This window comes from Sciurus carolinensis, chromosome 9, assembly GCF_902686445.1.
Source record: "Sciurus carolinensis chromosome 9, mSciCar1.2, whole genome shotgun sequence".
Classification (NCBI taxonomy): Eukaryota; Metazoa; Chordata; class Mammalia; order Rodentia; family Sciuridae; genus Sciurus; species Sciurus carolinensis.
The window spans coordinates 102,276,384-102,420,562 of NC_062221.1; positions in this window are offsets into that span (position 1 = coordinate 102,276,384).

The following is a 144,179-nucleotide window of genomic DNA, read 5'->3' on the forward strand; positions in this document are numbered from 1 at the left end:
GATTAAAGTTGTGTTGCTTTAAGGACAAACACATAACAACAAATTCACAAAGATAAAATTATCACTATAAATCAATATTACCTTATTTATGTCAATAGTGTATACAATATACCAGGAGAATGGGAATGAAAACAAATTTGTGATGTAATTGTCAGAGTACTTCTTTAGAAGACAAGATATTAAGGCCTCAGATCACAAAGAGGATTAGGGAATTTTTCCACTTTAACAATACAGTATTTCCCCTTTTCCTGTTAAATTCAAACTTCTTTAATTTTCATATTTTCAAGTTAATTTCCAGAATAAAGATACAGGCTTTTTTAGGCTTATAATCATAATCTCTTTAGATTACCTACCAAGATGAATTGTGCATTATTATTTAGATATTAGGGAAAAATAAAGAGGAATTTTGCTTTCTTATACCTCTAATGGTTTGACCTCACAGAAATGAATGTACAAGGAAGAAAGTATACTTTGAAATGATTTATTAACTGAGATTTTGTGAAACATAGCTGTTAAAGCTTTTTAAAAATGCAGCTTTCATCTTGCTTTGTTCATTTTCTATGCTGGTAGAAGTGTTTAAATCAGAAAGGTTTTAATTTGTGTTTCTGCTGACTTTGCACATTTCACACAATAGGCCTTGTTATTAAGGGTCTGATCATGGTCAGTGCAATTTGCAGTGCTAGCTAATTTCTGAAACTAGTAGTGAATTTGAAATTAATTACAGACTATTTTGGATTCATTAGTGTCCATGAAGGAATTTATGTCTGTTTGTTTGTTTTTAATTGAGTAGATGGAAAAAAAATTAAAAATTCTGCTTTCTCTCCAATGCAAGAACAAGTTATGCAGCATCCAACTGAAACACTGATAACAGTAGCTGCAACGGCAATAGAACTATATGATTTGGCAGTGAGAGAACATATGCATCCATCCTCTTGGCTCCTTGTACATCCTGGGAAAAAAAGGGAGGAAATCATGAAAAGAAAGGAGGGCAGATTTTAAAATAATTAAACAACAAAAACACTGAAAATAAACCAGAATTTTGGAATTTCACATATATTTACTAAAAGGAGTCAAAGTTCTAAGTCCTCCATATAATCAAATAATTTATTAGGTTTGTGAGGTTAACTGCTTACAGCTAAGCAACTTGTAGCTTAATTGCTTCCCATACTGTAGTGGAGTTAGAAATGTCTTTCTGGCCCCTATCCCCAAAGCAGGAAACCCAGCCTGAGGCACTGAAAGTGCTATACAGGAAACAGTAGGTAGCATAATTCAGCCATGTCAAATTAATGTTGCTATCCTGGGAAAATAGATAGCATAATGAAGGAAGAATAAGGACACTTAGGAGAGAGAGTCCTTCAGTAGGACATCCCTTCTAGTTTCTATTTATGTGCAGAAAAAGAATGATTTGTTTTGACATTCTAGAAATTAATTTTGAGACTTTGTGTATATTAATATTAATCTATTCATTCTCCTTTTTAAATATCAGATTGCTTCTCCAAAGTAACTATCTTAGTTTCCAAAAGTGTGTGTGTGTGTGGGGGGGTGACTCTATATATAACTTGAGAAAGGGAATATTAAATTGAATATGTTTTTGTGTGTGAAATTCAATTAATAAATCTTCTTGTAAGCCAAATCCACAACTGCTTCTTGCTCCTGTGGTTTGAAGTGATCCTTACCCTTGTTAGATGATAGATTATCAGCGGAAGAACATAGCAGGTTTGTGTGTACAATGATAGATAACCGGTTGAACAGAAGTGTGTTCCTGATCTTGGTTGAACAGCCAGTCTCATCTCTTGAGACATTTAAAAATATCATGGATAAAGGAAAAGAAAATGCCCTTCAGGGAAAATCATTTCCTCTATGCATAGATAATCTGTCTTTTTAAGATTTTGCTTTGTATGAAAAGTGGAACTAAGAGTATACCAATAGAAGTATGAGGAATTTTCTTTAAATTCACAAAAGAAGAACTGAAAACTATGGTGTGAAGTAAAGTAAAGTACAGCAAAGACAATCTGTCTTCTAACTCTGAGCTCAGTTATACCCAGTATCTGTCTACTGGCACACTCCATACTGTCATTATAATTCACAAAGAAAAAGTAGGAGCTATAGGTAATTCATGCAGAGTGATCTAACATAGTAAGTAGAGAGGATTTCACTTTTCTACAACTTAAGTCATATTTTGGTATACTGTTACGACTTGTGTAGATAAGATTTCCTTGATAAAACAAAATATAAAAAGTACTGATAATTCAGGGTTTCCTGAATCACCATTAGGAAAAATACCTCAAAGCAGCAGCTCTTGAACTGTTGCTTTAGAAAATTATATATACTTAAGTATTAAAGTATTAGATCTATTCCAAAAGCAATCTTGGACACAAGAGCAGTGATGATAAAAAAAAAAAATAAGGAAAAATGGAAAATCATCTAGTCCATTATTTGTTTTAATCAGCAATAGCAAATGAGATAGGACCTGTTCCAGATATTTGAATTTCTTAATGTGTTGTAGTAAATAGACTGTTGTTCATATTATAGTAGATTGAACTCATTGCCTGGGGAAGAGAGATTGCATTATAATTAAAGTGTTGCCAGAAGAGTTATAAGTGCCTATTTCCCCTGGTTCTTAAGTTCCTTTAGCCAGAGAGTTCATTGTGTTTTGTAAACATTTGTTTTTACTGAAGAAGCTTCTCAGAGGGCTTGATGCTTTATTTCCCTTTCTGAGAGAAGCAGTAGAGCATTTCAGATTATCTGTTGAAATATATAGAGTATCTGGGATCAAAAGGAGGTTAGTTCTATACTTTAAGGAAGAAGCAAATAGCAAGTATGTGTTATCAGATTTTTATAAATCTCAGAACATTGCTATTATGGTTTAGATGTGTGGTGTACCTCAAAAGCTCTTGTATGAGATAATGCAAGAAGGTTTAGAGGTGAAATGATTGTGTTATGAGCCTTAACCCAATCAGTGAGTTAATCCCTTGATGGTATTTATTGAGTAGTTACTGAAGCAAATAGGGGTGTGACTGGAGGAGGTGGATCACTAGGGACGTGCCTTTGGGGTATATATTTTGTAGCTGGCGAGTGAAGTCTCTCTACTTCCTGATTATCATGTGAGCAGCTTCCCTTTACCACGCTCTCCTGCCATGTTCTCTGCCTTACCTCAAGCCCTGACCAATGTAGCCGGCTGTCTGTGGACTGAGACTTCTGAAACCATGAGCCCTCAAATAAACGTTTCCTCTTCTAAAATTATTCTTGTCAGGTCTTTTAGTCACAGCAGTGAAAAAGCTGACTAAAACAATTGCCTATAAGCACATCCCCAGAAAACTTTTAATCCACTTTCAGGAAAAGGAAGTTTGCATTTAAAAAATTTGTGAGGGCATGTTTTCCTGATCTCCAGTCCTCTTTGACTTCCCATTCTAAAACTTTCCACAAGTTCCATTTCTTTGCCAGGGATATGGAGAGATCATCCAGGGCAAGAATCATCTTTTTTTCTGCCCATGTATCTCAGGGTTGTTTCTGCTCCCTTTCAAGATTGATAACTGGAGCAATGGAAATGTAAGGCATGGGCAGGAGATAATTGAGAAGCACAGGTGTAATCCAGTGCAGTGCCCTCTGAGGCTTATTTTGCTAATACTTGTACTTGTTGTTGGATGCTATCCTGAGTTCCTCAGGTGCATGCTTTCCTGGCTTCTCCTATTGCAGTGCCTCAGAAGTGGGCAATACTGTCTTCAAATGATCCATTCCACTTACTATTCCTCCTTCAGGTCCCCGGGCATCCCGAGGCCTACACTCAACTGGGGTCACATCAACCAACCAGGCACTTGTCCATATTGTTTTTTTAAAAATATTTTTATTAGTTATCGATAGACAAAATACCTTTATTTATTTATTTTAATTTTTTATGTAGTGCTGAGGATCAAACCCAGTGCCTCAGATGTGCTGGGCAAGCTCTCTACCATGGAGCCATAACCCCAGCCCTATATTAAGTTTTTTTTTTTTTTTTTTTTTTTTTTTTTTTTTTTTTTTTTTACGTTTACATAGGGTAATGATGTTTATTTTATTTTCCCCTCCCCCCCACCCCTCCCACCCCTCCCACCCCTCTTTTCCCTCTACACAGTCCTTCTTTCCTTCATTCTTACCGCTCTCCTTAGCCTAACTCTAAACCTAACCCTAAACCTAATGCTAGCCCGTCCCACCCCCCATTATATGTCCTCATCCGCTTATCAGCGAGATCATTCGTCCTTTAGTTTTTTGAGATTGGCTTATCTCACTTAGCATGATATTCTCCAATTTCGACCATTTGCCTACAAATGCCATAATTTTATCATTCTTCATTGCGGAGTAATATTCCATTGTATAAATATGCCACAGTTTTCTTTATCCATTCATCAACTGAAGGGCATCTAGGTTGGTTCCACAATCTGGCTATGGTGAATTGAGCAGCAATGAACATTGATGTGGCTGTATCTCTGTAGTATGCTGATTTAAGTCCTTTGGGTATAGGCCAAGGAGTGGGATAGCTGGGTCAAATGGTGTTTCCATTCCAAGCTTTCTGAGGAATCTCCACACTGCTTTCCAGAGTGGCTGCACTAATTTGCAACCCCACCAGCAATGTATGAGTGTTCCTTTTTCACCACATCCTCGCCAACACCTATTGTTGCTTGTATTCTTGATAATCACCATTCTAATTGGGGTGAGATGAAATCTTAGGGTAGTTTTGATTTGCATTTCCCTTATTACTAGGGATGTTGAACATTTTTTCATATATCTGGTGATTACTTGTACATCTTCTTCTGTGAAGTGTCTGTTCATTTCCTTAGCCCATTTGTTGATTGGATTATTTGTATTCTTCGTGTAGAGTTTTTTGAGCTCTTTATAGATTCTGGAAATTAGCGCTCTATCTGAGGTATGGTTGGCAAAGATATTCTCCCACTCTGTAGGCTCTCTCTTCACATTTCTGATAGTTTCCTTTGCTGAGAGAAAGCTTTTTAGTTTGAATCTATCCCAGTTGTTGATTCTTGCTTTTATTTCTTGTGCTATGGGAGTCCTGTTAAGGAAATCTGATCCTAAGCCAACAAGTTGAAGATTTGGACCTACTTTTTCTTCTATAAGATGCAGGGTCTCTGGTCTGATTCCGAGGTCCTTGATCCATTTTGAGTTGAGTTTTGTGTAGGGTGAGAGATAGGGGTTTAATTTCATTCTATTGCATATAGTTTTCCAGTTTTCCCAGCACCATTTGTTGAAGAGGCTATCTTTTCTCCATTGCATATTGTTGGAACCTTTGTCTAGTATGAGAAAATTGTATTTATTTGGGTTTGTGTCCATGTCCTCTATTCTGTACCATTGATCTACCTGTCTATTTTGGTACCAATACCATGCCGTTTTTGTTACTATTGCTTTGTAGTAGAGTTGAAGATCTGGTATTGCAATACCCCCTGCTTCGCTCTTGCTACTGAGGATTGCTTTAGTTATTCTAGGTTTTTTATTCTTCCAGATGAATTTCATAATTGCTTGCTCTATTTCTGCAAGGTACATCATTGGGATTTTAATTGGAATTGCATTGAATCTGTATAGCACTTTAGGTAGTATAGCCATTTTGACGATATTAATTCTGCCTATCCAGGAACATGGGAGATCTTTCCATCTTCTAAGGTTTTCTTGAATTTCTTTCTTTAGTGTTCTGTAGTTCTCATTGTAGAGGTCTTTCACCTCTTTTGTGAGATTGATTCCCAAGTATTTTATTTTTTTTGATGCTATTGTGAATGGGGTAGTTTTCTGAAGATTCATCACTTATGTATAAAAATGCATTGGATTTATGAGCATTGATCTTGTAACCTGCTACTTTACTGAATTCACTTATGAGTTCTAAAAGTTTTCTGGTGGAATTTCCAGGTTCCTCTAAATATATAATCATGTCATCAGCGAACAGGGATAGTTTGAGTTCTTCTTTTCCTATTCGTATCCCTTTAATTTCTTTGGTTTGTCTGATTGCTCTGGCTAGAGTCTCAAGGACGATGTTGAATAGAAGCGGTGAAAGAGGGCATCCCTGCCTTGTTCCAGTTTTTAGGGGGAATGCTTTCAGTTTTTCACCATTTAGAATGATATTAGCCATGGGCTTAGCGTAGATGGCCTTTATAATGTTTAGGAATGTTCCCACTACCCCAATTTTTTCTAGTGTTTTGAGCATGAAGGGATGCTGTATTTTATCAAATGCTTTTTCTGCATCTATTGAAATAATCATGTGATTCTTAACTTTAAGTCTGTTGATATGGTGAATGACATTTATTGATTTCCGAATGTTGAACCAACCTTGCATCCCTGGGATAAAACCCACTTGATCATGGTGCACTATCTTTTTAATACATATTTGTATGCGATTTGCTAAAATTTTGTTGAGAATTTTTGCGTCGATGTTCATTAAGGATATTGGTCTGAAATTTTCTTTCCTCGATGTGTCTCTGTCTGGTTTAGGTATCAGGGTGATATTGGCTTCATAGAACGAGTTTGGTAGGGTTCCCTCCTCTTCTATTTCATGGAATAGTTTGAGGAGTATTAGAATGAGCTCTTCTTTAAAGGTTTTGTAGAACTCGGCTGAGAACCCATCTGGTCCTGGACTTTTCTTTGTTGGTAGGCTTTTGATGACCTCTTCTATTTCATTGCTTGAAATTGGTTTATTTAAGTTGTGTATGTCCTCCTCGTTCAGTTTAGGTAGTTCATATGTCTCTAGAAATTTGTTGATGTCTTCGAGGTTTTCTGTTTTGTTGGAGTATAGATTTTCGAAATAGCTTCTAATTATGTTTTGTATTTCACTCGTGTCTGTTGTGATGTTTCCTTGTTCATTCCGAATTTTAGTAATTTGAGTTTTCTCCCTCTTTCTCTTTGTTAGTGTGGCTAAGGGTTTATCAATTTTATTTATTTTTTCAAAGAACCAACTATTTATTTTGTTAATTTTTCCAATTGTTTCTTTTGTTTCGATTTCGTTGATTTCGGCTCTGATTTTAACTATTTCCTGTCTTCTACTACTTTTGGTATTGGTCTGCTCTTCTTTTTCTAGTGCTTTGAGCTGTAGTGTTAAGTCGTTTATTTGTTGATTTCTACTTCTTTTTTTGAATGCACCCCATGAAATAAATCTTCCTCTAAGTACTGCTTTCATAGTGTCCCAGAGATTTTGATATGAGTGTCTTTGTTCTCGTTTACTTCTAAGAATTTTTTTATTTCCCTCCTGATGTCTTCTGTTATCCATTCATCATATAATAGTGTATTATTTAGTCTCCAGGTATTGGAGAAGTTTCTGTTTTTATTCTGTCATTTATTTCTAATTTCAATCCATTATGATCTGATAGAGTACAAGGTAGTATCTCTATCTTCTTGTATTTGCTAACAGTAGCTTTGTGGCATAAAATATGGTCTATTTTAGAGAAGGATCCATGTGCTGCTGAGAAGAAAGTGTATTCGTTCTTTGTTGGATGGTATATTCTATATATGTCCGTTAAGTCTAAATTGCTGATTGTGTTGTTGAGATCTATAGTTTCTTTATTCAATTTTTGTTTGGACGATCTATCCAGTGGTGAGAGAGGTGTGTTAAAATCGCCTAGTATTATTGTGTTGTGGTCTATTTGAATTCTGTAATTGAGAAGGATTTGTTTGACGTACGTGGATGAGCCAATGTTCGGGGCATAGATATTTATGATTGTTATGTCTTGCTGATTTATGCTTCCCTTAAGCAGCATGTAATGTCCTTCTTTATCCCTTCTGACTAGTTTTGGTTTGAAGTCCACATTATCTGAGATGAGGATGGATACTCCAGCTTTTTTGCTGTGTCCGTGTGCATGGTATGTTTTTCCCCATCCTTTCACCTTTAGTCTATGGGTGTCTCTTTCTATGAGATGAGTCTCTTGCAGGCAGCATATTGTTGGATTTTTCTTTTTAATCCAATCTGCCAGTCTGTGTCTTTTGATTGATGAATTCAGGCCATTAACATCAGGGTTATTATTGTGATATGATTTGTATTCCCAGTCAATTGACTCATATTTGTTTTTGACATGATTTGGTTTCTCCTTTATTTGGCTATTCCTTTAGGCTAGCGCCTCCTGTTGCTGATTTGCATCGTTGTTTTTCATCTCTTTCTCATGGAATATTTTGCTGAGAATGTTCTGTAATGCTGGCTTTCTTTTTGTAAATTCCTTTAGCTTTTGTTTATCATGGAAGGATCTTATTTCATCGTCAAATTTGAAGGTAAGTTTTGCTGGGTATAAGATTCTTGGTTGGCATCCATTTTCTTTCAGGGCTTGGTATATGTTGTTCCAGGCCCTTCTAGCTTTTAGGGTCTGGATTGAAAAATCTGCTGATATTCTTATTGGTTTCCCTCTGAATGTAATTTGATTCTTTTCTCTCGCGGCCTTTAAAATTCTGTCTTTATTTTGTATGTTAGGTATTTTCATAATAATGTGCCTTGGTGTGGGTCTGTTGTAATTTTGTATGTTTGGAGTTCTATAAGCCTCTTGTACTTGGTTTTCCATTTCATTCTTCAGATTTGGGAAATTTTCTGTTATTATTTCATTGAATAGATTGTTCATTCCTTTGGTTTGTTTCTCTAAGCCTTCCTCAATCCCAATAATTCTCAAATTTGGCCTTTTAATGATATCCCATAGTTCTTGGAGATTCTGTTCATGATTTCTCACCATCTTCTCTGTTTGTTCAACTTTGTTTTCAAGGTTAAATATTTTGTCTTCAATGTCTGAGGTTCTGTCTTCCAGGTGTTCTATCCTATTGGTTATGCTTTCTATGGAGTTTTTAACTTGGTTTATTGTTTCCTTCATTTCAAGGATTTCAGTTTGGTTTTTTTTCAGTATCTCTAGCTCTTTATTGAAATGATCTCTTGCTTCCCATATTTGGTCTTTTAACTGTTGATTGGTGCGATCATTTAATGCCTGCATTTGCTCTTTCATCTCCTCCTTCAATGCCTGCATTTGCTCTTTCATCTCCTCATTAGCTTCCCTGATCGTTTTAATTACGTACATTCTGAACTCCCTTTCTGACATTTCTTCTGCTGTGCTTTCATTGGGTTTTATTGATGTAGTATCTAGGTTTGTTTGGGACATTTTCTTCCCTTGTTTTCTCATAATGGTCAGTTGTCAGTGGGACCCTGAGATATTGCAGTTTTCCACTATTGGCTTATAGTGTCCCAGTAGATTTCCAGTGTATCACCTCCCAGCCTTCAGTAGCCTGATGTCTTGGAGGAATCTGATAAAGCAGCTCATTCGAAGAATACTGCCCCTGGCCCCCTGCTGGTTCCACGTTTTGGAACTGGCTCTGTGCGGAAATGCTCTCACTGTGGGCCTGCACCGTGCAGCTGGCCGTGTGGGAAGAGCCCACTGCCAGAGTGTGGAAGACTACCTTGGGAAGACTCTAGCTGCCCTGCCCGGCTCCGCTAAGCCACCTCTATCTGGGCCTGCCACCCGGGCTGAGCTTTACCCAGTGGGCAGACTCACCCGTGGCTCTATTTCAGTCCGAGTCTCTCTATGCCTCCCCCTCTTAGCTCCTGGGTTCTGGAGCGACCGGGGGTGCAGTCTCCCTCTAGGCCGCCATCTTGGATCTCCCCGTGAAGAGAGCCCGCAGCCGGAGTGGGCAGAGCCGCCTGAAGAGGTCTCCGGCTGCCCTGCCCTGATCTCTGAGGCTGCTTGCAGATCGAGGCTCTCCGCTGGTTCTTTGCAGGAGTACACTGCGCTGCAGCGGCTCCAGGACTCGGAGCCTGCTCTGTTCAGAAAGGCTCTCACTAGTGGGCCAGTTCCGTTCCGAGAACCTGGAGAAGCTGGCTGTGTGGGCGGGGCCCACCGCCGGAGTGCGCAGGGCTGCCTGTAGATGACTCTAGCTGCCCTGCCCGGCTCCGATAAGCCACCTCTATCTGGGCCTGCCACCCGGGCCGAGCTTTACCCAGTGGGCAGACTCACCCGTGGCTCCACTTCAGTCCGAGTCTCTCAATGCCTCCCCTTCTTAACTCCTGGGTTCTGGAGCGAATGGGGGTGCAGTCTCCCTCTAGGCCGCCATCTTGGATCGCCCAGTGAAGAGAGCCCGCCAGGACTCACTCAAGTCTTGTCCAGAAGGTCTGGGGACAGTGACAAAGCTCAACCACAGCATGGTCTGAGAGCGAAAGGTCACAGAGAGCAAGGGTGGCCTGAAATGCACAGTACCTTCTCGATCCTGTCCAGGAAGAGCTCTTTGGCACAAGTTCAGCTGCCCTACAGCAGACCTCTTGCCTTGAAGCCAAAAAAAATCGCTCTGTCCACGTGAACACTGAAAGCCTGAAGCCGCTCAAGCAGCATTGAAGTCACAGAAGCTATATTAAGTTTTAAAAGGGCTTTATGCTGAACACCGTGCCCATCTTACCCAAAAGACAGAGCAACGTCTGCCTTTCTTCTGCCTCTTACCTCTGTCATTCAGCCTATTCCCTGTGGACTTTTAAAGGTTTATTTCTGGCACCTCATATATACCAAGAGCCAAGAATTTCCTTTGAAGACCCTGCTACTCAGCCTAGACCAAGAAGGAAAAAACACCCTTCTTTTTCCATTGCAGGTGAGTGTCCAACTGTGGAGGGAGATTGTATGCTAAAGCACTCCAAAAATTTCTTTAGAGTCTCAGCTGAGAAGTGTGTGGTCCTTGAGAGTGGCAAATCTGGTTTTGCCACTGTTTTAGTAACCCTACCTAGATAGGGCACCACTTTGTTTTGAAATGCAGCCCCACTCTTTTGTTCTAGACCTTGAGGTAATAGCTGACTAGTTGAATACAGGATTTATGAGGTAAAATACTTTTGTGGGCTTATGTGGGTTTGAATTTTATCCTGAAGGTCATGAAGAGTAACAGTTTAATCCTAGGTAGATGGATGGAATAAATAGTATTATGCTTTAGGGAATTCATTCTAGCAGTGGCAGAGGCAGTGGATTAGAGGAAATGAGTCAGAGTTTAGGAAGCTATTTCAGGACACAGTTGCAGTCATGGAGGTATTGAGTAATGGGTAAAACTGAGGAAAGGTGGGCGAACTCAGACTTCAGAGACATTAGGGAATTGGACTCTGTATGTCTTGGTTACTTATTATATTCAGGGAATAAGTGAAAGGAGATGTTAAAAAAATGTCTAAGCTTCAAGTTTTAGTAATTTAGTTTGCTGTGTCATCATTGTGACCAAAATATCTTTAGAGGAAGAAATGTTTATTTGGGGCTCATGGTTTCAGAGATCTTAGTTCACAGACTCCATTACTCTGTGCCCCAAGGTAAGGCAGTATTTCAGAGAAGAATGGCCCAGGAGAGGAAAGGTGCTATGCTTATGGCAGGGTGAAGAAACTGAGTGGGGAAATGGGCCACAGGGAAGATGCACCCTTCAAGGGTACTCCCCCAACAATAGCTCCTCCAATAACAACTCACTTACCTATAGTTACCACCCAGTCCATTCAAACTAGGATGGACTAATTAGGTTAAAGCTCTGATAATTTAATCATTTTACCTCTGAAATTCCTTCATTAACATGAGGTTTTGGGGGCACACTTTATAACCAAACCTTAACAGAACAAAATGGAAAGTGGTATAATTATCAGAATTATATAGGAGAGCAGCAAGTTTGGGTAAAATATGGGGTCATTAGTTGTATGGTAAAGACAGGTATGTGTTATATACAAAAATGCATGTAATCTACACTTACATTAACTATATACTGTGTAAATTATTCTCAACTCTTTTTTTTTTTTTTTCTGCCACTCTTATAAAGATCCAAGTTGAGACACTTTTCACAATGCAGCACAGGAATCAGGTGGTCTCCACTGCAACTCCAGGCAAGATTCTGGTGCTTTGAACAGGAAAACAAATAAAAATATTGCTTTTACATTTCCATAGAAGTGACTAGATTACTCTATATCATTATACATATATTTTTTACTAAAGCTTCTCCACTTAAGGCTGAAATGGTAACTTCATGATGTGCTGTTAAGCTGGATTTTAAATGGGCAATTCAACAGGAGCTCTATGGAGTTGGTACTTTTAAATGAACACAGCTTTGCTACTATTACAATGGTTACTCCAAATCAACTAACTTAAAGTCAAGGAAGGATAGACATCAAGAGGTCTTAGTCTGGAAATTTTGTGAATCAGCAGTCATTGAGTACAATCGAACCATGACTGAAATATTTCCAAAATCAAGCAGATAGGCTGTTATTTTCATGCTTCTATCTCCTAGTTAATATTATCTAGACAAGGTCTAATAAAATAAAATCATCAATAAATGTCAGTCAATGAAAGGAACATGTATACATTGCATTGAGATTAGACCTAAGCTTGTTAAAAAATACATTCTTAAATTACCCAAAGCATCTGTGGTAGACTATAGAAATGGCCATCATTCTTTCCTGTTACTCCCATCAAAAGGTGGAATCTATTGTTCATTTGTGAATTTGGGCTGCTCTTAAAGCTTGCTTTGGCTAACAGAATTTGGTGGAAATGATGTTTTCAGCTCAAGCATGAAGAGAACTTGTGTGTGTGTGTATGTGTACACAGGTACACACAAATGGTCCAGTTGCCCTTCTTTTCCTCATTTCCCCAGGTATCATTTGACCAGCCAGATGTGTGCTAGACTATCTCAGATGACCAGCACCCACCCATTGCAGTAGGGGACTGCAGATGCATGCATGAAGCCTGATGAGATCTACAAAAGATAGTCGAAATTGGCAGAATCACTTAGCTCACTTGAGCGAGGATAAATGGCTGTTATTTTAAGCCACTAAATTTTGGAGTTATTGGTGACAGCAAAAGCTAACTGATAGAGGAAACATTTATAATGAATTATTATCAAGCTTAATTTGCCCAAATCTACTTTGAGACATTTGCTAAGGTCTGACTATAGATATTTAAATATCAGCATGGATCAATGTCTTAGTCTGTTTTGTGCTGCTACAATAGAATTCTATAGACTGAGTAATTTGTAAATAATGGAAATTTATTTCTTACTGCGTGGTAGGCTAGGAATTTGAAGATTGAAGAGTTGGCACATGGTGGTGGCCTTCTTTCTGTGTCATACCATGGTGGAAGGTAGAAGGGCACAAGACTACAGCATGTACAGGAGAAAGAGATAGAAAGTAAATGGAGCAGAATTGTCCATTTATAATAAACCCACAGTGGCATTAATCTATTCAGTTTGCCCTTGTGGTCTAATCATCTCTCATCAGGGCCCACCTCTCAACCCTGTTGTGTTGGTGATCAACTTTCCAACACTTTCTTTTTGGAAGCACATTCAAGTCACAGCAATCAATTATCAGAATCAATAGGAAGTGCCAGTTATCATGTAAATAAAAAATCCACATTTTGTGAACAATTATACTTTTTATTGCTATTTTATTTATACTTATTATAAATTATACAGACACAGCATAAATTAATTGGGGTGTTTTCTGACTTAAGAATATTAAAAAATTATTTAATTATTAAAGGAAATTAATGGTATTAGTATTTTTAAAACAGAAAACAAAAGATAGTTTCCTCCATTGTTTGCCTTCATTTTAGAGCTTCTCTCAAAATAAGAGAGAATTGAGAACTTTTTTTGGTCACATCAAACTGTTTTACTGCCAATTATAGCTATATTAAAAAAATCTTTCATCCTATCCTAAAATTAAATTTTTCAGATCAAGATTTAGGAAAAATCTGTATCATTCCCTCTATATATGAATTTTATATATGGATTTTAAAGCACATGTACAAAGGAATAAATCAGCAAATAGTGAATAATAGGGTTACTATTTGTTCTTATGTTCTACTATCTGTCTGTCATTAGTAGTTTGGATTTAGGTAATTTCTATTGGGATCAGCAAAGAGCATACTGTGACTAATTATCTAATCTATACCTCCAGGGCTTTAGGTCTAGACTTCTGTTCAATTAAAAATATTCACATGCAACACAACATTTTCTGCAGCTTTTAAAAAAACATTTTTGGTACACTGACTAATAAGCACAGTTTGTTATTATACTAACATGTCTCATTTGGAATGTTTCCAAAAGCCAATAGTCAGTATTAAAATGAATATTCTATCTTTCAATGGAAACATTATATTTATTTATGATAAAATGTTGATAGATGTTAACTGAATTTATTATATCATGGCATTATTAACATTTAATAAAATTAGTTTTGAAAGAATATGGTAGTACTAAGGATTTTATGATTAATTAGCACAAACACATCTGTAGTCATCTTTCAGGGTTAAAATGAACAAAGATAAGATAAGCATAACATGCATATTCCTTTTTATTTATTTAAAAACACATATAATTTACTCTGGGGCAGATGCCCTCATAAATGTTTATGAATATTAATGTATTTAATCCTTACAATGACCCTAGAGGTACTAATATGATGTTCAAGTCACAGATGCAAAAATAGAGACAGGAAGAGAGAGAGAGAGAGAGAGAGAGAGAGAGAGAGAGAGAGAGAGAGAGAGAGAGAGAGAGAGAGATATTAGGACAAAGAGAGTTAAAGAAACATGACTAAATTTACATGACTAATAAATAACAGAATATAGAACTTAACACAGAAAGTCTGCTTCTATCATCCACATTCTAATGATGATTCCTGAAACTATTCTTACTTGCTGAGTTCATCTCTTGTGGATATTATTGAAGTACTTGATCTCATATTCCAGAAAGAGACAAAGTTTCCTTTCTCAAATCATGAGATAATTTCCCTAGAACGAGTTATTTTTAGTAGCTCTATGTCGTCTTTTATATGTTATTGTATTCACAATGATCAGATTTGATTCTACTGTATTTAAAAAGCTAAAGGGATGCCAGATATTAGAGGGAGTCTGGGAATTTCTTTCAAATATCTGAGTATTTAGCCTAAACAATGCTAGAAAATGTCTTCGGTACTTGAGTCATTAATGTTATCTATTTCCTGTAGTACATAATGTATATACATATACATATTTATTTAAAACCAAATTTCAACCAGCACTAAAATCTTTCCAAATGCTCAATATTCTAGTTGCCTCAAACTCGAAGTGAAGCAACAGATGGAGGGGAGGACACACATATTTGCCAGGGGTGCCTGCTAATTATCCTGTGCTACTGTATGCTCCAGCACTGTATGTAAATTGTCAGTTGTATATTATATTTATCACTAATGTCATCCTTTATCTGCAGGCTATTCAGAAGCAAGATACTTGCCCAAACTATTAACCACTTCATTTAGTCCAAAGTGGAAAGGGGGCTTTTATGAGTAGAAATGTATGGAGGTGGCCGTCAAATTCATAATTTAGTAATGCATCATGAATCCTTAACTTTCTCATTTAAATATTCTCTTTGCGGGTAAATATAGGTTCTCTTTCAAAAGTATAGCCATAAAATATTATCTGCAGGAATAAAAAATTATTCTAATGTGGCATAGCACCATGATATTATGTCCCAGTCAACTTTTAGCTATAGTTTTCCTCAGGGCAATATTTCACGCTGTCATTATAAAATATTTTGACAGAACCTAATTTCAGTATATCTAAATGCTGCAAGGGATTTTTTTTTTTTTTTTTTTAGATACACTCAACTTTATTGTGGAAAAATCCAATTGCTCTTTTAAACAGAAGATTATGTATGCTGAAAGGAACTATGACTAATACTAAACAAAACAATACAACTTCAGTTGTAATGGAATTCCTGCAGTATCCTATTAAGAAAGCATTCAAATTTCCTATGTTAAAGTGGAAAATGTAGCCAGATGATGGCTACAAATATCAATGTAGGCATCATTTAGAAACTATTTTTGGAACCAAGAGGACTATTAAATAGTAAAAGAGGTAGTGTTGTCGAATACCAGACATTTTGACAAGGGTTTGCAGACCCAACTGGGTAAAAGTAAGAGTTAAAAGGAATGAATTTGGGTGGCACACTAACAGTGAGTGGAAGGATGTCTGACTGTGCGGCTATGTGACAGGAGACGCCCCACATCTTTGCCTGTGATTGCTCTCCTTAGTTGTACTTTTGAGGACAGAGTGAAGAGGAAAGTGGGAGGTTGCTTACTTTCCGGAATTGTGCATCACAAACACTCAGAAGTCAAAACCATTGTCAGTACTTCAGGACAGGGATCTCCTTCTCTGGGAATATCTATAGGATATGCAAATCTGCCATGGCTATGGCATCAGGGGGACTCCCTCCATAGACTTGTGAACTTAAAGTCTGCCAGAGTAGTCAACACCTTAATATATATTTGCTGCAGAAAGACGGAAAGAAAATGAAAAGCAAGTTGTATTACTGTCTACATTTCAGGTACAAACCTAAAAATGATTTTAAATCAGACAATGAGGAAAAGTGAAAGACAAGTAAATTGACACGAGTGGGAAAGATCTCAAAAGGAAAGATTCACCTGATTTAAACATTAGTCAGTGGATACATGTATTGAAGCACTACATTGCACACTGATAAAACAGTAAAATAATTTTACTGTTTTAATTTATTAGTTAGAAATAAAAAATTGGGTATGGTGGCAAACACCTGTAGTCCAAGCTACTTAGGTTGAGTCAGGAGGATCACAAATTCAAAGCTGGCCTGGGCAACCTAGCAAGACTCTGTTTCACAGTAAATAAATAAATGTAAAATATTATAAAAGAGCTGTGGGGTGTAACTCAGCAGCAGAATACTTACCTTGCATGTGTAAGGTTCTAAATTTAATCCCCAGTGCAACAAAAAATGTTTTTAATTCAAAAAATTATTTAATTTTAAAAAGAAGAAAATGGAGGAGGAGATTCAGATCACTGTGATCCAAATAAATGCAAGTTAAAACATGGATGGCAGATGATTTTTTGTCCATCAAAATAGAAATATTTTTAAATGATAAATTAAAACATGAACTGTGGTATAGTTCAGTGGTTCTGCACAAATGACTAATGGATGACTAGGGAACCCCAAGAACTTTACAGGAAACCATGTGGTTAAAGTGTTTGCCTAATAACACCATGACACGATTGCCTTTTGAATCTCATTCTTTTACAGATTCACTGTAAAGTTTTCTGGCTTCCCTAAATATGATGGGTCATCACTCTGATAGTAAAATGTTCCTTATGTGTTTACATATTTTCGAGTTTTAATTTCTAATATGGTAAATATGGATAGTACTAACTTACATAAACAAAATTCTCTGAGATTCTCAAAGTTTTAAGAACATAAAGGGATCTGAGAGCCTTAAATAGCGGCTATTCTGTGATATTTTATAGGCAATGCAAATTTAAAAACAAATCTTTTTTACATCTTCAATAGGGCACTAAGCAGTCCTAGCTAATAAAGATCTCTCCTATCAAAATTAGAAAACCTGATAAAAAAAATAAAGCAATATACATGCATGTGCACACACACACACACACACACACAACACACACGGAAAGAACTCCACGTTCATGGATTATAAGAATAAATGTTGTTAAAATGTCTATACTACCTGAAGTGATTTATAGATTCAATGTAATTCCCATCAAAATACCAATGGCAATTTTCATAAAACTAGAAAAAAAATTCTAGAATTTAAAGAAGCATAAAAGGACCCCAAATAACAGGAGCAGTCCTGAGTAAAAAGAATAAAGATTGAGGTGTCATGCTGACTTAAAATATACTTCAAAGATATAGTAATTAAAACAGCATGGTATTGGTATAAATACAGATGCAGAGATCAATGTAATAGGAGAAGAGTGCCCAGAAATAACCCCATGCATTTTCAGATAATTGATTCTTCACAAAGGTGCAAGGAAAACAAAAACAAAAACAAAACACTGGAGAAAGAACAGTCTTCAATAAATAGTGCTAGGAAAATGGATATCTACATTTAGAAGATGGAAATTTGATTCCTATTTTTCATTCTATTTAAAAGTAAACTCAAAATTGAGCAAAGACCTAAATGTAAAACTTTACATTAAGAAAAATACTAGAAGAAAACATAGAGGAAACACTTCAAAATACCGTTATAGATAGCAAATTTTTTATAAGACCCCCCAAAGCAAAGGAAAAAAGGCAAAAATAAATGAATATAATTACAGCAAAGTAAGAAGCTTAAAGAAACAAAAGCAAAAACAGACAAATGTATCTTTCTGGGGATTGAACCCAGGGCCTTGGGCTTACAAGGCAAAGCACTCTACCAAATGAGCTATCTCCCCAGCCCAGACAAATGTAATTACTATAAAGTAAGAAGCTTTGGCACTGCAAAGAAACTAACAAGAGTGAAGGGACAACATACAATATGGGAGGAAAAACATTTTGCAAAACTATTCATCTGAAAATTATTTGTATCCAGAATATACAAGGAAATTAAAAAGTCAATAAATAAAAAACAAATAATGTAGTTTAAAAATGGCTAGAGATATGAATAGATGCTTCTCAAAAGAAGGAATTCAAATGGCCAACAAATTGAAGAATAAAATGATCAACTTCATTAGCCCTCAGGCAAATGCAAATCAAAACCACAGTGAGTTATCATCTCACTCCAGTTAGAAGGCTAGTATCAAAAAGACAAAAATTAACAAATGCTTGTGAGGATATGGAGGAAAAGGAACTCTTATACACTGTTGGTGGGAATGTAAGCTAGAGCAGCCATTATGGAGAACAGTATGGAGGTTCCTCAAAAAGCTAAAAACAGAGTTACCATATATGGTCCAACTATTCCACTTCTGTGCCTTATATTCAAAAGAAATGATATCAGCATATCAAAGAGATACCTGCATGTCCATTTTATTGCAGCACTATTCACAATAGTTAAGTATAGAATGAACCACAGAATTCCATTAGCAGAGGAATGGCTAAGGAAAATATGTTATATGTACATAGTGAATTACTATTAAGCCACATAAAGAATGATATGGTATCATTTGCAGCAAAATGGATGGAACTGGGGGATACTATATTAAGTGAAATAAGCCAGACACAGAAAGACAAATACTGAAAGTTCTCTCTCTTAAGAGGATGTTTTAAAAAATTGGTTAGATTGCATAATAGAGATTACCAGAGGCTGGGAAGAGGTGGGGGAATAGAGAGAGGTTGGAGAACAGGTAATAAACCACAGAAGTAATCATTTCTAGAGATCTAAAACAGTTAAAATACCTATTACATGCTTCATGAATAATTGGAAGTGAGGAGGTTGAATATTGTAAACACACAACAATGATAAGGAGATGGAAATGTTAATTGTTCTAATTTGATCAGTATATATATTAAAATATCACACTGTGCCCCATAAATATGTACAATTATTATGTGTTAATAAAGAATTTCTAAAATAATGTTGAGATGGAAATGGCAACTATCCTGATTTAATTATCACATACTAATATTCATGTATCATATTAGTGCAGCGTACTCCATGAATTTGTGCAATTAAATTAATAATTAATAAAAATAAAATAATGTGATTTATAATTAAAATATAAGTAACATTAGGTGAAAACCATGTATTGTGGTTTTTATAACTATATTTTATAAGTCAAATTCTAAAAATATGATAATCAAATCATAGGCAAGCCTACACAAATTATAAATAGGTTAATCTTTAGAAGATTATAGTCCAGCAAGCCCCTAATAAATGGTAAAATGTCATTATAAACACCCACATCAAAGAAGATCAATTCAATTAATAAACATATAGAAATACCTTCATATTCACTAGTATTAAGAAAAACAGTTTTTAAATAATATTAATAACATAAAAATCTAACCCTATTAATATGCTCTTCATTTATGAGAATGGGTAAAATATTACATAATACATTTTAAATTGGTAGATTCCTTTGGCAAAGCAATTTAGTCTTGTGTTAAAAAAAAGTTTGTCACTTTACCCAATAATCTGTCTTCAAAAATCTTTGGCTTCAGGAGGCAAAAAAAAAGTTTTAATATATACTTATTAAATATCTGAAGTAAAGATGTTTATTTTAGAGAGCTTATGCATTTTGCCTTTTTCAAATGATAAGAGAGCAGCCAATTATGCCTATTTTACTATTTTAATTTGTTATTTTTCAAATTAGTGTCATTTAATTTAATTTTTTCTAATGATGAATGTTTAAAAATGTAATTCACTTTTTTCATATTTTTAGTTGTAGATGGGCACAATACTTTTACTTTATTTATTAATTTTTATGTAGTACTGAGGATCGAACCCAGTGCCTCACATGTGCTAGGCAAGTGTCCTACCACTGAGCTACGACTCCAGCCCATAATTCATTCTTATTTTGTCTGTTTTAAAATCATATACAAATTTAATCCAGAGGCCATACTATATATGTATGTATATGTATATGTAGCCTGAATTTCTTCTTTGTGTCATTTTTTTAGTGCTTACAATAATTCTAGACTATGTGGTAAACTCACTGCCATAATATAGGGAACAGAATTTCTCTTATTTATCATTAAACTCTCTGTTTCTAACCAGGTACTTGACATAAGAAAATATATAATGCAGGTTGTTGACTAATGTGTGAAGAAACAATTTTTAAATATTAATCTCTTTCATTTGGAAATTTTACTTTTTTATTTTCTTCAAGGATGTATTCTTTGTTTATTAGGTTTGGATGTTTCTGTTTAATATATTCAGACCCGAAGGGATATTTCCACCTAATTTTATTCAGATGGTTCCAATCTTAAAAAACAAACACAATCTTTCAAGTCATCTACCGTTACTAATTTGTGGCCATTTTCCATATTTCTTTTCTTTGTCTTAACTTCAGGGACATTTTATGGCCTAATGTTTTCTAAGCCACAATTTCAGTAACAATGATTTGGGAAGAATTTCAGAAACTCTGTAATCTAAATTGATAGATGTAATAATTGAGCACCAAATAATTTGCTCAAAGTTACACCAAGACCTTGAGGTAATATCAGGACTAGAACCCGGATCTAAGTTGCACTGCTTCAGTTTCATCCCACTATATCCTAAATTTTGAGTTTTGGTTTTCTCTGATTTCCTCCCCTTTTAACGATTTCTTTAAGAACTGTGTATTAAGGATGTGCTTTTGCCAGGCCTGTGTGGCTCATTGGCGTTAACAAGAACAAAGGCAAAGGTCAGCATCTGACTTGAATAGAGCCCTGGCACTATGGAAATGTTGTCTCCCTCATGTGCAATACCCCTCAACTCTTCCCAGATTTGTTGTTATATGTCTTAAGCTGATTCTGCCCAGTATGCATCGCTGAGTTCCTCCACTGTTTTTTAAAATTATAGCCATCCCTTGAGAAACTTGATTAATTCATATTGCTGAAATTATCACCTTAGTGCAAATGACATATGGTTTCATTCTGTTTCTAGTCTCTCCGGTTGGAACGTATTTTTGAAACACTAATAGATTCTTATCTTGGAAGCCTCTTAATGCTTTGACATTAAACATAGGCATTAAAAAAATGTAGCAGTGTTAATTGGAGAATGGTAATCAGGATTTCACCACTGGGTCCTATTTCATGTAAGTTAATGTAACTCAATTATGTCTGGCGTCCTTAGGATGAATCTTAACAATGAACTATTGTTTTAATTTTATATTATTTCTAAATACAACTGTGCTCTTTGTAAAATAACAGTGTTTAATGTTTTTAAAATATAAAAATACTTAATTGCCACTACAGTTGATGCTAGTGTTTACAAATTTCTACTTTAAAGTTCAATCCTTTTAAAAGAATATTTTGGTGTTTTGGATGCCATATGCCTTGTAATATTGGTATTTTCTTTTAATTATTTAAAGAAATTCATTTGCTCTTATGTGTTAGAATTCAATTCAGTATTTTAAAAATTGACAATCAGAAAGAACAATAAAAATGATTGTTAATAATTAATAATAATAGCTGATGACTTTAATATGCTCATTTAAAAAATTGGTATGTAAATCTAAGAATACTGTATACCAAATTTACTATCTCCTGCCTAACAGTGCCTCTACCTTTTAGTGTTAGCTTTATACTGGAGTATAAAACTGGAGCAAGGGTAGAAACATCTACTCTGGTAGGATGCTCAACAACCTGTATCTTTAAAACCAGCAAAGACAAATTGAATGGTGCATAAAAAAAATCTGCTTTCTGGAATTCTGGAAAATGTAAATTTTATCCTAGGAAGGGAACTTGCTGATTTGTGTTTTCAGCATGTGACCCTGCATTCTCATGTCTCATTCTCATGTCAAATCCAGGTTGAACATTGGACATGGGATTGTCATGACTGGTTAGAAAATTCAATTGAGCATATGGATTTCTAGTTAACTGCTAGCATTGGGACTTCTAAAGTGGTACAGTTTTGTTTTGTTTGACTTTAAAAAAAGGACATTTGTAACCCATGTTTGCTTTTTCATTGATCACTATCTTTCCATCTTCTCAACTTACTCCTTTACTAGTTATAATTTGGACTTGGGTCTCTTCTTTCTGCCCCATCCCAACCCACATAATGTTTTCTGGCTCTGTATGTTCAAAGGCCTCTCTTATTTGTTAACCTCTAGGACAGAAACTTCAATTCAGTTTCTGGGCAATGTATCAGTTCAGAAACGTTCAACTACAGATTACATAATATACCAATTTATACATCTTTATGCATGAAGGAATCAGAAAATTATTTCACATAATCCAGGGTTATATATACAGTATGCCATTAACCAAGCAGAATCAGATGTAAGTCATCTACAGTACTTCTCTGTCACCCTCAGCATCAATGTCATAAGGTAAAGTCCCTTGTGCTTGTGTAACAAAGGAAATGGTTGTAACTTTTTAAAAAAATAACACTTTCTCAAATGTCCTCAGCCAAATTCTCAGGTCTCACAATCTAGGTTGGACATTGGACATGGGATTGTCATACTAACCGGTTTAGACAATTCATTTGGACATATGGATTCCTAAGAGTAGGTAGTATTTTCCTAGCTCAGACTATGCCTATGCCTAGACATTTCCTGACACAAAACAGGGTTTCACCATATAACTTGAATAGATATTCATAGTCTTATTACTTCTCCACATGGTAAGTAACTATAAGACTTACAGATTGATAATGCTCCCAGCAAGTGGGTTGAAGGACTGTTAATTATCTCTCTCTTTTTTCTTCAACTCCATCAGAACCTTATACATGGATTCACTTCATCCTTGATGCCTAGATCAATCTCGATTTAAGAGTTTAAGCCAGATCTTCTTTTGTATTTAACTCCTTCATCAATATAATAGAATTCATAATGCCTAACAAAAGAGGGATCATGCACATTAGAAAAATATATGCAGAACACTTGACACAATGCCAGACAGACAGAAGGAAGCTGGCAAATGTGCTGTTCTCTGAGTTCTTTATGACTCAACTAACTGGATCAGAATACCTCTTCAGGTTCAATCCTGAACCACTACTCATACATGTGACAAATCTGACCTGAGACCCTAGTTCACAGGACTGGCATTTGGGCCTTTCAGTATTTCAGGGCTTCTATAGTGTCCTTGATCTGAAGATGTTTTTGGCACCAGGGTATCTGTAGTCAAAATCCTATCTTATATTTGTAACTGAACCTGGCTTCTGATTTGGTTTATATCTTAATCCACACTCTCATTTCCCAGTTAATTCCTTAATTCTCCCAGAAGTTCACCTTATTTGCTCTTCTTACCAGCTCCCTTAGGTAGGAGCTAGACACTCCCTCAGAAATCAGTTGGTGACTTGGGCTCCTATATCCAAGGACTGCACAGGATATGTTGAAGATCAGTGTGTCTTCCTTCCTAAATAGACATTCGAGTGTTATCTTGTTAGATTTACCATCCTTATGTGTGTCTGTTTTGTTGTTATATATCATTTCTAAGGCTTCAAATGTAAAGCCTAGGTGTAGACTGAGAAGCACCATACATTGCAACTCTGGGCATCATGTATCCTTGCACAATGGCTAATAGCATCCAAACCCTAGTTACAGTCCTTTCCTGAGATATTTCAGTGCCAATTGTTGGCTTTATCTCTATTTTTCAGGCATATACACTCATATTTTGTCCCCAGTTTTGCAAACTAAACACTATACTGTGCTATTTCAAATGTGCATAAATTTTAGGTTATAGAAATTCCTTCTCTTGTATTTTTTAAGAGAAAATAAATGAATAAATATGGAGAAAGTTATTGAAAGGGATAAAGGGAGAAGAGGGAAAGAGAAAAGCAGAGAATGCTTACAATTTTAAAGATTGCAGTGTTGACTATTCTTTATGATGGGTAATCTCCATCTCAAGACAGTTTTTAATTATATCTTTTAACAAGCCCCTGTTACAGATTTCTTTTGGGAGTAAAGACATCGCTGAAAGGAAAAGTTCTGCATATCTTAGTTCCAAATACCTGAATTTTTCTTATTGAGAAGGCTGAGAACTTTGAGATGTCCAGTGAGGACTAGCTCATGGTTTGGCTCATCCAGGTACAATACCATCTGCAGGGGACTGTCTGGTTAGGTCTGGACTATCGAAATAGTTTATATATCTCCTCCATTCGTGAGAATCTGGTGCCCTCATTTATAATGTCTTCACCCCTCTCCAGCTTCTTTTAATTTTCTTAATCCACCTTGTGATGAATTGATTTGTTTTGTCCAAGTGAAATTATTTTTTGAATTGAAATGGGTTGTAAGAGTTATGGGAGAGCTGCAGTTTTTATGTCCCACCTGTGAACTGAGAATGCTTTTTGTTTTCACACCTTGCCTTTTCTTTATTATGGAAAAGCGGATTAAATAGACAGGGCCACCAACTCTAATTCTCAAATGAGGTGCCTTCTGCTTGTCTTCATAGAGTTCATATAGAATCACATACATCCTATGCTAACAGAGAAGTACGTATTCATATAGTTAAGTTGTCATGTTTTGATTAGATGTATCTACTTAAGTAGTTAGGATCCATGTACATAGTAAATAAATCTTTGTGTGCGTGTTTGGAGTGTGCTTATGTCTCTATACTGTTCTAAACCTATGTTACCTTTTAGCCTAAGTACTTTCTGGAGGTCAGGGAGTCTTTCTTTGTTAATTAATGAATCCCAACTACTCAAATAACTGACTGGTGTGCCTTGGATAGGAAAAGAATGTTATCCATGTTTTATAAAGTATTCAGGAAATTCCATCTATCAAAGTTCTCATATAAACAAGAGATCCCCGCCCCCAGTCATCTAATCTTGTCCACAAGGATTCAACAATGTCTTGGGCAAAACCCACTACCATCAGCCTCCAGAGCACTTTGAACCTATGGCACCTGGGGACCTGAAATTCTCTGGAGGGTTAATTCTACATAATTTTTTGTAGAAGACTGGAAGCAGTATGGTGCATACCTGGCACTATGTTTAATAGAAAATAAAGGAAGAATGAAATCCTTTAACATATATTTCTGTATAGATACAAAAATTATTCTTTTTTTTTTTTTTTTTTTTTTTTTGCGGTGCTGGCGATCGAACCCAGGGCCTTGTGCATGCAAGGCAAGCACTCTACTGACTGAGCTATCTCCCCAGCCCCCAAAATTATTTCTATTTAATTACAATTAAAGTAACAAAGTTAGCTCTCACCTAGAGGGTAGATATTCCTAATGCCATTAAATTCATAAAGAAATAAGCTAATATGTACAAGGGTTTATATCTTTGAGTAATGGAGTATCTGAGTATTTCTTAAAAATGGCTATCGACTTCAGAATATTCCAGATATGATTATGTGAAAGAAAAAAAATCGGAAAAATACTAAACACGAGAGATAACTGGGCTTCTGGTACCAGTCGAAAAGAAAGTAAAGAAGTGGGTGAATATGTGCTTGGTATAGTCAGTGCTTTTCACTCAATACTCTTTTTTTTTTTTTTTTTTAACTTTAAAGCACAAATGTAATTCCTATTAGAATACCAGAATCAAAACTTAAGGGTTGACTTCGTATCTGACACAATGTTGGCCACTTTTAGTGCTAGGACTTTAATTGGTAATCTTATAACTAACTTTTTGCCTTCAATATAGGAATCTGGACTATTTAAACAACCCTATTTCTTGCTCATCCATTGCCTAATTATTAATTTTATTACAGAGGTCAATCCATTTTGAGTTCTACTGATAGCAAATGGTCTAGATGCCTGTAAACCTGCATTCCTGACCTGCAGCAACTACACCCTCTTCTTTTGTGGTGGAAGACATACCTGAACCAATATTCAATTGGCTCTTTGCTCTTGACTTTAGTAACACAACCTGATTCCAAAGCAACACTGACATGTGGAAGATTAGCATGAAGGTGCAAGGGAGAAAAGAAATCCAGCCAGTAAAGTCCTAAACTTTGTGTGTGTTGATATTTCATGGATAGCTGCATATGGGATTGTGTGTGTTGTGTTTTTAAGTATGTGTAACATCTGTTTCTTTTTTTCACTGAAATCATGTGCAATGCTTTTTTTTCTACTTAAGAGCAGATTTTCTATTGTTTCATAAATAATTTTGCATTTGTACCAAAGACATTTCTATTAATTCAATATGGTGCAATAAAAGTATTCTGAGCAATGGATGTGGCCATATTGTTTATTGATCTCTCCACTTACTGGCTTTATGTTCATCTTTTGCCAACTATCACATCATTTTTTTTTTTCTTTTTGTATCCATCTGGACACAGATTAGATACTGAAGGAAACTCTACTACTTATGTATTTTTTCCTCTAGTTTTTGGAAGGCAGTAGGTGTGTGGGGGGGAGAAACAGAATTTAAAGTTACTTCTTTTTTTTTCTTTTGGTAAAGCAGGAACATACATGTAAATGATCTCTTCCTGTCTCCACTTAAGAGAGCAATGGCATTATTGTGAGAGTCTGAAACCAACAGCAATAATACACTAGCAGAATAAGTCAATTTCATCTTTGAGCTGCTGCTTTGTCATTGAATGGAACTGAAGTGCTTTTGAATACGTGGAAAGAAAAAAATATGAAACTCAACTTGTTGGTTTATAAATGAAAGAACTTAGTTTATTTTTGAATTTTATGATAACCTTGAGTTCTTTTTACATTTTCATTATGATTCAGGATGAAAACCTGAATCTCTGACCCTGTTCAGTGATGAAGGTGAAGGTACCCCGAAGGGGCCAACCTAGCTCTACCTAGAAGATGCCAGTCCTATATGTCTACTTTACACTAAACTCCTCTTCTGCCCACTGCAAGACCACAATCAGCACTCCTAAAACTGACATCAACATTTTCCCCACTAACCAGCATGTTTTGATCTTGCTTAATTCTAAGGATGGCCAGTTCCTTCTCTGTTCCTGCTGCAGGCACACAACACCACTTTATGGCTTAAAATGTCCACTGGCTTCCTTATGGATGTGCTAGCTCCAGTTATCTTCTAATTCGATCAGAAGACTAGTGTACTAACAGACTTTAATATTAATCACTTGAGTATATATTTTAATATACTCCTTGCCTTCTCAAAATATTTTCAGTGTGATTCCTTGTGTCATAGTAACTCTTAACTTAACAGTAATTTTACACAGTCCAGGCCAAATGTAACTAAAAGCGTGCCTCTCTCTCGCAGTGAAGTGCTGTTGTAGAGGCTTCCCAGTTAGGAAAGTAATTGCTACTTTTGAGCTGGATGATATTTTAGTCCCTTCCAGATTTATACCTCTATGATTCACACCCTTTGTCCTTAATTTTCCACATAATTCAACATAAATTCCTGTGTTTTTGTTTAATTAGTCAGTACACTTTTCATCAAATGTTTGGGTGTGCTTTCCACATATCCCAGACCAACTTATTGAAGTCCATGTTAAATTCCACCTCACTCATGCATTCTTTCCTGGTCACCTAATTCTACCATTTTAACTTTGTGTAGCAATGTCAAAACCACTTATTTAGCACTATAATTTGTTGGCATGAATTGAAATTTATTTTTCTATTGATTTACTCTTTTGATCAGTCTGTAAAATCCCAGCTAAAAGTAGTAGGTCTTCAATCACTTTGTTAACCCCATTTTGTAAATTACATTTTGCTATGCTTATTATAAATATTCACCAAATTTTTGTGATGGTATTAGTGATCCTTTAATTTCACCACTTGTGTGATTTCTGGTCAGGTTTCAATGTTCTGTCCAATCAACTGCTGTATAAACCTTTTCCTGAGGTTTGTACAGCAACCTAAGTAATTTTTATGATCTCTGAAATCCTTTCATATGTTTAGCCAACTCACCTTTTCTTCTCCTCACAATTTGATTATAAGCAATCTCTCTCTCTCTCTCTCTCTCTCTCTCTCTCCTCTCTCTTTCCTTTTAACATTTTTGGCATATAGGAAGGGTTTTATTGAGTTTTTATGATTGACAGGTAATTTCTCAGAAAACATCTGAATCTTTTTTTCAGATCTCAAGTCTTTAGACAAATGAAAGTGTTGTGCTCTGGTGCTCTGGTACAAGTGGATCATGGGTATATCTGGAAATTAACAGTAGTATATAAGTGACCATAGAGTGTATACTCTACTACTCCAAGTAATCTTGTCAGCCTAAAAGTCCAGCTAAAGAACCATTTTGGTAATGCAATAAGAATTTGCCAACCAGATAGAAGATCGATGGAACTTGTCTCCACTACAGTATACTATTTCATGTACTTAGCCTCTGTATGTATTGCTTCTAAGTATATGAAGCTTGAAACATATGTACCACGCTAACCAGAAACCTGTAATTGCGATAGATAGTTCACAAACCATAGGATACACTGCCAGATTAGCAAACTCCATCATCACAGTCCAAAGCAGCCCAATGACTAGATGCATATTTGCATGACTTCATTCACTACTTTGTGCCAAAGAAAGACAACAGAAGGAAAGATCCCGTGTAGACAACTATGCCAAATGGATGTGGCGCCACTGCTACCCAGGAGCGTCAGTCCTAGTAAACCAGGCAATGGAGACAGCCAAAGGGTGGGCCAGCCCAACACAAATATAGATAATATTTGTGGTTTGACTCCCACACAGTTATGCAGAACGCTTTATGGATTGGCTTACAATTTGATCTGGTATTTTTAAAATTACTAAGGCATAAATAAAAACATGACCCAAATGCATAAATAAAGGTCTCTGTCCACCATGTGCTTGAAAAATATCTCAGGGTCTTAGGACTAAAATAAACAGGATTTCTACCATAAGTTAAAAGTATTGAATTTTACCCAATTCAAAATTAGACAAAAAAAAAAAAAATTACTAATGCAGTTAGCTTCTTCTCCCCTTGCTCCTCTCATTATAACTACAGGGCAAAGAGAGGAGAGAGGAGCAATTATCTCTGGTGATTTTAATTGACACAAGAAGTCAAGTGAGCAACACATTGTGGAACATCATCTTCTCTATTCTTAACACTGCCATGTAGAGGGAATTTGTATATGGAAGGTAATTACTTGAACTCTCTTTTTCATTTTTATGGTATAAACACATTATTAGATTTTATTATTGGTTTGAGTAGAAAAACGTATAAAAATTGACGTAAAAATGTATGCATATACAGATGGATTTAGATTCCTAAATTTTAAACTTTGAAGACAATAGAAAGGTTAATTACCATTCATAAAGACAAGTCTATCAATTGTCATAATGAGTTTGTTTTCCTCTAAGAGAGTGAGTGAATTCTTTTTCATTAGAAAGAATTGAAAATTATATATTTGATTTCTCTACAACACAATCATGTTTTTCTACAAACTTACAAGAAGTTATACCATGTATAACATCTCTACAACTATTATCTACCTATTAGTTCTCAAGTTTTGATATCTTCTACCTTATAAAGAGATGCCACTTTTCCTCTGGTGGTAACTAATCTTTATACTACATCCTTTGTATGGTCTAGAGCAACACAGATAATGATGGTGTTTTCATGTAGTAGATTATAAATTTAATTACTATTAATTGGTACAGTGAAAAATGTACACAGATAAAAAGAGTTCAAATACTAACCCCATGCTGACCTTCAGCATAACATTTCATTTCTCTGGGTCTTTTATTTTTTTATTTGTACAAGGATGATAATAATTTGAAGCTTTGTTGAGACATTTTATGATATGCCTAACACATGGTAGGCCTAAATAACTGGTTACTTTTATTATGCCCCTTTAATAAGAAAAGCTATGCTGCAATTAAAATTTGTCTTATGTGTGACCTTGGGACATATAATCCCTGATTTCAGTTTTTACACCAATAATGAAAAGCTATTATATCACCTGAAATACAGATCTTGCGATAGCAATTCAATGAAAACAAGGACAAATCAACTGGCAGATTATCCTATTCATTAACATAATCCAAAAAAGGAAGAGAAAAAGTTCCCTAAGTAGAAGGAATAGGAAATTAATGATGAATTTCAAAGCAGAATTCATTTTAGGTGTGCAGTTACCCATATTTCATATTATACATCTAAAAATTTCAAAAAGTCAAGTGCTTTTGTTTTTGTTTATTTTCCCGGTGACTTTTCTACTGGTCCAAGAGTCTTTCCACCTTGCCCTCCCCCACCCCACCAGAGCTGGGATCAAAATCAGCCTCGTACATGCTAGGTAGTCACTCTACCTCTTGAGCTGTACCCCCAACCCTTTCTTCCATTCTTCAAGAAAAAAAATATAGAGATGGAGATCATGGTTAAATGAGAAAGAACTTTCCTTTGAGAAGTGAAGCAAACATTTATACCATTGAGACAAAAGAGGAAACATTTCAAATTATCTGTACTGGCAGAAGTTTGTACAATATATCTCACTGAAATAAATTTAAAGCCATAAGATCCAAGGCTCTTATTTGTAATTTCAAAATCAAAATTCTACAAGCAACATATTAAAAATAAAGATGAAGAAGATCATGTTGGGTGATTGTTTCTTTTAATCCTTCTTTTCATTTTCATCCTTAAAAACTGGTAGTATTTCTTTATTTTTTATTTAAAAAATATTTTTAAACTGATGTACACACAAGATGGCACCTGATCACTATATTCCTTCACTATGTATTGAAATAACACAGGGGAAAATATTATGAAAATATGAGAAGTGTTTCTAGAATTGTAGAGATAAACTCATTGGAAGAAAAAGATCTCTGCATCTACCCAGCATGAAAATACATTTTTCGGCTGATCAGATCTTCTAAGCGTACCTGAGGGAATTGATTCTGCTCAGGACTCAGTCATGGCTTTCATACCAATGAAGATGATGGACTGTATATTTAACAAATTTCCAATTGTAAAAAAAAAAAAAATGTATTGGAAACAAGTCTCTAAGGTGTGTTTTTATTGTATTATAAAAGTCTTTAAAACACTTAGTGCCAATAAGACATGGCTTTTTGCCATAATATTTTAAAATTGCGCTTATTGTATTCTTCTCAGCTGGCACCCTGTAGTATTTATATCAACTCAACTTAACCTGTGGGCAATTTATCAGCAGGAGGAGGCTTAACCACAGTGAGTACAACCTTAATGGGAAGATATTAGTAACATCATTATTAGTATATTTATAAGTATAATAAATAAGCTTATTTCTAAGCTAGTGTCAGCAAAGAGAACCCCTGCCCTAAGGAAATAGCTGTAGGATGTTGTGATTCATTAGAAATCACATTTGTACATGGTTCATACTAAATCATGCAAATACTTCTTTATTTTCTGATTTATGTATTCAGAAGTCAGTTGTTTGAATGAGGTACACACAAAGAAACTTGAATAGAACTCACTATTTCTGAATTGCCCAAACTCATTAAAAGAATGAGGCCTACTTCTGATCATCTCTAATTATCACGGTCACTCAATTCCTATATGGAGGTTGACCCTGTATTGAGTCCAGATGATTTTAATATCTAAGGCAGCCTCATTAATTATTTACATGGTAGAAACACTGTGTGCCCGTGACTCACAAGGGGAAACCCTGCTGCTTGGGAGACTGAGGCAGGAGAATGCAAGGTTTAGGCCAGCCTCGTTGACTTAGCAAGTTGCTGTCACAAACACACACACAAATTAAAGAATAAAAGAACAGGGGTGTAGCTCACTAGTAGAGCACACTGGATTCAATCCCAGTACTGTGGGAGAGAACATAAATCCCGGGACTGTGGAGAATCATAAACCGGATGGATTCATGCAAATTATAGAACTTCATGTTTAAAGTTTTGCTTTCTGTGAAGCAAATTCATTAACACATGCTTGTTTCTCTCCTACCAGTCCATCATGCGAACACATACTGAAAACTCTCAGCTCTTCAATTTACTGGTTGTACAACTTCAGATTTAAGTGCTCTAATTATCCACTTCCTTATCTCTAAAATGGGTGAAACAGTGTGGTGGTTGCTGTACTTGAAGGACTTGTCACAGTCCCCAAGAAATAGCAAGTTTTCAATTGATGATACATAGCACTTATTATCATCACCATTTTCCTTTACTGTCTCCAGATGGAGCAACTGTGCTATCATCACCCACCCCCAGTTTGTAAAGCTTGCAGCCCCTGACACTTGGCTGAAAGGTGGGAGGTAAAATCCATGTTGTGTTACTTTAGATAGCATCGGGCTTTTGATGTGGCATTAAAAAATTGGACATGTGAAAAACAAAACCCTATCAGATGCAGATAGGACACTGCAGATTTACCAGTTCTCTTCCCATGCTGTGCATCCATGCGTTTTCCAATACCTTCAGGAATTGGATCTTGTTGACACTGCAAGGTGCGTGAGCAGATCATTGGGGCTTCTTCAGCACCAGGGCCACTGGGGTGCTGAGCTCCCAGCTCCCCAGGTCAGCCTGCCTTTCCCCCATTCCTCATACTTTTTGAAAATAGTTTCTATTTTGACAGATTTGTAAATCATCTTCTCTCTGGTACATGCTTTTCTTACATTTCTAGTCTGAAAAAAATCACGAATTCTAAGGTGGTACACATGAAAAGACCACATCTTTACCCCTACAAACCTTTACCCCTACAAACTTCTACTTCAGTCTTTCCCGTTTCTGGCTTTTCCTGATATTTCTTCTGCACTATCAAAAGCAATAGTTTATGATTAAAAGCTTGACCTCTGGAATAAGAAAGAATACTGCATCTAACATTTATAATCCACGTGATAACATGGAAAGCTTATTTAACTAAAGGAATTAGTTTCTACATATAAAACAGGGCTGATTATAGAATGTCTTCAAGATTAAAAATAACAATGTATTTCGTTAGCTTAATGAGTAGATGCAGTAAACACTTAGGAAATATTAGCCATTTTTATTATTACATATTCTATATTTCTTCCCACTAGATTACTTCTTTGCTTAACAAAATGTTTACTGTATTTACATAAATCAAAGATTTCATCAATTTTAAGATGTATTACTGGGCTACATATCACTAAACTGAAAATGACTCGATAGCTACTACAGATTATAATGTACCTTCCAAAATATAAATTAAAAATGTGTGCTTTAGAATCATTAAATACAAAAGTAATCATGTCAGAACAACCTGTTTTCAATGCATTAATGGTAAAAAGCTAGAATATCTTTTCTTGAATTTTATTCTGTATTAAGAGTCATTTGAGGATCTTTCTATAATGCCAGTTAATACTCAGAAAAATCAATTTCTGAATCGGACTCCTACTCTGAACTTCTGGATTTGTAACAAGTAGCAAATGATGTTGACGCAGCTGGTTTGGGTACAGGCGAAGAAAAAAGGGGCAGGAAGTCTGGTGTTCTTGCTAATCGTCCGTTTTTAAAGATATGTTCTCTTCATAATGATTTTAAAATGTGTTTTCTCTTGTGCCTTATGCCTGGGATATCTGGCAGATTATGCCTTCTCGTTCTCCCTTCCTTTCCATCATTAATCTCTCACTGTCTCTGTACATATCTCGTTTCACTGTCTCATGAACTCTGTCTCTTTCCACACCACACAATACACACACACACACACCCCATATACATCACCTACACACATGAAAACACAGTGAGCCACGGTAAATTTCATTCTGAGCTACACTGTTTTTGGAGATCCCTTCATTCATTTCAGGATGCAAACATTCCCTTTTCTTAAACAGAAACCATGAGGAAGCCAGAATGCACTGGGAAAGGGAGAAGCTTATTTGGACAATGGCCTTTTGACTTTCTAACAGAACATGAGATTTATTCAGAACTTGCTCAGTTGGTGTTAGCAAGAGTCCTTCACCTTTTGAAAGATTGCCTTGCAGAAAGGCAATCTGATGTTCAGAGACAATGCTATTTCATTTGACCAACAGATGGCAGTAGCAGTCTCTTATTTCCCTGTTGAAGTTATCAGAAAACTGAAACCAACTTGCTCTAAGATTCTTCTGAGTGCACTCATCACATTTTTCCAGGTTCTTTGAGTTCATAGCAGATTTTAAAACATTATCTCACTCTTTGAGCATGGGGCCACTTTATCACTCCTCTGAATTGTGACCATATCATCAGGAGACAGGTTACTTACCAAGTTCACATTTGCCTAATTCAAGTGGGCAACTAGGAAGCTGACTGTCTCGATTCCAATATACATGTGTTTGGGCTATACTAAAAATACATTTCTTTAAAGCAGAAAAGAAAACTCACATTTTAAACTGTTACATATGTTTGCAAATGAGCCAGAGTAAATCATTTCACTATTCCCATTGAAGTCCTGTTTTCAGACCTGGGCAGATTGTACATGTCAGGGATATCTAAACTGTTCCCATTTGTACAGTTTCTGAGAATATTTGTTACTTATTTTAGTAAATTTTGACATGATGTGTATCTACTGAAATGTGTTCATATTCCTTTCCCTACACCTTCTAGGTAGTAATTGGCAGAGTTATATTTGAGTAACTTTTTACAGAGTTTCAGATAAGGCATGTAGAAAAAACTTCTTGATCTTTAGTGTTCTTATATAAAAGGATACATATATAAATATTTATTATTATAGGATAATACATAAATATATATTTGCATTAACTTATACTTCTAGAATAATAAATACATATATAATTTGCTTTAGTATTCTAGAATTATACACATTTGCATTTTTAAATTCAAAATTAAAATGATAAAGTTTCAGTTAAATGTTTATAACCTTAGAATGATAAGGCAAATTGCATTTGTAGGTAAACATTATATTATTCTATAATTATAAACATTTATATATGAAACCTTTTTTGATTTAGTAGCTACCATTAACTACCAAAATATGAGCATCATGATTTATCAAATAGCTTTAAATTTAAATTCAGAATATCAGTAATACATTTAGATGCATTATATCTTCTCTCATAAGCAATAAAATGAATCTTTATAATTTACCTTGACATTGCTCTTCTTGATACCTCTTCTAATTCCTGATTATACTCAGCTCTAGAATTTTTGTTTCCTCCATTCCCAGTGGCAGAATGCACTTATTGGTGTGGAGGACAGGACACTTTTATTTTTAGGGACTTAATTTAGAAATGTAAATAACAACACATACATCTAATATTTATCCCCTGTGGGTATTTTTAAATGGATTAATCAAAAAACTAAATGCCTTATCCTAAGAAAGTGAACAAGGGAAGGATGTCCAATCTTGCCACTCAATATTAGAATGTCTAACCATGGCAATAAGGCAGGGGAAAAAAGGCATATATATTATAGCAGAAGAAACAAAATTGATGAATTTTTAATTTTAAATCATAAGTAGTAAAATTAATCTATAATTCATCTTTATGCCTTCTCTCCTTTATAAAGTGTGTGACTGTCTACTTAAAAATTTCAAGAGATTTAGTAAAACTACCAATTTAGTTCAGCAAAGTTGAAAAAATACATGATCAACATACATTTCTCTGTAGAGTGAGTACCTGGAAAGTGAAAATAAAAACATGGTTTCATTTATAATTGTGCTATTTCTTTATGTATGAAAATTATAAAATGCAATCTTCTCATAAAAAATATAAGTTAAAATTGCAAAAGGCAATGAAAGAAATCAAAGAAGACCTAAGTAAAAGAAGAGATATACCATGTTCATGAATTGGGTGGTTCAACAATAAGAAATATATCTGTTATCTCCAAATTATTTGATATGTTTATTATGATTCCTGTAACAACCCCAGAAAATATTTTTGTAGATATAATCATGCTTATTCTAAAATGTATATTGAAAAGAATGGGGACTAGATAGAATAACAAAACAATCTTGAAAAGGAAAAATAATGTAGAAATCACTATCTGATATGAAATGATTACAAAAGTATAGGACTCAAGATTGTTGGCATTCTGATAAACCTAACATATACATAAATAAGAAGAATAGAGGGACAAGACATATATACACAAAAATATGCAAAACTGATTTTTGGCAAATGTGCAAAACAATTCAATGAAAGAAGAATAGATTTCTCATAATTAGAGTAATTGGACATGTATAGGCAAAGAAATGAACCTCAATCTGAAATTTACATTTATAGTAAAATTAAAATAAAATGAACCATAGACTTCATTGTAAAATTGAAAATTATAAATTTTTAAGGAAAACAGTACATAAAGAACTTTGGAAACTAAAGTTTGTCAAAAGGTCTTAGACTTGATATCCAAACAAAAGCCATAAAAGAAAAGATTGGTAAGTACATTAAAACTTAAAACTCTTGCTCTGCAAAAGACACTATTAAGAGTATGAACAGACAATAGACTGAAAAAAATTGCAAGTTATATACCTGACAAAGGACAAGTATGTGGAATATGTAAAAACTCTCAAAACTCAACAATTAAAAAAAAACATTTAGAAACTAGCAACACACAGGAATGTCATTTCACGGAATGGGATATACTGATGACCAAGAAACACACAAAAACTTTGTGAACATCATTAACCATTAAACAAATGGAGACTAAAATCATAACTACCTATCACTGTGTACCTATTAGAATGGTTAAAATAAATGCAATGTAATATTGGTACATATATATTATAAACATACTGGAAAAATGTGTTTATAGGTGTGTGTGTGTGTACAGAAATAAAATTGAAATGACAATACCAAATGCTGGTGGGGATGCCAATAAAATATTTCTATCACACATGGGAATGTAAAGTAGCATGTAAAGTAGAATGTAAAGTCTGCAAAAGAGTTTGACCTTTTTTCCCCCCACAAAACCAAATATGCAATCATCATAAAACGAAGGCAACAAACTCTTAGGATTTATCCCAGAGAAATGAAAACTTACATTAACACTAATGCTGTATGCAAACCTTCATAACAACCTTATTCATAATAACCTCAAATTGGAAATGATCAGATTTTCTTTAATGAGCGAAGGTGAAATAATCTAAGAGATAGTCATACAATGTTATTCAGTCATGAAAAAGAATGATTTAGTGCTGACACAACAACTTGAAATAATATTGTGTTCAAATGCCAAATTTCAATACATTACGTTGTTTGATTAGATTTATATAACAATTCTTGAAAAGACAAAATTTTAGAAATGGAGAACAGATTGTTACCAGAAGTTAGGACCAGGAGGATGGAAGAGAGAGAAATAGGCAGCAGGTGGATATGGTTATACTATGTCCATAAGAGAAATTCCTGTGGCCATTGAACTACTCCATATCTTGAAAGTGGCAGAGAGTGTGACACACAGGTTGATAAAATTGTATCGAAACACATGCACACACACAGTTAGCACAAGTAGAACTGGAGAGGTCTGAGTAAGATTGGCATATTGTATCAAATCAATAATCTGGTTATAATTTTGTACTATAGTACTTCAAGTATACTATAGTATAATATTTCAAGTATAGTATAGACATTACTATGGAGGGAAACCGAGTAAATACTATCCAGTATATTTGTATGATTATCTCTGTGTTATTTCTTACAACTCCATGTAACTCTATAACTATCTTCAAATAAAAAGTTTAATTAAAATGGCAGAAAAATAAAAAGGAAAGGACTTCAAGGAGGAAGACCATTTTTTTTTCTTTATAAACAAAGAATAGTCATGAAAAAAAAGCAAACGAAAAAACAGATTAATGATGTTTGGCATAACACTGAACCCTTGAATAAAATAATAAAAACGACTTTCATGGTCTATCACATATAAATGTAATCACTGTACAAAACCTCATTTTTAATATATATATATATATATATTTTTAGTTGCAGGTGGATACGATACCTTTATTTCATTTTTATGTGGTGTTGAGGATCAAATCCAGGGACTCACGTGTGCTAGGTGAGCACTCTGCCACTGAGCCACGACCCCAATACCCTGTCCTCATTTTAATCTTTACAAGAACTCTAATAGTTGTAGGAAATTTTTTTCATTGAGATAGCACATGAAATTTTGTTGTCTTTTAATCAAGAAGGAAGGCATTAATAGTAAATTGGAATCTATGGAATAGATGCTAAATAAATTTAAGTGTGAGAATTTTCCTTCAAGAAGTATAACTGCCTTAAGATCTTTTTATAATAATATCAGGTATCTATTGATGTTGATCTTATTGATATTGCAACCAAATCAGTAATTAAATATAAATTAATTTTGAGAGTCTATATAAGCTAATTTAAGGAAGGAAAAAGTTCCTTCACAAATGTGTCTTTCTATGATACTATCTTTATTCATAAAATTCTACTATTTATTATTTTCATTATAGCACTGAAGTCTTCTTCAAAAAAGTAAAGTCCTTATAAATGTTACTTTGTCTCTCATGTATCTATCTCCCAGGAAGGGTAATATTATTGAGTTGTATTCTCAGATAATTTACTTTTATACAGGAAGAGTAAGGCATTAAAAAATGAACCATAGGACAATTTTGATCCTGAGGAGCCAAACCTGTCCATAAACAAAATGGTTTTAAGAAGACAGATGGAAGTGGGTTGAACTAGTATAAGTACTTCAGATATTTGAGTCTCAAACTTTTGTTCTAAAGTCTAAAATTCTAAGTCTTTTATTTGATTCACATGGGTCATTGAAAAGAAATCCCACGGAAGATCAGATTTGTACCACTAATGGTGGCATACTTAAAGGGTAATTAAGGGTGATAAGGTTAAATGAGGAGGAATTAGCAGTGTTCAACACAGGGTTGCTGAGCTGTAGAATCTGGCTCCTACTGCAACTGTAGACATAGACATTTGGTAGTATTTGTTTCTGAAAGGACAGTTTTTTTTTTTTTTCCCATGAATTTTCTTGATCTTCAGTTGCTTTGGTTTTTAATTTCTTATAGTCTCGTGTATTTTGTGTGTGTGTGTGTGTGTGTGTGTTATAGTGAACTTAACTTTTTCCTCATCGGTTTAGTTTATTGTGAATTGTCTTGTTAACAATACAGGGGTATCTGCATATTTTTGACTACATAATAATTAAAATTTAATGATTGTATACATGTGATTAAATTATGAATTAATCATATATGTACTGATACAGCAAATATGTACTTCATCTCTTTTCCCCTTACCTTTCTGAATTTATGTCACGTAAAATATACTATAAAGGTAAATAAGAATCTCAAGTTATTTTCAAACTTTATATAGGGCCTTGTTTCACAAAATAAGTGATCCTAAATGCATCCCTTGGAAATTAAATAATTATTAAGTACATAAACCAATAAAAACATTGAAATGAACTCTTTGGAATAAGTTTATCATAAGTTTTCATTTTTCCCATAGGAGAGTATGTAGGGTAAGTGGATCTAGAAATCTTTTCAGTGAAAAGAGGTTAAATAGCTTGAGAGTTCTGCCCCAGGAATCTAGGAAGTAACACAGAAGATTAAAGGTCTAAGAGAAAAAGGAAGTTTCAAAGGGGAAAGGGTGAGCCCATCGCAGAAGGAAAGCCTACTTAAAGCAAATATGAATGACCTTCAATTTCCTATGGAATTGACCTTGTTCATTTCATTCTAAACTGTCATAATTTAGTATAAACTACTTTGGGGTTTTAATTTAATATTAGGTTTATACATTGGAATGAGAATCAGCAAATATATGAAAAGAATATTTACAATGCAGATACAAAAGTTAAAATGAATTTTTGGTGGGAGAAGGGATGCTGTAGAAGACATTTAGAATTGACTATTATGTGACAATCTAGGTACATATAGTTGACTGTCTTACAGTTTTGAGGCTTATACATAAGCCAACAGAAGGGATGTTATTCAAACTTTAATTGCTATGTTTTAAAATCATAGCGAGTTCTATTTTTTTTATGCAAAAGGAAACCGAGGCAATGTACTGTATCCATGGTTGTTATTGACATTATCAATTTAAGAATAGCATCAGTCAGGGTCACTAAGGGTTTCTAGCTCTTAAGCACATTTGCTATATAGTTTAATGTCCACAGGTAGTAAATCTTCATGGATAAGGATGGAGAAAGGGAAGAAACAAAATAATAATTTTTTACATAAAATTTCCATTTGTCAAAGATGTTTGAAATAGCTTTGAGAACTCTAAAATTTGCCTGACCTCAGAAACTACTTCAACAGTGTTTCCACATTAGCATTCCCTTTATATGTGCTGAATGAAAATATAAGACATATTAACTTAATGAGTAAGATTATAAAAACACTTTTTTAAAGAAATGGTGGTTATGGCATGTCCAAGTTTCTTGCCATTAATGAACGAATTTGAAGGCTCCTTTCTCACCAAAAATTTCAAGTGCAGTTGTTATTGAAGATGTGAGAATTTAGCTATAATGTCAACTTAACAGCTATAATGGTAATTGGAAAAAATAAAATTGAGGATAATTATAAGAAGAAAAGCAACACGGAGAAGTGATTAGCTGAGGTAAAATTACATCTTCCTCTGTCATTTTTTTCTTTTTCCATTTTGGGATAGGAAAATGCTGGAAAGTAGACAAGAAAAAATAAAACTTCTTATTCTGGCAGCTAATAGATGCTTTTATTCTAATTACACATAAACCTAATTAATCCGGAAATATTAAGAGGATTTTCATTTAATTTGTTTGAAGAAATATTAAAATGAAGTGATTTCGGAAGAGCACATGCCCTTGTATAACATAGTTCTTTAGAGCTATCCTTTAGAAAGGAAAAAAGGAAGGAAAAAAGGATGGGAGGGAAAGAGGAGGAAGGGAGGGGAAGTGGTAGGCTGGTAGGGGAGTGTGCCAACCCTCCCTGGAGAGCTGTTGGCCCTGGGCTATGAATCTTCAGGACCAGCAATACTAGCTTACATTGTTCTAACCCACTGTTGAAGATTCTCTTTGTATCACAGAATCGACAAACTCTACCTTATAATAAAGTGCTATTGGGAGAGTTGTTTGGTGATTTATCTTCATGAGTACAAAGGGAGACTGAATTGAGATCGTCTTAACAAGAATCAAGGTTCTGCTACTCCCTCCTCTACCAGCACTCTGGAGACAGAGGCTGGTGGAAGAAAATATAATGAAAATATAAGACATATTAACTTAATGAGTAAGATTATAAAAACACTTTTTTAAAGAAATGGTGGTTATGGCATGTCCAAGTTTCTTGCCACTAATGAACGAATTTGAAGGCTCCTTTCTCACCAAAATTTCAAGTGCAGTTGTTATTGAAGATGTGAGAATTTAGCTATAATGTCAACTTAACAGCTATAATGGTAGCTTATTCAAGCTGACCCTGAGGAAGATAGAGGACACATTTTCTGTCTCAAATCTCCATCTTCAGGGAGCCCAAGGTCACAAACAGTTTTTATAAAAGGGAAGGAGTTCAGTGGGACAAAAGACAAGAAATGTCCATATGCAAATCTTGCTGGGCAGTACCAGCCAGAGACTGTTACAATCCAGTTTTTCGACCATGGCTAGGGCCTGCTTAAGTTTTGAAGTCAGTTCCTCATTTTCCATTACCAGCAAGAGGAACTAAGATTTAAAAAATAATAATAATAATAACTTTGGAAAATGGAAGAAAAAAAATATCAACTAGTGGCTTTTCATTTTAAAGGAGTTAGATTGCAATAGGGACTTTAACTGTGGGAGCATTCTATCAAAGTAGAGTCCTGTCAGAAAGTAATTGCTTTTCTCTTGTTTAGGGAAAGAAGTTGCTTTCAGCGTAAGTCCAGATCCTTCACCTTTGAGCAGATTGCTGCAGACTTTATTAATTATGCCCATGTAGACTGGCAAATTTGTCCTACAGTAACTGTGTAAAAAGGTTTTGTTGTTTGCCTTAGCAAAAAAAGCCTGGAATCACTGCATTCAAGCCCTGGAAAGACGTCATTTAATTTATATGTTGAACCTGTGATCCATCCTCAAGGATAGCAAGGAAAATACTGCTCCAACCTACTTCCTCTTCTGCATAGATACATTACCTCAGGGAGGATGAGGATGCTGGGAACTTTTCAGTCCTAGAATCAAGTCAGAAGAAGAGAAAGGAGTGTTGGGGGATGAAGCATTCAGACACCACCCTTTTTGGGTCATTGTGTGCCCCAGAAATGGCAGGGGCTGGAACCCAAATATTCATTGTTAGAAGTCACAAAAATGTGATTTTTCACTCGGAGAATGGAAGCCAGGCTGGCAGAGCATAACTCATACAAGTTAGCTTCTCTAATGACTTCTTGCCTATTACTGCAGCTGTAGGCAGTGGAATGAGAAAAGCTGACTCCCTGGCCAATTGGCAGGAGAGCTCTCCACACAGTGGAAACTGAGTAGATAGAGTTAGTAAGGGGCAGTGTCTCTCCCTAACTTCTCTGTACATTAGGAACAGGTTGCAAAGCAGTTGATACTTTGAATATCAAATGTAGATAATTTTGTATTTAGACAAATACTGAGATCCACTTGTCTGGACATTACTTCCATGACCAGGTTGTGGAATCCATAATCAGTTCCTATTCATAAATGAGAAGAGCTAGGTTGGAACTGGGGGCAGAGTAACCAGAGACTGAATTGAAAGCTACCAGGGCTCTGGCATGTCTTCCAGCTTTGCTACTTTGTGTGGTGGCTTTAGCATTACACCCTGCTGCATCTTTGAGTCTATAGGAAAATAATCCATTTTCTAATCTTTCATTATGCAAGGAAACAGAACTTTGTCCTCCCTTTGTTAAAATTAAAAACAAAACAAAATGAAATGAAAACAACAACAAGGAAATATAGGAAGGTTTTGTTTTTTGTTTTTTGTTTGGTACTGGGGATTGAACCCAGAGGCGCTTTACCACTGAGCCACATCCCCAGCCCTGAATTATATTGTATTGTATTTATTTTATTACTTAGGGTCTTGCTAAATTGCTGTTATGGTTTGGATGTGAGATGTCCCCCAAGAGCTCATGTGTCAGACAATGCAAGAAGGTTGGGAGGAGAAATGATTGGGTTGTGAGAGCTTAGCCCAATCAGTGAATGAATCCCCTGATGGGATTAACTGGTAACTGAAGGTGGGTATGGTGTGGCTGGAGGAGGAGGTGGGTTATTGTGGGATGTGCCTTTTCAGTATGTATTTTGTATCCAGTGAATGAGTTTCTCTCTCTGCTTTCTGATTGACATGTGAGCTGCTTCCCTCCGCCATACTCTTCTACCATGATGTCCTGCCTCACCTTGAGCCCCGAGTAATGGAACCTGCTCTCTGTGGACTGAGACCTCTGAAACTGTGAAATCTCTAATAAACTTTTCCTCCCCTAAAATTGTTCTGGTCAGATCACAATAGCAAAACAGCTGACTAAAACAGTTGCTGAGGCTGACTTTGAGCTTGTTACCCTCCTGCCTTAGACTCCTGAGCCACCGGGATTACAGGTATGGACCACCATGCCTGGCTGAAACATAAGAAGTCTTAAGAAAAGCTCTGATTCCCTTTCCTTAATTTGTGCTTAGTCCTCAGCACTGCAGATATCCTGAACCAGGTAATTGTGTGTCACAGGTGGTCGTATCCTGTGTACCTAGGAGATTGGACAGCATCCCTGGCCTCTACCCACTTAATGTCAGTAAATGTCAGAAATGCCCCACCCCCCAATATTGTACAAACAAAAATGTCTCTAGAAATTGCCAAACATCCCCTGGTGGAGAGAACTGAGACCTAAAGTCATGCTCTCATGATTGCCTTGAACTTAATTATCACTGTGGTCAAAACTAAAGGATGACCTATGTCAGCGCAGTGTGGTGAGGTAGGTTGGGAAGGAAGATCAAATCCTCCATTTCTTGTGAACTAGACAGCTCCTCGATTTGAGTCTTTAGCATACCTTAGAGCTCCATCTGTGTTTGTGTCATGTAGGTTTTCTGAAGCTTCTGCACAAATTTTATGTTTGTTGTCACACAGTCATTTCATCTTATCATGAAGATTATTAGGATGAGAAATGGTAAGTAAGAATTAGGAACAGGCTCCCATTTTCTTAGAGTTCACCCAAATCAAAACATGCTACCACGTACATTCAAACAATGTATCTCAAATGTCACATAAGAAAGATAATTGACCATAATTGTATTTATAGATCAACATTTTTCTTTGACATGAGAGAAAACAAATTGTTCATAATCTTACTATTTTTCTTATATCAAGAAAAATCAATTCTTCATTGCTTAAAGGGGGGCATAAGAAAGCCTTCTTTTGTAACTCAAAGATGAAGTAATTTTGTAATGTGTCCCAGAATAAATATCTATATGGTTAACTGTAACCAAGCAAATCATCTCATATGTTGTTTACTTATTACTTTGCATACTGTGGTCTATGAAGTAAAACTACAAGATGCTACTTGATTTCTGGTTCACAGGTTTTGCAATTGAATCTTAGTATTCCATAGCATACCACTGCCCTTCGTGTATTTGTTAGGTCTTCATGTGAGTATCATAAGGAAAAGAAAAAGGAAGCATCAGGATTCTGACTTGCTGATTTTTATGGAATCAAAGAAAAAAAGTGACCCATCCAAGGAGGCCTCAGAAAATGAGCAGAGTGTGTGTTTTGTCCTTGAAATTTTTGCTATTCTTTTGATTTATAAGCAGTCCAAAGAAGAATCCTATAAATTAAAACATATACTCCTGCATCTTAATTTTTATACAGACTCTCGTGGTAGATTTATGGTCATTCAAGACCTACTCCGTCATAATTAAATTGTACTTGTCAGCTTTTATAGCTATTCTTGGAGATAAATCCTTATCTCAGAGGTTCCCACAGTGATTATCATCATGGCCTCTTGCTTTTATCATGGGTAGGGGATTTTGACAGCACTATAATTCCTGCAGGTCTCATCTGCTTCACCTTCAGCTGCATTTCTCCATCACAAGATGCCGTTCTTGAGTTATAGAAAAATATTCTGCTTGCTCTTGTTTCATCCGTGTCTTCCGAGCTTTTGTCTTTTCTCCTTTCTCTCCATTCCTCCCTCTCCCTTCTTTCCTCCCTCCCTCTTTTTTATCTTTCTGTTTTTAAAATTAAACATTAGTTTTCATTGACCTGACTTTCAAATATACAACTTTGTGTTCTCCTGCATTTAGTGGAATTTTGCTCCCATATTACTTAGTTGAGAGTCATCAATATTCTTCCTATAGATGTGATGTTTATGTCTTTTCATATCCTCTTGTTTCACCCGAAGACTTTTGATATAACTTAAATGCACTCTCAAGACAATCTTATGCTAAAATAGCAAAAAAGGGAAACTGGGAAATAATTTTTGTTGTATATTTGGCAATACATTTTTATTAAATAAAAATATTTTATAAATATTATAAAATAATTCCTGTTTATGGTATGCATTCTGGCAATGAGTTGTATAGCAAAGCAAACACTAGAGAAAACATAATCAATGTGATCAAGACCAAGTGAGTGGCATTCTTAATATGATGATTAAAAAGAATACTAATGTTACAACAAATGAGAAAAGGTAAAAAAAAAAAAAAAACTGAGATAATTCAAAGAAGAGGAACTAAATATTAATACTCACCAAAAATTTTAATTTCAATGAAATTCATGACACGTGAGTAGTATCCTCATAGTGTAAGTAAGCAGATACTTTTGAAAACAGAACAGGTACATACTGGTCTTATATTTTAAATTTGCAGATACTTAAAAATAATACTGTATTGTTTCCTGGGCTGCCATAACAAAGTATCACAAACTGGGTGACTTAAAACAACAAATTTATTGTCTCACAGTTTTAGAGGCCAGAAATCCAAAGTCAATATGTTAACTGGGACATGCTCCCTCTGAAGCTCAGAAGGAAAATGCCTCTGTCTTCCAGCTTCATGTAGCCCCAGACTCTCCTTGGCTGTGGAAGCAGTTTATTCTCTGTTTCTCTTAGTGCCCATCTTCCCTCTGCATCTGTCTCTTCTCTCCTTATAAAGACACATGTCATATTGTGTTAGGATTTTAATTTGGTAGCTTTTTCAAAGATCCCTTTCCCAAATAAGATCACATACACAGAAAACTTGGAATGGAGTCACCATTTGACCCAGCTTTCCCACTCCTTGGGTTATACCCAAAGGATTTAAAATCAGCATACTACACATCAATGTTTATAGCAGCTCAACTCACAATAGCTAAACTATGGAACCAACCTCGATGTCCTTCAACATATGAATATATAAATGCCACATTTTCCTTATATGTATATACATATACCTATATATGTAGGGTGGACTATTACTCAGCTTTAAGGAAAAATGAAATTATGGCACTTGCTGGTAAATGGATGGAGTTGGAGAATATCATGCTAAGTGAAATAAGCCAAACCCAAAACACCAAAGGCTGAATGTTTACTCTGATATGCAGATGCTAATTCACAATGGGAGAGGGGGCACTAGAGAAGAATAGAGTTATTTTATATTAGGTAGAGGGGAGTGAAGGGAAGGGAGGGGCATGGGGTTATGAAAGATAGTATGATGAAACAGACTTTATTACCTTATGTATATATACGACTGCATGACTGATGTGATCCTAAAATATGTATAATCATAAAAATGAGAAATTATACTCCATTTATGTATGATATATCAAAACACATAAATGAATTCTACTGTCATGTATAACTAATTAGAACGAATTTTTAAAAAGTTCACATTCATATGTCCCAGGGACTAGAACTTTAATATATTTTTGGGGGGACACAATTTAATCCACAGTGATATCGGTTGCTGATAGATCAGTAAAACCTTTCTGAAAAGCAAAATAGCAATACTCTTTCTTCTAATTTCTCTTATAGGAATCCATCCTGACAATTAATAGAAATGTAAATGTTAGTTATGTACAAACATTTGCTGAATCATTAAAGGAATTATTTAAAAGAAATCTGAAGTAAAAACTGGGAGATGATTATTAAATGTTGATGCATTCCTAGATGGATTATTATGAAGTTACTGAAAATGAAACTTATGTCCTCAGTATCACCAATAATCTAAAAGATACTAAGAACTAGCTATTGGATTACATTTTCTACTATTAAATCAGGCAAAATTATAGAAAACAAACAACTACAAAGCACCATTGAGCGTGTATGAGGAAACAGACTTTCTTCTACATTGCTAGCAAGTGTGAAGTGCTAAAAAAGATTCTGGAAGGTCACTGGCAAAACATTGATTCTTTAGTTATGTTCCTGGTGTTAGGATGCCAATTCCACTTCCAGGAAATTATTTTTTTAAAAAAAATAAGCTTGGAGAATGTTTACTGGAAAAATCATAAATCAAATGACTTAATGTCCATTAGGAAGAGATAGGTTAATAAATAAGACGTTTAGATAATAAAAGGGCATATAGTTAAAGACAAATATATGAGATTTATATTTTAAAAAAGAAAGAAGTAGATGATGAAGTAGAGTAAACAGCATTCCTTCATTGGCTTACATTTAAAGCTGATCTACAAGAATGGAAAAGACTACTATAAACCTGAAGACCAATGTTTCAGACTGTTGAGATTGCAGGAGCTACACAGGGTTCTGGAAGGTTAAATAAGCTAAAAAGTTTGAAAAAGCATATGATTTGCCTTCTTGACGTTCTCATTGACTCTAAAAAGTCAATGATAAATTCGACAAATTAATGGCATAAGATTAAATAAATTCTTGAAATATCTTGATATTTGGAAATAAGGAGAACCTGGAAGGAAATTTTACTCTGTTCTGCTCTCAAGAAGACACATGCAAGTCAACCAGGAAATGGGGAATTTTATGTGTAATAAAATTTAGATTTTTCTACATAGAAGAAAGGAAATTATAATGCAACTTTGACTAAAAAAGAAAGTTTTGTTCAATTGTTAAATATGGAAAGCTAGAAAAGAAAAATTCAGAAATAATCCTGTAACAAAGTAAAAAAAAAATCATTCAACATATGTTAGTCTGAAAAATGCAAAGTTGTTTTGGGTTTAGAGATTACTTGATTAAAAAGTTGCTTGCACATGAAAAACGTTAGGGTGTTTTTCTTAGAAATAACCACAGATTGTGTTCTGTGCAATATCATCACAATGTTGGAATTTCTTGTCCTGGTAAATGTGTGATTCAATTAAAATAATTCCTAATATTCTATACTTTATTTTTATTCTATAGCTCTTACTTTGTGGTCATGCTTTAATAATATTCTTTTGTTCCGAGACACATGAATGCCAAAACTTCCATAACTTCTTAGAAGACAGTGTTCCACTATTCTTATTCTCTGTCCTTGGCCCTTAAATAACAAATCCCCTCATATAAAATCAGGAAGTTGGCAATATGTATTTTAAAGCAAGCCAAAAGAGGTCTCAGCAGATGCATATAACATGTTTTTCTGCTCACACGAATTTTATCTTATTTCTTCTAACACTTTGTTTTGTGGGTAGTTGTTTTATTTTATGGTTTGTTCCTTTGTACATCTCCTTTCTTGAAATGAGAATGAGAGGTGAGTATGCATCATTGGGCCCATTAGCCCTGATTCCTGGTTATGGAATTCAGTCAGATTTTTATGCTCACATAAGTCTTACCAACAACTTGTTTTGAGGTACTTGGTCCCTCAAAGAGTAGATACTTTCTGAACCTTTCTTACAACATTGTAACTGTGTGTGTCCAGGGTGGGTAATCCATGAAGAGAGTGGAAGAGAAGAGCTAACAAGATGGAAACCACTCTTTTTCATAGCTTCATCTCAAAAATGACATTCCATCATTTCTCCCATTTTGTATTCATTAGAAGTGACTTAATATAAGTCCAGCTTACGCTCACGCAGAAGGAATTACACGAAGGCAAGAATTCTAAAAGAAAATCATTGAGGCCATTTGCAAGCCTACCAACCTTATCACCCTAAGTTGAAAAGAATTTGTAAGGTAAATGTTATTTGAAAATCAATTGAGTGGGGTAGATCACTTAAGATATATATATATATATATAAATGGATTTCAGTGAATACATTTCAGGATCCAGGCAGCAAAATTTCATGATAAATATACAAACACTCAGCTTCTATTTTATTTCAACAAGTCTGCCTCTCTTCATTAATTCTCCAGTTATCTACCAACCAAAGTTTGAGAGCCACTGCCTTAGAAGACTGTGTTCCCAAGAAGATACTGTTTACTGATAATGATAATTAATTCACTAAGTAAACAGAATAGCACTAAACTCTGACACTGTTCATTGTATAAATAGAAATCTGTGCCCCTGCAGTCAGAAAAAGAGAAATAAAGGTAATTATAACAAAGCATTCCAAGGAAAAGGCCTGAGCTTTTATGTTGGAAGAACAAATCATGGCTGGCACTGATTAACAGATTCTGCTTTCTTAGGCTGGCAAAATGTAAAAGAGCTTTCAATGCCAGAAATAACAAAATGGACACCCAGGCCAGCATCTGGAAGTTATTCTTAAAGAAATATGGCATTAGCTAAAATTAGAGTGGTGGGTCAATTTCTATTTATCCATTCATTGGTCCATGCTGACTAAAGGTTAATGTGACTTAAGCTAGAATCTTCATCCTGTTTTTAATTCTCTTCTTCCTTGTTATATCCATTTATCACCACATATGTGTGATAAACATATATTGGCTGTTCTCTATCAAGACTTATATATATATATGACTATGGACTTCAACTATTCTTTTACAAAAATAGTTCTAGGATAGATTAGACACATACCATAATTGAACCCAAAGGGACTTTGCTTTACACACAAATGATGCTATTTACTGACAATGAACCTGAAGTGGGTGAGTCAACTTCTCCAAATTTCTGATGTATGTGTATGTAGCTCATCTAACTACTTTTAGAAACTGTTGTTAGATTATAAATGATGCACACAAAATGCTCAAACCATAGTAAGTGTTCAGTAAACCTATCATTACTATTAATCTCTGATACCCCCTAACTGTAGATATCAAAACACATTAGAAACAGAATTTGTTCAGAATCAGGGGTTGCTTATAACTATTAGGTTAATTTCTGACTTTGAGTTTCAAAATAAGAATTATAGTATAATAGTCTACAGATTATAGATTAGCCCACCTCAAACCTAATTATTTTGTGTGATGCTGGATATTGAACTCTGAGTCTTTCACATGCCAGGAAATCACTCTACCACGGGGCCGTACCTACAGTCCTTCAGACCTAACTTTGCCATTCATTAGTGTGGTCTCCTTGGGTGATCTGATAGACAATTTACTTAACCTCTCTCTGCCTCATTCTCCTCATTTGTAAAATGGGGATAATAATGACGTACCAACCTACTGGGAGCTTGTCAGGATCAAGTTAGTATTTAAAAAGCAATTACAAAGAAAAGCACCATATGTGTTAGTTATTGTTGGTTGTAATTCCTTTTTAAAGAAATCTATCCTTTATGTTTGTTTCTACATTTTCTCTCAATTTTGGATGCTGTTTACAGAAGAAAACAAGGGTTGAATTATCTTTCTGGGTAGATTTCAGCTTGGTGATAAGATGCTTTTACTGTATTATATGAATAATTTTATAGACCTTCCCCTGATTACATGACCCAGCTCTTTCAAGGATGTGAGCTACTCATTGGGGTGCCAGACACTTTTGGGAGCTGTAATAAATTATCCAAGTCAAGAGAGTTCCATCCACGGAATTGCTCTGCTCTCAGAAATCTAATTAGTACAGATGTGAGGGAAGCATGTGCCTGAGTGGCTCTCAAAGAGTAACATTCCCTATAAAAACTTCATTCAGAATTGAAATAACAGGAGAGAGTGATTTAATATTCCCCCTTGATGACAGAATTTAAGAATAGAATGTTCTGTGCAGTAGATGGCCAATATATGTGATTAATGATATTATTAAAAATAGAACAATGCTTTCCTATATATTCGAGAAGTTATCATACTCATCCTTTTTCAGATTTTTCTAATGAAGTAAATACCTTCAAGGATTGCTTTCTTCTTAGAACAAAATCTTATAACTAAACTGATGGAAAGAAATCTTCTTAGATCATGAAATTTGTTCTCATGGTCATTTGGGGAAAAATAGTTTCTCAGAAGTGTGATTTTTTTCCTCAGTATACTGATGCTGATGTGAATTATTCCTTCAGGCTGATGGGTATAAATCCACTGCCTTGAGAAGATTTCACAAAGAACATTTCTTCCCTCTGTGCATTTTTGAGCATTTGCATCTCAAAACTAAAAAAAAAAAATACAAAAACATGTCAAGTCGATGTCAAGTATCAAAGTCTATGTGATGCCTGTTCAGCCCTAGGAACAGAGAGCCACTGTGATTTTATCTCATAGCTGTCAGATGAGCACTTGAAAAAGATAGAAAAGGAAAGTACCATATGTAGAGAGTTGCTTGCGTACTGAGGGAGACAGAGTTGTCTTCTTTGGGCCTCCCCCTGAGAATTCACTGGCTTTTTCCTATAAACCGAGTTTCCAAGTTGAGAACCTCCTGCCAGATTGAAGTGTGAGAAAGGTCTGAACAGGGACACTGGAGAACTGTGGGGAAAATCAGCTCCCAGAGTGGAATAGGACTTACATCCTGCCATGACAGGGGCACCAAACCACAGACAGGGAGGTGTAAATGCTGGAAGGGGGCATCCGCTGGGCAGAAAAAAGTAACCACAGCATGAGAGACCAAGTACATGGGAAGGGAAGCTCAAAAGGGAGAAGCAGGCTCCTCAGCAATGGAGCAGAATTGAAGGCAGATCCCTGTTCAACTCCAAAACTGACAGGACCCTGGCAACATCCCAGTGCACACCAAGTAAACACATTGGATTCTCCATTATCTGGGAACACACATTTACATTCACTAGAAAAGGAGAGAACCATTTTTCAAGAGAAGGAATGGCAAGATGACCTAATTCTCCATTGACCACAATATTTACAAACTCTCTTTGTGAAGCAGACTTTGTATTCAAAGTTAAACTCACACTTGTCTGATATATTTATAATTATGGATGGGGTTCAATATAATTCATCATAAAGTCAGTTTGGAATCTATCTTTAGCATATAATTATGTCTTTAGAAAAAAATCCCATTTATTTCACAAGTTTAAATTGATTACTGTACAAAACTATATCTAACCTAACTTACTTAACAAGACTCCTAAGACTCAAGAAGTAAAATCAAGAATCAATAATTGGGATATATTCAAATTAAAAAGCTTCTTGTCAGCAAAGGAATCAATAAGATGAAGAAAGAGTCTATAGAATGGGGGAGAATCTTTACCATATGCGTGTCAGATAGAGCACCAATCTCCAGCATACATAAAGAACCCAAAACACTTAACACCAAAAAATAAAAAAGCAAACAAACAAATAAATAACCCAATAAATAAATGGGCTAAGGAACTAAACAGATTCTTCACAGAAGAAGAAATACAATCAATCAAAAAATACATGAAAAATGTTCATCATCTCTAGCAATTAGACAAATGCAAATCAAAACTACTCTAAGATTTCATCTCACTCCAATCAGAATGGCAATTATCAAGAATACAAGCAATAATAATTGTTGGTAAGGATGTGGGGAAAAAGGGACATGTATACATTGCTGGTGGGACTGCAAATTGGTGTGATTACTCTGTAATGCAGTATGGAGATTCCTCAGAAAACGTGAAATGGAACCACCATTTGACCCAGCTATCCCACTCCTTGGTTTATACCCCAAGGATTTAAAATCAGCATACTACAGTGACATAGCCACATCAATGATAATAGCAGCTCAACTCACAATAGCTAAACTATGGAACCAAACTAGATGCCCTTCAACAGATGAATGGATAAAGAAAATGTGGTATATATACACAATGGAATATTACTCAACCTTAAAGAAGAATGAAATATGGCACTTGCTGGTAAGTGGATGGATCGCTAGAATATCATGCTAAGCAAAATAAGCTAACCCCCCGAAATCAAAGGCCAAATATTTTCTCTGATAAGCAGATGCTGATTCAAAATGGGGTGAGGGGGAAGGAAAGAATGGAGGAACTTTGGATTGGGGAAAGGAGAGCTGGGGAGGGGAGGGGAGGGGAGGGGCTATGAGAGTGGGAAGGATGATAGAATGAGATAGACATTATTACCCTATATACATGTATGATTGCATGACTGGTGTCAGGAGAGTCACAAGTTCAAGGTCAGCCTCAGCAACTCAGTGAAACCCTGTCTCAAAATAAAATTTTAAGAAGAGTCTAGGAATGTAGTTTAGTGTTTGAGCATCCCTGGGTTCAATCCTCAGTACCACACATAAGAAAATAAACAAAAACAAACTATATATATATGTATGTTAAATAACAAACAGCATGCAGTATCTGCATTTCTGAAATATCTGAAGGGGTATTCTTTGAAGTTGAACTGTTCAGTATGACCAAAGGCTTCATGGGAAAGAGAATATATTATGCAGTACATTCAGCTCCTTGTGTTAAGTCTGCCAGGGAAGACAATCGTTTGGGATGTTTACAGATTTCCTTTTAATGATTCATTACATCATTAGTATATGACAAGAAATGGCCCCATAAAATATCTTTTATTTACTAATAAGGTCTATTTTGGAGAGAATTTTGCATGCGGCTTTTCATAAAATTCTATTTATGGGAACTATTTTTCTCAGCACTCAGTACCAGGAAAAGTACTCAGCAACTACTTTGATTTTATTTTGTAGACAACTGAGTCACATAATTTATTGTGTTTCCCACTTTGCTTTGGCTTCTAAAGAGCTTTTAGAGGCCACATTTTGGTCCATCTAGTTCAAATTCAGTAGATCTATTACTGGCATTTCATGTACTGACCTCGCCCCCTGGTTTGGTTTAGCTTCTTTTTTTTTTTTTTTTTTTTCCCTTCCCTACCTTCCTTTAGTCTTCTAATTTTCTCTATTTTTTATAAAATTGTTAGGCACTCTAATTCTTCTTAGGATGTAAGTTTGGCAAGAGATGGAATGGACTAATGGATGAACATTTTTCATTGATATTTAGGGGGATCCCAGCGTCCTACTTATAGACCTCTTGGTATACAGGAGAGATTGGGGTTACCTCTTCAGAAAAGGACAGGTCCACATGCATTACAGTATTTTCACTGACATCATTTCTTTTCCATTTTGCCCACCCATAGTCTCAGGCTCCTTATTGCCGTGACTTTCTTCTTATTAGCTTCCCATCTTATTTGCATTTTCGGAGCAGATTTTGTTGCCTTATGGTTATTAGAAGATAATTGTGCTTCTTGTGTGTTTTGATTAGAGACCGCTTTGATTTCATAAGCATTTTCCTACGAAAGAGGGAATAAAATAAATTCTTCTCTTCTCCCTCCTCACTTAATATTTAAGTGTTGTCGATGTACGGGAACATATCCTTGATTGATCAAACAGCATAATCTAAATTCACCTAAAAGTTAGGAGTTTTACTTATGTCTTGAGTAAAGAAAAGAATCCAAGGCTTATGAAATTCGTGGTTGAATAATAAGAAGTAGATAATGCAGTAAAATCTATTAGGTGAATTTTCCCACAGCACATCAAGTTAATAACATAAAATTTAGGTAAACATAGTTCAGCAAAAAGAAAAATTTCACTTAATGGTAAAAGAGATAATGGCAGAGTTATTTGAGAACTGAACAAAACTAGTTTGCTAAAGTATTTTTTTAAAAAAGAAAAGGAAAGGAAAACTATATTCCCCAAAGTGTTCACTTTTGCCTTATAGTGTACTTTCAGGACACTCAGAAAGCACGCACATGTTTTCCCAGTTTTGTTAAGAAGCAGGTAATCAGTTGCTAGAAAATTTATTTAGTTTTTTCTTAGGGGAACTAAGGCAGCAACTTGATACTTGCATTCCCAAGCAGAGTAATTTTTAATGCAGAGTCGATATTTACAAATCAGAAAATGTGGAAGAACTGGGGGTAGAGTCAGGATTCAGAAAGTTGGACATGAATGTAGGTTTCCTATAAGAAATATCTCAAACACTGTATAACAGGAAGCCAGAAGTGCAGATAAATCTGAGGGTTTCTGCAGTCATGAAAAGGGAGATAATGCAGATAAAAACAATTTAAGAGGAACTCTCTTTTACCACTCACCCTTTCCATTCTACTCTGCAAAAGTGTCCAAGCACAAAACTAGGAGAAAATGTGAATTGAGAGTAGAAGAGATGGAACCTGCTTAGAGATTTCTCATGGATTCCAGGGTTAAGGAAAGAGTTTGGATTATGAGAAAATCCTCATTACTCCCCACAAACAAGATCTAGCAATAAATATATATCCATTTCTGCCTTTAATTTATCTTCCCCCAGATGAAGGCATAGATATTAAAGGAAAAATCTAAAACAAAGAGAAGAATGAGACACCTCAATTTCACTGAAAATATGGTAACAAGAAATAAAAAAGCAAAAGTCAGAGGAGCAAGTTGATGTACAAGAAAGTCTGGGAGGATGTCAGATTTCATATGTTTTCCCTGGAATCAATTCATCTTTATTAGTTCAATGAATCGCCACAGATCAAACACCAGGTCACACACCATTTTAAGCACGAGCATACAAGAAGGAATGGGAAACAACAAACAAAATACCATCTTTGGTGTCGCTTATCTTTCATCAGGGGAGCCTAACAATCCATAAATAAATACAATGTAAGTAGTGATGTGTTTTGAAGACTGTAGTGGTGCCAGGCTAGCTCAGATGCAGGGTAAGGATGTGGAGTCAAGACCCCCAGACTCTGGGAGTTGGGTGGAAGCAGGCTTTTGTCCAGCAACCTGCAAACTTGTTTATTGCGGGAACAGGTATACATTTTATAGGCTTCTTGCCCAATCACAATGTGCCATGGGGGATGAGACCATCAGGCTCCTACATGGGTTCCCTTGGTAACACTAGGTCAACTTGGGGCAGTTGTTTACTTTCCTAGGTAAGAGAAGCAGAACGCTCCTTCCTGCAAGTTTACACACTTGAGATGTTCACTGCTGCCAGCCAAGAACTAGGATTTCTCCCAACAGAAGATTAATGAAGCAAAGGGTAGGAATCAAAAGTGAGACGGGAGGGTGAAGAAAAAAACTGTCCTCTGCTAAGATGACCTTTGAATGGAAACTTGAATTTAAAGACAGCCAAACCTTCGGGAAATGTGCAAAAAAAAATTGAAGTGTTGTGCACACGTTTGCAAGGGTGCCAACTGCTAGTCCTGCAATAAAAGTAGAGTTGTTTTTCTCCTGAGGAATCATATTTGGATATGCAAGCGATAAGAGAGAAACCACGAGAAACCTAACTTTTACATGTTACTTACATAGATTGTCAACCTAAAAAATATAGCCACATTTTGTTAAAACAAGGAACTTTTGTGAAAAGTAATTCATTATTCTAGATACCATTATGTCTCTCTCATGAGATTTTTGGGTCTTGCATTCCCAAGTATATAAAGAGAAAATATAATTTACAGGGAGAAGGGGCAATGGGAAGGAGAAAAACATTTGATGATAATCATGAATGAACATCCCATTTCCTTGAATTCTGAATAGAAATGCACATATATCTGAGATAGCATTAAATTATTTTTTAATGAGCAAGAAATCCTTTTAGTTGATTCCTGGAGAACAGAGTCAAGGCCACAAATATATCTCAGTGACACTGAACCTGCAGAGTTAAGTCACAGTGTGTTTGTTACAGAGAATGATTTAAAATGCAATTAAGTAAACCCAGCATTTACACAACTCATCTGGTTGGTTCTTCCTTCTATATTTAAGCTTCACCGACATGGTGGGATTGTCTGCAGGGGCCATGCATATATTATGGTTTGCACAGTGCATGTCTGGGGGTAGGAAGAGGAAACCCAGCAACAATTGTCCTCATAAGTCAACTTATTGACATTGTAGCTCTGTTCCCAAGAAGATCAGCAGTCACATTCATTTTAGTCCTTAGTTGCAAGGACTCCCACATCTCTATAAATTGAATGTCCATATGTCAGACTCAGTTGAACCAGAGTTCTGTGAGGTGGGGAAAAATGCTTAGGAGCGTTTCAGATAGAGCCATCAAAACGATGATCCACCTGTAACCAGACTAAGCAGAATCTGCCAATTTTATCCTATGGTACATCACTGACATCTTTCATCACTCGACTCTGCCTGCTGTGCTCTGCTCTCCTAAATTTCACTCCAAGATGGATTTTCTTCAGGACCCTATGGACTCAAACATAAGGTGAATCCGAAAGATGGGAAATTCACTGAGAGGAATTTGAGCCAATTTCACATGCATAATTCACATTTGTGATGGTTTCATTCAGGTGGCTTACTGAATTCTTTGAAATGTATTAGGGTTTGTGTGTCTGTGTGTGTGCCTTGAGAAAAATGGACTTATTTTACACTATTACTATGCTGGATAAACTATCCTATGTGGTTTCGAATTAACAAATAAATTTCTAAGGGTATATGACAAGGTGTTGGGGAGAATATAAAATTTATAACTTGTGGCTGTTGCTCTTTAATTTTTATCTTTCTTAAATGAATTGAGTTTTTCTATTTTTTCCCTCTTTTCATTAATACTGTATGAATCACTTGTCAGGCAAGAGGAAGACTAAGAAAATCCAGTGTAAGTTATTTTTGTAGCATTCTGGGAGTGGTTAAGTGTCCAAAATTCTAAGACCAAAAGATAAAATTATTCAAATGCTGAGGTAGTTATTTAAAATGTATACATACATATACATGTAATTTCAGTATGGTTTGGTAAATGAAAAGGAGACAAACGTTTAAGCAATATTGAATTCTGAATGTCTTTAACACTAAGCTCTCTATAGAAATGTTTTAATTCCTCGTGCCTTACTTTCTTATTTTGTGATCTAGAAGTGAAGAAATGGAATGCTGTAGTGGGAAAACACAGTGATTTCATGTGGGCATAGAGCTGATAAATATTGACAGCATTTTAAAGACTATAGTATTATGTATAAGTATAGGCTAAGTATTCTACATTATGAATCTTCGAACATTAAAGATAAAAAATAAAATATTCAGATGACATTGTTCACATAAGCTTCAGCTCCTGAATATAAACACATGCCTTCTCAAACTCTGCTGGAAGAAAAGAAGAAAATAAACAAATACATTCACAGACACAGATCCTACTGAACTTAAAAGAATTTCAGACAAAAGGCCAATTTGGGATTTGGATGGAAATTGACAATATGTCCCTGATAAAGGTAATAACTAACATTTATTGTGTTCTTACTATGGGCCAGACACTGCTCTAAATGCCACATGGTATTAACCTAAGTAATGCACACACATACACACACACACACACACACACACACACGTACACACACAAATCACCATCCCTATTTTACAAATGAAGAAACTATGGCCTATTGAGATTTCATAAACTGACCAAGTTTGCCTTGTCAAGTAGCAGAGCCTGGACTTAGGAATAGGCAGTCTACCCCAAATGCTGCTCGGAGCCAGGCTAGTAACAGTCCATTGCCAGATTTTAAATCTGTATGTTTCTCTAAGATGAATTGTTTTAGCCAAGGAATTTGACACCTAACTCTATCCTAGGTCCAAACACTCTGTGCAATATCACTGAAGGCAGATATTTTGTCAGTTTTGCCTACACCAATGACTGGTATATAACAGATGATAAATAAAACCATGTTTTCTAAGCACGAGCTAAAATGTTGGTTCAAATCCTGATTTTATAATTTACCAAATATGCAGACTCGAATAAGTCACTTCATCTCTCCAGGTCTCATTTTTATTGTCAGTAAACTATATAGAAAACAATTCTTTCTAAGTTTGTTCTGAAGATAAACACAATGTACTTGAGGAAAACTATTTGCTAATTTCCTATTTACCTCAAAGAAATGAAAACATTTGTCATCACAAAGACCTTACCTAAACATATATAGATGCTTCATTCTCAATCACCCAAACCTAGAAATAACTGAAAGTGCATCAAAAGGTAAATGGATAAACACATTGTGATACATCAATGCAATATTCTTTTTCTCGGTAGTCAAAAACAAGATATGATACATGATATTGATAAATGAAACATGGACGAATCCTGAAATGGTTATACTAGGGGAAAGAAGTTAGATTAAGTGTTACATCTCAAATGATTCCATTTGTTTGAAATTTGGGAAAGCATAATACCACAGAAACAGAAATCAGATCAGCAGTTTCCAGGGTCTGTCACTAGGGTTTGGAGAAGAAAACTGATTAAAATGTCCAGTAAAGAATTGTTTGGTGTGATGGAAATAGTCTCTAATTTGGGTGGGGGTAACATGACTACATACATTTGTCTAAACTCAGAACTGTATACCCAAACATGGGGAATGGTACTCTGCATAAATTAAAATTTGACAGACCCAATGTTAGAAAATAATATTAGCAAAATTCTAAGTATCTAGTAAGCACAGCATATATAAGATATTCTGATCTTTCTTGTACATTTGGCCTCTCTTTTTAAAAATAAAATATACAAAGACTGGATTTAAACTAGAATAAATCTGCTTTATTAAATGAGTATTATCAAGTACTATTAAATATTATCAGGTCCCTAAAGGACTTGGTATGGTCCACTCTCTACAATACAACTTAATCTTGACTTAATTTCCTGTGAGTTCTGGGCATCCCTTCATCAGTTTTTATTTTTAAATGATGGTTACTGTTTTCTTTTGAATACTATTCAGTTCAAACATGTTTTTCATATTTTCTTTACTTGCTGCTCAATTACCTTTTTCAGAAATTTTATCTTATTCATATTTATTTATTTTAAAATATGTTTAGTTGTAGATGGATGCAATACCTTTTATTTATTTATTTTTATATGGTATTGAGGATGGAACCCAGTGCTTCACACATGCTAGGCAAGGGCTCTACTACTGAGCTACAACTGCAGCCCTCATATTTATTTATTTTTTTATAATTTTAAAAAATTTGTTCTAATTAGTTAGACATGACAGAATGCATTATGCACTTTGATTTATCATTCATAAATTGAGTACAGTTTCTCATTTTTTCTGATTGTACATGTTGTAGAATCACATTGGTCATGCAGTCATATATATACATATGGAAATAATGTCTGTTTTAACTGATAGACAAAACTATAAAAATTGTACACATTAATGAGTACTATGTGGCATTTCAATTTGTCTAAACTGTTTAATGTTTAAATCAGGGTGAACATATCTACCTCTCCAAACATTTATCATTTTTTTATGATGAGAACATCCAAAATTCTTTCTTCTGGCTTTTGAGAATATAGGTCATGTTATTATTGTTCCTAGTCACATTTTTATGCAAAGGATACCATTACTTCTTACTGCTCTTTATAACAGTATCCATTGCTCAAATCTCCCCAACTTTGCCTTTCCTCTTCTCTCCCCAGCCTCTGGCAACCTCCTTTTTAGCCTCAACGTCCATGAGATCAACGTTTTAGATTGCACATGTGAGTGATATTGTGTTGTTATTTTTATGTGCCCTTCTTACTTCACTTAACATCATAATCTCCAGTTCCATCCATGTTATTGAAAATGCCAGGATTTCATTCTTTTCACAACTGAATGGTATTTCATTGTGTATACGCACCGTACCTTCTTTACCATTCATCAGTTGAAAGACATTTAGATGGTTTTCATTTCTTGGTTATTGTGAATAGTGCTTCAATGAACATGGGAGTGCAGATGTTTCTTTGACATACTGACTTCCTTTTTTATATATATACCCAGTAGTGGAATTTCTAGATCATAAGCTAGTTCTATTAACAGTTCTTTGAAGAGCCTCCATATTGTTTCCCATAATGGCTGCAATAATCTACATTCCCACCAACAATACCCAATGACTCCCTTTTCTCTACATCCTTATGTGCACTTGTTATCTTTTGTCTTTTTGATAATAATCTTACTCGCTAAGGTGAGAGGTACTTCACTGTGGTTTTGGCTTGCCTTTCCTTTATATCATTCATCTTCTTTTGAGAAATGGCTTTTTAGATCTGATGTTCATTTTTTAAACAGGTTATTTGTTTTTATGCTATTGAGTTGTTTATATATTCTGAATATTGAACCATTTCAGATGTATTATTTTCAAATATTTTCTTCCATTTTGTGGTTCTTTACCATGTTGATTATTTCCTTTGCTTTGCAGAAACTTTTTAGTTTGTGTGATTCAATTTGTCTATTTTTGTTTTTATTTCTATGCTTCGGGTTTCTTGCACCAAAAAGTTCTTGCCCATTGCAATGTTATGAAATGTGTCCTCCATGTTTTCTTTAGTAGTTTCATGGCTTTAAGTCTTACATTTAAGTCTTATTCCACTTTATATAGATTTTTGTAGTTTGGGGAGAGATAGTGTCAGTCATTTGCACGTAAGTATCTAATGCTCCTAGTGCAATTTATTGAAAAGACTGTGCTTTCTCCAAGATTGTTCTTAGCACCTCTGTTGAAGATGTGTGGGTATTTCTGTTCCATTGTTCTGTGTGTCTGTTTCTTTTGCCAGTTGTTTACATAACTATGACTAATATGTTTTGAAGTCAGTTAGTGTAACACCTCCTGCTTTGTTCTTTTTGCTCAAGGAGATTTTGACTACTAGGTTTTTTTTCGTTTGTTTCCATACAAAACCTAGAATTGCTTTATCTAGATCTGTGAAGGATTCTATTACTATTTTGATAGCAATTGCACAGTCTGTCGATTGCTTTGGGCAGTGTGTACATTTTAGTGATAACCAGCCAATCCATGAACACAGAATGTCTTTCCATTTTTAAAAATATCCTTGTCGAAATCTTTCATCAACATTTTATGACTTTCATTGTGGATATATCTCACGTCCTTGGGTGGAATTTATTTATAGGTATTATTTTATTCTTTGCAGTTATTGACCAAAGAAAAGAGCCCATTGAAACTATCCTTATTGGTCAACATCTCACAATACAGGATACATGGATTTATAGTGTCTTAGTTAGTTTGGGCTTCTATAACAAAAATGTCATAGTGGGATACCATGAACAATTTACTTCTCACAATTCTGGGAGCTGAAAAGTACAAGATAAGAGACAAGCAAATCCAGTGTCTGGTGAGAGTCCACTTCCTAAGCTGAGGGCAGTCAGCTTCTCATTGTATCTTTGCATGGCCTAGGGCCAAGAGAGATGAAGCAAGCTATCTCTTGTCTCTTCCTTTAATGTCACTAATTTAATCATGAGGGCTTTATCCTCTTTACTTAATAATTTCTTAAAGGCCTCATCTCCAGATATCATCACACGTGAATGAGGATTTCAACATACAAGTTGCATGGTCATGGTAACACAAACACATTCAGTCATAACAGAGAGACAGCCAGCATATCACTCTCCAAATATGCAAAATATGCAAAACCATGGAAATTCTTCATTTATCAAGGATTCTCTGTTGTACAGATTATCTTTCCTCACTCACTCTTACATGTTTGCAAGTTTTCTCCCCCACCTCATTGTTTATCTGTTTTTCAGATTTCTTTATTGATCTAAAAATGCAATTTTCTTGTCTTGTCAAGTCAGACAAGTTCAAGGATCTTTCCACTTTGGCAAAACCAAAAGTCCAGATACACTTGGAAACTTGCATGAGGTTCCCCCATAGATGAAACATATAGACGGACTTTTGGAGAAAGACACAGGTCTTACAAGGAAATGATTAGAACCAACAAGTGGAAATCTATTATAATGAGAAAAAATACATTGGTACAATTTATTTTAATCCAGTGGACTTCAGACTGTTCATCTATAATACAATAAACTACCAGATGCTGAGTAGCAGGGAGAGAACTATGTAGAGGTTCAGTATATGTATACAAAACTCAGTTTGTCTGTGTCGGAATCCCGACTGGGCCACATACTAATTTTGTAACCTTGTACAAATTACTTACCTCAGAATCCACATTGTTATCATGAAATATCCACCTGGCATATAGAAAACATTTAATAAAATTTTGTTAATATTTCATATTTAGACATTAGTTGTAGTCATTCTATTATCTTCAATAATCATCAGCAGCATAAGTTCAATAACAAATGCTAATTTAATAAGTATCTGGTAAATAATCATTAGAGTTTAGGTTATGAATTACCACCAGATATCTTGTAGAATATTCCTTACAAATACAATAAAAGTCTTCAAATGTTCATTCATATGCTTATCAAAGAGAATTTTTGAAAAATTGGTGGTGTTTAATATGAGAAAAATTATTTCCAACTCCTAGGATTCCAGTGTTATTTTAACTTAGAAAATTTAGACAGCTCATAAGTGATTATTAGATTAGCAGTAAAATATTTTACTTTTATAATGGCATAAAAGATTTCTAAATATTTTACCTTGGATCTTCCATATATTTATAGTAGACAGATATATTTACTATTGTACCTATTTTCTAATTAGGTCTTTAAAGAGCTATGTGGAAAAAGTCAAGAATAAATATCGTAATAGTCATTTAGAGAATTGGTTTTTCTTCATCTCTCAGAAATATGACTCCATGCAGATATAAATAGCGTTTTTAGTTTGTTCATTTATTCTTTTAGAACACATTTAATTTATTTTGGCGTGCTGCAGATAGGACCCACAGCCTTGCACATGGTGGGCAAATGATCTACCACAGAGCTACATCATCAGCACCATATGTCATGTTTTAAAATTTCTTATGGTTCATTGTAGCACCTTTGAATTCCATCTTAGGATAACTTATGCAATTGTTAATTTTGTTAATAATAATTATTAAATTAACAAACTATGTTATTAATTTTGAATGCCTCATAAAATTAGTGAACCATCTCTTCTGTCCTCTAAATTGAATTAAAAATTAAATTATATTTCATTGAACTGACTACAGTTGACTTAATTAATTAAATCATAATGAAATGATTGCAACACAATTATCAGGAAGCATGAATAAAATATCTATAAGTTTTCCTTTAATAAAGAAAAATGGCTCATATTCCTCCTAAAGTTTTAAGGGAACCAACAAAAATCTTGTTTACATATACCCTAAAATAAGATTGTAAGAAATGCAAAGTTAGTCTAGTTAGTGTTACAAGTGATGGAATTATTATTAATTCATGCAACTTGAATGGTTGACAGTATTTTGTTGTTGTTGTTGTTGCTTTTCCAGTTTCTTAGCTTGAAAACAAAGAGAAATGTTAACAAAGTAAATTCCATAATTTTCACCTACTAATTTGTGGAATAAAACTGTTAATTTGCAAGTCAGATTTCAAAAGGAATAGTATGAATTTATCCTAACTCTCTGTAGCAACATTATTTGAGGAGTTATATATGGTAATAAATATCTCTGAATTAAGAAGTTTGCTTTATTTGTTATTCTTTTAGTAATGTAGGCATTGGAGTTCATTCTTTTGAGTTCTGATATTAATTTAGAGACTTCTCATGTGGTATTTATAAATATCAATATTTGCTTTATTTGCATTGGAAATTAAGCTAAGTTTGCATATGTTTCCTAAAACATAAACGCAAAAATTCAATTCTAAATTTCTTTAAATGAATACATATGATCCACACCTGTTTTATATTTTCTAAAACAAATTCCAAAACCAAAATAACAAAACAGTCTTTAGAAAACATCTTGTCTTCTGGGTACAGCGAAAATAATTTAACTTGAAAAACAATGATTAATAAGTCAGATCTTGCATAATTTAGAAAATCACTCTATTTTTTAAAGTAAATTAGTTATTTTTTGTATACTATCATAGATTCAGGATGAAACTTTATTTGCCTTAGAATGATAAATATATTAATTATGAGAAAGAAAATTCTTAAGCCTGTTTATCCACGAACTCAGAATAAAAACTAATTAAAAGTAATAACTATTTGTTCATTAATTCATTCACAAGTCTTTTTTTTTTTTTTTTGGTCCACCCATTAGATGCCAGGCATAATCACATGGTGAAAAAACGAGATGAAACTCCATAGTCTAGTGGGAGATGTTATGGTTTGGATGTTTAATGTCCTCCAAAAAGCTAATGTTTTGAAAGCATGATCCCTAAGATTCACAGGTGGGTTTTTAGGTAATAATGAGAGCTGTAACCTCATCAGTGAATTCATTCCTTTGATAGATTAAAAATTTAAATGGATTACTAGGTGATAACTGCAGGCAGATGGGGAAAAGCTAAAAAGTAAGTCCATAGAGGTGCACCCTTGGGGATTATATCTAGTCTTTGGCTTCTTGGACTCTTTCTCTCTCTGGGCTTCCTGGCTGCCATGAGTTGACAGCTTTCTTTCACAAAATTCTTTTGTTGTGGTGCTCTCCTTCATCTTAATACCAGAGCAATGGAATCAGCTGACCATGGGTTGAATCTCTGAAACTGTTAGTCAAAAATAAATACTTCATTTTCCTGGTTGTTCTTGTCATATATTTTAGTCACATTGATGAAAGACTATTACAAGGAAGATAGAAAAATAAAAATAAAGACATCATTTTAGAGGCCACAGATTGAGACATTTATCTCAAGCAAACATAGTGAAAACAGATGAGTCTTGAAGGATAAGAAGGAATACATAGTCAGAGACTGGAGACCTTTTTTGTTTGTTTCACAATTCCTTGTTTGTTTCACTGAATGACATTGGAATCTTCTTAAGCCTTACTACTAAATTCTAGTAACTGCAGAATAGTGTTCAATCTGATTTCTGTACTCTTCCATGTATCTTAGTGACATTTAACTCCATCAGCCAAAATGCTGAGCGAGTGAAGAGCAAACATTTATTTGATCCTACTATTTTATTAACAACTAATATGGAATATAATTTCTATACATTTTGTGTCCTGTCAGCATATCAGTATATTTGGTTTCAAAATCTATGGTCTTTTCTTACAATGTAAATGTCATAGGAAAACATACCAACAGCAATTAATCTAAAAGTGGCAGTTCAATATAAATATTAAAACATTTGCCTGATTAATATAATATATTATTATATTAATTATTATTATTATTATATTATTATATATATTGCCTGATTAATATAATATAATTATTGTTAATATATGAAATATTTCCCCTTTGAACATTAAAAATTTGTTCTTTTTGCAAAGTTTTCTCCAAAATTAATAACACGTTTAAAAACAGAATACCTATGACATAGAAAGTTAATAATTAAATGTCCTTTAATAAAATATTTTATTAATAAATACAACTTAAATATTATGAGTTATGAATGAACAGAATCATTATTTAGATTTTTTGCTTTGACTCAGAATCTTAAGTACTGAAGGAAAATAATGATGTGCAAAAATAAATAAGTCTCATTGAATTCACTCTAAAAATTCACATGACTAATAAATAATTTCTAAAAAGCAGCACCTGACATTCAGGAATTGGTCTAACATTCACAGGTGGGTCATGTTGTTCTGTTGGTGACATGAACAGTCTCACAGAACATTAATATCAGACAAGGTCACTCTGAGATCATGATAAAAGAAAAGAACCATTTTATATTTTTGTCTTTGAGCAAAACAATGTCACTCCGAAAACTACTAGATACCATCATCTGCATCTCCTCGTGAATATGACTTATATTTCTTTACCAATTACAGTTTTATGTTTTCTTTTTTAAAAAATAATACTTTTAAAATATTTTATTTGTTCTAATTTGTTGTACATGACAGTAGAATGCATTTATGCATTTTGATAGATCATACACAAAGGGAGTGTAATTTCTCTTTTTTCTGATTGTACATATTGTAGGATCACATTGGTCATGCAGTCATAAATGTACATAAGGTAATAATGTCTGTTTTATGTTTTCTATAGTTTGTCTTTCTTACTGAAAGCTTTCTTGAGATACCCCATCATAGAATTGTCCCTGCTTTCTGACAGAATTTAATCTAGAGAAAACACCTGCTTCCTTAGGCCTTCCTCGGAGTCATTCAACAAACTCCCAAATCCTACAACTAACTCTTTCTAAAACCCTCCTTTGGAGACATGTTTCTGCGTCGTTTGTTCTTCCTTGTTGCAATGAGTAATAAGCCCTTATTCTAAACGCCTTTTGGTGTTGGGCTCAAGGGAATAGGTATTACTTAAAACCTCATCCAGGACTGCTTTATCACAGGGTAACTCGATTACATTACTAGCTACTAGGATATTTTATCTGAGTTTAGGAATTTGTAGGAACTTTTTAAGATTATGAGGTCTGACTCTAGATTGCCTAGGTTCAAGTTGCAACTGTTACTGAATAGCTGTGTAATAATGTATAAATCTTTAATCTCTGAGATTCCCTATTTTTATCTTTAAAATTGGGGTAATAATAATACTTACTTTATGGATTTGCTATGGGATTGAGTTAATATACAAAAAATCATGACTGTGTTAGTCAGTTGTCTCTCACTGTGACAAAAACCTGAGAAAACTGAAAGGAGAAAAGTTTTATTTTGGCTTGTGTTTCAGTCTATGATGAGATGACTGTTGTTTTGGGGCATGTGGTGCTGCAGAACATCATTGAATACATGATGGAGTAAATCTACTCATTTTTTTGAAACCAGGAAGTAGAGAGAGAGAGAGAGAGAGAGAGAGAGAGAGAGAAAGAGAAAAGAAGAAGGAGGAGGAGGAGGAGGAGGAGAGAGGAGAGAGGAGAGAGAAGAGGAGCCTGGATCCCAATATCCCCTTCAAGGGTACACCTCCAATGACCTAACTTCCTTCTACTAGGCCTATATCCTAAAGGTTCCACTGCCTTGCAGTAATTTAGCACGTAGGTCGGAAGATAATTAAGATTGAAACTACAGTAATGATGATTTTGTCAACATTAGTAGTGCTCAATATATGCTGACCATTTTGTTTGAAATGACTGATATTGAAAGACAAAGAAAAATTATACTGTAAGTACAAATATTGCTGTCAAAATGTATTATGAAACCTTGTGTACTAAATATATTTATGTTAATACATAGCTGTGAAGATAAAATCCAATGCAGTTGAATATTATGTAATCTTAGACACAAAATGAAATTAGATATTCTGCATCAAATGGGGATCTGAACCTGTGAACTGAGTGTTTTTCATATAGTTTTTCACTGGTTTTCAATATAAACTTTCAGTTTGATATTTAGTGCCTCATCTTCAAAGATGAATTGCTTCCCCTCAATGTGACAAGCTTCCTTGTATTCAGGCCTTTAGGTGACCCTACCTTTTGAATTTGGGTTTACACTGTGACTCACTTTTTGAATAGCAGAATATGACTAACGCGACATTGTAAGACTTCTGAATCTAAATCCTAAGAAATTTTGTCATTTCTTGCTTGGGTGTCAAGGAACACTTACTCTTGGGACACTCCCTCTTAAACCCAAGCTACCATGACAGGCAAAGCCAAGAAGCATAGAAAGACTGGTCTCAATGCTAAAGTTTATGACCCCAGTTATATTCCACTCAAGGGCTTCCTCAACTGCACCCATATGAGTGGGCCTTCCAGGTTATCTAGTCCAGTCAAGCCTTCAGATTAGGCCCCAGCTGCTGATATCTCACACCATGCAGAGACACTTCAACGAGACTAACCAAATGAGTTCTGTCAATCCATTCACTCTTTAGGGTAACAACTGTTATTTTAATCCATAAAGTTTTGGGGTGTTTTGTTAGGCAGCAATAAGCAACTGGAACTGAGGTATGGTTTTAACTCTTTGCACCCATTTGAGTTTTTGAATAGGATAATACCAAGGAAAAATTTTTCTAGCTGACGTTTTTGATACAGTCACTTGTTTAATAACAAAAGCACAAAAACTCCAACACCTTTGAAAATACTTCATAAGCACTTCCCTCACAATCTGTGTTCAGAGTTTTATTCTTATTTCTGCTTTACTCTGATATTTTAGGCTCTGGTATTTATCTTTTCCATATGGCAGAAAAAGAGCACATTAGTTGTTGGAGAAAAGAGGGGAAAAATCTGTGACTTAAGCAACACAAGAAGCTGCTTATCGTTCTTGATAGCTCTACAAGAAACAGATGTCACCACAGCGACTTCCTGCCAGGGAGAGAGAGGTGAGAGGAACGCTGGGAAAGCACTTTAGATGACAGGCATGTTGTGTTCATATAACTGTGCTAACGAAGCAAGTGATAAACTGCATATTGATTGCTAATGAACAGAGCAAATTCTTACTTCTTGTAGAATACCTTTGATTGAAATACTTCATGTTCAAGGGCCTCAATCAAGTTCCTTGTGCCTTCTACATGCCAAAGGGTAAAAGTACTTTGCAAGTGTTTTAAAACACAATTAAGGCTTTCTCTGAAAACTACCTCTTAAATTGTTGGTCTGATTCACTACCAAATTCATGAGATTCATTTTAGTTATAGAGACCTCCTAAAGTAACACAGATGGTAATCTGGCTAAGAGCTATGCAATACTTAAGAATCTGGAAAAACTCAGAACTTAGACAAATAGGAATTAATAAGAAAAAAAAAAAAGATACTTAGTAGTAGAAATACATTTGAGAGAGTTACAAGAATACCACTTTCAGTCTTTACCACAGAGGTAATAGGTTCTAGGATAACTCTTGGTCTTTGAAAGGAAAGTTTGAACATGTGATGAGAGATAAAAGAGATTTTGTTTCCTTAATATCCTAATTTAAAAAAAATACCTTTCCCCCATTTTATTTGCTATGCCTTTGTTATATTTATCAAAACTGACAATCTCTCCTTCAGTTGCAAACTTTTCCCAAATAAGTAGCATTTTGCATATGATTTCATCTTTGCTACTATTTATCCAAAATATTTCTCTCCTTCAGTAAATCATGTTGCTTTAATCTAGTTTGGTTTGGCCAAACCATATATTTATTTTATTTCCTTGGCTCACCTCCTGGATTCTTTACATCTGTGAAACACTTTCCTGTTTATAAGCCCCAAGTATAATTAAAGGAACTATGGGTACTTGCAAGGAATGCAGAGATTTTGACTTCGGTTTCCAAGCATAGGTTCACTTCTCAGTCACACGTATTTGCCATGTTTCTGGAATACTCTGTGAGAGGTGGTATGTTCTTTTAAAGTGATCTTGGAATGAGAATCTTATCCACGTGAAAATCATCAAGGTAAGGAAAACAGCACAGACTGGCAACTTTCCTCAAAACTGCATGCCCATGCTCTCTCAGATGAATGGCAGTTTTTATGAGACCTGACAGCAGCCACCACTCTCTTTCCACGCTTCCTTCTATTATCACTCAGATGAACCTCCTCACCTAGTCTCTACTCCCAGATCATGGATCATAAAGACTAAGATAAGACAGTGGCTTTTCTATTCTATACTGCTTTACTACTGTTTCCTGTAGTGAGAAAATTCCAAACTCACACACCACTGGCGATTTGGACAAATTTATTGAGGTCTGTATTTTTTGTGTTTTAGGCCACACATGGCCTTAATAATCAAACAATTCATGGCTTGATCCCTGATTTCAAAGATTAAAGATGCAGTCTTACCAGATACATCCCATTCTCAAACCTTTTCCCCTTGATTTATGTCCCCAAATAACCAGTATATCTTTCCAGACATGTGTCTCCACTGCTTTGAATTTGGAAATTATAAAATTTTACAAATTGAAATCCATCTATTACCCCTGAGTTGTTTTTCAGAAGTATAAATCTTTTTTTTTTTTCTTCATTTATGGCACTTCCTAACTCAGTGATTCTCCCTGTGAACCCTTTACAAAGGATATTACAATCTGAGATATTGTAGCTAAGGCAAATATTCTGTGTATTTTCTAAACCAGTATGAATTCAAGAGTAAAGTAAGCATTATTAATTATTACAAGACAATAGGTTTAAACGTAAAATTGTGATCATGTTAATTGTATAGGCTACTGTGTATTCCATAATCTAGTATATTAGCGTCCTATTTCACAACAGGACATTTCAACTCTGCTGGTAGTTCTTCCTTTTCTAAAAGCACCTACCACTGAAAATAATAATATATCTATTAATTTTATCCTACAATGACTCAGAGAAATAGTGGCTCTTTGTATTCTAATTGTACACATGAAGAAACCGAGGCATAGAAAAGTTAGGTAACTTGGTTAATTAGCAATAGATCCAGGATTTGAAGACACAAATGCCTGAATCCCGAGCCTTTGAATGTAAACTACTACATGCTGTTCATTCTGTTCCTTTCCCATAATATATTCATATTATTCTCCTTCCTAAGTCTCCATTCTTTAGGAAGAATACTATAGAGTACTTGAGAAAACAAGCCTTAATTTAGATTTTCTGAGTTCTGATTTGGGCTCTGCCACTTAGTTAGTTTTGATTATGTTACTTCATTTTCCTGTGACTCAGTTTGTTCAGTTATAGAAAGGATCATAGCACCTATTTCAAAGTTATAATAATGAAATAAATTAATTCATGTAAAGTGTCTGATAAACATTAAGTTCCTAATGAGTATTCTCCATTAATATTAAATACTAGCTCTTCCTTGAAGACTTTCCTTTTCACATGGCCCTGGAGCTTTGTTTAATTGCTAATAGTCCCCATCAAAACAGTGCTTCTCAATCCTGAAGGCACATTAGAAGCATTCATGTAGGTAGCACTTGAAAAATTCTGATGCTGTCCAGTTTAATATCATTGGTGTTTCTGGGGGTAGGTTGGACTTCAGTATTTTATAGAAGCTCTCCAGGGGATTCTACTGTGCATCCATTGTTGAGAAAACTGCATTTAATCCTTTCTGATATTAAGAATCTTTGCACATGGGTTTGTCACTTTCCATAAATTTCAAAGTTCTCAGTTGAGTGTCTCCTGTCTACCAGATACTTTTCAGTATTTTACCTGTGAATTAAAGTCAATAATGAGATGTTTGAAGCTGAATAACACTGTTAAGTAATGAGATACATTATCCACCAATTAAGAGCACATAAAAATTAGTAGACTGATTTTCAATCAACTTCCCAAATTCAGTTGCAGTATTTTAAACAAACAGAAACAACTATTCTGATTATTTTCTCTGTCCCAGAGAACTTTATTTATACTTTTAGTCCTTATTTAATACTTCTACCTGTTTTTACTAAGTTATTAAATTAAAAAATTCCTTGAGAAGAGACACTACATCGTAATCAGTGCTAAATTTCTTTCAATTCCCAGCAGGGTGATTTATATGTACTACGTGCCCAACAAATGTTTTCAAGCAATATAACTAACAATGTGGCCCAGAGACAGCACACTTGTGAGCTTGTTAGAAACACAAGTTTTTTGGTCTCATTCAAGATCTCCTTAATTTGATTTGCTAGAAGGGTTCAGGATTCTCCATTTAACTGACTATCCAGATTATCTTTAAGCCTAGAGAAAGTCTGTTTAATCACACATTTCACATCGATTATTTATAATAATTGGTCATGTACAGCAAATTTACAGATGATCCAAAAATGGAATGATAACCAAGACCCAACATTAATTAATCTGGGGAGAAAAAATTAAATTTCTGCAAACTAGAACATTTGATGTATCTAACAAAATAATATTTAATAACAAGTATAAAGCTATTATATATTAACCATGTATTTATTCAAAAGCAACTATCCATCAAACACTATACTGGATAATGGGATGGATATAAATTTATTTCCTTTCCTCAAGAAGGAATTTTTAGACTAAAAAGACAGTTATCCACACAAATAATTAAAAACACAGCAAAGTACGTGTGCCAGTTGTTAAGCTATTGTCTCTTGGTTTCAACACCCATCCCCATGTGCTTCTTCATAAATGTTGGGCTGGGACTCCGCAAACCACATTTCTGGTTTGGCAGTGGGCTCCCTCTTTGACTCTGTGAGTTGGGATGCTAAAGGAAAGCTGAAATGCTGGAAAGGGAAAGAAGGACTTGTTATTTCCTCTTTGCTCCTATTGGCTTCGTGTTTCTGAAAGCATCTCTCCAGCTTCACTGTTTGACCCTGCGGTGATGGCTTGTTACAATAGCAATGATAGAATCTGGTTTTCAGTTTTCCCAATACTTATAGAACCACCCTCTCAGAACAACCCAAACCAGGGATCTTGGGCTTCCCTCGTTAGAGTGTGAATTTCAACCCCCTGAGAATCCTCCCCTGAGTTAAGAATCAGTACCAGCTCAAAGAATTCTCCAAACTTCTAAGTCTTAACAATCCTACCCTCTCCTGTTCTTTTCTCTACCCATGTGAGTGAGGAGGAGCTGCTTCCTGTAATTACTGCCTCTATAATGACTTAGTGCTCCAGTTTTGCCTTATATCCTGACTTCATGCATATTAATGATTCTTTTTATTCAATTATTTCTGTTAGAAAAATGGACATGTTTTCTGTTTATTTGCTGGGTTTTGACCAATCCAACAAGTGATAGTGGATAGTAATTGTGAAGTGGTTAAACAGCAAGCAATTCCCAAAATTGTTTCAATCGGGAAGGATGTTTAGTTGAATCTGACTCAGATTCATGACAATCACATTTTCAGACACTTAGGAAACCACTTTCCATTCCAGAATCCAAATTCTAAACTGCTTCATCAAATGGAGAAAGCACACATATAAGCAATATATCATGGGTGAAACAAGTATCAAAGGTGTGTCATAGGTGAGACTATTTGGTACTCTAAAATGTAAAAGGAGACTGAGAGAAGAAATGGGCTTAATTTGTGTTTGTTCAGAAAGCAAATTTTGAACTAATAGGTTGAGGATAGAGGAAGAAAGATCTTTCTAAAAGTCATCACTGGGTAAAGATAAAATTGATTTCTGAGGAAGGAGTAAATTCCCCATCATAAGATGTGCTCCAATACAGGTTGGGAAACTATTATTTGATACTATTGTAGGGGACATTTTTCAATGGGAAAGGTCATTGAATTGGATGTATTAGATTATCTTGTTATATTGTGAATCTATGATACTGGCATTCATGTGTTCATTTCCTCATGCCCCTTTCCAATCAGAGAAGTGTTTCCTGAAGTGGGTAGAATGTGCAAAGTGAAGAAAGGGAAAGAGTGAATTAAGAGAGAAGGGCATCGCAACATATGACAGACTGAAGCCATGGCAGGTTGCAAGCCACTGGAGCAGGGCAATATATTAGAAAAGTAATTACAAAGAACTTGGGCAATTAGACTGAAGAAATACCTCCTATGCTGGTCCCTTCAGTCCCAGCAATGATCAAGGTCAAAAGCTGCTGCAGCTGAGGTTTTGTCCTTACCTCAGGATTCATAGGCCACATTTGAAATACTCTGTTCCAGAACAGCATGTACCCATGAAAAGTGCTTAGCCCTGAGATGGTTACTTTTCAATCTTTTTTTTTCTTTAAGTTTACTAAGATATTTGCAATGACTTTGAAACTTTATGTTATATTGGAACATGATGAAAAATGTCATTGATATTTCTAACAAAAATATTAGAAAGTTTTCTATAGTATGTTGTGACCATCAGTCATAACAACAGCACTGTTTATTGGAATACATCTCTTTAAACATTGAATAAATAGACAACACAGGAGTTCTTGGTGTTTATAAGCTATTGGAAACACATGGATGCTGATTTCTAGAAATGATGTCAAAAAAACAATCTTATATAAGATTGGCAAGAGTGCTGGGATAAATTAGAAAAATATGCTGTTTTAGGCAGTAATTTTAGGGTGATCACATGCCAATGTATTATAAGGGATGAATTAATATACATGGAAGCTGTATTATTATTGTGCTTTTGACTTAGATGATACTAAAGGATGTATATTAAAATGAGTAGACAATCACCTCAATTATTTCTCTAGAATATGCCTATTATTTCATCATTTTGAAATATCTGGATATTTCATGTCACTTTGATTTTAGTGTCTACATTATGAACTGAATATTTACTTCACAACTCAGTACTATTTTTGGAGGTGCGGTGGTTTACAGGGGATTAAACGCAGGGGCAATCCACCACTGAACCATATCCCCAGCCCTATTTTGTATTTTATTTAGAAACAGGGTCTCACTGAGTTGCTTAGTGCCTCACTTTGGCTGAGGCTGGCTTTGAACTCTTGAAACTCCTTCCTCAGCCTCCCCAGTAACTAAGATTACAGGTGTGCATCACCGTGCCCATCATAACTCAGTTCTTTATCTTCATAAATGTATAATCATGGAGAAAAAGTTTCATTTTTCCAAAATTCAAAGTGCATAGGTGAAGTCAGATAACTTCCATACATAAGAAATGGTAAAATTCCTGTTATAAGAGGTCACAGTGTAGAAATTTGTAGATATTTGGTATTTGTTGCTGTATATCTCATATTTTCACAATCAAATCCTTTATAATCAGTAGATACAGGATTATTTCACTTGTAGAGATGCAAATTGAATGCTCAGATGGAGAATTTCAAAGGGCAAGATTGCATATTTTTATCACAATTCTTAAAGACTTCCTAGTCAACTTATTAAGATGAAACACTATCTTTTCCAGTTTCCTAGAAGTGTAATACACATTCTAAAGGTTCACTGAAATGATGTGATCTAGGTTATAACTATGAACCTGTTCATTTTAATTTCAATCAGCACATTTTCATTGAAAAAGTCTTGTGAAACTGCAATGTCTCTGACCCCAGAGGGAGATTAATATATCGTTCCCAACAAATGATAGAACACAGTTACTTTTCCAGAGTTCTATAGAGTACTGAGGAACTTTTTAAATCTCTTTTGTCCATGTCTAACGTGAGGCATAACTTGATAAAGTCTGTGTGGTAGAATTGGAAGTAAATTCCAGTGAATCTGTCTTAGAATAATTCTCTTAAGACAACACAAATACAATAAATATGAATTGTTTTCCAGTTTTTCATGGGTTCTGATTACAAAAGTACCAAATCTGTTTACTTCTCAATGGGAGATCTGGTTTCCATGGGGACCAAACCAACCTCATCTGCTGTTTTGCAACCCGTGCTCCATGCACCACCTCCACTTTGGCAGGACTAAAGAGTGGCTGAGCACAGCTACTCTGGCAAGTGTGCACAGCCCTCTATACAGTTTCTCCTCATTTTCCACCCCCTTCCAACAGCAGAGCCCAGGAGGGGGCTTCAAGGATGTGCGGCTTTCCTCCCACTTTCAAGTTGCCTCAGTTGTGATGCTCTTTGAAACTGGAACATTGTACATGATTGTGATAAACATCCGCCATGTGTCACAGTGTTTCCTCAAGTTAAGTGTCAAATTATCTGGCAATATAAATAGGTGCCTATTTTTATTGTTTTAATGCCCTTATCACAGATCCTGTACAGATCAATATTTCCTATTCAGATTAATAAAAATCTATCACGAACTAGCAATTTGCCCTTTTTAATATACACTTGTTCAAATGTTTATTTATCATGGATTATTATTAATAGCTTGCTGTATGCCAAGCATTGTGGTGAGCATGAGGGATATAGAGATGAGTAAGACAGAATTCTTATTCTCAAGTAGCTCAAAATCTAGGAAAGAAGAATCTACCAGAAGTAGCATTTGTAAATGGAATGTATGATATTTGCACTAGATAATATGGGAATATAAAGAGAGACCCTAATCTCAGACAGAGGCATTATGGAAGCCAGAGAAGACTTTTTAAGGGGCAATACTTGGGTTGTAGTTTCAGCAATGAAAAAAAATTAATCTGGTGAAAAATCAGCAGCTTGAACTTCTGAATGGAAGTAAGAAACAGCAAGTCTGGGCTAAGCAGCCAGAGATAATTCTGTGCTCAATCAAAAACTATGAGGTGGGGAGAAGCAAAGCAGTGAGCTGAAGTCAGGTCAGCAATCCACCTGTGAAATATTAGAAACTTCAAACTTTATCTCAAGCCTATGAAGAGGTATAAAGAAAATACACAAAGAGAAAAATTAGTTATATATTTTTGAGTAATTATTCTGAATGTTTCATGGAATAAATATGTATTTAAGGAAAATGAGGAATTTGAGTAAATGAATAAATGGTCTTTTTTTTTCCTCCCCCTGGGTCCAAACATACTAACCTCAATAAAACCTCTAACATCTAAAATTCAGTATTTCACTGGATGTAATCCATGTGTTGTCATTAAAGTAGATGTATTACCCTTTAATGTATTTCTACCTAACTTAGAAAAGAGAAGAATGGGAAGAAAAGAACATACGGACAAGCTTGAAGTATTTAAAAGGCTCCAGGACAATCTCTAGTCCACCTAATGTTCCCTAAGACACCGACAGGAACTGAGTTGATGAACGCAAAATAAAAGAAGCCAAGAATATTCTTAAAATTTGAGTTTTGCAGCAGACTCAAAATGTGATGAGTTTCCCACTACTAGAAGTTAACCTCAAGATTAGTAGAAACCTTAGGTTTTGCAAAAAACAACTGAAATCAGAGAGTGATCTTCACTTGTTTGCAGTTTTCTTTCCACTATGCCACACAATGTACAGGATTAATAATAACAATTTTGTCTTTGGGAATGGGCCAGATGCATAAACACATTTTGTAACTCGAAAAATTAAATAATAGTTATTACTATTCAGGATGAAAGACTAATGCTTTATATGAATTCTATATGCCTTCTGTGGTTCTTTCTTAATCTAACAGTCTAAATTTCTTTCAAGAAAATTTTCTATTTTAATACTTTCAAGATAAAATTTTAACAAATAGGTTTGAAATCTTCTGATTTCTCCCCAGGAAAAGTTAATACCTTTGAAATAACCATGTTTTCTATTGCTTTATCACCATTCCCTTTTTATATGCTATTATTCTGAGCTTATTGAAGGTTTAGAGTTCTGTTTAGTAACATGTTTTGAAGGCCTATTTTGATAAGATAGTCTCTCTATTCTAAAGAAGGGTATAGCCTGGAGCATGATCATATACCATTAAAATATAAATTTCATTGTTTAGGAAACTGAGCTTAGATCACTCTGCTAATCATTTACCTTCATGTTTTGTAATAATGCATGTAATAATGCAAATAGCAATATTAACATAAGACGTCATCAAAGATTGCAAGTAGTTAAGACAGAACATTGAAAAGAGGCTTCTTGGCTACATTGCTGGAATATTAAGTAAAAAGAAAAGGTAGAGCATTTGTCTTTCATCCGGAATATTAATAACTATTATTTAATTTTTCAAGTTACAAAATGTGTGGACATTTGTGTGTGTGTGGGTGCCATTCAGTTCAATCCTGGGCAATTGAAATGGCTAAATAACACCCATATGGTAAGCAGCTTGGTACGCCCAGCATAAAGGAAAAGGTGTTGGCAGGGAATCTGTGAAGGAGGCATTATTATGTTCACTCACAGAGGTGATGCAAATGTCCAGCTTCCAGGGTTTTGTTTCCTTCCTTTGCTTTCTTTCCCCTTTTATTCATTTTTCATCAATATGTGAGTGTACATCAATTTTTCACAGAATGAGATTTTTAAAAAAAATTGAATTCCTGTTTCAAAGAAAAACAATAAACACCTTATGCTTTGGAGGGTGATATGGAAGACAATCTAATTATTTTCATTTATCAAGAACCAGTTGCATTATAGAGAAGTTGAAAAGGCATGAAATATTATTGGCATCTGATAAAAATGTTCTTTAACCAAGAAATATGACAGGTATGAAGTAAAGATAATTCAGTAATAGTAGCTACCTTGATCATTAACATATACTGAATATTTACTAGGTGGCAAGGCTTCTTTTTTTAGTGATTTCCACATGTTGGTGTTGTCATTTCATACCTATAATCAGTCTCTGAAATTAGCATTGTGATGATTTTGCTTTTACTGATAAACTGAGAGTTCAGGTTGTATAGACCTCCAAGGGATGTATAGGGAGGGCTCAGAATGTGGAGTCAGGAAGACTGCAGCTCAAATCTCCCTCATACCAGTGGTGTGAGGTACTCAGCCTCAGCCTCAGGAAATCTCACCTCTATAAGCTCATGGCCCACAAATGACGGAGACAGGAGATGGGATGCAAACCTCGGATCATTACACTTTCCTTTATTCTGCAGTGAAGTCCATTGATCATGCATGGGAGGGCCCATTTTCTGGGTATGGAGCTGGCCCCCGAGTTACAGAAGGAATCTGAGTTTTATAGTTTTATTGAAAACTGTGGACGTGCAGTTTTGACAGTCAGAGGCTAGTTGTACAGGTTAGAACTTTAACTTAGGAAGGTAGTTGTAAGAAAGTTGAAACTTGGTTCAGATTCTGAGGGATGAGTACTCTCAAATCTTGCCCATTGTTTTTCTTTCTCTGGGATCCATTGTTTTCCAGAGTGTCAATATTTGCTGTGCCTCCACTTAGGGCTAATTTGCAATGGGGAAAGGTCAAAATCCAGAGCCCAGCATTTCAGTATTTGCCTCCTTCTTTCAAGATGCACTGGGGTTGGGAAGGGGTAAATGTTTACTTTTAATGGAGATGCTGGGGATGAACCTGGGAAGGGATGAAAGTTTGCTTTTCCCCCTCAGGGTCCATTGTTATTGGGAAAGGATGTATTGGGAGAGGTTTAATGTTTGGCCAGTTTCCCCTCCTTCCTCCAGAGCCACACTGTCTCTCTTTCTTGGGGACCTGTGTTTGTTATAGGAATATTATTTTCCGTAACCCTTCAACCTCCTCCATCTGAAGTGACATCACTCCTCTCCTGGTGCCATTGGGACGACTAAATGAATTTGCACTTGAAATGCATGTGACTGATAGTGGGCACATGACATGCTTTCAATATATGTGAACAGATATTGTTTCAAAGTCAAGATCTAGTGTCTAAAGATCACAAAGTGTGATAGATCAGTGGTGTCCATTTAAATAGAATTAAGAAGTTTTAAATTTTTTTATTGAAGTTTATATTTCTAAAAATGGTGTTAACAAAATTACCATTTATTTTTAATTTGATTTTGGAATTCAGTGAAATGTATAATTAATTTTGCTGTATCACAATAGTTCCAATTCTAAATTTGTGAATTTAGAGACTTCAAATTAATATTTATCAAGAAAGCAATGATCAGATTGTTCTCAATGTGTTATGAAGTTATACTTTTGAACATACAAACTAAGATTCCTGAAATCAGAGGATTTAAATATCAGTTACACCGTATCAGTGGACTTTCCAGTCAAGCTGATGATTTTTATCTTAATTAAATGTCCATCTTTAGAAAAGATTCTTAATAATTTGCATAGAGGGTGATTTGGAAGACAACTTTTTTGTGTTGCTTCACATACTGGAAATCCAAACTAAAATCTTATAAAAAGTTGAACAAGACTGTTTGGATTTAACATGTTTTGAAATATAACATCCCTTAAAAAAATACACCACAGAAGATAATTAGTATTCATTACTGAAAGTTATTTACACTGACAATATCTTTAAAATATTATATCATTTATATTATTTTGTACATTGAAGAATATACATTTAGACTTCATCAGGAAATCATGGCTGTGCTATAGAAATTACTTCTAACCATGTAAGTGAAAGAGATTATGCATTATATTTAGTAAGAAAAGTCTGTTATACCATTCTGAATGTGAACTAATTCTAAAAAGATTTTTCATAAATATGCTAAGGAAGTGAAAGCCTTAATAGGGCTGATGCATTACATAAACAGAAAGTAAAAATATTTAATTTTTGCTTTGTTAGTATATAGGCTTTTCAAAGTATTTTATTCATGCAAAATAAGCAATCTCTGAGGCAAAAGGATTTTTCCTGTAATGAGTCAAAATTATGGGGCTTTCAAAATCATCTGTCTTTTGATATAGATTTGGAAACTTCAAATAATTTCTAGTTCAAGTCATGGAAATATCACCACATACAGAAATATCAATATCATTTGACTAATCTTTTGGACACATAGGAGCAGGCTTTGATTTAATTTGAGACAGCCAAATCCCCTGTGGCTTGTTTTCACTGTTTATCACTAGAGGAGATGGACCTCGCCTTGAGATGCTGGCAGAGTAGTTTCTTCCCAGCTCTGCAGAACAGCAGATGTGGCAGGGCTGAAATCAATATTCACACATGACCTGTGTGTGAAATCAGATCAATTCAAAATTTTTCCTTTGTGATATTTGAAATGGTCAAGGATGATTATCAAGTTCTGTAACGTCTTGGAATTCATAAATTTCAAATTAAAAATTGAGTACTTTAGTATTCGGTACTAAACAAAATAAATGTATGTTGGATTCCTATGGTGTTCTCAACCTGGGGCCCATGGATGGTCTTCAGGAGATCAAGAAACCTCAGACTATCATAAGATTGTATTCTGTTTTATCTGTATGTGTATTTTCGTATGAAGAATAATTTTTATCTCTCATTACATTTTCAAAGTGATCCATGAATCAAAATAATAATAGTAATCACAATAATAAGAAAAGGAGGAGGAAGAGGAAGAGGAGGAGAAAGAAGTTAATAATCACTACTTTGAGAGAGAAATGCCAATCCAACATCATGAGTTTTAAAGGGACTTAGAAGAATTGACCCAAATCTAAATTTCATGTGTCAAAGACAAAAAAAATATATATATATATTTGGAGGTGTTCTAAAAAAAGTATTCAGAAATGCCCAGATGGGATGATCTGACAACTTTTCTTATTTGGATGGGTAAATAATATTGAAAGGGAGGTGAAAAGGTTAGAGAGAGGAAAGTTATAAACATTTGTTTAGTGATAGCACCATTATTCTCAATTTACCAATTAAAAAGCAAAGAAGAAAGGAGATTTATCATTCCCACCAAGGTTTGTTTGAACCTTAATACTTTTGATATATTATCATCTTATTTTATGTATGTTTAAAATAAATCTTGGTATCTTGCAGGAAGAGTGTCAGAGATGGTAGCTAAGTCCACCAGAGCAGGGATTTTGTTTGTTTATCACTGTGTAGATGTAAGTTTGGTGCCTAAAACAAAATAAGATTCAACAAATGTTTGCAGATTGAATACATATAGTTTAACTGCCATTTGATTAGTGAAGATATGAGACCAAGAGCAGAAAAACAATTTCTTAGAGGGTACTCTCCTGGTTAGCAGCAGAAGCTGGGGAAGCCCAGCATCCTGTCTCCTTGATAAGGATTTTGTCTACCACTCCTGATAGGTAAGGCCACTTCTGGAATACTCTTTGTATCCCTGAATCAATACTGGAACTCTGAAGTTGATGATTTTTTCCCCCTTCTTCCTACAGCTCAGAATACAAAGGAATTATTCTAAGTAATTATAACTTAGATTAAAATAACACTCCAACCTTATAGGATTTTTGCTCTTAAACAGAATTTGCCTTTAAATATGATGACTTATTTTAATTCACATAATTTTCTAAAGTTCTTACTCTGTCTTTCTGATCTATAAAGAACCATATAATTACTTCCATCATGATTCGTAAGGTCACTTTTGCTGTATCTTTAGCAACTAAAGTGGAACATACCCCACACTGAACTGTTTCAGATCTCACTTCTGAGAGCCTGGTTTGTACCATACATATAACCTAGAGCCTAGTGCTTGGTTTGATGTTCTTCTGTTTCTGTCTTGAAATTCTCAATAAAATTTTACTTTGTAGAGGGGGTCCCAACTTGCTAGTCCCGCGTCTTCACTCTCCTCCTGCACATCAATGCAAATCTGTTCTTTTTTCTATCTTCTCTGTTTTTGAAAGATAGCACCTCTATTGGACTCTTTTTATGACATTGAGAACAAAGATGAACCTTCAACTTCACCTTTCCCTGACTACTCCCACATGCAATTGTTTGCAAAATTCTATCAGTTTTAACCCTGCAAGGCATCTTATAATGAATGCCCATTTTCTTTTTTCACTACATTCAATAGGAAGAAAACACTAATAAAACTAAGATTTTAATTAAAACTTGGTCTCTGTAGTTTATCGACTGACAGAATTTTAGCAAATCAATTAACTTTTTGAATGTCTACTTTAGCATTTAAAAGCTAGGAAGATAAAGCTTACCTTACAGAGTTATCAAAGATCCAAAAATATGATTTGAAAAGTAATTGGTGCAATGACTCTTTTTAGTTTAGGAAGGTTCTTCTAAGGCTCTAAATTTTAACTTTCTCCTAAACTCTAGCAATCCTTTCCCCTGATACCAGTTATCAATGTGCATTTCTGAGAAACATACTTTAACCACTAATCATTCATTCATTTAGCATTTATTGAGTATTCATTTCTATACGATTTTAAAAGTGTCCTCCCATAAGCCCAAAATGAAAAGTATCCCCAGATTTCTTTATACCACTGCTATCAAGACATAGGTCTATTCTCCATTTTTTAATCCAAGCTTTAAACAAAGAAGTAGAAAGGACACCATGTGATTTATGAGACTGCATCATGAAAAGGTATGTAGCTTCTAACTTGTTTCCTGGAACAATTACTCATGAAGCCCTGAGTTGCCACATAAGAAGTCTAACCACCAAAGGGTGTCAGGCTGTAAGGATGCCAAGTCACATGGAAGTTCCCACCCATGGTCCCCAGTCATAGCCCCCAGTTACAGACCCTTTCGTAAAGGTATCCCAGGAGAGGAACTAGAATCATGAGGGAACAAACCTTCAGGTGATTTCATCCCCCAGGTCCATACTCTACCCAACCTTTGAACCCTCTCAAATGAGGCTCCAGAGAGTTTGGAACAGAAATAAGCCCTCCTTTTGTGCTCTGTCTCAATTTCCAAGCTACAAAATCTGTAACCATAATGAAATGGTTCTTTTAAGCTGTTACAAAATTTTCAATTTACTTGTTATATAGAACTGTAAGTGGAATAACTCCAAATTGAGAAAAAAGAAGGTAAGAAAATTTGAGTATTGTAAATGTTTTAGCTCTCACTTTCCAAATTTATCTTGAAAGTGCCTCTTTATGTAGGAATTCCAATCCCTTTTCTTTCCAAATATATTTATGAGAGAGAGAATCCTGATGGAACTTTTTAACTTCACTTTGATAGTTCATTCATTTGTTCTTGTACTAAAACAGAGTTTACATGTTATCTTATATGGTACCTTAAAGAAAGGGCTCTTTGTAGGCAGTTAATGTGTTGCTCATAACACAGTAGTGTTTTAAATTATAGTTGTGGCACTGAGGTTTTCTAGCCTTGAAAAGTTATTTAGTAACTATAATACTTCCAGAAACCAAATACTTAGGGAAGCCCGAACTCTCTCCCTCAACGATTACCAAGGGACTTCCTTTGTCCTTTTACATTTCCCTGGATATCCTGATGGCTTGCCACACTAACATTTCTTTATCATCTATTGATTGTTAATTACTTCTTTAATCACCATTGATCTCAGCTCCCTGTTGTGTCCTTTAGTTGTCATTCTTCCAAGAATTTTCTAGAACTAGAACAATAGTTGATTTTTCCCTACACCACCTCATGTCAATGAGATAACTATTATCAACTTTTCATACAATTGAAACACTGTAAAGCAGAACCATCTAGGCCCCAAAGAATTCTCTGATGTACACATTATGGTTTAAACTCTGCATTTTACTACATTTTAGATATCATTTATTATCTTTCAAAAATATTCAAAGGGACAGAGATCAGTTAATGTAAAAATGCTTATCCTGTAGTTAACCACACTGTCTTTTCTCCTTCCCCTCACTATGTGACCAACAATGAAGTCAGGGACCAAGGATGGAAGAGGAGAAAATTTATATTTACTATGTATTCCAGAAACTGCTGAGCAAAATCACATTACTACATTTACTTCAATCATTTACTTCAATCTTTTTTCTTTTCTCATTGTAGTGCTGGTGATCAAACCCAGGGCCTCCTGCAGGCTAGGTGAGTGCTCTACCACTGAGCTACAGTTCCAGCTCTACTGCATTGTTTTAATGTAAATTTTCTGTAAAGAAAAAGGGATCATTAGATAATGTCAGATGTTTTATGTCTAGCCAAAATATGTCGAACTATGTTTACATGGCTGAATCAGAATAAGCCAGCGTGCCACACAAAGCGTTGGCTAACTATATGTATTTAATAACCCAAGAGTAAATGAGAAATGGACAACATTAAAAAAAAAGTAAAAAATGGGAGGGGATTAGGCCCTTAACCAGAGTCCTTGATATTTGCAGATGTCCTGAATCTCTCTAAATTTCCATCAGTTTTTTTTTTTTTTTTTAAATCATAATTATTTCCTAGCACCCATCTGGGCTGTTATCAACAAAGGCTTATGACTTCCAGGGAAGAATAAATAGAGAGACAAGTGAATTCTTTGGAAACTCCAATTCTGTCTTTGTGCAGATTTCTCCATAATAAAATAATGGAATCAAGCACTAAAAAAAAAAAAAAAAAAAAAAAAGAGAGAAAGAAAGAAAAGAAAGAAAGAAAGAAAAAGTAAAAAAAGATTCAATGGAAGCAAGTAGTTTTAAATAGATAATTTTCCACAAGGAATCAGTGGGTGCTAATGTTCCCTTACTGGCTATAAAATCACTGGGGGAGAAATCGCAATTACAGCAATCACAGCATAGTTTAACCCTAGGAACTTAGACACAAAGAAAAAAATGATAAAAAACAAACACACAAACTTAAAAGACTATCTTTAAGAAGAGATACAATTAAGATAACCATTCCTAAGAGGTTTTCTAAGAGGTTTTCGGCTACTTCACTTTTTCTCCAGAAGGGGCTCCATAGTATCTATGGATACCTTTCTATGTATAACAACATGCCTTTCTTGTTCTTGGATTTTAGAGATTGAATATGTTATTAATCAAAACAGTTGCTGTAGTTTCATTGCTTCAAGAATCTCCTGGGGCATTGTATACAGCTGCATTCAAAGAAAATGAACTGTTATAAACTTGATCATATTTATCCCTTGGGCTCATCTGATTACAAAATTGCCCAATGAGCTGTTACAGTATTTTCAACTAATTAGTTAACCCATACATTGGGTTTTCTTTCCTTTCTTGTTTTTTTCCCCCTTTTTGCATTTATAGTATATATTTTCTTTTTCTCTAACAGTTTGCTTATCTCAGTGTTTGCTCTGTCACTGAAACATTCAAATCACATCACTAGAACATTCTCTTTCTTGAATCACTGTTCAAGTGAGGGAAATAAATGATGTGTATTCTTTTTTTTTTTTTTTTTAATTTTGCCTTTTATTGATTTTAAATCCAAGACGTTAGTGAGCAATGTGATCCAATTTGCAACTCGGCTGCATTTGACTACCAGAGCATCCCTAAACCAGTGGTGAAGATTCAAAGGTCCTTCTGGATATAATTATACTAAAAAAAGAAACAAACATATCTTCAGTAAAAGACACTGACATATTAAAAAAGTGCAGTTTTCTGAAGATGTGCTTCTGTCTTCACCAACTCCATAAAATAATGGCGTAAAGCATTTTAAAACAAAAGCAAACAATAAACAAAAACAAAGAGGATTCATCAGAAGACAAGTATTTTGAATTGACTGTGTCTTCATTCCCACTCCCCCAATTCATATATTGAATCTGTAACCCCTGGTGTGACTGTATTTGGAAATGTGGTCTTCCAGGAGGCTGTTAAGGTTAATGAGATCCTAGAGGTGATGTGTTAATCAGATAACACTGGTGCGTCATAAGAATTGAAAGGACACCAGGATCCTCCCTGCACACACAAAGTCTTTTGCCTACACATCAGGACACAGTGGGAAGGAAGTGTGAAGTACCGTAAATTAACAAGAGGTCAGCACCATAGAAAACTCTGACAGCACCCTGATCTTGGACTTTTGGCATCCAGGCTGGTGAGAAAATAAATTGTGATTATTTAAGTCATTTAGTCTGTGGTGTTTGATTATGACAGGACTGGAAGACACATGTTACAACTATCTCCAAAATAGAGTATTCCACAGGATAACAAGGTTGATTTCCCAAACAGAAAGAAATAAAGGGAAAGGAATAGAATAAATTTTTCAAATAATTCAAATTTTTGAAAGATTTTCAAATAATTTCAAAATAAGTTACTAGAAGTGAAGTAAGAGCCAAAATGGTTTGTATAGTTTATATTCTTGCCAAGAAAATAATAAAAATAGAGCATTCTGTTTCACTGAAGTCGTCAATAAAAACAAAAGGTGACTTGTAGGTTGGTCACATGTCACAGGGCTTTTCAGAGTCCAGTGTCTTTCTGTTCTGTTTTAGCTGCTTACACATGACACTCTCCTTTTCTTATTGCATTTTGACTGATATGCTGCAACAAACAGTGTGAGAATGATATAAAAATTCCCAGTATACACTGGAGTTAATACTAGTTTGAAGATGGCTTAATACCTGTGAGGTCACAAGTCACCCGAGAACAGTATTTCCAGGTCAGTTCTTGATGTTACAGTTATCTTCAAACTCTTGTCAGATACTCAAATGGTTTTCCATGGAGAATTAAAAAGTGTTATAATAAGAGAGTGAGTGTGAGAATTGTAAAAGCATGGACAAGTAAATATTATGATTGTTTGGGAAGTCATCCTTGTTCTCCTGTGGAATACTCTATTTTGGAGATAGTTGCAATATGTGTCTTCCAGTCCTGTCATAATCAAGCACCACAGACTGAATGACTTAAATAATCACAATTTATTATGTATATTCATGTATAGATATTTTTCTACTTAAAGAGGTTTAGGCATCAGTTGATTTAAATAATTGGCAATGATGCTTGTGAAGTTCCAGTGATTATCATTGGCATAATTCACAGAGCATACTTCAGCATTAGATTTCCTAGTTACATATGTGTAGTCCAAATTTCCCTAGCTAAGCCCCCTCGCCTTCTGGGATCCACTTGACATAAATCTCATTTTACCACATTGTGGAGGGTTCCTTAAAAGGGGTGCTTGTTTTTTCATGCCTTTCCTGTTACTCTGCATCCTCAGTTCTCTTACTCTCTCACTTCCTTCAACGGGTGTTCTCTTTGCACCTGGAGCTGCAGTTTCCATCAGTGAGCAGTGATCATTTCTTCTGTATTCCTCAAAGCAACTCTCACACAACACTTCTGTTCAAAACAGAATTTTCATGGAATATTTAGAAGTAGTAGGAAGAGATATCACCAGCTAAAGAGAAATAAACTTTAGATTTGATACTATCCTGTTAGTCACTCTTGCTACAGGACATTTTCATTGAGCAAACTGCTTCCTAGGTGCTGGCCTGTTCCACATTGCTGGCTTTTGATTTCCCCCACCTTCTCTCTTCCATTATCTTTTCAAGTCTCCCAATATTTTGCATATGTAGCCAGAAGATAATGTCCGAATTCTAATTATTTTATTATATATTGCAATGTAGCTCTCACCTTATATTGTCTCATTCAGGTCAGTCTAAAAACACATTTTTTAAATATAGGAAAACTACTTTTTAAGTTACCTTTTTGATGTACAGTTTTATGAACTGTATCAGTTTTATGAAGTGTATGGTATATACACACAAACAGAAATTATATATATAATTGTATAAATAATTATATAATTATATATTATATAATAAATTACACACACACACACACACACACACACACACACACATACCTTTGGGGGACTACCACCATAATCAGGATACAGAACAGTTCTGTGACCCAAAAAACTCTGTTGTACTATTTCTTTCTAGATACACTTCCCCTTTCCTAAGCCCTGTCACCATTGATCTGTTCCCTATCACCAGAGCTTTTTACCAATGTCATTGAAATGAAATCATAGATTACATAACCTCTTGAGACTGTCTGTCTTCACTCAGCATGAGGACTTGAAATTCATCCAAGTTGTTGCACATATCATATTTTGAGCCTTTTTATTATTGAATGATATCCCGTTGCATGGATGTAATATATTTTTCAGTTGATTTGCTGAAGGCCATTTGAGTTGTTTCCAGTTTAGGGTGGTGGTTATAAATAGAGCCACTATAAAAATTTGTTTCTATATAAACATGGACTTTTGCTTTTCTAACATAAATACCTAGTAGTGGGATCACTGATTCATTTAGTGTGTAGTTACTTTCGTTTGTTAAAACACTGCTAAAATATTTTCCAAAGTGTCCTTATTGTTTTTTTCCTTTCCAATCAGCAACATATAAAAGTTTCCAGTTGTTCTGGATCTTCAATAGCACCTGGTACTGTTAGAAATTTTTTTTAGCTATTTTAATAGATACATAGTAGAATCTCATCATGATTTTAATTTTTATTTTCCCCCAAAGCTAATGATATCAAACATTTTTTCTAGTGCCATGAGGTGAGTCATTTTTACACACTATTTGGTGAGGTATCTATTCAAATCTTTTGCTTGTTTTTAAGTTGGTTTGTTTGCTTTTTAATAAATTGCATAATTTCTTTATATATTCAAATTTGTCCCACTTACAATATTTTCTCAAGATTAATATACAAAGGATAATGATTCTGATGCTTTTTTCCATTGTTAAATTTTATATCTTTGTTTAATTCCAGCTAAACCTAAAACTTCTAGCTCTGGTCTTCCTCTTAATCCTTTTCCTCACTCTGCTTATGTCTTTTTCCTTCGCTTATGTTTGTTTACTTTTTAGTATCACCAAAACCTCCTTTTGAATGATTCATATTCTTTCCTTAATTTGTATCTAATTTTTAAAAGGAACTAATCTAGGACTCCTCTGAATAACTGCCTGCTGCTCCCATCATTGCTGTGCTTCTTAAAAAATGTTCTAGATTCGTTGCATTCTTCTGCCAAATAGAGGCAACCAAGAATCTACTTTTGCTGTTCTAAAAATGCCCTTACAACTGTCATAAGCAACCAGCATTGCCTCTACTGGTGGCCTCTTTCTGTTCATTTTATTTGCTGTATTGAAACACGTGGCACTTTGTCCCACCAGTTATCTCTAGATAATAATATCCCAAGGAAATCTTAATCATTTTAGTCACAGAGAAAGGATAAAGTAAGTTATACTTTTCAGAAGCAGAATATTTTATAATTTCTTTGCAAAAACTAATTGTATAGAAATATGAGGCTAAGAGGATGCAGAAAATCGTTCAGAATTGAGCATCCATATATACTTTACCTGCGTATCTTTACCTAGGAAAGGAATTTGTATTCAATTCTCCTTTTTATTTGAATTCTACCTTACTTAAAGTATACAAATTCAGTTTACTGGTCTTTCAGATCTATTTTGCTGGTTTATAAAGTGGACATGAAAAAGAGTTACTAGATCAAAGGATTTTTTGAAAATATTATGTGCAATTTCAGATGCAAACCAATTAGTAGAGTACATGAAATGCAGAAAACAATAAGTAAACTAGTTAATTAAAATTTTCTTTCTTTTCCCACATTTCTATAATTCATTAAGATGAATTTTAAAAATAAAAAATTCATTCTTCTCAAATCATTCAGTATCAAAAGTGGCAACTTATAAAACAAATTTGTGGAGATTTAGACAATCTTATTTTTTGACTGTATGTCTCAACATAGAGGAAGTGATCTGTATTTGCTTCTTGCTTAATTTGGATAAATTAGCCCCCTGCATCTCTGCAGAGAACCTCTACACAAGCCAAACTTGTGGAGGTTAACCAAGTCAATGGGATTCTGCCTCTGAATATACTGTTACTAAAACAGAAGAAATTTATGAAGAAGTAGTTCAACCATGACTCGGTGTGCTAATTAACAGCAAGATAATATAAAATGATTCTGCCTAATTACCTTTTCTTTACTAAAACTCAGCTACTTGTAAAAAAATATTACATGAAAGTTTATGCATATAGTTCACATACCAAAATTTCTCTTTATCAGTCTATATAATTCTATAAAACACTTGTCATTGCCATTTTATGGTATTTTGATTTCTTCTCTGTGAGACATTATACAACAAGACTTTCACTTTATCTCCTGTTTTCTTCCATAGACTCACTTGCCCAAATTATTTAGTTGAGAGTCTCTTGCATAAACCATATCAAGGGCTTGTTTACTTTCATTGTTGAATATCCATCTATGCTCTTATAATTCCAGCTTTGCACAGAAGTGAGGGCTATTAATCAAATTCACCTAAAATAGCTCTTCTTTGGACCATCTTTTTTGGCAATAGCAAAGAAGTAAACCATGGAAAAGGAGTCCATTAGAATCATCATACCTAGGAAATAACATGTACATGGCTAATTATAATAATGTCTCTTGGTAAGAACTTGATTTTTATACTTGAATACATAGTAGAAAATTGCTCAGTGCTCCTACCTCTTGTTATCCACTAACAATAGAGCAGTTACTTCAAACTGACTTTTTGTGCATGTATTTTATGGGTGTATATGGGATCGAGGTGGGAGTTGTGATCTCCTTTCTTTCTAAAACTGTTATATAATATATATTTATTTTGAAATTATTTCAAATTTGTTTGGTTTGTTCTTTTAAATTGCACAAGGATCCTCATGGTATATGATATCACTGCTGAGTGATGCTAAAATGTGCTTGTTTTATTAAATAGTATTGACTTCAAAATTTGCACAATGAAATAAGATTTGTTATTTTAATGGAAATGTCTATTCCATTCATTTTAAATGTGCTTGTTGTAAAATATTCAAACAATACAGAATTGATGAAGCCAGTGAATTTCACTATTAAATTCATTGGCAATATCAGAATATGGCTCTATGTCCCTACATTGAAGTTGACAAACTGAAGGATGGATTTTTCTCACAACTTAGCAACATTCTCAAGTGAGATGACATTAATTTGAAAATGTATATGAAAATCACCTGGAGATCTTTTACAAGGGCACTGTGACTCAGTATGTTTTGTTTGGGGTCTAAAATTCTGCATTTTCTAATAGGCTTTCAGGTAGTACGGATACTGTTGTTTCAGAAATCATACTTTGCATAGCAAAACAGTTTACACTTGTTATTATGATTTGTTTTCTCCTTTGTGTTAGATACCATTGAATATTCTCAAGTATCCTGCACTTTCTTATGTGGAGTTATGATTCTCTGATAATAAGTACTATAATCTATTACTAGATGACATTTATTTTTTTTCTTTTCCCTTTGACATGTAAATTTTTAAAATTCTTGTTTTGCCCTATTAAGGGCATACATCAGGAAAGGAGGTGGCATGAAACTTCTATACTGACTTTGTTTCAGGATACCAACAATGATCCAGATTCACTTGAATGGAACTTTTCTAATTGGTTATGAATAGGTACTATGTCACAAGATGTCACACGATCTGTATACATGAGACTCAAAGTGTTCAATATTACACTATTATTGCCAGTGGCCAGATTCTGTGACTACAACTCTAGGGGTCTGATTACTAAAGGAGGAAGAGGATACAGAGCTGCTAAAGAAGCACGCAAGATATTTTAGCATGTGTGGTTTTCCTTGCTTATGGAAGTTTAGCAATAAGTAATATTTTCTATATAGTAAAGTGGTTCATTAACATTTTATCATTTATTGATTCAATTAATATCCTAATGTCCCTTCAAGTCCTGCATATATTCCTTCCTATGGTAGATGCATCCTAACTGAAGTGAGGACAGTATGTCTAATTCTTTCAGTAACAGATCTGGGTTTTTCTTGTCATTCCTCTTAACTGGAAGAAAGAATTGTAACAAAGGAAAAATGGAAAAGTAGTTTACTAAAGGTGAGAGAGGAAGATTTCTTTCCTTTAATTAAAACTAAAGCACAAGAGAATTTGGAAGTCCCTAATGCTATTTCTGTTTCAGGCATTTCTGATATTTCTGTTGGTATTCCATTTTGCATTGTTTTTCTAGAATGGTTTGTTATTTGTGGGCAATTGTCTAGAAACTACAAGAAATTATTTTAAAATTGTAGACATCAGTATGCTACAGAGCTTTCCATTAGGCACTGGTTTATATATATTTTGCAAAAGAAATTTATTTAAAAGAAGCCAAAACTGAAGGGTTTCAATGAACCAAACATTTTAGATAATCAGGAACTCAGAAGTTCATGTGGTTATAAAATCAAAGACTTGCTAACCACAGGCTTTGTTTTGCATGAGATTATTGCATAAATTACTCCCTAGTGGAATTTTGAGAAAGTGGCCACTCCACTCTTTTCTATAGAAACATTTTGAAGGAAAGCTAATTTAATGGTACCTTTCAAAAATGACAAAGACACAGGAACATCACACTGTCATCATCGATGGCGACCACATCCCAATGTGCTTGGAATACTAAACTTGTCTTTGGTTAGACGAGAACCTTGCTTGCAATTCTTTGTGAAATTATCTGTAAGGAAAGGTGTGTATTTGCTTCTGACACAGTCATAGCTCCTGGACCTTTGTATTTCAAAGATGAGCAAATAGCAAAGAAAGGCAGAATAAGCAGGGGAAAAGAGAGGGAAAGAGAAATAGACATGCAATTACTAATTCAACTGAAACGTCTGCATTACATAAGTCAATTGCTATCACTGTCATTTTTAAAAAGAATGAGTGGCACTCCTACAAAGAAATGACTTATTAACACAGAAACGTAGGTAGGGAAAATCTCTGATAAGATACAGTGCCAAAGACCAACTAGCCTGCTAGTTATCACCTATCTCTAAATTGCTCTCATTCTCAGATGATGTAAAGGGTCTGTTTCTCTTTGTCTGTTTTTGTTTATTCATACAGTCTGTTTTTCAAACAGACTATTAACTAACTACAAGCTGATGAAAACTATATTAGACAATAGTATATAGCACATAAAGAAATATTCCCTTGTTGGAAGAGAGCAAATGGTTGATTTGTGAGCCATTTTGGAATTAAAACATGCTTACCTGGAAGACAAGAATTTAACACAATTTGTTGTAAAATTTATAAATTTAGTGGTCAAATGAATAATAGCTTTTTAAATTCTTTTTTCTTTTTAATATAGGTCACCTCATAACATTATTCTGAATTAATAATGAAATAAAAATTTACCATAAATACAAAGAAAGACCAATGTCTTCCATGTAGCCTGAAACATCACCTTGGTAGCAGAACCAAAAATCATGCTTACTTGGAATACGTTGGTATTTTTCTAGTTCGCCTTGCACTTCAGTTGCAGTATGAAATATTAATGCTAAATCATGTTCTGAGTTGCTGTGACACTTGCTCCTTAAAGCTTCCTCTTCTACAGAGAATATAGACACATTCAAGAGGGAATAGAAATTGAGACATTGCAATTTTTTCACTGATAAATATATTTTATGTATATTTAATTAGTCATCATTTGAGACATCTGAAGCAATAATTATGCAATAATGTTTGGCTCATGTAAGAATGGATCCCTTGAGATCTCATAAAATATGATGCAATTTAAAGTATATTAAATATATTCATCTTCCTGGAATAAAAAAAAAACACTGTAAAGTGTAAGCTTAATGCAAAGGCCAGTTTGAGAAATTTATCTTTAGAATAAAATTTGACTTTACATTCTCATTTTGAAAGATGACTAGAAGTTAAACTTGGGAAAGAATATAAATACTGACATTCTCTTATTGAGTAATTTTTCTATATTGGGGATATAAATGAAATAATACTAAATATTTTAAATGAATTATGCATTCTAAATACTCATTAGAAAAATAACCCATTTGGCTCCATATTATAAAACTTATAAAATCAACACATTGTTGAATAAAAATGAGGGGATGCAATGACTATTATTAGTTGAATTTAGCATCTGATTCAGTGCTGGGTACTAAATTGTTTTTTACTAAATATATGTTTAATGCATGAATGAATGCACAGGCAAATGAGTCCTTGAGTCTCTCACTTGTCTGATATTATTTCTCTGTGTATGTGTGTAACATTATGTAAATAACATGGACCTAAAGTTGATTTTCAAAGTTTAAAGGCTTCAGATGAGCATATAGATATACCTTCTTATAATAATAATGATATTGTTTTTAAATGTGGAATTGACAAAGTATAAAAGTAATTTTTTTCCATTATTAAACACTTAGAGAATTTTCATTTCATGATAAATATCATGTGGTAAAAAACTTTAGGTATATGTTCAGTATGCTGCACATTTCACAATTACAAACTCTGGATTTTGGTGGGGGAAACTGGGTCTCAAGATAATCTTTATATTCTAATAAGACAAGTGAAACAAATTGCTGCAGGAAAGAAGAGTTCCTGTTCTCTTGGGTAGGGCAAAATACACACACACACACACACACACACACACACACACATACACACATTGTCACACTAATCCCCAGAACATGTGATTTAGTTTGCTAAAAACAGTGATTATTTAAGTTATCTTATTAAATCCTTTTCTAGTAACAGATTTTTGAATGCAAAATAGTAGATTATTTTTTTAAAAATATTATTTTATCTTGGGTAGGAGTTTTCTTTGCAGAGCGATTTTGTTACAAGAATGTACCTGTCAAAAACTTTACTGGGAACCTGAAGGTATCTTGTTCAAAACAATAATTGTAGATTAAAACTTCATTTTGATGCATGACCTGCTGGTACATAGTAATTATATTAAGCTCTAATTGGAAAAAAACTGAACTAGTAAGAAAAAGATAACTTTTACAGAATATTTACACATGTCACAGAAACTTACTGTAATATATGTCAACAGTAGTATTATATCCATTGTTTTTTATTTCAAGTAATACTATTTACTTCATGATTTTATTGTGACTATACACCTAATGCCAAATACTTAAATAACAACTGAATCTATGTCACATATTCCTATTATAGTGGGTTTTAAAATTCAACTTATAAAATATTTTACTCACGATTACCAGCAGCAATCAAGTAAGCAGAGTGCATCCACAGATAATTCTAGTGCCAATCCATACATACTGTTGTTTTCAATTAGATCAAGGGTCAGAATTTTTTCTGTAAAGAATCAGATGAACTGCTAAGTTTTAGTTTTGTGGACCAAAATACAAAATTGAGGGTAGTATGTAAGTACACAATATTACAAGAAAAATATTTTTTCTTTTTATAGATGAAAGTCAACATGTAAGAATGAGTGTAATTAGAGAATTATTGTTAGTAAGATTTCATTTAATCAGAATTCAAGGTTAGTCTTCCTCATCATAAATTACTGCAAATGCTCATCTGTTAATTTTGATCTGAAGTGAGATTTTACAGAGTCCAACTATGAAGATGCTTTTAATATATTGAAGTACTAGCAAATACTATTATTCTACTTGCATATGATTTTAATTGCTCATATTTATCCTTCAAAAGACATTAATAGAATTCTATTTGTTGTTGATATTTGTCTTTTATAAAATCATTGCATTGCAGAATAATAATTTCCAATTTAAAGTTTGTGTGGCAGCTTCTCAATTGGAAAGTTAAATGTGTCCTGAAATATGGAAATTTCCCTTTCCTTGCATTAAGATGAGAGAAATGCCGTCAAACATGCAGCCTGATTTTGTAAAATATATGTGTTCCAAATATTTGCTGGCATAGAGATCTTCTTATTTTAACTTTGACAACACATGAAATAAATAGAGCAAACTGACATCATCAGTGATTTATATAACATTACTTACTTAAATTATATAGCACAGTATAACTTCTGCATATCAGCACAGTTTTGCCTTCTCATTATAGGTTGAATTCATTAAGAAACATTATCAAATTTGTAGTAAAAACTAAAGTTCAAATCCATTCAGTGCTCAATAACATAGGCCAGTGCCAAGTTTTCATCATTCAGAAAAATATTTTGTTCTCACCTTTAAGCTCAAAAAAAAATTAATAAAGTATGATTTATCCAAACCTATCAAAGTACTGTGTTTGTTGTGGTATCAGCTTCTTTCTCATTCTCTCTCTTTCACACACACACACACATTTATAGAAATGTTCACCTGAGTGAATAACATCTACCAAGGGCAAAGTTGGTTTCATAACAAATAACAGATTATGCAAGGCACCTGCCAATGAATAATAAAATGAATAAGAATCTTTGAACCCCTTATATATTCACAAACTTTGTAAATTTTTCCAAATTAGTCTCTATAAAAAATTTTGCTCCACAGTTTTCCAGCATCAGTTAAACACATCTTAACAAATTCTACTTCAGTCTGTTCTAAATTGTTTTCTCAATTTTTTTTAAAAAAGTATTATTTCCTATAATTATTCCAAGCAGAGTGTTCATAGAAAATATATCTCTAATCACTTCATACCTAACATTGACCCCTCATGTAAGTGAGCATCACTAGTAACATCATTCAGATTATCTAAAAACATTGGAAATAATTTGCCTTGTTCTTTAGTTGGCTATTGTTGCAGCCCTCAATGCCCTCACTTCCAAGAAACTGTTCTTGTGGAAAGGATGATTATCTTTATAAGAGTGTAAAATCCATACATAGCTCTCTGGCAGAAAATCAAACAGCAACTTAGATCTAGTCTGCTTGTAATAATTTGCTGACACTTATACTATATGCTTATGACCCTGAAGGACATACAGTTCTGGCATAGAGGGGGCTCTCACTAAAATGGCTTAATTAAAAAATATATATATAAAGATACACACACATATATACTCTATGTATATATGACAGTACATGTTAATTTTTGTACAATTTTGTTCTCTTGATTTGTTTGATTTTGTATTTGAGTTCCAGTAAACATGGATAGAGATGAAAATATAAATCATGAAACTTCTCTTAATGGAATAGGATTATCCACTATAATTAACACACCAGCTAATAAGTCAGTTATTAAAACTAAGGAAATTTTGAGCCAAATATCACATACATTTGCAAATAATATGCTTGTTAAATAAATTCTGCTTCAAAAGGTAATAGTCAACATTCATATCTTCTTAATTACTACATTTTGTTCTTATCTGTAAGTCTGGAGATTATGTCTATCTCTGTAAAATTTACAAAGGTGTGCAATTATAAATCTCTTCCCAAATCTGTATTTAATGACTACATATTGTAGCTTAAAATTGACTGTGATGGATATTTAAACACTGAAATAGGCAATTGTTACTAATCAGGTCTTCAGTTATAGTTTTGTTGATGATCTGGACTTGTGAAATTAATGGAGTAAATGCTAATAAGGCAGATTAGATGTGAATGCCTGTTAGATCCGTAACCGTTACCTTAACAGAAATATTTGAAAAAAATGTTGTGTAAATCAGCACAGAAGCAACTCCAATTATAGAATGAAGCTGAGATTTTCATCTGTGTTGTTTCAATTTCTCTTGCTTGTTAATACACTAGAAAGTTTCTGCAGACCTACCTTTGACCATTCCCTATCCTATCTCTGTCCCTGAAGCAGCCTGATTGGACTTTGCCAGACCACTCTGGGCTTGGTCTCAGCTTGACTTTGGTCTTAAATAAAGAAACCACTCGGGAAAGAAGTGGGAAAGCTCAAAGCAAGAGCCTCCCTGACCCTTTCGCGTGCCACACCCAGAGCGCGGTGGGCCTCCATAAGTACTAGCTTACAAAATGTGGCACTAAGAATTCAACCTGAGAGAGATTAAGGGCATCAAGGTCGTTCCTTGACCCTCCCCACCCCCAACACACACGGGGTGGGGGGCGGTTTCTCTTCTTTCCTGCAGAGACAGTGTCATTTATGTCATTCCCTACACTGAGATAGACTGCTTGTTAAGTACAAGTTTGAATCCTGCCTTTGACCCTGCGAGTGTCCTCAGTGAGGTCTGGTGGAGCCTGGCAGGGGATTGGCGAGCAGCGAGAGCGAGGGAATCTGAGCGGGGGTCAGATCTCCTGCAGATCTCTGGCTCGCTCTCCCTCGCCCTCCTTTCAGTCGGGGGGTTTCCGCTTCACCCCTTACGGGGCGGACAGTAGCGGGATCAAGCTGAGATCAGGTGCCTCCTCAGTTTTACTCCCAGGCCTTTTTTCTGAGCGCAGCCCTTTCCCTGGAGGCCTGTCCCTTCCGAGCGGGACCCCACACCGGCTAGGGGGCATCTTAGCTGCTGCGGACTCCGGTGTCCCGGCACTGCGGGGAGGGGATCCAGGGCTGCGGGCGCCAAGCGGAAAGCTGGCATCTCACGGACGATGGGTGCTTGTTGCGTAGCTGCTCCCAAGCTGCTTGGGTTTAGCCGCTCTGAGAACTTGTTCCAACGCACTCCACGGAAAGATAAATTAATCAAATTCCTCTGCTCGGTCCTCTGGTCCTCTAGTAGGGTCTGAGCTGTGGGGACTCCCAGGAACAGGGTGGGGATCACAGTTCCAAGATTCTGCAGGGCGATCTTCAGAGAGGTCCTCTCATATGAGCCACCTGCGGCTCCATTTGTCTTCTTTTAAAGGACCAGCTGGCAGAACCCCAGGATTGTGTGGAGGCCTGGGGTCTAAAACTGGAGGTGGGAGCTCCGGAATATGGGAGTGAAGCCTGCAACAACCTTCTTTGTGGTTTCTTCTTCCCATCCCTAGGACCCTCCTCAACAGTCCATTATGTATCCTTTTGTGCCATTAAAATAAGTGACAAATTCACCGTTATATTAGTTCAAAATATCTTTAATGTTAATATTTAGGTCCAGGATGGTTGGTGGCTCTTGCCAGCTCTTGTGTGTAAGAGTGTGAAAAGCAGTACAACTTCTCTGGATAATGATTTGACTAAATATGTAAACAATTGAAAGATACTCTTGGATTTGATTCATCTATTTCTAAGATCTCTACAAAAACGCATGAAATATTTACTTATAAATATTTTCATCACAATATTATTTATAAAAGAAGTAAAAAACAACAAGGGACTGGTTAATTGTGTTACATCCAACTAACCAAACTTAAGTTGTCATAAAAGGTTGAGGGATGATACACTGAAGAAAAGGACAAGTAAGAAAACTACATAAAGACCCTGGTCTCCCAGAATATTCATGGAAAATTAAAAAAAAAAAAGCTTTTAAAGAAGGTTAATTTGTATATGACAAGAGTTTCACAGATTACAAATGAAATGCAATGTGAAAAATGTCACAAAATATGAATAGAGATTTCTCAAAAAAATTTTTGAGTGTATGTTGCTTGCCTGGCTGATCTTTTCAATCGCTTTGGAAAGATTCTCCTTTATGTTTTGTTGGTGGTGATGTTATTTGGTTTTTGGTGTTTTGTTTCGTGGTTTTTTTTTTTTTTTTTTTTTTTTTTGGTGATAAGCTCACTCTAAATTGAATTTTTCATAAAAATGCCTTTTCTTTTGTTGATGCAGTTGAGTAGAGAAAGTTTCTCCTGGAGCTTTTGCTTTTTCATTTCTGACTGTGGTTTTTCTGTTGGCAAAGCTTTTTCTCTTTTAAGTATATTGAATATTTTATCTTCAATTAATTTGGTGTTTTAAATTAATCAATTTATTTAAAAACCCTTCTTTTTCTTGAAGGGATTTTAAAATAAATTTCCTATGACTGCTAACATTATCACATACTTAGTGGCTTTAAACAACAAAACTTTATGATCATATAGCCTGGTTACTTTAAGTCTGAAATCAGTGTCACTGGGGTAAATTCAAGGAGTCAAGAGGTCTATATTTTCTCCAGAGGAGAATTCATTCCTTCTCCTGGAGGCTGCCTTCTCTACATCACTTCAGTCTCTATTTCCATTGTATCATTATCTTTCCTGACTTTGACTCTCTCGTCTCTCTCTTATTAGGACCTGTGTGATTACATTGAGCCACCAAACAGTCCAGGATACACTTCACCATCTCAAAGTTCTTTAATTAGTCATATTTACAAATTCCCCTTTGTAATGAAATGTAATATGTTCAGAGGTTCCTGGTGTCAGGAGAGGGACATATTTGGAGGGCTATTATATAGCCTACCACAGTAAGTTTTACTCAGCCATAACAACGTGTCCCTTCAAAACTTCTAAGGCCTGCAATTTTTTACTGTATTTGTTTTATGGGACTGCAAGTCACAAAAACCATGTTACCTTCTCAAAGAGAGCAGCTGTTTTGCTCACCTTAGCAAGTGTTCACCTATAAATTTGTTTTGACTTCAACTTTGGAACTCATTCCATTTTAGAGTTTTGTAATATTGCATTATGTTTAATGTTCACTCAATCTTTTCCCCATATTTATGCTTTCTAGACTAACATTTTCTGGCTGGGGATGTAGCTCAGTGGTTAAGTACTTGCATGTGCAAGGCTATGGGTTTAATCTCTAGCACTACAAAAAAAAAGTTGGTATTTTGGTTCAAAGTACTTTTTAGTGTTGTCTGAATAGGTGATTTTATTTTTAGTTACTTGAAATTTTAAGCATTTTAATACATCCTTTGCCATTTAAACAGTAAGTTTTTCTTGATATATTTGTAGTCAGCCAGTTTGTTCTACACATTCAGATTTTTGCTCTAAGTTCTTTTCTAAGTGTATTTTAAAAAAATTAGATAAATAGATTTTTTAGGTCCTTGTAGTGGTGTCTAGTTTTTATATTTTTGTTAATATTCCAAAGTCTGGTTTCCATTAGAATTGATTCATTTCCTGAAAAATTTCCTGAAAAATCCTCATTAAGCATCTCAAAGATGTACTCTTTCTTTTGGAAGAGCAGGAATTTCAATTGTCAGTTATATATCCTTAACTGCACAAGTACAGTGCACTAATTAAAAACTTCTATAACTAAAAATATAACCATCTCCTACAGAATTTCATAGACTTCTGGGCCTAGTCTACATTTCCCTTTTAGTGCTGCTACTAACAGATTACTGGGATGCAGAGCATCAGGGTTTTTAGTGGGCCCACCATGTGAGGTCAGAGCTGAACTCCATCATATTGCCAGAGAACTCAGTGCTTGGACCATACCAGTGCCTGGCTACCAGCTCAGAGCTTAGTGGAGATGAAAGAGAAGGTGGAAGTGAATCTCTCAAACTTCCTCAAATGGTGACAAACAGTAGATATAGACCAGACTTCTAGGGGACAATGATGATGGGAAGGTCTCTGGCAATCCTAGACCTCATTGTGCTCTCAGGACTCAGGGATGTACATCTTATATTATTTGTAAACCATTGAAGGTTATTGTTTGGGATCTCCAACAATTGTGAAATATTGTGGGGAAGATTTGCAGGATGCCAACCCTCACCAATATTCCATTTCTTTTAAATAAACTTTCATTCTGTGATCCTTCTAAGTTGCTATTATTAAGCAAACAAAATATGAGCAAACAAAAACATAGGTGATCAGTTAAATTTGAATTGCATAAGCATTGAATAATATTTTAGTTTAAATCTGTCCCATGTGATATTTGTGACATACTTAAAATAGAAATTTGACATTTATTTGCAATTCAGTTTTAAGTGACTTATCTGTATTTATCTAGCCATTTTTCTCTCCATAATAATACCAAAAATATCTACCTTCTTTAATTATTCTCTTTTTTGAATTTGGCCAAACTTGAATTCATGAGGGAAAAGGTTATGGAGGAACCACTAAAAGGGTTTCAACCTGTGGTATAATCAAGTCAAATCACATCTACTTGCTAGAGTTGATTGTAAATATCTTTTCCCAAGCCTGTATTCAGCAGTTTTTTTTTTATTGATAACTGAAAACATGCCATGGTTGACATTTACAACAAAGAAATTTTCTTTACCAAAGTAATAAACAAATGAAGGTTTCTTCTGCCCTCCTACTCCCCAGTTCTACCACCCCTGTGGTGAACTGATTATTAAACATTAACTTACACATGACTGAGTATAACCCATTCTCTTGAATCATGAACTTGGATATTCACAATCTCTGTAGCTTTTTAAATTATTTTAAAAAGACATAAAAATAACGTGTTCACTTAAAAGTTGAATTGACTTTTTTGAAAAATTGTTAGAAGTTGAATAAACTCTTTAGAAAAGAGGATACACTAATTTATGTTTAGATTTCATGAGTACAAACTTCCAGAAATAAACTATGTCCTATGTACATGAAGTATGATGTGGTGTACATGTGATATGATTCATCTCTCCATGTTCAGGATGGATAGAATGCAACTGTAAGAGAAATACTTCATGCACAGGATGTGGACACCTAGAAGTCAGAGAGCTGTGGTGATTTTAAGTCTGGATATCTCTTCATCTGTCATATGTGGGCTTAACTTTCCTGAATAACTCCACTTCAGTCATCTATATATTCAGTTTTAGAATTGGATTAACATGGGCTCAAAGTCTTTCATTTATTTACTGTATGACTTGATAAAGTTATTCAACTCTTGTTATGGTTTGGATGTGAGATGTCCTCCAAAAACTCACATGTGAGACAATGCAAGAAGGTTCAGAGGAGAAATGACTGGGTTGAGAGAGTCTTAACCCAATCAGTAATTAATCCCCTGATAGGTATTAATTGAATGGTAACTGAAGTGGTAGGGTATGGCTGGAAGAGGTGGGAATTGGGGTGTGGTTTTGGAGTATATATTTGTATCTGGCAAATAGAGACCTCTCTCTCACTCCGCTTCCTGATCCTCATGTGAGCTGCTTCCTTCTGCCACACTCTTCTGCCATGATGTTCTGCCTCACCTTGAACCCTGAGGAATGGAACCTGCCTCTGATGGACTAAGACCTTTGAAACCATGAGCCCTCAAATAATCTTTTCCTCCTCTACAGTTGTGCTGGTTGGGTCCTTTTAGTCACAGCAGTCAAAAAGTTGACTAAAACAACTCTCAAATTTAGCTATATCAATATTAAAATGAGGATTCTATACAAATTATTGAATTGTTAGTGAGGTTAAATAAGAATGCATGTCAAATGCATTCATGATCAACACCATGGGTCAGTACTCTCAACAGACAATAATTTGCTATTACTGCTGCTTTTATTATCCACTCACTAATTCCAAAAATGATTTACAAAGTATATTTTCATTATGAGAATTGTGTTAGATTTGGGACTAACTCTACAAATAGTAGAGTTTTTCTAAAATACACATACATATCTAATATTTGTCAAATGTAATATATATTCACATTGCCATTAAGTGCAGTATAGAAGCATATATGAAGAAATAACTACCATATTGATCTCTATTGCTAAAACAACTGAGGTCCAAAGAGAGTAATGACTTTCAGTTCATTGTCAAGCCAGGATTTGATGGCTGGTTGCCCAGACTAGTTCAATTCTTAACCAACACCAGAAGGTCTGTCACCCTTTTATGTCTTTATTGTGTCAGACACAGTGCTTAGTACTAGGGCTTCAAAATGGTGTTCTTGAGTTGGTTTGAAAAGAAGGATATGAGTTTATCAGATGAGGACTGGAAAGGAAACATTGGGAAAATGAGCAACAGAAAGGAAAGTTAGTGTTTTTAAAAAATCATAAGTGGGGGAAAAAGCCTAGTTCTAGTATAGCAATATGATATTAATATCAATTTTATACTAATATCTTTTAAATTAAGAAATGCAGAATACGCTTAGACTTTTCAAAATCAGTTATAAAGTCACCTTCTCTACTTTTGTAAATGACCCTGTAGGAATGGATACAATATGTTCTTATAATAAAAGTCAAACTCATGATTTTAATAAAATAAGAAAATAGAAAATATAGGTCTTTTAAAAATTAGAGTTTTCGTGACTCAATGGTTATTAAGGACAAAAAAGAGCTCAGACTGTGTCTATTTTTAATGCGTACACTTTTTTGTTAGTTGGGATCGCAAGGTGAGGATTTACTGAATAATAGGTTAATATATATTGCGTACATTCTGTTCTGAATTCTAACAGGTTATATGAAAAATCTGTAGGGCAAATTGTTGGTGGTGACAGATGTCAAATACATGTTTACAACCTAAGTGCCTGATTGTGGAGCTAAGGCAAAAATAATGTAAAATATTTTTTCAGAACTTATCTCTTCCATAAGGATGTTTCCTTCATGGTTCCTCTGACCTTTCACTCCAAGCTTTACTTGACTCCTACCTGCTGGGAATCCCTGGTCAGCTACTGCAAGGCTGCCTGCTCTTAAATTCCCTTTGATTTTCCTGGGAACATCTTGCAAATACCAACTCTGGATTGCTGTCATGCCCTATTTCTCTGCTTTAGATAGATAATATTACCAGAGCATTTTAATTTAGCCTCACAAATGCAACCACCTGAACTTCATAGTCTCTAGGTATGGCAGTTTTCTCACTGTTTTCAGCAATGCCTGTTAATTTCTGCTTAACTACAATCCATTACACAAATTAATTCTTGCCAAATTCATCTATTTTACTCAAGCCTCTTCCTATCGTTCTGTCATTGTTATTCCTTTAGTGACATTGGTTTTGTTTGTTTGTTGTCTTTTAACCAAGTACTTTCCAGACTGTTTTATCATCAACCGCTTCTTCCCCATTGACCTATAACTTGGTTTACACATATTTCCTAGCACATTCAAGGCATAATCTAGAAACTTGACCTGAATGTTAATTGTAGCTCCACCTTTTCTGGCCTAACTTTCTGAACCTATATTACATCATATGTAGATGAACAAGAGTAAAAATGTAAGAGTGAAAACAGAATTAGCACACAGAGGATTTCTCAGGTATCTGCTAGAGGCAAGGTGTGCAATAAATAAACTATTACTTTCTTTTGGTTAATACTGTTTTTTCCTCTCACTACTCTGACCATTCCTTCTGCATCTCCTGTGCAGGTTCTTCTTAATTCAATGTTTTGATTATAATCTGTTTTTTTTTTCATTGTTTCCTGCAATAATTTTACTTAGAATCAAAAACTGAAGGCTTATTCTATTCATATGTATCTGAATCATGCATTTTTATCAAACCTTGGGTTTTAAAGCAGCTTTATTAATTACTTGACTGAACTCATTATCGTGATGAGAGACTCAATTCTCAGAAAAATCAAGTTATTTTTCTGTAAGCACAGGAATGAATGGTGATAGAACCTCCATCTTCTGACTTTCAGATAACTGATCTGCCAGTTCTTTCTCTACAACTTCAGAGTTCCATTTCGAATCACCTGGTCATGCTACAAGAGTCTTGCGTTTTTCACAATTATCAAAGGGAGTTTCACACTAACCATTTCTTTTTTCCCAATTTTAACTTGAGCATTTTAATTTAAACTCTTGGCAAGTGGTCTGATCAGTTGCATTGGAGCAAGGTTCAGACTCAAATCTGACTTGTTTCAAGGAGTTGATTTTTGAGAAATCTTGCTCAAGTACTCAGGCTCACACTTGCCAGGTCTCTTATGTGGCTTATTCCTTGTCCTCAATGCTGAAGAAGTTATTTCTGAGTATCACTCTGCCTGGCTGTTTGAAAATGTCACACCAAAATCTCATGTAAATGTCCTACTAGAATATTTTAAGACACATGGAATTGCAATCCATTATACTTTATACATACACATTACACTTTTTTCTGATTCTAGAAATAATCATTTAATATCATGTATAGCATGTTAATTTATTTTAAGTCAAATGGATTGTTATTCTTTTTTTAAAAATTATTTTGTTTTTCTTTAGCCAGGATTCCTTTGTGGCATTGCAAACAATGAGTCGTTATGTGGTAAATCCTCTCAGGGATGATTTATCTACCCAATTCTCAGACACTCTCATGTAGCACTCAGATATATCTTAATGTGAAGCAGTGACAAAGACATCTCTGCACAGGCTATTATATGGTGGTAGTAATAAAACCTAGCTAACTGTGGGGAGTACATTGAGATGTTTTATGACTAGAAGTTGATTGTATGAATTATAAGGAGAAGAACCTGGTTACATTGTGATGGACTAACCAGCTTCAGCAAATAAATTTCTTTAATATCACTATATCCAAATGAAATACAACATTCATCAGCATTGATTTTTCCAAATACACCTAATGTTATGTTCAATATGGAAATTTAAAGTCCTTTTATTTGAAAACATATTTATTTTCCCCAAATTAAAATCACATGTACTTTATTATCATTTATCATCTATATTTCAATAAACATGGTACATTATATGGCCTGAGAATATTTTCTCTGATGTATTTCTTCACAGTTTTATTAGTGCATTATAGTTGTACCTAACAGTGGGATTTATTGTTACATATTCATACATGCACACAATATAGCAATATAATAACCAATATGATTTCCCCCATTTCCCCTTTCCCTCCTGTTCTCCCTCCCTCCCTCCCTTTTCTTCTGTTCTACTCATTTACTTTTCATTTTCATGAGATGCCCTCACTTTTCTTTTCCTTTTTCCTCTCTAGTCTCTACATGAGAGAAAGCATACAACCCTTGACCTTCTGAGTTTGGCTTATTTCATTTAACATAATGTTCTCAAGTTCTATCCATTTTCCTACAAATGACATTATTTCATTTTTCTTTATGGCTAAATAAAAGTTCATTGTGGTATATATACCACATTTCCTTTACCATTCATTCATTGATAGATACCTAGCCTGGTTGCTATTATGAATTGTGCTATTATAAACATTGGTATGTATGTATCATTAAAGTATGCTGACTTCAATTATTTAGGATAAATACCAAAGAGTGGTATCACTGGTGGTCAACTGGTGGTTCCATTCCAGTCTTTTGAAGAAGCTCCATACTGATTTCCATAGTGGTTATACTCATTTACAATCTCATCCTTGTACATTTTTGTACATATATTTATATATGCCTAATAATATATAAATCTTAATAAATATAATTTTATTACTAATGTATGTACCTATTGTTATATATTAGTGATTTATATATTAACATGTAATTTATGTAATATAATACAAATATTGACTTATTTTAACTTATTTAATGTGTAATTTATTGTTATATATAATCTGTACACTTACGAAGTATATAATCTGACAAAAATAAAAGCATTGAAATCAAGGAAATTAAACTAGAATGGATTAAGGACTAGTCTAAAAAAGCAATACCATCTAGCACAAGCACCTAAAGACTGTATCGTGATTGATAGTGAAGCAAACAGGATATTAAAATGCATTAGTAAATGTGTTCAAAGTTTAAATAAGGTTGGCAATAGTCCTACCCTAAACAGCACAAAGATCATTTAAGAATGAGTGTTGTCTCCAGGTGCAACATTTAAAAAGAATCATTGGCAAACTATATCATCCCAAGGAAAAACAATGAGAGTGTAAGGTATTTGCTCATTAGAAATGTAGAGGAGAGCTGGGGAGATAGCTCAGCTGATAGAGTGCTTGCCTTGCAAGCACAAGGCCCTGAGTTCAATTCCCAGTACCAGGAAAAAAAAAATATAGAGGAATGGAAGATGTTAAACCTAAACAAAAAGTAACATTGAAATGAGTGGTCACGAAGAAGATAGAATTGAGAGCATGGTGGCTATAATTATCTTTAAAGAAATTTGAGGCTAGACATGAAAGAGAAATCAGCCTTTTCTTCGTGGCCCCAGAAGACAAATTAGGATCATGGGAACTGATGGATCATCTTAGAGAGTCAGATTTCAGCACAATAAAAGAAAGAACTTGTTGACAGATAGATATAATCGAAGTGAGAATACATACCATACAAATCACTAAATTTTTATTGTTCATTATTTTTAGACAGTTCTTTATATAACATATTGGGGTTCTGGAGAGTACCAATATGCAGCAGAACAATTTAACATAAGGCTTTAAAATAAAGCGATCATATCTTCTACTATCCTAATAGGATACGTTTGAGAGTGAAAGAGGATGCTAATAATAGATTGGGGACAATAGTCCTAAGTAGTAACTATCTCTGACAAACTGGTTCTCTCAGGAAAATACTAACTCAATGATTCCCTGTATCACAGATGATGATGATGACAATGACAATGATGGTGATAGGAAACACTCCAATAGATTTTCCTATAGGCCAGATATGGTTTGAAACTGTCTGCGTATGACATAAGGAACATTTAGATCTTTATTTTACAGATAAGGACGACTTCAATCTAATTTCCTACGGTTATCCAATGTCATAGAGCTATGAGATAAAACCAGCAAGTAGCAACAAAAACCAGGATTCCAATCCAGATGACCAGATTCTAGAATTCAAGAATCTAACTGCAATACTAGACTGAGATTCAGGGTTTATATTTTATTTTAAAATAATTTATAGATTACAGGAAGTTACAAAACTTTACAGAAAGCTCTTTCGTTCCTTTCTCCACTTTGCCCCAGTGGTTACATCTTACATGAGTAGTGTACAATATCAAAGCCAGGAAATTGCACTTACACAATATCTGTGTGCAGTTGCTATGCCTTTTTATCACATGTAGATTCAGGTAACCAACACTGCAACATGTGTTTAGTCAATCACTACAAAGACCTCCTTCATAGGTACATCTTTATAGTCATGCACACCTTCCTCCACATCACAATCCCTAATATTTGATAACTAACTTGCCTGTTCTATTCTATAATTTTTCATTTTTCAAATGTTTTATGAATGGAATCATATAATGAGATAACTAGTGAGACTGACTGTTTTCACTTCTCATGATACTGAATACATATGTTTAATGGACAAATTCAGATGTATCAATTGCATAGTTTCTATGGGCAAAATTTTATTTGATTCTATAATAAGGAATTTGCTTAAATATAATTTGTATAAATGGCATGCAGAAAATAAATGAGAGTTGAAAATTATTATGGGATACATATATTAAAATACTGGATGAAAAAACATTTAAATGGGATTAACTATGTAAGAATCTACATTTTATTTGGACTTATGATTATCTTCTAATGATTTTCTGTTTATTTTGTATAATATTCTAAATGATCTGTTTTGTTGTCTATAAACAGAACAATTTGGTGTGCTGCCGATGGTTTGAAAGAATATAATTTAGCAATCAACATTCAAATTTATTTTAAATTACATTCCCAGACATGGGGAAATATTAAAAAGAAATTAAGAATTTCTCTCCATTAGAGTTTTAGTTAGAATCACTTCATTTAATGACAACTTCAAAGTAAATAGGCAGGCAATTATGTGTCTCCACTAATCACACTAGATGCTAAAATTGTTTCCTCACTTCTCATTTCCAGTTAGCTCTACAAAATAATATCTATAAGATAATGCTTCTGACTGAAGAAAACAAGGGAAGTAAATAATCAAGCCTAATTGCCAGTAACATTTACATTTAAAACATTCTAATTTACAAATCAGCTTAAAAACTCAACAACTAACAAAATAAACACTGATTTTTGCTTTCATTTGCTGTTTATTTTTGATAAAAGGAAATGCTAATGCACTCTAAGTTTTTATCATCTTGTAGGTGAAGATCAATTGATTCATCTTCAGAGAGGCAGTCAGGTTGACTCTGTACTGTGAGCTGCTCTACACCTGGCCCAGCACCAAACACATAACCTGTGCTCCAGGGATAAAGAAATGGAGCAAAACATGTGCAATCAGTCAAAATTTTAATAGAACTTTCCCTCTAAAACCCACAAATGAAAATTTATCTTTTTTTCTCTACTCAGAAAGAAGTAAAAAAGTACACTTATACATGAATCATGCAGATAACAGCAAAGACAACTTAAGTATGTCTTCAAAGACTTCATTTCAAGCAGTTCCATTGTCATGTTCATAGAAGTCAAATTGTCTTCATTTTCTCAATGTAGACGCAAGTCACCCTACCTTACACATAAAAAAATACCTGAAATGTCTGAAAATGCATCATGGGGTAACACAAAAATCTAAGCCAATAAATGACTAATATGAACACAAGATCTCTATATATTAATATTTTAATATAAAGAAACAAAATACCAACCACCACCACCAACAACAACAACAACAAAGAAAAAACAAATAACCTCCTTGTTTACAGATGAATTATTTCACCTTTATAAACAGGTGTGTGTGTGTGCTACATTTGTTAAAATAAAATCTGTCCAGATGAAGAAAAGTATTTACCCCTTGAATTGTACTGGTCATTAGTGCAGTCTTTCATCTCACCTTGTTAATAAATGTGAATTAATTATATATACATATATATAATGGTTAAGTCTTATGTAATCATTCATTTGCTACTCAAGAGGTATCCATCAAACCTTTAAAATATATAGCTTTTGGAAATCTAAAAATGTATATTTTTCGATTTGCCTCTAAAATATAACTAACAGCAGACATATATGTGGAAAATAATTGAAATATATATGCTAATTTCTAGAAATAGAGTTCTTCTGATTTTATGAAGATAGAGTAAAGTGTTTTTACAAAGGAAATGGGGAAGAATGACAGAAAATATAGTATGGTCCCTGTATTAGTCAGGGTTCTCTAGAGGAACAGAATCAACAGGAAGTATGATTATGGAAAGGAGATTTATTAGATTGTCTTACATGATCAGATGCTGGACAGTCCACATGGGCCATCTGCAGCTGGAGAGCTGGAAGAACCAGTAGCTGTGCAGTCCAAGAGGTGGAAGCCCCAGAACAAGAAGGATCAACAGTGCTACCCTAGTTTGATACCAAAGGCTTCTGGAAACTACCTGGAGAATCACTGGCAGAATCTGATATCCTCAGAGAATTGAAGCAGCAATCAAGAAGTGGTTCAAGAAGAGTCAAGCTTGCATCTGCATCAGCTTCCTTTTTCTTCCCACTTTTATTCCATCCAAGTCACCATCCTATTGGGCGATGCTGCCCACACTGAGGGAGGGTCTCCACTTCAGTTCAACTGTCCCACATTCAAATCATTCCTACACCTACCCTCATTAACACACCCAGAAGCCTCTTAATCATTGGCATCTCTTAATTTAATCAACTTGACAATTCAAATTAACCATTACAGTCCCCTGAGATTAATATCAAAAGTAGCCATTCAAATATTTAAGTCCAAATGCCTCATATTGAAGGTGGAGAAAAAAGGATTCAAAACATTAACAATAACTAGTTAGATTATATACTGACTAGATCCCTAACTTTTAAAATATCTTGACAACTGACTTCACAGGATTGTTGAGAAGATTAAATGATTTGTAACCTACAAAGTCCTTGGCTAACATCAAGGTGTTAAAAAATATCCAGGAAGAAGTATGCAGCAGTGAAAATATCATGAACTTGGAATAAAACATTCTCAGGTTAAAATTCCATCTCATTCTAATGTGGCATTAACTTACCATTGCTTGGTGTCATTTTAGAGTCTTTAATCATTGAAATAATCAATCTAATAATTCATAATTGATTAACTAGGTAAAAATTTATCATTTCAATAAATTTATAATTTTATAGATGTATCATTCCATTAATTATTTAATGCCTGGTAGATTTTTTAAAAGGAGATTTTTGTGTTCAGGGAAATTGAAAACTCAATATTTATTTTGAATTCAAAGATGATATTTCTAGTAATAGAGCTAAGAAAGCTAAGTTGTACAGCATGAGCAAATTTGGTGACTGTGTTTTGATTTTTGGGTCTCTGAGCAAACATTGAACAGAGAAAACTTAAGAAACCATGATTTAAGAACTACTGAGGGCCCTATAAAACTTTCATGAGAAAGATTACAGTGGAACTTCCTGATTTTTTTATGTGTGATGTGACGCTTTTCCATAAATCTAAACTCTTAGTATGATACATGATGCATATGAACAGTTTTTTATTTTTTATTTTATTTTATTTTAGTGGGAATTGAAGAAACATTTGAGCTTTATACTTAGGTATGAGTGGAGTGGGCCAGATGCATCTATGAAACCTCTGGAGATGGGAAATATAAGCAGCAAGAGTTTACTGACATCCTAGGGAACACCTACAGAGCATCGAGATGGGATTTCAAGTCAATCATATGTATCACTCAAAGGGCTGGATATCCTCTGTTGTCCTCTCAGTTGCATTTAATTTGAATACTTAAAGAGATAATGAACATAAGGATCTATGTGTTGTGGGACATTTTGGACTATCTGCACAGACAGTGATGACCTCTTTTTCTCTTTGCCTGCTGGCCTTGATGTAAAGGGTTCTGTGGTCTCTGCTAATCAGGTTGGGGCTAGAATTTGATCCCCAAAGGCACATTCAGATATGCTTTCCAAAGAATTTGCAATTGGAACTAAGAATTTAGTGCTCCGTGTGTTTGAAATGTGTTTGTGTGTATGTGTGTGTGTGTGTGTGTGTGTGTGTGTGTGTGTGTGTATACGTGTGTTGTTATGGGTCAAGCTATATCAGCAATGACCAGACAGACTCCATTTTACTCTGAGACTCCATGTCATGTAGGAAATGCTTCTCTGGTGGGAACACCCTGCCCCTGTACCCATCAACAGTTGCTTAGCATAGTATGTTTGGCAACACAAAATGGCAATTCTTATATAATGTAAAATTGTTCTCTTCTTGATTCCTGTATTTCTTGGACAATGTACCCTGTCAGAGAATTATTATCTAGACGTTAGTACCCATTCTTTAACTTGTACCTGACTAAGGTCTTTTTGACCCACTTCCCCTTTTGGTTATGATTTTAGATCTCATGATGTTAGTTTGTAGTTTTGAATCATAGCAACACACACTTATGGTTTATGTATTGACATGCTTTACTTATGGTATAGAAACTCCTGCAACCCTGTGCTAGGGACTGTCCTCCCAATAGCCATTTTGGTCATTGTGTAAGACAGTCAGCTGTCCGTCTAAAAAAGACTCTCAAATTTGGACTTCTCAGGGGTGATTGGTCTGTTCTTAAGTTCTGCCCCACAACATTGTGTGTGTGTGATTATTGTGCAGAGACAGCCTTATATATGGACAGGAGGTAGGAAAAGAGGCAGAAGAGCTGAGAAGATGTATTATTGTATTATTGTATTGTATTATTGTATTCACATACATAACACAGGAAGTGTCCAAGAGTGAGAAGATTGAAGACAGGTTCCTGTGTAAGCCTTGAAGGAGACACTTGGAGTGAGTCATCAGTGTAAGACTAGAACAACAATGCATCTGAGATTTTTTAAGCCTTCATCAAGGGAAAAAAGGCATGTTACCATGAGACTGATTAGTTCGTCTAGTCACAGGTCATCAGTACAGTTGTGTTCCACCTCGTAGTTTTAGGAGTTGTATTTCAAGCAGAAAAAAGGAGCTCCAAATGAGCACACTCAGCTTTGGAAAATGTTATTATTTAACCTAGGTCTCTTGTTTTCAAATTTTAGAAATTTAAAAATAAAATAATTTTCATCCTAAATATAAGTCAACTTTATTTCAATTAAACATTGCTATACTTCCTAAGAAGCATTCCTTTCTTTGTAATTATGAACATTAAATTCAGCATATAAAGACCTGGGGACAACAAGGAAACATTTGAACCATTTATTAGGGTCACAGTAATAAAAGCCACCCATCATCTTTCACTCTTTGGTTCCCAGAACCTTTCATTCCGGTTTGCAACAAATAGCTCCATTCATTGTTAATACAGCCAAAATAATGTTCAAATATTATTTTGCATCTTATAGGATGGCAGCCCAAACTCATAAGTGTTCTCCCAACTGTCCCATAACTGAGTCCTGAACAAGTCTGGATGTTGGACAAAGCAAGCTATTTCTGGATGATGAAATTCATGGTAGAGGTGGAAGCATATTTGTCTCACTTACTTTGCAGAAAACTGAACTCCTAAGACAGAAGTAGGATACCATAATCACAAATAAGTCAATGGGTAGTGGTAAAAAAACAAGCACTGTGAACCAGGCAGGTATCTAGAATAAGGGTATATTATAGTGAAGAAAAAAATGCCCTCCATGATATAAGGATTCTGATGGAACCACCATGTTGCCAGGTGGTTGGTCAGTCCAATAAGAAATATAGACCTGAGCTGAATGTGGTGGTGCAGGCCTGTAATCTCAGGAGCTCAGGTGACTGAGATAGGAGGATCACGTGTTCAAAGCTAGCCTCAGCAAATTAGTGAGGTCCAAAGCAAATTGGTGAATCCCTGTCTCAAAACAAAATATTAACAGGCCTGGGGATGTGGCTCAGGGGTTAAGCACCCCTGGGTTCAATCCCTGGTACTCAAAAAAAAAAAAAAAAGAAAAAAAAAGAAAGTAACAGAGAGAAGACATGAAGAAATTGGAAATACAGATACAGCAGGGGCAGTAGTCAGATAAAGATTGTTAGAGCATACCATATTTCAGAGTCAGGGTATAATGTTAATAATCTTACCATGGAGCAGGTTATATTGTCTGCTTGATTATTAAGACCCTCCTTTGCAATGGGAGCCTGTGCTGGGTATTATTACATCTGCCTGAAGCTTTTTAACCCACTAATGGTCATGGCAACTTATCCAGAGGTTCAGGTTAAGATAGAGGGGACAATGCAGAAGGAGCAGGTGTAACCAGACTCTGAAACAAATATACATAAAAATTCCTTCTACTCTCAGGGAATGCTAAAACCTCATTTAACTCCACTTGAGATTGCTGTGCTGCTGTGTACACCCAAATTTATGATTTGGTGGATCAGATAAGAAGTCATTCATAGATGGGCAGATGAGGTTACATGTGTACATGATGTTACAGGTTAGGCATTTGGCCTCTATCAGTGCCTAGGAGCATACCCAGGAGCTGATTTTCAAGAGAGGCAACAAGTTATTTCTGTATGGAAGGCCTAGTTGCAATCAAAAACTTTGAGTCCATCTCATGTTTCTCCTATCAGGGATTCCCAGATGGTCTATCAGCATTCCTATCTGCAATGAACATTTGGAGCACTGTTGAATCTGCTGGCCTTAAGGCCCAAGAAGAAAAATATCTTACACCATAGTTGCTCCATCTTCAGAAACTTTTCTTGCTCTGGTTTTATATTAATTCTCTATTTTGTGTAATAAATGACTACAAATTTAACGAGACCTAAATCCACAAACATTATCACAGTATAATTCTATAAGTCAGAAATCTAAGATGGGTATTATTGAGCTAAAACTATGGTGTGTGTGTGTGTGTGTGTGTGTGTGTGTGTGTGTGTTACCCAAGAGGTTCTAACTGAAGACCAATTTCTTGCCTTTTCATTCAGACAGGGCTTCCCTCATTCCTTGTCTTGTGACAAATCCTTGTGCTTCTGTCTTCAAATACGGCCATGTTTCATCTCTCTGACCTTTCTCCCATAGTCACAACTCCCTCTATTGCAACCGTGGAAAATATTCTGTTTATAAGAATCCATGGATTACATTAGGTCTGTCTGTAAAATCCCTAATAATCCCCTAACTGAAGGTCTTTAAGATATCTGAAAAGCCTGGGTTTTCAAGTATTGTAACATATTCAGACATGGACATGGATATCATTAGGATATTATTGTGGCCAGTGTCAAAACTACCTGTTAAATGATTCAGAGCAGCATTCTATGAAGTGCACATTGCCTTTAAAATCTGAAGAAGTTCACTAAATATTGTATCTCTTTCTATAGCATAGGGCTGCAAGGCAAAACAACTTGTCTTTCACTTGAAAGCCATATCTGGGCATTTCCCAGTTTACAGGATTTCTCAAGCATCATGAAGATGACAGGTCTCTGAAATTTCGTGAAGTTTATCTCTTCCCTCAGGCATGTATCATATCGGGGTATTTGCTGCCTCCAGTTCACTAGGTCTGATTAGTATGAAGTCATGAATATATTGGGCCAGTATAATACCCTGTAGGATGCTATAACAATCAAGGACCCAGAACATTAGAGTATGACAGGTAATCAGAAACATGACACACTTTTGAAGTAAATTAATAATGATTTACCACGGCCAAGTTGGCTTAATAATTACATTTGTATTAGGAGGACACTTGCCAGATCAAAATCTGCACATTTCATGAGAATGGATAAGTTGCTTTCCTTAGCCAATAGATCACACCTGAAACATTAAGCACAATTAATGTAACTAACTACATTTAAAGCAGTTTGTTATTTTCTGTGACCTCTTTTTAAACCACAGAGGCAAAAATATATAGATGCTTCTTTCAATAATATGATATTATTTTCCTCATTAAAAACAAAATTAAAAATACCTATAATGGATAGGACCAAGCATAAGAATCTCGAATTTTCTGTCCTTAACTTTTGTTAAGGACAAGAACAAATGTAGTAGGATATCTCTGGGGAACACAGATTAACGCTACCTTTAAGGATGGGAGAGACAGTTTAACCGATAATCTGGGTCCAACACTGATGGGTCTATGTTAATATTTATCATATGACTTCTGGAAATCCTCTTTCTGACTGGAGGAACACAGAGGACCTTAGAGTCCTTTGAAAATAGTGATATTCATATTCAGTGTCTAATAATCTCCTTAAAACTTTAGTATTTTCCTTTCTTCTGTGTTTAGTGACCTTAGATAACGTCTATAGGTCACTTTAGGGAAGGTTAAGAGGATGATTTACAATAAACACTTCTGGCAGATTCTAAAGGTTCTTCCTTCAAAGGCCTTAAGGTACAGGAACTGGTTAAGTTACAGGACTTCAGTGAGAACATAGATTTTGATGACTTGGGTTGTGTGCAATGTGTTTACTTATGACAAACTGTGATTTCAAGTTATGTTCTAATTATGGTTTTAGAGAAAATGCAAAATATTGATGGATCTTGAAGAGGTGGGTCATTCTTTGCAAAAAAAGGCAGCTTCAATTGAGATAAGAAAAGATTTTTCCTCTCAAGGAATAAGGGAGTATTTCCAACAAAATGAACAATGCAATTTACAGATTAACAGATTCATCTCAGTCAGCTGAAATATCCCCATCCTATGTTCTGTGTTGTAGTCCCTTTTTCTCTTTTTTACAATTAAAACTTCAACTGATACACAAAACATACAAAACTGCACTAATAGTGCACCATGTGATGTTTTGACACTGTGTACAGTGTTTGATGTTTAAATTATGGTAAACACATCTACCTCTTCAAGCATTTTGCAATTTCATTAGGTTGAAAATTCTTTCCTCTAGTTTTTTTGAGATCTATGGTACGTAATCACTATTTATAGTCATGTTACTGTGCACCAGCACACCATAACTGCTTACTTCTCTGTTACTGTAAATTTGTAGCCACTGGTTGAACTTTCCCCATCCACACCCATCCATACTTATACTCCCCAGCCTCTCTCAACTTCTATGAGAGCAATCGTTTTAAAGTTCTACATATAAGTGAGAGCTTAGGGTACTTGTCTTTCTATGCCTGACTTATTTCACTTAACATAATGATCTCCAGTTCCATTCATGTTGTTGCAAATGACAGGATTTCATTCATTAGAATGGCTAAATAGTTTTCCAATGTGTATATGTACCACATATTCTTTACCCACTGTGATAAATTTTTAAGTTGTTTACATGTTACTCTGCACTAGCATGCGAATAGAGCTGCATTGAACCTGGAAGTGTAGTTGTATCTTTAATACACTGATTTCATTTTCTTTGGATACATACCCAGTGATAGAATTTCTTAATCATGTGGTAGTTTTATTTTAATTTTATGAGGAACTTCCAGTTTTCCATAATGAATATATTAATTTGCATTCTCATCTACAGGGTCCAAGTGTTTTCTTTGCCAAATATCTTTAACAGACAACACTGGTTATTGTTTGTCTTTTGGATAATAATCTTTCGTACTGGAATGAGGCAATGTCTTATTGTGTTTGTTATTTGAATTTTCCTGATGGTTAGTAATTTTTAGCATTTTTCATACATCTTTCTGCCATTTTATGTCTTATTTGGAGAAATGTCTATTTAGGTCTATTGCCCACTTAAAAAGATTTTTGCTATTGAATTGTTTGAGCTCTTTATATATTGTAAATATTAAGCCTTTGTCAGATATATATTTTACAAATATTTCCCTCATTCTATAGGTTATAGTTTTACTTCAATGATTTTTTCCTTTGCTGTGCAGGAGGTTTTTTAGTTTGATATAATCCTATTTGTCTATGTTTGCTTTTGTTGCCTGTACTTTGGGCATTTGGTCCAGAAAATCCTAGTGCATTTTAAAGTCCTGAAATATTTCCCTTACATTTTGTTCTAGGTGTTTCATGGCTTCAGATTTTACATGCAGGTCTTTAATCCATTTTGAGTTGATTTTTGTAAGTGGTGAGAAATTGGGGTCTAGTTTCATCCTTTGTACATGGATATTTAAATTCCCCAGAAATGTTTTTTTTAAAAAGAGTTTCCTTTCACCGTGCGTATTCTTAACAGCTGTGTTGTACATCAACTGGCTCTAGACACGTGGGTTTATTTCTAGACTCTGTTTTCTGCTCCACTGGTCTATGTGTCTGTTTTTATGTCAACATCATGCTGTTTCATGATGATGACTTCATATGTTTTCAAGTCAGGTAGTGTAATGCCTTCTGCTTGTTTGTTTTGTTTTTGTTTTTGTTCTTGTTTTTGTTTCTTGGTACTGGGGATTGAACCCAGGAACACTTTCTTAACCATTGAGCCATATTCCCAACCCACTTTTATTTTTGACAGGGTCTTGCTAAGTTGCTGAGATTGGCTTTGAATTCGTCAATCTTCTGCTTCAGCCTCAGAGCCTCTGGGATTACAGGTGTGTGCCAATTCACTTGGCCCCTCTGCTATTTTTTTTTTTTTTTTTTTTTTTTTTTTTACTCTAGATGATCTTGGCTACTTTTTGTTTGTTTGTTTGTGTATGTGGTTATAAATAAATTTTAGGACTGATTTTTCTAGATATATGAAGAATGTTATTGGTATTTTGATAGCGATTAGAATGAATCCGTCCATTCACTAGGGTATCATGTACATTTTAGCGATATTGATTCTTTCTGTTCATGAACACAGGTGTCTCTCCATTTATTTCATGTGTGTCCTCTTCAATTTATTTCCACAATGTTTTATATTTTTCATTGTAGAGCTTTTACCCTTTTGGTTAAATTTTTTCCTAGGTATTTTTGTAGTTACTATAAATGAGATTGCTTTCTTTGTTTCTATTTCAGATCATGCACTACTGGAATTTAGAAACTAAATTGATTTTGAATTTTGATTTCGTATCCTGTAAATTTACTGAATGAATTTATTCCAATATCTTTTCATGGAGATGTTGATGGAGATTTCTATATATAATGAACATTTCATGGAGACGTTCATGGAGATTTCTATATATAAGATCATTTCGTTTGCAAACAGTGACAATTTGACTTCCTGTTTTTCAATTTAGATGCCTTTTATTTCTTTTCCCTAATTACTCTAGGAAAAACTTCTAGTACTATGTTGAATAAAGTACTAGTGGGCATCCTTGTCTTGTTCCAGATCTTAGAGAGAAAGTGTTCAGTTTTCCCCCACTTAGTACAATGCTAGATGCTGGCTTTTTATCCACCTTCATTATGTTGAGTTACGTTCCTTCTATATCTAGATTTTTTCAGAATTTTCATCATGATGGGATATTGAATTCTATCCACTGACTCGTATCTATTGAGATAATTGTGGCTCTTGTCTGTTATTTGGTTGACCAGATATTTTATGTTCATTGATTTGCATATGAGGAACCATCCTTGCGTCCTAGGATTAATGGTGAATGATCTTTTTCATGTGCTGTTTTATTCAGTTTGTTGGCACTTTGTTGAGGATTTTTGCAGGTGTGCTCATTAAAGATACTGGTCCTTAGGGGTCCTATTGTTGTCGTGTCCTTGTCTGGTTTGGATATCAGAGTAATGTTTCCCTTGTACAAGTTTGAGAGCATTCCCTTGTCTTCAAAATTTGGAATGACCTATAAGAAAAATTGCTAATAGTTCTTCTTTATTTATTTATTTTTAATGTTTACAGACTGCATTTTGATTCATTGTACACAAATGGGGTACAACTTTTCATTTCTATGGTTGTACACAATGTAGATTCATACCATTTGTGTAATCATACATGAACATAGGGTAGTGATGTCTGTCTCAGTCCACTGTGTTTCCTTCCGTTCAGTAGAATTCAGCAGTGAAGTTCCCAGGTTGTGTGCTTTTCTTTGATGGCAATTTGTTGATGACTGATTCAGTCTTTTTTTTTTTTTTTTTTGACTGATTCAGTCTTATTGTTTGCTATTGATCTGTTCAGGTTTCCTATTTTTTCATATTTGTTTGTTTTTTGTGTGTGGACATGTGTGTGCGTGTGCGTGCGTGTGTGTGTGTGTGTGTGTGTGTGTGTGTATTTTCTTTTGCATTCTTAAGAATCTTCCCCCTATACTTTACCTTTGGGAACTTGATGATAATATATCTTGGGATGGACTTTGTTGAGTAAAAATCTGATTTACGACTTTTGACTGACCTATATGTGGATATTTGTATCTTTCTCTAGGGTTGTATTTTTTATGTTGATATCTCTCCAAATAAGCTCTCTACCCTGTTGGCATTCTCCAGTTTCTCTTATACCCCAACAGCCTGAATATCTGCTCCTCCAATTAGTCCTTTGCATTCTTTTTGTTGTTGTTGTTCAACTGTATATTTTCCAATGACCTTTTTGAGCTAATTCTTTCTTCTGTGTGACCAATCCTATTATGGATGCCTTCTATTGTATTTTTAATTCTGCTGAACATATTTTTTGGCTCAAGGATTTCTGTTTGATTTTTTTTTAATTGCTTCCATCTCTCTGTTAAGGTTTTCTGCTACAGTACCGAGTTGTTCTCTGTGTTTTCTCAAAGTTCACTGTTTTTTTTAAATAGCTATTTTAAATTCTCCATTTTAGAGTTCACCCATATAGGTTACTGTTTCTTTCATTTCTGGTATCTTATGTTGATGATGAGGTGATGCTATGGCTTCCGGAAAGCTCTTGATGCTTGGTTTGTGACATTTGCTGGACACTGAAGGATAGTTATTTATTCCAGTATTTATAATCTCACTTTGTTTGTAACTGCCCTTCCAAAAATTCTAAGCAGTTTGCTTATTTTCACTGAAGTTGTGAGCACTTCAGCTACATGACCACTAGATGGCAACCTAGGACTAGGTTTGCTGCTAGCCCATAGTTGGCATGTTGTCACTGTTTCAGCACTAGAGAGCAATCCAACCCCAGGTTTATCCTAAATCCACCATTCGTGTATTGCTCAGCATTCACAAGAGGAGTACCTAAAAGGGTAATCTATTCCCCCCAGGATCTCTTTGGAGCTAAGAAAAGACCATACCTGGGGCCACCAATGGTGCTAAGCTGGTTCAAATCCAGAGCCACAGAACTACAAACCACTAAGATTAGTACAACATAAGAGGCAGGACCATGTTTTACCCTGTTTGGGGCTTCCTAATGTTGTAGTGGACTAGTGGCTCAAGACTGCTGCAACCATTTAACAGGTATATACTGGGTGGAATGAAGTTTGCTAGACTGAGGTCATTTGTCTTTGTCTAGAAACAGAGCTGTTCTAGAGTCTCTGTCTGCAAGCACTGGCCTGGATTTGGAGGCTATTAGGATCTGCCCAGTGTTTGGTCTTATCAGAATGGCACTGTATTCCAAGGTCAATTCCTGTGCTAATTACCATATCTTGCTCCCTGAGAATTGAGCCTTGCTAAACTGCTTTTGTCAGCATTTTGCTGCTAAATAACCTGACAGAAACAATTTTAGAGAAAGAAAAGTATTATTTATTTTGGGCTCATGGTTTCAGAGGTCTCAGTTCATAAACCATAGATAGCCAACTTCATTGTTTGGGCCAGGAGTGAGGCAGAACAGCATGACAGAAGTGCATGGTGGAGGAAAGCAGTCCAGGACATAGCAATCAGGAAGCAGAGAGAGACCTCTTGCTCACCAGGGACAAAATATAAGTCCCAAAGGTATGCTCCCCACCACAATCCACCTCCTTCAGCCATACCCTACTTACCTACAGTTTTCTCTCAATTAATCCCTATCAGGGGTTAATTACTGAGTAGTTAATGCTCTTATAACCCAATCATTTCACCTCTAAACTTTCTTACATTGTCTTACACACAAGCTTTTGGAGGATAGCTCATATCTAAACCTTAACACACACTATACTGCCCAAGGTTGAGCTAGTGTTGGTGAAGGAATTCCCTTGACCACCAAAACTAACATTAATCTGGGTTGCACCTGAGTCTCATAGCCAAGGGGACCTGCATGCACCAAGTATCAGGAATGCACTGAGGAACAGGCTGTAGCTGGTGGTGACAGGCTGAAACAAGAGTCTGTCTCATTAGGGCACAGGTCTCAGCCTGGAGTCAGAGCATGTCTTCAGGCTTCAGCTGTGAGCCCTGGCCCAGGGAGTTATACTGTCTGATGCTGGGTGGTCTAGACAGTCCCTTGGTTACTATGGCTGATGCTAAGCTAAGTTTAACTTGAGTCTCAGAGCTTCAGGAACCTAAGTAATCTGGGGGTAGGGGTGCCTGGAGGCTCATTCCAAGACTGGCAGTGATTCAGACCCAAATTCAAGTTTGTCCTAGCAGGATGCGAGTGTCTGTCTGATGCCAGGTCCATTCTAGAGCTGTGAGTTTTGGACTGGGCACAGGGTCTTTAGTTTGTGAGCTTGGGGTTGAATCATAACCTGGTGGTACTAGCACTGAGAACCAAGATGGAGCTCCATGCTAGCTTTCATGCCATGCTTCCCTCAAAAAATGCAGTCTTGCTCTCTGCTCTTTGCCCAAGGTTGGGAAAGGATTGATGGAGGCAAAACCTTGGCTGCCTGGCTAACACAGCTCCAGAGGCTCAGTCATTGGGTATTGCAGAAAGATCTCAGGGTTTTGCCCAGTACCAAGTTTCACCACTATAGAGCTGATGCTGGCAAGTCAAAGGCTTGGTCTTAAGTCTGTGGCCCTCCCAGAAGCAGGAGGCAGCCTGCTTGGAACTGGAGAAGTACTGATGTGGCCATCTCTTTCATTCCTGCCTTCTTCAATGTGTCATTTCAAAGCATTAAAACCAGGCACTATGGTGTCTTACCTGATATTTTTGCTATTGTGAAGGAAACATGTTATTTGAATAACTATTTAAACTTGTGTGTTTGTGGGGAGATGATTGCTGGAGGAACTTACTCAACTTCCATCTTGCTTTAGTTTCTATTTCCCATTGTTAAGACCAACATTTCAAAATAAAATTCTACTAATTCTTACAACTTATGATGCAACTTTTTGAACCCAGAATTAAATTTTCAATCTGATTTTTTTGCTATGTCAATCATCTTATCTCTTATAGATAAGAGATTAGAGATCATTTTAAGACAGTAATTTAAATACTTCAGTTACCTATTCATAGCTTGAGAAGAATTTCTAAAACTCCTAGTTGTTTCTATGGCAATTTCTGATGCAGCCAGGGCCCAACACACAGCTCTGGCAGCCCTTCACTCAGACCCTGATGACTACTTTTTCTACATGCCATGTATGACAGCATCCCATTTTCTCCTGGAGATGAGGTCATAGCTTTGTTCAAATCGATCCAGGACAGAAATGCACTCTCATTTTCTTATCTCTGAGGGACTATTTCATGGAATTTTTTCTAGGAAAACAAACAAACAAACAAACAAACAAACAAAAAATGCACTGCATCAGACAGAGTTCAATGAGGGAAACAGAAATCAGTCCCTGTATTTCAAATAGGAAGATTTAATTAAGATCAGCTGCCTACAATAGTGTTGGAGCGAATAGAAGAGTAAATGTAGGATTTAGATGTCATACAGAAATTACCACACTGCAGGAAACCAAAACTGACACTGAATTTGGGAGGTAGAACACTCTGGATTTTAAGAATCTGCATGGAATTTGCTGGCAAATGCATGGAGTTGGAGAATATCAAGCTAAGTGAGATAAACCAATCTCCTAAAACCCAAAGCAGAATGTTTTCTCTAATATGCAGATGCTACAATAAGGGAGAGGATAGGGAAGAATAGAGGTACTTTGGATTACACAGAGGGGAGTGAAGGGAAGGAAGGGGGTGTGGGATAGTGGAGGAGAAAAAAGGTGATTAGGATGAGAAACAGGAGGAAGGAGAGAAGGAATTAGAGAAATTTAAAAACTACAAAATAAACAAGCAACATTATCAGACAATATAAGCAGAATATATGCATTTGCTTTTAGAAGTAAAGGTTATTTAAATTTCAGAATTGTAGATTGCTTCAGAAATCTGTCCTATAGCCCACTGTGTCTCAAACTTGATTCCTCCACACTTTACCTAAGAAAGTGCATTTCTGCTTCTCATCCCTGACCTATTGCAGTTGGGACCCAAACATTTCCATTTTTACAAAGTCATCAAAATGATTATTACAAAAGCAACTGACTATGTATTTTTGTGTGTGCTTATTTTGTGTTTTATGTACTTTTGGAAGCACTGGACTAAAAATTATAACAAAATTTCTATAAAAAATTAGCATTTCTAGAAAAATGAAAAAGAAATACTAACCTGTTGCCAAGAATATCTCATGAGTCTAGTAAATTGACCATTACCCAGAATTTGAGACTGTCTTATTTTTAGGTTTTCAAGGAAAGAAAAAAATATCATCTAAATAAAAATTGCTGGTAATTCAATACAGTATACTTTGTTTACAGACTTAGAAACTATTTAGCATTCTGTAATTACCCTAAAGTAGATCAATTTGTGGCTCACTTGATTGTCTATAACTTTAGATTTAGAAAATTCAACTCTACAGGACTTTTCATGAGGGTCAAGTCAATCAGGAAGGTAATCTAGAAAACCAGAGTCCCCTCAAGGTCTCAGATCTTTAGTAAAGGGTCCTGTAAGCTCTTTCCATTACAGGATGAAAGCTCCAAGCACCTTCTCTGGAACTTTTGATGTACTAACCCTAAAAGGGACAATGGAACTGATGAAGAATCAGTCAATAACTGTTCTGTACAAGGAGTTCCGTCTCATATGTGAATATTCCGCTGTGTAACCCTCTTGTACCCTCTGGCCTCTAGTGGAACAAATTTTTCATTAATTTCTAAATGAACAAATTAGAATTCTGATCATGCTTCAGACTCTAAGAAATTCATATTCTTACCAAATATTTCTGAGGATTCCTGGAGATTGTGCTTATGTCTTGCTTGTTACTCTCCAACTCTCATGTCAAATTCCTGGTATTGGCTGGCTTCTCCTCCATCTATCTGGCCATCTCTTCCGCTACCCCCTCACATTCCTCCAGGTTTTCTGGTCCAGTTCACCTCAAAATGTAAATGCAGACTTCATTTCTCAAAGGAGGGGAAGAGAGAACCATTACTAATAGTAGTTGATAAAGCTGTGTTAAAGATTTGGGGTAAGGAAAATTATAGCATAGAATAAGAAATATTTTTCTAAATCTGCTAATCTTACAGTGTATCAGGAACTTAAAAATAATAGCCATGTTTTCTTGTGGGTTTAATTTGGATACATAGGTTGCTGGGACCCACTCTGTGTTTGCAAGGGTTTTTCTCTAATTTCTTTTTTCATACCTTCTTTCCCTGACCACTCCATCCTTTTCTTTCTGGTCCACCAAACCCTTCTCCTGCAAAACTAAAAAAAAGAAAAATAGTAACAAAAAATTGCAGCACAAACCAAAAAGATGCAAAAAACTTTCTATTTCTGGAGTTGCTGTTCAAAGCTAAAGTTAACTTTGCATTAAAATAATCTTTCCACACCAGCAAGAACAAATTTGAACTTTATTATGCAAAACAGTTAATTATGTTTATGTTGCCTCATTGAAAATCTCTTTTGCTTTTCATAATGAAAGAAAAACATTTTTAATGAGAATAGCCATTTTCTATCTAAGAAGAAATATGCAATCTCTCAACCAGAAATGTCTCAAAGTCTCTTTAAAAATCACAATATTTCCTTGCAGCTACAAACAAATAGTGTGTGCTCTTTCTTTTAACTCAGAATACATCAGGGGCGAGGCAAATGGACAGATACAGAGATGAGCGCAGCATTTTAAGCAAGCCAGAGTCTGGAATCCTTCACACATTCTCAGAACTCAGAGGAATTCTCAGCAATGGCTGCTCGTTAGAATCACCTGAGGAGTTGTTAAAACCCCCCAATACTTAGGCTCTATGCCAGATGTATAAATCAGAATCTCTGAGGCTGGAACTCAGCATTAGTAGTTTTAAAAGCTCCCCTGGTGATTCCAATGTGCAGCCAAAGTTGAGAATAACTGGCCATGAGAAAACTGGGATTCCTACAGGCAGAGATAGCAGGTGGCCAAGAGTGATCTTGTCAATAGCACCTTAAAAATTATTTCCAAAGTAAGTGGGGGGATGAGGCAATTAGAGGGCTTTGCCCATTCATGTTCTTTAGGAAGAGTAGAATTTATTTCTTGATGAATACATACTCTTCTATGTAGTTTATTGTATAAATATGAATTAAGCAAGCCATATCAAGACAGTTAGTGGAGGTTTGGGAGTAGAGTGGGAAGAATGGGAAGGGAAAGCAGTTCATTTTTAATTTATTCTCTTTCTGAACCATGTCAGTTACATAAAAGTGTTTGAATACATATCCCACCACTATTTTTGGCTTAGCTTTGGAGGGAGTCACATTCAACTGATCTCAGATATCAATTCTGGAATAGAGACTAGTGTCTATCAAGTTATCACTTCCTTTGCTTTGTAAGGATATGAAATAAAATTTTAACATAGGAAAGACCTCTTTGACAGTTGAAACAACATTCCCATTTAATAGATGAACAATGTAAGAAACTTGGCCCAAATTAATGTACATTAGAAATAGAAATTGGAATAGAGTCAGAATTGTCTTAAGTATACTGTTCAATAATAAATACCCTTACTTTTAAATAACTTTTTCTCTATGCATTTTCTCTATCTAAAACTCAGACAGTCTGTGTAATTATTTACTGAGTTCATATTGAATTTTATTTTAACCCTGGCTTGATAATTTCCCATTACAATTATTTTGCAGAAACATAAATAAGAAAAGATATTGACAAGACTAATGTATCACTAAGCCTTAGTGACACTACCCATATTAAAAAGTATTGATTAAATCATTGGAAAACAGAGTCACTATCACATTGTGTTATGAATATGAAATGAAAAATAATGTTAAGATTTGGGAAATTTTCTGATATTATTTCATTGAATAGATTATTCATTCCTTTGGTTTGTTTCTCTAAGCCTTCCTCAATCCCAATAATTCTCAAATTTGGCCTTTTCATGATATCCCATAGTTCTTGCAGATTCTGTTCATGATTTCTTACCATCTTCTCTGTTTGTTCAACTTTGCTTTCGAGGTTAAATATTTTGTCTTCAATATCTGAAGTTCTGTCTTCCAGGTGTTCTATCCTGTTGGTTATGCTTTCTATGGAGTTCTTAATTTGGTTTATTGTTTCCTTCATTTCAAGGATTTCTGTTTGGTTTTTTTTCAATATCTCTAACTCTTTATTGAAATGATCTTTTGCTTCCTGAATTTGCTCTGTTAACTGTCGATTGGTGCGATCATTCAATGCCTGCATTTGCTCTTTCATCTCATCGTTTGCTTCCCTAATCATTTTAATTATGTATATTCTGAACTCCCTTTCTGTCATTTCTTCTGCCATGCTGTCATTGGATTTTATTGATGTAACATCTAGATTTGTTTGGGGCATTTTCTTCCCTTGTTTTCTCATATTGTTCAGGAATGAGTGGGTCATTAAGATATTGCAGATTTCCTCTATCAACTTATAATGTCCCTGAAGATTGCTAGTATATCCCCTCTTATCCTTCAGTAGCCTGAAGTCTTGGAGGAAGTTGATAATGCGGAGCTCCACGAAGAAGCTGCCTCTCTAGGGGTGGTGACCCTCAGGTGGCGTATATTCCCTGCTAGTGGGCAGAGGTGCCTCCACTTGTTGACCAATGGTCATCCAACAGGGAACTAGGCTGCGGGCTGAGGCAAGTCCTGTTTGTGCCTGTGTCTCTGGTTTTACTGTCCCTGTGGGAAAACCTCACCCGGCAGGGAAGACTCACTCGATGGGGACGTCTCGCTGATCAGTTCCCCTCCTAGAGGTTCCCCTCAATCTACAACTACAGCCTGGGCTGGGCTGTCTTCCTCTGCAACGTTCCCAGGGGCCCGGACCTACCTCCTGGGCCTGGGAGCCTCACCCTTTGCAGGCGAGTCTCCTTAGGCTGCTTCTCCTCAGAGAATCTGCCCGCAGTTCTGGAAACTTCGCTCCGCCCTTAGGCGTGTCTCTGTGCGGCTCTCCTACCAAGAAGCCGGTCCTGGGACCCTGCTCTGCACCTAATCACCTGGCTATGCGGCCCCTCCTCTGAGCCGCCACCTGGAGCCCCGTACAATAGCTCCGAGACCCAGATCATGCTAAGTGAGATAAGCCAATCTCAAAAAACCAATGGATGAATGATATCGCTAATAAGTGGATGATGACACATAATTGGGGGTGGGAGGGGTTAGTGTTAGGGTTAGGAAGGGGGGCAAGAATGGAGGAAGGAAGGACTGTATAGAGGGAAAAGAGGGGTGGGAGGGGTGGGGGGGAAGGGAAAAAAATAACAGAATGAATCAAACAACATTACCCTATGTAAATTTATGATTACACAAATGGTATGCCTTTACGCCATGTACAAACAGAGAAACATCATGTATCCCATTTGTTTACAATAAAAAACAAAAAAAAAAAAAGAAAAAAAGAATAATGTTAAAATGTTGAGTCAAATCTTATTGTATTCAAACTCTTGTCAGTCAGTGTTTAGGAGTAAGATGGTATCCAAAGAAGCTTATGTTCAATATTTACAAATGGTGGACTTATTGGTTGTTATGGTTTGAATATGAGGTGTCCCCCAAAGGCTCACATGTGAGACAATGCAGGAAGGTTCAGAGGAGAAATGATCGGGTTTAAGATTCTTAATCTAATCAGTGAATTGATCCCTGATGGGATTAATTAAAGTGATAGGGTGTGCTGGAGGAAATTGGAATTGGGGCATGGCAATGGGGTATACATTTTGTATATGGAGAGTAAAGACTCTCTCTGCTTCCTGATGACATGAGCTGCTTCCCTCTGCCACACTCTTCCACCATGATGTTCTGCCTCACCTGGAACCCTAAAGGAATGGAGCCAGCCTTCTTTGAACTAAGGCCTCTGAAAACAACTGTGAGCCCTCAAATAAACTCTTCCTCCTCTACATTTGTGCTGGTTGGGTCATTTCATCACAGCAGCAAAATAGCTGACTAAAACATTGGTATTGTACAGGAATAGGGTTGGAACAAAGGAGAAAGGGTTGTGGTCATGATTTTATGTGTGTGTGGCAGAAGGAAAAATAAATCACAAGTATTGTCCTTCAGCTGACTTGACTGATAAAAGAAGTGAGTTTGTGACAGATGCTGGACAGAAGAGTAACTGAGGGGAAGACTGTGATACCATATGAACCTGATTCATGTTCTTTAATACAACTTTGAATCAAGAGTATTTGGGTTTGAATTGAAGGTATGCCCCTTCCACAATTTTGGAGAAATTGTTTACCATCTTTGTACCTCAGTTTTCTCCTCTAGAAAGTAGTGGTAAATTAAAGCTGGCTTTATAAGAGTTAGTTTGATGTTTAAAGGTGTTAATATCTAAAAGGGTATACCTGCTTTTATGTATGTATGTATGTATGTATGTATATATGTATCTCTGTATCTATCAGTGTGCTTCTATCAGGACTTACTGAATACCTGGTATTAGCTGTTGTTATAGGGCAATGATTTATGTTTAGATAAAATGATACAGGCTTTATCTATTATAAGTTCTTTCATAAGATGGAACAATGATCTTTGATCAATAAAAAGCTCATAATGTAGGTAATAAAATATGATATATACATACTGTACATTAATTTTGAGATTAGTATGTGATAAACCACTGCAGATGTCATGTTACTGCAGTTTGTTATTCAGTTTATTTATTAAAATTTAACACTGCACTTGGCTCTCTCTGTGTGTCCTTGCACTCTCTCTCAGTCAATACTTGTAGGCTGGGAGTAAGAATTCATATGTGGAAACAAGGCTAATTGTTGATATGCAGTGTATCCTATATTAAGGTCAGATGCCAGGACCACACAAGCTTTGTAGATAATAACAGGAAAAGAGGTTGACCATTTGCCATAGGCTTCTGAGTATTAAATTACTCCCAATTATGTCTCCAAGGAATGACTCTTAGAAAACCCTTATCACCTAGCCCCTTCAGATCATCTATACCCATGTGACCAAAGGAATAAGCCAAAACTATTATTCTATCCAGAGTATAGGTGAGAGTTTGAGGACCTCTGGCAAAGAATTTAGGTGTAATTCGATCAGCACAGCTGTCTCAAAGCTTCTCTTTCTGTAACATGGGTATGTGATCCAACGTGGGTCTTATTCTAGCTGGCAGACTTGAAAGTCCATAATCTGGTAGCCAGGGATTAAAGAAAAAAAATAATATGTGTTGACTTTAGTAATGCTAAATATTGAGTCTAGAAGAAAAAAGTACATTGCAAACTATACGAGATAATTGCAAATTTTTTTTCTAACTTGAAAATATAGTCATAATTCCTAATATTCTAATGTGAAAATATTTTCAGCATTATACAATTGGCAAATACTTTTTCTATGTATATGTGTGAGAGTGAGTGTGAAAAAAAAAGAACAATCAGAGATCTTTAGGGATTCATATTAAATTTTCTCCTGGTCTCTGTTCATATATGAATTTAACATAGGAGGTTTCCCTTGTCCCCATATTTAAAATAGCTGTCCCATTACTTTCTGTTCCACTTACCCTGGTTTTGTTCATTTTTGTTAGCTGTACCTAGAATACATATATTTATTTTTAACTCCTTTAGATTAACTATTCTGTTATTAATAATTCTTAGAGTCATACACATTTGTAAAATTGAGTCAAATAAATTTATTTCATATATTTAAAAATTGATTCAAATAGTGGTTACTTATGGTTTTGAAATGGATTAATAAATCAAGATCTTATGAGTATATATAATTGTGAAATGTTTTGTAGTTTGGGTGAATAATTAAGAACCATAGGTTATCAGTGATGAATCAACTGAAAAGAGTAATTCGGAAAACTATACCACTCACAATAGCCTCAAAGAAAATAAAATATTTGGGAATCAGTCTACCAAAAGAGGTGAAAGACCTCAACAATGAAAACTACAGAACACTAAAAAAAGAAATTGAAGAACACCTTAGAAGATGGAAAGATCTCCCATGTTCTTGGATAGACAGAAGTAAAACTGTCAAAATGGCCATAGTATCAAAAGCACTATACAGTTTCAATACAATTCCTTTCAAGGTTCTGATGATGTTCTTCATAGAAATAGAAAAAGCATCATGAAATTCATTTGGAAAAATAAGAGGCCCAAGATAGCCAAAGCGATTCTCAGCAAGAAAATTAAAGCAGGAAGCATCATGATAGCAGAACTTAAATTATACTACAGAGCTACAGTAACAAAAACAGCATGGTATTGGCACCAAAACAGACATGAAGGTCAATGATCCAAAAGAGAAGACACAGAAACAAACCCACCTAAATATAGTTATCTCATACTAGACAAAGTGTGGAAAACATACATTAGAGAAAAGATAGCCTCTTCAACAAATGGTGCTGGGGAAACTATAAATCCATATATAATAAAATGAAATTAGACCCCTATCTCTCACCCTGCACAAAACTCACCTCACAGTGGATCAAGAACCTAGGCATTAGAACAAGACCCTGTGCCTACTAGAAGAAAAAGTAGGCCCAAATATCTATCATGTTGGCTTAGGTACTGAATTCCTCAGTAAGACTCCTAAAGTGCAAGAAGTAAAATCAAGAATCAATAAATGAGATTTTATCAAAAAGCTTATTCACAGCAAAGGAAATAATCAAGAACATGAAGAGAGAGCCTACAGAATGAGAGAAAATCTTTGCCACCAGCACCTCAGATAGAGCTTTAATATCCAGGATGTATAAAGAACTCAAGAAACTTAACAACAAAATAATAATAATAATAATAATAACCCAATCAATAAATGGACAAAGGAACTGAACAGACACTTCACAGAAGAAAAAATATGAATAATCAAGAAATATATGAAAACATGTTCAACATCATTAGCAATTATATAAATGCAAATTAAAACTATACTGAAATTTCATCTCACTCCAGTCAAAATGCCAATTATCAAGAATACAAGTAACAATAAATGTTGGCAAGGATGTGGGGGGAAAAGGTATACTTATACATTGCTGGTGGGACTGCAAATTGGTACAACCATTATGGAAAGCAGTATGGAGATTCCTCAGAAAACTTGGAATGGAACCACCACCATTTGACCCAGCTATCCCAAAGGACTCAAAATCAGCATACTATAGTGACACAGCCATATCAGTGTTTATAACAGTTCAATTCACAATAGCTAAACTATGAGATCAACCTAGGTGCCCTTCAACAGATGAATGGATAAAGAAAATGTGGTCTTTGTACGCAATGGAATATTACTCAGACATAAAGAAGAATGAAATTATGACATTTGCTGGTAAATGGATGGAACTGGAGACTTTCATGCTCAGTGAAATAAGCCAATTCAAAAAAACTAAAGGCTGAATGTTCTTTCTGATATGTGGATGCTGACTCACAATATGTGGGGTTGGGGTGAGGATGCGGAGGGAGGAGTGGAAGTTCACTGGATTGGGCAGGGGAAATGGGAGGAAGAAAGGGGGTAGGAATGGAAAAGACAGTAGAATGATCAGACATAACTTTCCTCTGTTCATATACAAATACGAATACATGACCAGTGTTACTCCACATCACGTAGGACCATGAGAAAGGCAAGTTATGTGTGTATGATATTTCAAAATACATCCAACTATCATGTATAACTAAAAAGAACAAATAAAAATTTTTTAAAAAGTCATAGGTCACAGGTCATGCCTTGAGTATTCTAATAAGGCTTTTTCTCAGTTTTATTTTTTTCTTAGTCTCATTAGTTAAAAAAAAAAAGTTTTCTTACCTATCATCTACTATAGAATACACCTATCACTACACTATAGTCACAGTTTCTTAAGGGACTGCTCTAGAATTGCTCTATCAAACAAGGAATTGAGTCATAGAACAGTGCATTAGAAACAGATGGTCATAGAAAACAGAAATTGTAGGAGGTGAAAAGAATTCCCAAGAGCGTTTAGAAGGAAGGTGGAACCCAGGTGTAGAAGTCCATCAATCAGAATACAGCAAGTAAACTGAATGTGGGAGAGATTCTCCAAGGAGCTAAAACGGAAAGAACATTCAATACATGAGACACTAGAGAGTCTATTTAGAACACTGGCAAAAAATTTGTGCTAAAAAGTAAGCAAAACCAAAATTTCAGTGGGATAATTTGCACCTCCAGAGAACACAAAATGTACAGAAAATTAATGTCCCATTCTGAATCAAGAAGTAGCAATCTTTATTTATTGTGTAGAATTCTAGATGCAAATGTGAGAGAACTAGCTAATAGAATTGAAAGTGGTTAACTTGGAGATGAGGAATGAGGAGGAGAATGCTAGTACGTGTGTGTGTGTGGGGGGCTGTGTAGCAATCTTGAACAAAACTTGTAGAATTATTTCATTCTTTAATTCATCTGGAATTGAAGCATGCTTGTATGACTCTCATTAAAATTAAAAATAAAAGAAAATCCTCCTGTGGCTATTGAAATCATCCAGGGAAAATAACCTGGCTGGGTTGTTGGTGAGGCTCCATGGTAAAGCATTTGCCGAGCATGTACCGTCCCTGGGATTTATCCTCAGAACCTTAACAAACAAACCAAAAAGAGGTCCTGGTGTCTTGGACTAAGATATTAATAGCAGTGATGAGGGAGAATGGATATATTAGACATGGAGGATGAGGAATATTGGGTTGTTTAGGATTTCAGGATAACTATAAGATTTCTTCATGAACAATAGTGTGAGGAGGAAACACCAGAGGAAGAACAAGAAGAAGGGGCATAGAAATTCTCTTTCATAAATGCTTAGCTGGAGATGATGTGGATAAACTGAGTACTAATTGTTTAAGTTTCTGAAACTCAAAGGCAAATCCAGGCTGGAGATTAAAAACAAACAAACAAACAAAACAAAAACAAAAACAAAAAACAGGAATTGTGGGCATAGATATAACTCATGAATCTTGATTTCAGCAGTCTGGGTACACACAGAGGGTCAACTACCAGGAACACTAGAAACAAAACTGTCTTTGCATTTCTTTTGACATGTGTTTTCCCTCCCTTTATTTCCCCCACTCACGTTCTACTGGATCTTTCTCTTCTCCAGGATTTTATAGTTTGGCAGTTCTCAGAGTGTAGATTCTTGGTGACATTATAATACACTCTTACTGCCTGCAGTATAAGAGGACATAAGGTCTTTAAATCTCTTCATCCTGCAGAGTAAATTGACGTGGTTTGCTCCTGTGAACCAGGTGCATTATGAACTGGTTTAATAAAGTCTCTAGTCTCCTGGACCGAGACTTTTATTGCTTTCTCTCTCCACCAGTGGCAAGGATATAAAGAAAGATGCTTTCCAGGTGGGAGAGTGGGTACTCTCTATGTAAATACTCTATTTAATGACAGTAAAAACTATGAATTAACCCAGCACAAGAATTTGCATTGAGAACAGAAGAGGATACGAAAACAAGTACTGAGAAAGACTCTAACATTAAATTTTGGATTGAAGAGAAGAAGAAAAAGGGCAAAGTGGGGAGAGTTAGCAGGGAGAGATAGTGACCAAAGAAACAGAAGAAAAGATTTACTGTCACTGAAGCCAATTGAAAGAGTTCCTAGGAAGGAGAAACCAACCATTTAGAAAGTTGATGGGGAGACTTTGTAACGTGAATCACTAAGAAAATACATTAAACTTGAAAAAATTATGGTAATTGACAATTTTCTCATGCAAAATCAGTAGAGCAAAAGAAATATTAGTGAGATTAGAGTTATTTTGATGTAATCTCTGTCTTCTCAATATCTTTTTGGACATTTGAAAGTCTTGCATAATAATCAATACTGGGCTTATGCAGAGGTCATTGTGAATATTTAGTTTAAAAATAAGAAGTGACAACTTTTATATTTGAGTTTTGATTTTTATAAATTAAAGATAAATAAATTAATCTGTGCTTTTATTTAAATATACACATATACAGACATACAAACCCAGTGGCCAATTACTACATGAAATATTTTTAAAAACTGAATTTTTCCATATAGTAAATTGGCTTCATTTGCAGTTTGCTAAGAAATGTTCAGTTTGTTGTGTGATATTGAGTATAACACAGTAAATACAATATAGTTTAAGAATTATAAGCAATACAATTAGGCATAACAAAATAGCATTATTTATGTTATAGTATCTTAATGATTTATTAAGTCCCTTCCTTATTCAAGAACTTTAACATTCAATTATCTAGTTTTATGTGTTAAATACATCTATAAATACACAATAAAAATGTATCGATGAATGGAATTAGAGGAAAATTCAGTGGATTTATTTTTTGAATTGAGAAAGGCCAAGGCATAACATTTTCTTTTGTAAACCAACAATGACAGAACATACTCCTGTTAAGATCTGGAATTATTCAGGTCACGTTGCTTTCAGCATCACTTGAGACCCTTCTATTTGAATAGTCCTGGCCTGTGTTAAAAGTCTTTAGACTCCCTCTGTGTACATTAGAGAGATGCTTAGCAACCTCGTGGTTGTAATATTTCTGAAACTCTTGAGTCGCTTTCGGTGAATATCAATTCAAACAGCACTGGTCTTAAGGTTGATTTACAGCTTTACATTTAGAACAAGACTAACAAATGCCTTTCTGAACTCAGGGAAGTCATTCCAACCTCTTCTCTCTTGTCTCCCTACCATATTTCCTCCTACACATGCTAGAGTCCTGTGGCAAGGGTAAGTGCCTGTAAGTGTCATCCTTATGTGTTGTACCTTTCTCAAGGGTTTGAAAGGCCTGGCATCCTATTCTGTGTGGCGAATACCTGCAGATGTTTCATGCAGTCCTTTCAGCCAACTCAGAGGGATCAAAAGGCCAGCCATCTATGCAGGGTCCTTATTTGACCATTGCTGATTCAGGCTTTGCCACTTCAGCATATAATAAGCAAAATGACCTTGCAAAAAGAAGAGAGACACTACTAAAATTATGCTCAGATCTGACTAAAAAATTGAACAGTGGATAATTTTTCTATATAAATATTAGTTGGAAGAAGAGAAAATTTTAATGGGGTTAGACCAGCTATGACTACTTCCCAGATGCTTCTAGATCTTTATTAAACCTATGCTAAGAGGAATGGTTGGTTGTAGAAGAATAGAAGCAACAAGACATAATGGAAAGAGCATAAACTCAGTCTGAATTCTTTGTGGTTGTGGACAAATCACTTCTCATGTGAACTTTCATCATCAAAAAGGAGAAGGTTCTGAAAAATGACTTCAGAGAACACATTCAATTCAATATTCATTTCAACCCTTTAAACACCCTTAGAGGTGAGCTCTGAATATATTTGTTGAGAGTATTACTTAAAATGATTTTGATGGTTCAGTTAAAGAATGGTTTCAAAAATAGCCCTCCTTGGTGATTCAATGCAGTGTTACATTCGTGACCTCAACTATTTCCTTATTAAATGTTTGCTTAGACATGCAGCAAGATTAGATAATTTGTTTTACCTTGTGAAATAACATTTTCATTGCCACATAGCTAATGTTTATAAGGCACAGGAGACTTACTTTCCCCTGAAATGTCATTACCTTTCTACCAAATGTCATCAAATTTTAATAGTAAGAAGGAAAAAAAGAAATATTTTTAAAAAAAATTAGGATTTTAAGATTAAATAGCAAATAAATGAACAAGTAAAAAGGTTTTAAAAATGTTTTCCCTGATGAGTGGATGATGATATATAATGGGGGTGGGGGAGGATGGGGGGGTGAGAGAAGAATGGAGAAACTTTAGATTACGTAGAGGGAAATGAGAGGGAGTGGAATATGAAAAATGGTGGAATGGGACAAATATCCTTACCCTATGTATGATTACATGAATGGTATGAATCTACATCGTGCACAACCATAGAAATGAAATGATGTACCCCATTTGTGTACAATGAATCAAAATGCAGTCTGTAAAAAATTAAAAAATAAAAATAAAAGAATTTCATTAAGTATATATGCAAGCCATAGGAAAAATTTTTATGACATCTAGAATGGATGAATTCCTCACGTAACATGCTAATATTATGTAAGATACATCCAGGTAGTGCTATAGCAAAAGTGTGAACAATGGGATTTAAAAAAAAAAAGAGCATAAATTAGCAGAATTCATTGAACTGTTTTCATTACATTTATTTGGATATGTGTACATTCAGTCTGCACATTGGTGTAGGATTCATTCTTGGGACGCTTTTAAGAGGATGGGCTGCTGCTAGTGACATTCCTTACAGTTGCTCTGTAAAGTTCTCTGCTGAAAAGCTGCTGCCTTGAGAGTGCTCACGCTGTGTTGTTAATAACAGTAGGATCTTAAATGGAGCTATTACCTCCGCTCTATAAATCACAATTGTTTTTAATCAAAGAACATTAAAATGAGCTAGTTGCCACTGAGGGATTATTTAGCTTAAAAGAGGATTATTTCGTTTAAAAGGAGCAACCTTGGGCAGATTTAGGGAAGACACACTTAGGTAATTTAAAGACTCATTGATTTTGGTAGGTAAAGATTTGGATCATAAATCATGTTGGGAAAAAGTAATTCCACTTGCAATGGTAAAAGACAATGATTCTACATTGATAGAAGGAGGAGAATACAGAAATGCAAAATATAGTTCCCATCACTACACTTGTGTGGGCATATGCTTTACAAGGTCCAGTTCTCTAGTTCAGAAACACAGGAGCACAAGGGAAATAATAAGGAGTTCTAGAGAAAGAAGTACTGTTATCATATTACTAAGTCTATCTTTGGATAGTTACAATCGTTGCTAAACTTTTCAACTACCTGACATTTTTAATCTCAAAATATTTTATAAAGCCTAACATAGTGGTTATTGTATTTTTGAATGTCCATTAATTACAAAAGCATGTAGTCAAAAACTACTGTGAATTCAGAAAACCTTAACAAGGCATTTTAAATCAAAGTAGTAATTACATACTGAAATGCTTTAGGTATGTTTGTGAGAAATATGTATAAGACTAGGTTTTCTCTAGGCAACTTTTAATGCACTTGTAAATTTGAAGGTATCAGGGATGCACAGTCCTCAGATTCTTTAAGCCAGTGATTCCCAAATTTTCCACACTATAATCTACTCTATAGATTAGTTTCTATTTGTTATATACTATGGAGTATAAGACCATAAAATAGTACATAGTTATTTCATGTGTGTCATAAAAACTATTAATGATTACATCAATAATAAACCCAGTTATTTAAATACTTCACCAATGTTGTAGGCTGTGTGCAATTTCCAGTTAAGTAACTATATTTCCATCCATTTTCTTTGGTCAAAGAAAGCATATAATAATGTGGCATTTGAAACTAATGGGTTTTGTCTCATCTTGAATCTGCTTTAATTTTAAGAGGTAAGCATATATTTTGTCCTTTTTCTATTTTTCAAAAGTGAACTGAAACCTACCTCATATTGATGGCTGCATCTCATTTGAAAACCATTAATAAGCTACTGATGATACAGATAAAATAATCCACCCAGTCAGATGTATGGGATCTGAGCTGGGTTGGATCCTAGATTTCCTAAAACTTCTATAACCTGATGCAATTCTGTTAAGCAAAATACAGAGATGGCTCTTCCTAAATACAGGTATAAATTTATTTATTTTTTTAGCTTTTTTTTCTTCCTTTTTTTTATCTTTAATTTTACAGAATGCATTTTGATTCAATGTACACAAATGGGGTACAACTTTTCACTTCTATGGTTGTACACACTGTAGATTTGCACCAATGAGCAACTAAGAGTCAGAAGATTCACTTGCATCTGATTGACTTAAGCTAAAAATATCAGCAGGAACTACAAAGACATGCTCATTGATCAGCTATTGCTCAGAGGGCATTTAGGAAAAGACATATGCTCATCTAGCAGTAGTTCAATTCTCAGCATGCTGCCATAATTACATGCTTCAATGTGTGTGCTTAATGACAAAAGAAAGCAAACCAGAACTGCCTCACAGAACAGGAGGCTACTGGCTCAAAGATTCACATTCCCTGGGTCCTAAAATTCTGATCAATTACAGAAGATGTTGCCTTTCCAAAAGATGTTCTCATGAACCAAATCCCTATTTCATATTTATTGAAAATCCATACTTGTTTTTTTCTTGAGACATATTTCAATAGATAATTTGCCTGTTTACTCATTGGGGCTATGGAGGCCAGGTGACAGGTGACTGGATAACACTACTTTCTCCAGGGGTCTATGAAGAGGAGGTCGCCAAAGGAAATGAAAAAGATTAAACTGCTCCTGGTTTAATCACAGGGGTTTGTCTTTGGCACGCTGCTCCCCGTGCCCCAATTCCCAGTGTTTGCCCATTTAGCATGGTTTTCTGAAAATCTTATTATAGAAACTCAAATTTTTAATGCTGGAGGTCTTCTAGCTTTTGTGTTTGCTTCATAAATGCTTTTAGTAAAGCATCTGAAATTCCCTTTCTTTTTGTTTCTTTTCTTTCTTTCTTCCTTTCCTTCTTTTTTTTTTTTTTTTTTTTTTTTTTTTTACTGAGCTGAATTTACTCAAGCTCATAAAACTTAGTCTTAATTTTCTCTGTTGCATGCCCCCCTCCAAACTCTTGTACAAATTTTTATGCCAAATTGTTCATTAGTTTTTGCAAGGGGAGTTTCATATCCCATAAAACCCAAGTCAGAACCTACTTACATAGTTTATTGTGGTGGCCTTCCAAAGGCGCTGCATTTATACAGGGCCTTCTGCCTAAAGATAAAGAGATGGGATTTAACTGAGTTTCAGACACATGGCAGTGAGGAGCAAAAAACCTTTCCAAAGTTTAAAATCTAACATTTTTGCTTCTATATATTGATGTTTTAGTGGTCCATATGTGGGTCCTCTGAGTTTCTGTCTCTTGTTTGCCATGGCATGACCAGACATTATATTTGCACAAAGTTGACAAACAAAAATGACAATAATGCTAAGAATAGTTAGAATTGATGGACAACTTAATGAATAACAAGATCTTTGGTAAGTTGTGACTTCCTCTACAAAATTTAAGTAAACTTACTGAAGATGCAATTTGAAAGTCAGATATAAAACAGAGCATAAAAAAGAATTCAGGTTTGAAAGCTATCCTTAGGTTCAAGAAGTATAAGAATATAGATTTCTTTTACAGATTGGAAAAAATAACCAGTATTTTGAGAAAAATGAAAAATATTTTGATACAACTAATAAGATCTCTTTTTATTTCTTAAATTCCTGCATTTCAAGACAAAACAAGACCAAAAAGCCATACCATCTTCCAATTCAAAATGAAAGTCATCTTGGGTGACCAGTTTTAGTATGTCATCCATTTGTAAAGATTCTTCTTATCAAATTACCCATAATGACCACCTAGTTTCAATAACCTTGCTTTAAACATAGTGTTTGCAGCAAAAATATGTTTATTTGTAGTAGGAGGCCAGCAAAGCATGACTCTGCCAAATTTCTGGCCTGCTTTTTATTTTTCTATCACTTAAAAACTAAGAATAACTTTAACATTTTTAAATTGTTGAAAAGTATTAAAGAAAGTATAGTATTTTAAAACACATGACAATTATATAAAATTCAGGTGTTTATAGTGTCTATGAATAAAGATTTATTCTAGCACAGCCAGTCAGTATTTGTGTATGGACCACAGCTGCTCTTGTGTTACAAGAGCAAAGAGAATTAGTTATAAGAGCTGTTATGACCCTCAAATCCAAAAATATTTACTGTTTGTCCAGCAGATTAGAAACCATGCAAAATTTATTTCTTTTTCCTTTGAAAGAACAGTAAATATTTTCAGATTTTCTCTCTTTTAAAATTAGGAATTATTTTGTTTTGTCTTCACATTTTTTCTTAATTGAGATAATTATGGATTCACATGCAATTGTAAGAAATAATGAGATATTTCATGTATAATCTGCCTCATTTCCCTGAATGATAATGTATGGCAAAACTATATAAAAGCATAACATGACAACCAAGACATTAACAATAATACTACCCATCAATCTTACTCAAATTCCCACAGTTTTAGTTGGACTCACTGTGTGTGTGCACATACATGTGCATGTGTATGAGTTCTATGCTAATTTTAATGGTTTTATGTATCTGTGAATCTACTACCACAGTCAGAATTCCAACAGATTCTTCTCTTTTATTCCTAAAACATTTCTTTCTTTTATTCATTTTCCTTAGGCATAGTTTGAAGATTTATTCCCCTTTTCCACTTTTGATAGCTTAGCAGTTTATCCATATTTGTTCTGAAAGTGTCTATTTCTACTATTAGTTAGGTTAAATACAGGCAGCTACAGTCTTCAAAAAGATTTAGACATTATTACTGATGAAGTTTAAAGCAAGATACTCAAGCACCTTCAAAAAGTAGTATGGTCTTATTTAGTGACAAACAATTATGACGTATTATAGCAAAATTGAAATGTAATGCAATGGTCAAACAGTAATAGCCTAGTTAAAATCTGCATCTAATTCATTAAAAGGCAGAATGCAAACAATCCAAATCAGTAGTAAAGTAGAGAAATGAAACGATTAAATACTCAGAAGTCAGAAGGAAGGATATTGATGTATGAACAAACACATACCAGATATAGAAGGAGACTGGACAGAGAAAGAGAGAAAAGAAGAGGAATGGAGAGAGAGAGAGAGAGAGAGAGAGAGAGAGAGAGAGAGAGAGAGAGAGAGAGAGAGAGAGAGGAGAAGGAGAAAGGGAGAGGATGAAAAAATGAAAGACGAAAAGAAAGGGGTCATGTGTTAATAGGAAAGAAGAATTGATATCATAGATATGATATGTAAATAATTGTGCCCAAATAAGAAAACAGGACAACTAAAATATAAACAGAAGTATTTTGTAGAATGACACTTCCCTGTGATAAATGAAGCATGTCTCTACAGACTGTATTCATTATTAATAGTGTGCCCCATTGATCATGACAATAACAAAAGACCGACATGTAGATATATACTAGTAACATTTTTTTTTTCATCTCTATAACAAAAAGAACTCTGGAAGAGTCTAGGCATAAGACAAAGCAAGTAATTAAACGGCAGAAGAGTCAGGATAAACTCATATTTTCAAACAGAATGCTATGACATGATAACTGTGCATCAGTTCAGCCATTTACTTAAGAAAATGTGCTATCCATGTGTATTTTCACTGGCAGTTGGGAGTGGGGGTGCTCAGATATATATCCTAACTGAGCAATAATTAAAAATGAAAAGAAAAGAAATTAGATAAAAGGATTATGTGATCCATTCCCCTATGACTTTAGCTTTCTCAATTAAATATTTTTGTTTTAATAAACCAAGCCAACAGTTGTGATGTTTGTGCCTTACTAGAACTACATTTTAACAGTCATACCTTGTACAATATTAATACAATTGAAATGTTTTCTAGCATTCATTTATTTAACAATATCTATTTTACTAAGCAGTCTTTGATACTTCTGATTATTATTTATTTTCTAATCTGTAATTAATTTTTACTCAGTTGATTTGTAAACAATCTTCATTTTAAAACACTTTTATACTTACAGAAATCTTGTAAAAATAGTAGTTTCTACATTCTACCATGTCTTTATCAAAGATATAATAGCTTACATAAATTTGGTACAATTACCAAAATACAGAAACTCACACTTACTATTAACTAAACTACATATTATTAAGATTTCACCAGTTATCCCACTAATGTCTGTGTTTTGTTCCAAGGTTGGATTTCAGTTCCTACAAGGCAAATAGTTATTATTTCTCCTCAGTTTCTTCTAGCTAGTAATGGTTACAACAGTTCCTTAATTTTTTTTGTCCTCCATGAATTTGGCAGTTTTGAAGATTACTGGTTAAACATTGTTCTTAATGCCAACAAGTAACTCTGTGAGGTCAATCCAAATGAATACAGAGAAATAGGTATCTAAGTTTGAAAAATATGAAAGTGAGATCCATCTAGTGGACAAAATATTGTATCACACAATAACCAAGTGCTACTTTTGTGCATGTGCATAGAAATATATAGATATGTATATATATATATATAATTTAAAATATGCAATGGTATATTATCTATTTTGAATTTTTTCCTGAAACAAAGTTATTATTGCCAAATGTATAGTTTAACTGTCTTGTGAAGCCAAACACACTTCCAGAAAACTCTAAACTTGTCTTGAAAATATTAATCTCAATTCTTACAAAAATTTAAATCCAATATTTACTTATCAATGTGTTCCTTGTGTCTTCCAGAAGATGAATATTCAGGAATTTGGAAATTAAACTGAATTAAAGTGCCTGGTAGTTTCATTCTGCAGCAACTGTAGTCTGCCTACTAGCCAGTGCCAAACCATGAAGGAAAGGGGACCAGAGAAATCCAACTTGTTTTTATTCCAGATAATCAGCCTTCTGAAAGAAAAAAGTCTCCCCCAAAAAGTCAACACTTTTCCTACTTGTGAAAACTCTAAGTGAGCTATGGTATGTTTCCTTCCTTTGAATGGAATATTTTTAGTAAAAAAGTAGTGAGCTAGGGAAAGGAACATTTGATTCGAAGAACACTGGAGTGAATTTTATATTCAGAAGTAATTCAATAGACACAGTACCTGAACTATGGATT